The sequence below is a fragment of the Drosophila mojavensis genome, unplaced genomic scaffold (assembly GCF_018153725.1).
Source record: "Drosophila mojavensis isolate 15081-1352.22 unplaced genomic scaffold, ASM1815372v1 contig_136, whole genome shotgun sequence".
Taxonomy (NCBI): Eukaryota; Metazoa; Arthropoda; class Insecta; order Diptera; family Drosophilidae; genus Drosophila; species Drosophila mojavensis.
The window spans coordinates 5,182,952-5,319,702 of record NW_025318667.1 but is presented as its reverse complement, the minus strand read 5'-3'; the positions used below and the strand labels follow the sequence as shown (position 1 = coordinate 5,319,702).

The 136,751-nt window shown below is 39.7% G+C and overlaps 24 protein-coding genes across 32 annotated transcripts; 13 read left to right on the top strand and 11 right to left on the bottom strand.

Annotated features, from left to right (window-relative positions):
- Nucleotides 1-2,329: 2,329 nt before the first annotated feature.
- Nucleotides 2,330-10,809, bottom strand: LOC6585987 (exportin-6-A). The gene is made up of 11 exons (XM_002011575.4): nt 10,598-10,809; nt 9,841-10,364; nt 9,568-9,723; nt 8,414-8,796; nt 8,136-8,335; nt 7,050-7,480; nt 6,429-6,978; nt 4,732-4,901; nt 4,448-4,657; nt 3,921-4,371; nt 2,330-3,128 (listed from the first exon to the last, which is right to left on the bottom strand). The coding sequence occupies exons 1-11, from the start codon at nt 10,598-10,600 to the stop codon at nt 3,051-3,053; spliced, it is 3,156 nt and encodes a 1,051-aa protein (XP_002011611.1). The 5' UTR covers nt 10,601-10,809; the 3' UTR covers nt 2,330-3,050.
- Nucleotides 10,810-11,119: 310 nt separating this feature from the next.
- Nucleotides 11,120-19,117, top strand: LOC26528315 (ubiquitin-conjugating enzyme E2 H). Of its 2 annotated transcripts, none has more exons than XM_002011574.4 (2): nt 11,120-11,406; nt 16,617-19,117. In XM_002011574.4, the coding sequence occupies exon 2, from the start codon at nt 16,910-16,912 to the stop codon at nt 17,459-17,461; it is 552 nt and encodes a 183-aa protein (XP_002011610.1). In that variant the 5' UTR covers nt 11,120-11,406; nt 16,617-16,909; the 3' UTR covers nt 17,462-19,117. The 2 variants fall into 2 exon arrangements, with proteins under 2 accessions (XP_002011610.1, XP_032588996.1); XM_032733105.2 differs by lacking the exon at nt 11,120-11,406 and adding an exon at nt 13,952-14,059.
- Nucleotides 19,118-21,428: 2,311 nt separating this feature from the next.
- Nucleotides 21,429-24,937, top strand: LOC6585985 (protein yellow). Its single transcript, XM_002011573.4, has 3 exons — nt 21,429-21,852; nt 23,657-24,329; nt 24,388-24,937. The coding sequence occupies exons 1-3, from the start codon at nt 21,608-21,610 to the stop codon at nt 24,880-24,882; spliced, it is 1,413 nt and encodes a 470-aa protein (XP_002011609.1). The 5' UTR covers nt 21,429-21,607; the 3' UTR covers nt 24,883-24,937.
- Nucleotides 24,938-26,226: 1,289 nt separating this feature from the next.
- On the top strand, nt 26,227-32,158 carry LOC26527791 (EF-hand calcium-binding domain-containing protein 1). Its single transcript, XM_044011215.1, has 5 exons — nt 26,227-26,285; nt 29,646-30,081; nt 31,366-31,489; nt 31,553-31,912; nt 31,978-32,158. The coding sequence occupies exons 1-5, from the start codon at nt 26,282-26,284 to the stop codon at nt 32,095-32,097; spliced, it is 1,044 nt and encodes a 347-aa protein (XP_043867150.1). The 5' UTR covers nt 26,227-26,281; the 3' UTR covers nt 32,098-32,158.
- Nucleotides 32,159-37,377: 5,219 nt separating this feature from the next.
- On the top strand, nt 37,378-42,214 carry LOC6585984 (epidermal retinol dehydrogenase 2). Of its 2 annotated transcripts, none has more exons than XM_002011572.4 (4): nt 37,378-37,486; nt 40,828-41,338; nt 41,413-41,595; nt 41,681-42,214. In XM_002011572.4, exons 1-4 carry the CDS (start codon nt 37,473-37,475, stop codon nt 41,942-41,944), a joined length of 972 nt encoding a protein of 323 aa, XP_002011608.2. In that variant the 5' UTR covers nt 37,378-37,472; the 3' UTR covers nt 41,945-42,214. The 2 variants fall into 2 exon arrangements, with proteins under 2 accessions (XP_002011608.2, XP_043867147.1); XM_044011212.1 differs by lacking the exon at nt 37,378-37,486 and adding an exon at nt 40,419-40,459.
- A 1,180-nt stretch (nt 42,215-43,394) lies between these two features.
- LOC6585983 (dynein intermediate chain 3, ciliary) lies at nt 43,395-45,781 on the bottom strand. Its single transcript, XM_002011571.4, has 2 exons — nt 44,064-45,781; nt 43,395-43,943 (listed from the first exon to the last, which is right to left on the bottom strand). The coding sequence occupies exons 1-2, from the start codon at nt 45,594-45,596 to the stop codon at nt 43,476-43,478; spliced, it is 2,001 nt and encodes a 666-aa protein (XP_002011607.1). The 5' UTR covers nt 45,597-45,781; the 3' UTR covers nt 43,395-43,475.
- A 313-nt stretch (nt 45,782-46,094) lies between these two features.
- On the top strand, nt 46,095-48,086 carry LOC6585982 (N(G),N(G)-dimethylarginine dimethylaminohydrolase 1). Its single transcript, XM_002011570.4, has 5 exons — nt 46,095-46,268; nt 46,536-46,858; nt 46,932-47,029; nt 47,103-47,327; nt 47,391-48,086. Exons 1-5 carry the CDS (start codon nt 46,234-46,236, stop codon nt 47,514-47,516), a joined length of 807 nt encoding a protein of 268 aa, XP_002011606.1. The 5' UTR covers nt 46,095-46,233; the 3' UTR covers nt 47,517-48,086.
- A 582-nt stretch (nt 48,087-48,668) lies between these two features.
- LOC6585981 (adhesion G protein-coupled receptor A3) lies at nt 48,669-54,906 on the bottom strand. Its single transcript, XM_002011569.4, has 4 exons — nt 54,555-54,906; nt 54,278-54,496; nt 53,997-54,210; nt 48,669-53,931 (listed from the first exon to the last, which is right to left on the bottom strand). The coding sequence occupies exons 1-4, from the start codon at nt 54,758-54,760 to the stop codon at nt 49,198-49,200; spliced, it is 5,373 nt and encodes a 1,790-aa protein (XP_002011605.3). The 5' UTR covers nt 54,761-54,906; the 3' UTR covers nt 48,669-49,197.
- A 335-nt stretch (nt 54,907-55,241) lies between these two features.
- On the top strand, nt 55,242-58,361 carry LOC6585980 (general vesicular transport factor p115). Its single transcript, XM_002011568.4, has one exon. It carries the CDS (start codon nt 55,479-55,481, stop codon nt 57,981-57,983), a length of 2,505 nt encoding a protein of 834 aa, XP_002011604.1. The 5' UTR covers nt 55,242-55,478; the 3' UTR covers nt 57,984-58,361.
- Nucleotides 58,362-59,146: 785 nt separating this feature from the next.
- On the bottom strand, nt 59,147-60,408 carry LOC6585979 (40S ribosomal protein S6). Its single transcript, XM_002011567.4, has 3 exons — nt 60,301-60,408; nt 59,878-60,082; nt 59,147-59,804 (listed from the first exon to the last, which is right to left on the bottom strand). The coding sequence occupies exons 1-3, from the start codon at nt 60,304-60,306 to the stop codon at nt 59,269-59,271; spliced, it is 747 nt and encodes a 248-aa protein (XP_002011603.1). The 5' UTR covers nt 60,307-60,408; the 3' UTR covers nt 59,147-59,268.
- Nucleotides 60,409-60,677: 269 nt separating this feature from the next.
- Nucleotides 60,678-62,453, top strand: LOC6585978 (bystin). The gene is made up of 5 exons (XM_002011566.4): nt 60,678-60,904; nt 60,966-61,083; nt 61,141-61,939; nt 62,002-62,121; nt 62,191-62,453. Exons 1-5 carry the CDS (start codon nt 60,776-60,778, stop codon nt 62,339-62,341), a joined length of 1,317 nt encoding a protein of 438 aa, XP_002011602.1. The 5' UTR covers nt 60,678-60,775; the 3' UTR covers nt 62,342-62,453.
- A 242-nt stretch (nt 62,454-62,695) lies between these two features.
- Nucleotides 62,696-63,339, top strand: LOC6585977 (mitochondrial import inner membrane translocase subunit Tim10B). Its single transcript, XM_002011565.4, has 3 exons — nt 62,696-62,878; nt 62,944-63,039; nt 63,100-63,339. The coding sequence occupies exons 1-3, from the start codon at nt 62,858-62,860 to the stop codon at nt 63,337-63,339; spliced, it is 357 nt and encodes a 118-aa protein (XP_002011601.1). The 5' UTR covers nt 62,696-62,857.
- Nucleotides 63,340-63,455: 116 nt separating this feature from the next.
- LOC6585976 (L-seryl-tRNA(Sec) kinase) lies at nt 63,456-64,436 on the top strand. The gene has a single exon (XM_002011564.4). The coding sequence runs from the start codon at nt 63,473-63,475 to the stop codon at nt 64,346-64,348; it is 876 nt and encodes a 291-aa protein (XP_002011600.1). The 5' UTR covers nt 63,456-63,472; the 3' UTR covers nt 64,349-64,436.
- Nucleotides 64,437-64,772: 336 nt separating this feature from the next.
- On the bottom strand, nt 64,773-65,599 carry LOC6585975 (coiled-coil domain-containing protein 86). The gene is made up of 2 exons (XM_002011563.4): nt 65,204-65,599; nt 64,773-65,143 (listed from the first exon to the last, which is right to left on the bottom strand). Exons 1-2 carry the CDS (start codon nt 65,509-65,511, stop codon nt 64,852-64,854), a joined length of 600 nt encoding a protein of 199 aa, XP_002011599.1. The 5' UTR covers nt 65,512-65,599; the 3' UTR covers nt 64,773-64,851.
- Nucleotides 65,600-65,864: 265 nt separating this feature from the next.
- On the bottom strand, nt 65,865-67,806 carry LOC122757771 (solute carrier family 25 member 40). Of its 2 annotated transcripts, none has more exons than XM_044011209.1 (5): nt 67,477-67,806; nt 67,167-67,369; nt 66,603-67,106; nt 66,474-66,534; nt 65,865-66,330 (listed from the first exon to the last, which is right to left on the bottom strand). In XM_044011209.1, the coding sequence occupies exons 1-5, from the start codon at nt 67,601-67,603 to the stop codon at nt 66,029-66,031; spliced, it is 1,197 nt and encodes a 398-aa protein (XP_043867144.1). In that variant the 5' UTR covers nt 67,604-67,806; the 3' UTR covers nt 65,865-66,028. The 2 variants fall into 2 exon arrangements, with proteins under 2 accessions (XP_043867144.1, XP_043867142.1); XM_044011207.1 differs by having other exon boundaries at nt 66,453-66,534; nt 67,477-67,805.
- On the bottom strand, nt 67,567-70,163 carry LOC6585974 (solute carrier family 25 member 40). The gene is made up of 6 exons (XM_044011196.1): nt 69,758-70,163; nt 69,442-69,692; nt 69,184-69,383; nt 68,486-69,031; nt 68,106-68,427; nt 67,567-67,654 (listed from the first exon to the last, which is right to left on the bottom strand). The coding sequence occupies exons 2-6, from the start codon at nt 69,602-69,604 to the stop codon at nt 67,635-67,637; spliced, it is 1,251 nt and encodes a 416-aa protein (XP_043867131.1). The 5' UTR covers nt 69,605-69,692; nt 69,758-70,163; the 3' UTR covers nt 67,567-67,634.
- Nucleotides 70,164-70,688: 525 nt separating this feature from the next.
- Nucleotides 70,689-77,812, bottom strand: LOC6585972 (heat shock protein beta-1). 2 transcript variants are annotated; one of them, XM_002011560.4, is made up of 5 exons: nt 77,294-77,812; nt 73,498-73,527; nt 71,932-72,013; nt 71,762-71,857; nt 70,689-71,151 (listed from the first exon to the last, which is right to left on the bottom strand). In XM_002011560.4, exons 1-5 carry the CDS (start codon nt 77,470-77,472, stop codon nt 70,957-70,959), a joined length of 582 nt encoding a protein of 193 aa, XP_002011596.1. In that variant the 5' UTR covers nt 77,473-77,812; the 3' UTR covers nt 70,689-70,956. The 2 variants fall into 2 exon arrangements, with proteins under 2 accessions (XP_002011596.1, XP_015016073.1); XM_015160587.3 differs by lacking the exon at nt 73,498-73,527 and having other exon boundaries at nt 77,294-77,811.
- Nucleotides 77,813-80,467: 2,655 nt separating this feature from the next.
- LOC6585971 (sin3 histone deacetylase corepressor complex component SDS3) lies at nt 80,468-82,364 on the top strand. The gene is made up of 4 exons (XM_032733121.2): nt 80,468-80,675; nt 80,777-80,975; nt 81,161-81,890; nt 82,143-82,364. Exons 1-4 carry the CDS (start codon nt 80,600-80,602, stop codon nt 82,227-82,229), a joined length of 1,092 nt encoding a protein of 363 aa, XP_032589012.1. The 5' UTR covers nt 80,468-80,599; the 3' UTR covers nt 82,230-82,364.
- Nucleotides 82,365-83,856: 1,492 nt separating this feature from the next.
- On the bottom strand, nt 83,857-84,861 carry LOC6585970 (40S ribosomal protein S10b). The gene is made up of 2 exons (XM_002011558.4): nt 84,753-84,861; nt 83,857-84,512 (listed from the first exon to the last, which is right to left on the bottom strand). Exon 2 carries the CDS (start codon nt 84,509-84,511, stop codon nt 84,029-84,031), a length of 483 nt encoding a protein of 160 aa, XP_002011594.1. The 5' UTR covers nt 84,512; nt 84,753-84,861; the 3' UTR covers nt 83,857-84,028.
- A 2,041-nt stretch (nt 84,862-86,902) lies between these two features.
- Nucleotides 86,903-91,278, top strand: LOC6585969 (nose resistant to fluoxetine protein 6). The gene is made up of 9 exons (XM_002011557.4): nt 86,903-87,208; nt 87,276-87,633; nt 87,701-87,774; nt 87,836-88,038; nt 88,910-89,022; nt 89,374-89,584; nt 89,647-89,819; nt 90,421-90,883; nt 90,947-91,278. Exons 1-9 carry the CDS (start codon nt 86,935-86,937, stop codon nt 91,175-91,177), a joined length of 2,100 nt encoding a protein of 699 aa, XP_002011593.1. The 5' UTR covers nt 86,903-86,934; the 3' UTR covers nt 91,178-91,278.
- Nucleotides 91,279-92,343: 1,065 nt separating this feature from the next.
- LOC6585968 (nose resistant to fluoxetine protein 6) lies at nt 92,344-99,626 on the bottom strand. Of its 3 annotated transcripts, none has more exons than XM_032733158.2 (9): nt 94,743-95,058; nt 94,328-94,682; nt 94,192-94,265; nt 93,937-94,139; nt 93,727-93,839; nt 93,455-93,668; nt 93,213-93,394; nt 92,682-93,144; nt 92,344-92,612 (listed from the first exon to the last, which is right to left on the bottom strand). In XM_032733158.2, the coding sequence occupies exons 1-9, from the start codon at nt 95,038-95,040 to the stop codon at nt 92,424-92,426; spliced, it is 2,091 nt and encodes a 696-aa protein (XP_032589049.2). In that variant the 5' UTR covers nt 95,041-95,058; the 3' UTR covers nt 92,344-92,423. The 3 variants fall into 3 exon arrangements, with proteins under 3 accessions (XP_032589049.2, XP_043867396.1, XP_043867395.1); XM_044011461.1 differs by lacking the exons at nt 92,682-93,144; nt 93,213-93,394; nt 93,455-93,668; ... (3 more) ...; nt 94,328-94,682; nt 94,743-95,058 and adding exons at nt 97,175-97,637; nt 97,802-97,983; nt 98,044-98,257; ... (3 more) ...; nt 98,887-99,241; nt 99,306-99,626 and having other exon boundaries at nt 92,357-92,612; XM_044011460.1 differs by lacking the exons at nt 92,344-92,612; nt 92,682-93,144; nt 93,213-93,394; ... (4 more) ...; nt 94,328-94,682; nt 94,743-95,058 and adding exons at nt 96,752-97,111; nt 97,175-97,637; nt 97,802-97,983; ... (4 more) ...; nt 98,887-99,241; nt 99,306-99,624.
- A 3,187-nt stretch (nt 99,627-102,813) lies between these two features.
- LOC6585967 (nose resistant to fluoxetine protein 6) lies at nt 102,814-107,805 on the top strand. The gene is made up of 8 exons (XM_002011555.4): nt 102,814-103,113; nt 103,189-103,552; nt 103,617-103,678; nt 104,983-105,289; nt 105,372-105,588; nt 106,594-106,781; nt 106,850-107,321; nt 107,404-107,805. The coding sequence occupies exons 1-8, from the start codon at nt 102,843-102,845 to the stop codon at nt 107,626-107,628; spliced, it is 2,106 nt and encodes a 701-aa protein (XP_002011591.1). The 5' UTR covers nt 102,814-102,842; the 3' UTR covers nt 107,629-107,805.
- Nucleotides 107,806-110,794: 2,989 nt separating this feature from the next.
- On the top strand, nt 110,795-112,700 carry LOC6585966 (predicted GPI-anchored protein 58). Of its 2 annotated transcripts, none has more exons than XM_032733128.2 (2): nt 110,795-111,891; nt 111,953-112,700. In XM_032733128.2, exons 1-2 carry the CDS (start codon nt 111,198-111,200, stop codon nt 112,408-112,410), a joined length of 1,152 nt encoding a protein of 383 aa, XP_032589019.1. In that variant the 5' UTR covers nt 110,795-111,197; the 3' UTR covers nt 112,411-112,700. The 2 variants fall into 2 exon arrangements, with proteins under 2 accessions (XP_032589019.1, XP_032589020.1); XM_032733129.2 differs by having other exon boundaries at nt 110,798-111,874; nt 111,953-112,065.
- A 4,655-nt stretch (nt 112,701-117,355) lies between these two features.
- Nucleotides 117,356-131,105, bottom strand: LOC6585965 (probable cationic amino acid transporter). Of its 2 annotated transcripts, none has more exons than XM_015160584.3 (14): nt 130,823-131,105; nt 129,768-130,282; nt 124,728-124,853; nt 123,101-123,254; nt 122,901-123,032; nt 122,738-122,836; nt 122,336-122,544; nt 122,064-122,235; nt 121,305-121,488; nt 120,664-121,247; nt 120,138-120,303; nt 119,491-119,707; nt 119,321-119,417; nt 117,356-118,607 (listed from the first exon to the last, which is right to left on the bottom strand). In XM_015160584.3, exons 2-14 carry the CDS (start codon nt 129,801-129,803, stop codon nt 118,360-118,362), a joined length of 2,424 nt encoding a protein of 807 aa, XP_015016070.1. In that variant the 5' UTR covers nt 129,804-130,282; nt 130,823-131,105; the 3' UTR covers nt 117,356-118,359. The 2 variants fall into 2 exon arrangements, with proteins under 2 accessions (XP_015016070.1, XP_032589028.1); XM_032733137.2 differs by lacking the exon at nt 130,823-131,105 and adding an exon at nt 130,737-130,751.
- Between the last annotated feature and the right edge of the window lie 5,646 nt (nt 131,106-136,751).

Genomic DNA, 136,751 nt, shown 5'->3' with positions numbered 1-136,751 from the left:
TTCAGCTTTTTGTCGAGCCTACGTGATCGCAGACATCGCGTGTCGCTGTGAACGATGTTTTGCTCACAACTAGAGATGAGCGCAAAATGTGCAATTTAGCTGCAGCTCTATCAGTTCTATCGATCAACTCATCGATCAATCTATCGATCTTCAAATATGTGCTATCAATATGGTTCATGCTGTTGGCTTAGTATTTTCGGATTAAAGTGAATCTACTGCAATTTAAAGCAAATTCAATGAGTACATCAAATCGATAATATTATCGATTTTCATGGACAATGTGAATTTAATAGTCAACTGCCTTTCAGTACTTAAAAACTCTCAGAGAGAAGTGAACCCGCCTCAAAAATATGTAAAGGCAATATACAGTAAATCGATAAGTTATCGATAGTTCAAAGGATAATAAAATTATTTGTTTCAATTGGTTAAATACCTCAAACTTTTCAGTAAAACACAGGCTGATCGGACTTTACTATGTATATAAGAAAATACAACAAATCGATAAATATATCGATTGTATTTGTTAATAAATTATTTGCAGGTGAAACACCTGTTATGATACAGGCCGAAGAGGATATCCATTAGCAGTAAGAGCAAAACATAGATAATTAAATTGAGTATATCGATAATATATCGATCACATTGCTGGTAGATCTACTTGGTTTGCTGAACTTAACTGTAATGGTGACCTTTTCAGAGCTATATAACAATGACAAATGGAATTTGGTTGGATAAATCTTGCTTACAGGGTATCTCTGTCTCTAGTCCTCAATTCATGCCGCATTCAATTGTCACGTGTCCTGAAGGACTCGCACACGTTCCATCTCTAGTTTCATACATTTCCGCAGGATGCGCTCGAGATGCTACCTCTGCCTCTCTCTCTCTCTCTCACACTCCCTCTCTCTGCCGGTTTCATATGCAAAGCGGCGATTACCTGTGCAAAAATCTACCTGCAACGGAAGTGGGTGATATATATATATATAATTTTTTTTTTCGTTCGTCTAAATTTCCTTGTTTATTATGATTTGTTCCTTCTATTGTTCACGAATTTTTGCTTTCGCTTTTCAGACAAATTCAATTTCAGCTTATTTTTCAGATATTTACTTATATATATGTACATATGCATATATATGCATGTGTATGTATGTGTGTGTGTGTTTTTGTATTTATTTTATTCGCTTTTGTTTTCAATGTAAACGGAACAATGCAGAGGAAGCTGTCGCTTTTAAAGGACTTGCTCCCTTGTTTACCTTTTGAGTCCCCCTCCCTCTGCCCTCGTCCTCTCTCTCCCTCACTCCCTCTCTATCTCGGTGTCTGTCTTAAGTGCTCTTCAGTTCTATTTATAGAAATTTTCGCTTATTTACATTTCCAGCTCATCTCCAGCCCAGCCTCAGCTATTCCATATCTCTAGAGATCTTGAGCCTAGAAATATGCTTTGATTTGCCGTTGTTGTTGTTGTACAGCTGAAAGCTAATTGGATTCTTATTTGATTTCTTTCATTCCAATTGGACTCTCATTAGATTAGATTAGATATATTCTATCTGCAGTGCCTATTAATAGGCTCCATTCAAGTAAAACAAACAAAAACATTTCAAAGTTCAAAAAACTTCAGAGTGTATATAAGTATATAATTGTATTACTTTCTAGCTTGACTTGTGAAATACTTGGAATTTATACATACATATATACATATATATTCGGAATATACGATCTTACCGAAATTTTCGGATCAACAAATTGTCTTTCTCTCATGGAGTATTACAGGAGTCAACCCAAAACTCAGCCGATTAAAAATTTTTACAAAAGCTCTATAAGCTATATAAGCTCTATATAAGCCTCTCACTAATACTAATGCAACAGCAGTAAGAGCAATTAGGACAGAATTAGGAGGCTTTTTCATATCATATCATATCATATAACCGAGATACGATATACATACATATACACTCTTTGAACTCTTACATATATATATATGTATATACCCTTCCTGTTCCTTAGCTAAAAATCTACTTCTATATAAATATCTAAATAAATTAAACACTTAATTATTTTATTTGATAGTTTTTATTTCACACAAAAAAATGCATTTGAGAAAATATTAAAAAAAAAAAAAGGCGAACAGAAAATAAAATGATATTGCGTCAGTTTTCCGTAGTTTCCACGGCTAAATTGAATGCGATGCAAAAGGTCGAGGTCTTAAAGTTAAATCGTGTTCTTTGTGTTTGTGTTTCATTTTGTTGTTGTTGTTTTCTTTTGATTTTGTTTTGATTCATTTCATGGACTTCACATACATAGAAAATAATAAATTAGGTAAATGAATGCATTTAAATATTGTGAACGCGATTTGGATTTGTATTTGGATTAATGCTAATTTCATGTACTCCCTATAAACACACATACATATATGTAGATGGGTATTATATATAGTCTAGAGTATACATATATGACTTTTTCTTTTCTTTCTTGTTTAAAAATGTTGGACACAGAAGCATGTGATTATGTCGTTATCATAATAATAATTATCATAGATTTAAAATATATATGTATACATACATATATATATAGATATACACATACATCTACTAGACTATTATTATGTATGGTTAATCTTCATCCTGATCTTCTATATCTGTTTGTTTTTAAACGGAATCTCATTACAAGCTAAAATTGTCTTTTATGAATTGTGTTGTGAATTTCACTCGAGGACGTAAAACCACAGAAGTTGCAGAATATATCGATAGTTATCGATATACACACGTATATATAGGTATCTTATGCATATACTTAATGGAACACACAGCATGGGGCAACGTTTTCGTACGTACAGTTATCGCGTATATATATATATATATATATATATATATATATATATATATATACAGTTCGAGTACATATTATATACAAAACAACATAAAATTAAAATAGGCACAAAAGATACTGAAAGGGACAGACTGCGTATAAGTGTGTGTGTGTGTGTGTGTGTGTATTCGTGTGCTTGTGTGTGTGAATGTGTATTTGCTCCGTGTTGTGTCTCCATTCGGCGCAGTCGTCTACGTTGTCTCATTTAGATGCGCACAATGTGCATCCTGCGTGAGCTGCGTCAGTTTCTGTGTAAACGTTGGAATGTCCTGAAAAGAAAAGAAAATTGCATATTATTAGGAGAAGAGGGAGTCCCTATCTAACATATGCAACATCTACCCAACTTCTATATATTCATAAATAATAATAAATACTTATTGTTAAAGCTAATATATATATAACCAAGCTCTTCTAGTTTTCGTCTCTTCTCATATATTGATATATATGGTAATTATATAAGAGATATTTTCTAGGAACTATCTACTTCTAATGATCTTTGGGTATAGCCTTAAAAGCGAGCTGCTCAAATTGATATTCAAAGAGCTAGTATAGATTATATACGAGTACTACATGATATCTAAAGATAGATATTATATGTAGTACCAGTATATTAACTATATTTATATCTTATAGATTATCTAATGATACTACATATATAGAATTAGAATTCCGATTATAGATCATCTAATAATAATATATATATATACAGTAGAATCTGGATAATTCGTATTGGCAAGGGGTTCAGTTTTTTTTTTCGATTTACACAGAAATTCATATTATCGAGAATTATCGATAGTGAATTCCGTTTAAAGGGTTAGAATTTTTTCTCGATTTATCGCGATTTTCGATTTAGCGGGGTACAAATTATCGGGACTCGACTATACATCTCTTTAACAATCAATTTGAAGCACTCGCAACAGTTATATCTATGATAAATATCAGCTAGATAACAACAGAATATCTATAGCAGTTCACAAACTATTCTGAAGCATATACAAAATATATACATATTGCTCAATCTAAATCGAATCTTAACACAAGATCTATAAAGCTAAACGTACAGTTGTCTGGCATATATCCTCGAGCGTTGATTGCGCCACGGGCAGCGTCGCATTGACAAAACTCTCGAGCAGCTGGCGACGATCCACCTGGCCCATGGCGAACAGTGCCTGGGCAATCAGATCAAAGTGTAGTGCACCCTCGCCGCTCAACAGCAGATTGAGCAGCGCACGCTGGAACGAGGCCAAGAGCTGCTCCTTGAACAGGGCACGCTGATACAGGCGACTACGCTCGTTCACATTCTGCATGGAGACGAGCACGCTGCGCACATTGCTGGGATCTGTGCCGCTGACCAGCATCTGGCCGTACGCATTCATGATGGCCATAAAGTGTTCCGGTTGCAGGTTGTCACTGCAGTTGAAATTGTTGGGCTGCTGACCATTCGCATGGCCGTTGCCATGGCCATTGCTCAGCTGATTCTTATAGAAGAATTGCCATTTACAGGTGAGCACGCTAAGGTGAGGATGAGACGGAAATCATAGATGATGAACATTATAGAGAGAGAGCAGCTAATTCTCACAAAGCTCACCTGTCGAAGAGCGCAAAGAGCAGGCTGGTTATTTCGCTACTATCGGTGGCTGCGTTCTGCTGCTGCAGCAGCGGAAGTATTTGCTGTGTGCTGAAGCCCAAAATGCTGGGCATCAGCGATAAGGAAGCATTGCCCGGCTGTTCGACGACCAATTGAAACATCTGCAACACCTTCTCCATGACGGCCAAGCGGCTGAGCGTTAACTGCTCCCTGAAACAGACAGAGAACATCATTTAGACAGAGATGGCTATAGTTGGTGTATATCTATATAGATGTATATGCACCTGCTGCTGACATCGATAAACAGCGTGATCATCTCCTTGATGAACTGTGCTCCCAAATGCATGGGCAGAGTGCGCAGCATACTCAGGCTGAACTCGGCCACGGTGATGGCCATGGCAATGCTGCTCAGGCCGTAGCTATTGAAGATCACCAGCGCTTTGTTTAATATGGGCTGCAGACAGAGAGTGAGAGAGATAGATATATTATTTAAATAAAGAGAAGATTAATAGTATGATTGAGGTTTGTATTTTGGAAGATTAAGGAAACTTATGGCAGTTTATATTAAGGCTATGAAGTTCATACAGAAAGAAGGAGGGATATGGAGCGAAAGAGATAGATAGAGAGAGGGAGAGTGAAAGAGATAGAGAGAGAGAGCTATTCTGGGCAAAAGTAGGCGCTTTCTATTACTATTTTCTAGGCTAATCAAAGTTTACTCAGCTCACAAAACCCAAATGAAAACCTTGTGGATTCAAGCTCTACTATTTGAGACAAAATAACCCTACTAAATAATACAGATCTAGATAACAATCAATTGAATTCATGTTCGATACAGCTCACATTAATATCTAGATGCAATTGTAAGTAGTTGAAAATATATAAAGTAGAAGAGGAAAGCGGGAAGTGGGAATACAAATGTAAAAATATAAAAGTAGATTGATTATTTATAGACCTACAGATAATAGAACATGGCTTTAGAGATGTATAGCTAAGAGATGTATAACTAATGCATAAATAAACCTTCTATTAAAAATCCTCTTGTAAAAGTGGAAACTTTCAGCTAAGTAAAAACTTTACAGCAAAACAAGAATAAATATAAAATGGAAGAGGAATAGAGGAGTGGGAATATAAATATAAGAATATACAAAATGCTATATGGTTTCAGAGACGTATATCTAATACATAAATAAGCCCTGTAGAACCTGAAGCTAAGACAAAACTTCGCAACAAAACAACAAATTAGCCAAGGAACTAAACTTTTTCCTACACACTTATCAGGAATATATGCATACAAAATTGTCTTTATCTATATAAAAAATCTATGTATATCTATCTTTATCTATATGTGGAACAAATTTATAAAGGAACTAAACTTGTTTCCACACACTTATCAGGAATATATGCATACAGAATTTTCTTTATCTATATACAAAAATCTATATCTATCTTTATCTATATATAAAATCGAAAACTTTGCAGAAAATCAACAAAAAAATGATAGAGGAACTATACTTGCTTCTACACACTCTTAAAGAATATATGCATACAAAATTGTCTATCTATATATAAAAACAATATCTATCTTTATCTATATATAAAACAAATTGATTAAGGAACTAAACTTGTTTCCCTATAGTTTTCAGCAATATATGCATACAAAATGATCTTATCTATATATAAAATCTGTCTAACTTTATCTATAAAACTTTGCAGCAAAACAACAACAAATTGATAAAGGAACTAGATCTGTTTCTATACACTCTTCAAGAATATATGTATATAAAATTGTCTTTATCTATATATAAGAACTATATCTATCTTTATCTATATATAAAACATTGCAGCAAAACAACAAATTAGTCAAGGAACTAGCCTTGTTTCTACACACTCTTCAGGAATATATGCATACTGCATATCTTTATATCCATATATATATATATCTATATTCTAGCTGTTTTGCTGCACCCCTTCGTGTGCTCACCTTGAAGGTGCTCGCAAGTAGGTCCTTGGCCGTTGCACCCGTCGCCTTGAAGTAGTCGATGAGCGCCGTAAACGTGCCCAACAGGCTGAGCGTGGTGGCCGCCACTTTGCTCTCGCCGGCTGCCGGTAGATCCAGTTCCTGGAAATTCCTGGATAATGCACCAATATACTCGCGCAGCATCCATTGGCGACGCGGATAGTCCTGCTGCTGTTCGGGCACGTTCTTCCACGGCATCACCATGTAGCTGACCAGGCTGATGTGGACATTGATGCACACTTGGCGTGGCAGCTGGCCGCCGAGTCGCGGCCCCGCCTGCATTAGGCTCTGGATCTCGGGTATATCCAATAGACATTTGGGTCGTATCACAGTCGCTATGAAGAGCAGCACCTCGCTCGCCGCCTGCTGCACTATGGGCGAGGCAGCCGACGGCGAGGCATTGCCCGCAAATATGCTGCCCAATATGGCAAACAAGCGATGCAGCAGCTGCTCGCTGTTCAGGGACTTGGACATCGGAAAGATGCTGCGTATGGCCAGTAGAACTTGTGCATAGCTATCGGGATATCAATGGTATGGGTATATATTAGATTTGCTATTCGATTGGACCGGCTCTGGCTAACCTACAGATTATCCAAGTCCATTTGAAAGCTCGCCTTCTCCGAGTCGCTGCCGCCGACTCGATTGCTCGCCAACAGCTGCAGCGTCTGCAGCAAACGATCGGAGAGCACATGCAACTGCCGCTCCATCTCATCGACGACATCCGCGGGCGCCTGTGCCGTGTCCATTAATGGAGCTAATCGTACCACCGCCTGGCAAACGGTGGCAAAGTCTCTCAATATCTCACCCACATTGGCGAGCTTCAGTTTGCGTGCTGCCTCATAGCACCGACCGCTGCCATGATCCAGCGCCAGCTCCAGCGACAGCAGATACGTCTGTGGGCGTGACCAGTGGGCGAAGACCTGAGCGAAGACGATGTGGGCGCCGCGTGTTGTCGCCAGCAGGGCCAGGCACTCGAAGCACTGGTCCAGAAACTGTTGCCATTCCGTTGTGGGCGTCTGCGAATGCAAAATAAATCAATTAATCGATAAACGTATATCGATTGATATACGATTGAATTTCAACTTATTTACAAGTGTGTAACATCCGTGAAATTTTGAATCTAAATCTTCTTCAGCTAACAAACTTAATATTACGAAGTTTCGATAACTTGATATCGAAATGTATTGCTTAAGACAAATAATCGATAAAAGCGCTTTAAAGCTAATTCGAGTCAGAAGCTCAAGAACCAGATTTGAGCAGATTTGATTATGTTGGCTAACTAATGGGGGAATAAGCTATCGATTAATATTGATATGATACGATTCTATACCCATTTAAAACAAGATTCTAAATCTATTCATCTAACCTCAACCGTGAACCACATAGTAAAAAGTATAAATCTTTACTCACTATTCCGAACTACATGACTAAATTTTGAGTAAGCTATGAGTAAATATATAGAACTATACATATATGTAGTATATACTCCACTCTACTATATAGACAGTTCAATTAACAGTTCACAATTGTGGTTTATAGACAATGCACATTTGCTGCCTGACCTCCCATACTATTGCTTATAGTAAGCTAATAACTCTCAACTAAATCTCTTCTAGCTGCATCTCTCTTGTATATATATATATATTATGTATAGTTGATTTAGTTACGCACATCATCCTCCATTAGCTCATTGTCGAGTAGCTCCAGTTCGGGCTTATTGATTTCGAACTGTGTACGCCGCATTATCTCATCGACTAGCTTCGTCATAATCTCGCCATGATGAGCACTCAATTGCGTTGGCTGCTCGGCAATGCCCTTGATGATGGGTGTCCAGATGTCCAGTTTTTCGGTAAAGTCCAGAGCGCCATGCACTATCAAAGCAGACAAAAAGAAAGTACAAATAAGAAATCAATCAAGAGAGAGAGTGGGCGTGTCCGATATTCACTCACATTTGGTGGTGCACCGATAGAGCTGATCGAGAAATGAGTCAAGCATTTCCGGTTCCTGCATCATTTTGCCCGCATATTTGGTGCTATACAGGCGCAACAGTTCGCGGAACTTATCGCTATACATTTCGCTCTGGTGCTTGACGCTGTTGTGCTGTTCCAGCAGTCCGCTGACTCCGTTCATTAGGGTGAACGCGAAGGGCAGCGGCTTCTGCAGATAGAGCAGCTCATTCAGCACTGAGAGTGCGCCCAGCGAGATGTTCTCGTTCGCCTGGCGCCACTGCGATAAATCGAGTATGCTCATTAGGAAGTATTCAGAGATCAGATCGGTGCGTATCCAGGAGACCAAATGCTGCACACAGCTCAGCAGCTCCAGCACTGAGGAACTGCAAGAATCAAAGAAAAAAGATAACACCGAGTATTAATGATGGTGTTTCAATTGGGGGTATTCCTTGAGCTGGTTGTGCTTCAAGTGTTGTGATTATCTGAGGGGTATTCCTTAAGCTTATTGTCTTCCGATTGTTGGCCTGCCTAACACATTTTAATTTGATCAAAAATCTTAGCTTTTGATATCTATTATCACAGAATGCGGCTTTCGAAATATTTTTGTGGAAAATCATATATTTTCTATTATCTATATTATTACTATCTATATTAATATATTATTATCATGTATTATTTTCTATTCATAGTCACTTCTTTATCAAAGGATTTAGGGTGTGCTTTGAGTGGGTAATCGGGGGTTATCTATAGCTTTTACTAACTCCCTTGAATTTGTTTACTAAATGAGGAGCAAGAGATTCATTAATTATTAATTAATTATCATTATTTTAGTAAAATTTTAACCGAATGTATAAAATATGGCTTAAAATATTAACCGATAACTTTAGACAAGCTAGACACCTGTTGCTTATCGATAACTTTCGAAGAGGAACACACAATGGAGTTCCATATAAATCTAAGCTTATCCGAGAATATTTCTTAGCTCAAATCTATTACAAATCGGTTAAAAACCTGCAAAGCTATGATGCCTTAGTTATCGATAACGTAAACTAACATTCATTGCTTCAGAAAAGACTTCTCTAACTTAGGGATAACAGACCGAATTGGGATCGAGGCAGGACCCTTAATTAGTTGTTAATCACGTTTTCGCATACCTTAGTTGGTTATCATTTGGCAGCGCTGCAGTCAGACTGTAGTCCATGAATGTGCTTGGTATGGTCGTATGAATGTCTTTGCCATTGATGTAACAAACGGCGATCAACAGATATTTGGTGAGCAGGTCCAAAACATCGGGTATACACATGGAAATGCTGCACAGAGCAAACATGGGGTAGACCACCACACAAAGAGAGAGGGGGAAATGTTTAACAGTAGTTATTGAATCACATGCAAGAATTGACACATTATTTATAGAGCAGCGGGCTTACCACGAGTGAAAATATTGCTTCCATTCGCTGGTGAGGTCGCCGCGATTGCTGACCACCTCCTCGGAGGTGACGCGCAACAGATTGATGCCAAGACTAAATCGTGTCTTGGTTAGCTCCATGCAGTGTTGCATATAATTCGGATCCTGTTCCGGGAATTCCCTTTTGCCAAGCAGCGCAATCAGTTGGGCGAGCGTATCGCGATGCCGGCGTGCGCCGGTGAGCACCATAAGCTGGGCATAGTGCTGCCACAGGGTCTCCCTCAATAGTGTGCGATCTGCCGCCGTTAGTTGTGTCCAGCGGCGCGTTATCGTGTGCTCCAGCGTCGAGGTGCTGAAGAACCAAAGGAATTGATTCTCTGTGAAACTATTGGTGGCGGTCGCAACACGCAGGCACAGCTGCCAGGCCTCCGGCTGTGACTTGAATGCCAGCAAATTGGTCTCAATTTCGCGTTTGCGGGCATTGCTCGTCGTCGGCTGGTAGAACTCATTCAGCAGCACCTCCACCGACGTCATCGATGCGGCATGCTGCACGGATGACGCATTGCATTAGTATCGCGCCTATTATGTATTGCACATTGAGGACAGCCAATCCGTTGACTTTTCCCCGTTGTACTCATTTTTCGCTCTAATTTTTTACATTTTTTTTCTTGCATATTTTTTTCAACATTTTTTTTTTACTACTTTTTTCGCAAATACTTTTTTCTTTTTTGCTGGGGTACTTTCATCGGAGTGGTTGGCCTTAGCGGACGGAGACTTACCATTTTGCAGGCGATTGCTGAGTGTGCGTGCAATGTGTGAATTTCGATTTTGTGCTTGGTGCTAGCGTTGATATGTGCTTGGTGTGCATTAGCAATTGTTTGACGTAAAGTTCATGATTTTTAATTCAAATTTATTTTTGAGTTTTTTATCAATTTTCTTTGTGTATATACGACTTGCACATATCGGCAGCGTTGCCAGTGCAATGAGAGCGTTGCCACATAGCCAATATGTCATGCACTTAACAGAGCTGCTCCCAGTTCAAATAACGTATGTTAGTATGTTGCCTAACGGTGCGGTGATCAGAATTTAAGTTAATTAAAACATCAATAAATATGTTCTGGCGAAAATGCATATACCATTTAATTCATATCAAGAAACCGCTGCGATTATTCATCTTTTGATTTCAAACATATGTTGTGAGCTGCATACCAGTTTTACCAGCAGGGACGATTTTTAGTTTGGCTAATTTGAAATTTAACAGTTATCGAATATCAGTTTCGTATCGATTAATATTTACAACATAACAGCTGGAAAGCCGAAGACGACAGCCAGCTAGCCAGAAACGGGAGAAATTGAAAGAAAACGGATGGAGCGATAGCAAACGCAGTGAATTTCATAGATAATTAGATAATAATTAAACAGTTGTCGCTGTCGAATAAGTAAGCGAAAAAACCAACAACAGCAACCGTAAAAAAATGCACAGGCGTTTGGTGCATACAACAATGTGTAGACGTATCGAAGCGTAAAAATCAAAGGCGGCGCCAGCCACACGAACAACACAATAAAAACGGAGAAACCATAATAAAAGGTATCCCCTCATGGCCAAATGAAATGCATACATTTTTGTTAGCGAAATACTACAAATTGCACTGTAACTATTTATTAGCAAAAGGTCGTGCAATTAAATATAATTGTGTCTGTGTGCGTGAGTATGTGCTGTTTAGGGTGCCACACACAGACTGTAACAATAATAACAACATACAATAATTGGGAAACAGCCGTTAAAGGTTAAGAAGATCGCTGCGCTCCTTTGTATGAAATTCTAACTGTAGTTAGTATTGGTGCGTTGCCTACTGTCTTCAAAAGTTTGGTCATCCTACGCCCAATATTGCTCTTACGTATGCACATTGTACATATGTATGTATATGTGCATATAAATACATACATATATAGATGTGTGTGTGTGTAGGCAGCCCTTGCAGTTTTGTTGTGCCTTCTGACTGTGTTGCTCTCCACTCGCGCTCTTTAACTATATATTTCATTCTCTCTCTCCCTTTCTCTCTCGCTCGCTTGCTCCAAGTGTGTTTCGCACAACGCCAAAATAGCCGTTTCAGTTTAGTTTAGCATTTGTTATATTTGCTTTTTCCATTATTTTGTTGTTTTTGGCGTTTGACGTTTGGTTTCTATACTCAATAATTGCAGGCCCATCCGTCGACATGTTGGGTGTACAGTTCAAAGGGTGTGTATGTATGCGTGTATGTGTATCCTTGCTATTATCTTTCTATATTGTGCCTACTCTGATTCCGATAATAAATAATTAATTAAAGATAATATAAAATTAAAACTGACTTATAGAGCTACAGAGTCCTTCGGCTTCACGGTTCCGATATGCTGATGCGAGTTCTTTGCGAACAGTTTGATTACGGCCATAATTGATATTAAAAGCTGTTATACAGAATGTGTCATTTCTTCGGTTGCTTATGTATTTACATACATATGTGTGTTTGTATGCGTTTGTGTGTCTATGTTTTCTTGTTTTTGTCTGCTCTCCTTCTACTACGCACTTTGCTTTTCGCATGCTTATTGCGTTGTGTTTATGATTTCTTTTCTTTTGCCTTTGCTTTTGCGTTTTAAATCTTATCAGCAGCAACGGAAATGTTACACACACTAATACATGCGCAAAAACAACCACACACACGGGTGTATGTATGTGTGCAGGCTTTGGCGTCTGAAAGCTTTTACAAACATTTTGTTTATTTACATATTTTAATTTTATTTTTCTTCACCATTTTTAATTGTTGTTGGCCTTAGCCCATATTGGCCAACCCACCGCTAGCCCATATTATGCCTCCACACCCTTTCCCCTCCCTGCCCTTTACTTTATTTTCGCTTGCCTCATTATGCACTTGGGTAGACTTTAATGCGCAGTCAATGACCGTGTGGCTCGAGGGCTGCTTTGTGTGTGGAGTGGGGGAGTGAGAGAGAAAGATAGAGTAAGCGTGTGAGGGGAACCGGGGATTTCTAAAGAGAGTGGTTAGTGTATAGGAGCAAACACCTTCTTGAAAATTCACAAATTGCTGTGTGCTTAGAAGAACTTTGTTGTGCATACAGTTTTATACCACTGTGTGCACAGGCACACACGCAACACAACACAGGTGTGCATGTATGTATGTACATATATGCATGCGTTTGACCCCGTTAGTTTCACACTTAAATCAATTTCCCTTTGCAGTTGGGTTGCCTAGCTTCAAATGTGAAGTCCATACTTGAGCTGGACTGGAACTGAGCTTTGGAAGGGCTTTTTTTTTTTTTTTGTATATGTGGGTGTCGGCGTCGGTGTGTTTGTGTTGAGGGAGAGGATTAGTGGAAAGCCAGGGCACACACTGACTTGTGCGTCATAGCGAATAAGCACGAAATGCTTGTTGGCAAATGAAGGGCATTGAAAGCTTCGGCGTTGCCCGACTGTCTCATGCGCTTCACAACTCTGAGAGTGTGTGTGAGATTGTGAGTGTGTCTGTGTTGCATTTAGCGTCGTGTGTGCTTTACAGCTGCTGTCCTTGATTATAGCTTTTCTTTGCTTGGCAGAATTGTGGGGACTGGTTGCTGTTGTTGTTATTGTTGCTTCCTCTGCTTCGGCTGACTCTTTCGCCTAATATTGTTTGCACAGTTTTGTTATTGCTGTCGTTGTTGTTGCTGCTGGTTGGCTTTGGCTCTCGCTTTGTTAGTATGATTTTCTTTGTACATGTGCTTTGTGGGAGCCTCTCTCGTACGCGCTCTCCCTCTCTTGTCCGCTCGGTCTGCTCGCTAGCAGGTTAGCGCGTTACGTTCGCTCTCGCTCTGACGTTCGCATTAGCCTCGGCTGCTCTGTTTTATCTGCACTCTTTTTTTATACTCTCTCTCCCTGTCTGTCTGTTGCTGTGGCTCTGTTGTGCGCGAGTTCTCTCCCTTGTAGTCGCTGCCTCTGCCGCTGCCGCTGCCGCTGCCTCTGCTTTTGCTGCTGCTTCTTATGCTGCTTTCAGATGTTCGTGCGCTGCTCGCTGGGGGCTTCCAAACTCTGTTGTCAGTTAATTTTCAGTAACTAGTTGAAGTAGACAACACAAAAAAAAAAAAAAAAAAAAACATCTATCTAAATACAAAACAAGAGCAATATCAAATTAACGGCCAAAGGTGCACAAAGAGAAGGAACGCAGCCAATAACAAATACGACCACAAAACAACAACAAAACGGCAGCAAAAAAAAAGTAAAGCAATACCACAAAATATAAATAAATAAAACAAAAGACAAAGCAAAGCAAATGAAAAAATAAAATAACAACACGAGTCTGTTATCTATTACATGTGTGCGTGTGCGTGTTTTTTGTTGAAATTGTTTTCAAAAAGTTTCGTAATTATCTGAAAATGCAATACAACAAGAAAAAAGCAGTCAGCTGCGTGTGTTTATGAGTGTGCGTGCGCATTTGTGTGTGTGTGTGTGTCTGTGTTTGTCAGTTGTTGGTGTGTTGTTCACAGAATATTGAGAGAAAGCATGCACACAACAATTTAATTTTCATTTCATTTTCCCATTTGCTGTCTTTGCTATTCTTCTTTGCTTTCAATTTTGCGTGATTTTAAATGTATTAATGTATATAATCAAAAATATGTACATACATATATCCCCATATACAAAGGTATTTGTGTGCGTATACACATACACATGTGCCAACATTATTAGACAGTGAACAATAAGCAAAGCAAAAGAAGAAAGAGAAATAAAAACAACAATAACGTGCACATATGTATGGCTGCTGTTGTTGTTGTTGTCTTGAACGAAAATTGCAGCTGAGTGTCATTTGGTTGTCAACATTGCGTTGTTGTTATTGCTGTTGATCTTCCAGAGAGAGAGAGAGAGAGAGAGAGAGAGAGAGCGTGGGCTTTACACTCACAGGCTCAAACGCGCTCTCGTGCGCACTCACACACTTATACAGAAACACATGCATGCTCAGCTCTCAGCTGAGACGCAGCAACAACAAACAAAACGCTGAAATCTAACGCAAATAACAACAGTGAACTCCTCTCCCCGCTCCGTGTGCATGTATGTATGCGTGTGTGTGTGTGTGTGGCTGTGTACAATAGTATTTATGCATAGGTGTGTATATATCAACAAAAACCCGTACAGTGAAACTTGGCAAAACTCAATAGCAAAGCAAAAAGTGACCAAAAACCATTTCCAATTGATGAGCTTCACTGTAGCCAGTGTGTACACAAACATCACATCAGCACAAGGGAGACGGAAATAACGACACAGGGCCAGCTGGCGAGACAGAGTAGGCGAGCACGAATTGAATTAGCTCATCCAAAAGAGAACAGCTTGTTGACCAGTGAACAGTGTGTGTTGACAGTTAATCGTCCGTTTGACACATTTGTTTTTCGAGCAGTTCAGGAAAATTGAGAAATAATTTGATAAATTTCTAACCAGATACAGTGAATTCGCCTGCAGTGAAACGTGAAACGTACACAAAAAGCAATTAATTGCAATTGCAAGTATTTGGTAAACGACGTATTAATTTCATTCAAAATAATATGCATATTCAAATTACATCTTAAAACATTGGAATTGGTGAAACCTTTTGTGCATCTGTTTGTGGATGTGGAATATATAGCTAATGGCATCGTCATGCCCAAAGCTATTCTATAAATATTACTCATACGCAGTTGGTTGACTCAACACGCTTAAGAAAAGAAAAAAACAAATTAGAAATATGAAATGGATACATATGTATTTATATATACATATATAAACATATACGCCATACTAAGCAAAAATGTTGCGTTTTACAATGGCTGTGCGCACTGTATGCTCTTTACTAAGGGGGTTGCTGCTAACACTTCACTCTCTTTTTTTTATGTTGTCTGTTCTTTTTTTTTTTTTTTTTTTTTTTTTTTTGTTATATTCTCATTCGCTCGCTCTCGTTTGTCAGCCAGCCAATAACATTAAACAGCTGAGCTTGTTTGGAAACAACAGCCGCCCGCCCATCCAAGTGAGGCGCGTCATCAACAAAATAGCCTGGAAGAAGGAGAAGGATTGAGGGGGATGATAGAGACAGATGACAAAACAATCAAAGCAAAACAGTTTCAATTGTTGCAAAGAGCTCTGGGTGCGGAAATTACTTTAGCATTGGAAGGGCAAACAGTAAGCGAGCACGCAATTACAGTTGAAGAATTGAAGCGCTTCCCATTTCATTCCACATTCGCTCAGACTCTGGAAAGTATGCAAAAAAAAAAGAAGGAAAAAAAATAGTACCGTTAATGCATGCTTGTCCTTGATGGCATACTCGTTTTTACTGGTGTTGCTTATGGCAACTGCAGTGCTCTCACCAACCGCAGCCCCTTTCACACAGAAGTGATGATGTGTAAATAGAGTGTAGATGTGTGTGTGTGTGTGAGTGCGCGAGTGTGAGTGTGCGTGTTTAAGAAAGCAAGAAGGCAGGCAGGCAGACAGGAGAGCCCGATGGCGCGACGTCACAGTTTACTGTTGCTGTTGTTGTTGCTGTTGCTGTTGCTTCTAGTGCTGCAACTGCGCTGCTAACTGCGCCGTTGACATAGTTTCATTTGAATTTAGGCTGTGCGAGCGAGATGGCCAACAAGTTTGTCATACTGGGCTCAGTTGACCTACATTTGGGCAAAGATGTGGCTGCAGCAGCAACAGGGGCAGCAGCAGCATCATCTCTCATGGTCAACCCCATGTTGATAGCATTGATAAGGATAACTGAGACATGCACATAAATAACGCTGATAATTGATATTTGATTTCATTTGCAGAGAGACAGCAGACAGCAGCAGCTGGAGCTACTGGTGGATCGCCGCAACTCCGGATTATTGTTTTTGATGTGTGCCTTGGCCAGGGGAGCAGCAATACAGTCAAATAGCAATAGTTATAATAACAACATTAGCAATAATATCAACGGCAACCACTGCAACCACAAATAGCAACAACAATCACCGCTTCAGCCTTAGCGTATACAACGAGCGCACCGTGTCCTCAGTGTCATAGAGCCCCACATCCAAAACAAAAACAAACAACCACAGACAACAGCAATAACAACAAAAGCAAAATGTCATCACCCAGCGCTGGTAAACGCCGCATGGACAATGACGTCATCAAACTAATCGAATCAAAACACGAGGTCACGATCCTTGGTGGCCTTAACGAATTCCATGTGAAGTTCTTTGGGCCAACTGGCACACCCTACGAGGGCGGCGTTTGGAAGGTGCGCGTCTATCTGCCCGACAACTATCCATTCAAATCACCAAGTATTGGATTTGTCAATAAGATCTATCATCCCAATATTGACGAATCATCGGGCACCGTTTGCCTGGATGTGATCAATCAAGCCTGGACGGCATTGTACGATCTATCGAATATATTTGAATCGTTCTTGCCACAACTGCTCACATATCCAAATCCAGTCGATCCATTGAATCGAGATGCGGCCGCCCTCTATCTGCACGAGCCGGAGGAATATCATCGCAAGGTCGCCGACTATGTGCAGCGGTATGCGACCGAGGATGCGCTGCGAGCAGCGCAACAGGAGCGCGAGAGCAGCGACAGCGAGTCCAGCATGTCCGACTACAGTGAGGACGAGGCCCGTGATATGGAATTATAATATCGGTTTAAATATATTATCGAAACAACTAAAACAATAGTAGCAGCAGCCCTACTAGCTGCTGTCTAAAAAATGCCTCGATTTGAACTAGATCAGATCGCCACGATATACAAAAAAAAAAAAACAACAAAATACAATTGAACAACACAAACAGACACATATACACAAACACACACCCATACACAAACACACACACATACATATATATGTATCTATCTATATATATATATGTATGTATACACATAACAAATGAACGTGATTCGATGGACATACTTATAAATATAATATATATATGATCTAAAACCTTATATATGTATATTAATGTGTAAGCAACAAAAAGTTTGAAACAATTCTTAGTAATATAGCAATTATATAGTAGCTGACAAATCGAGTATAATACAAAGGAGAAAAACAAGAGAAGGGCAGACCGAAAGCAAGAAACGATAATAATTTTGGATGGACAAGAGTTACCGATTGCATTGCAAATCCAATAAACGTACATAACTTAGAGAAATAACAGAAAATCACATACACGATATATATATATTTATATATGTGTGCCGTCATGACTATATAGTTAGCTGTATATACCCCATATAAATATATATATCCACAAGCATATATATATATATATATATTTACATAAACATGGACAACTGTTTTACTTGTCAGCTGCTTAGGCTACTGACACATTTAAGCAGAATTAACACAGCACATCCAACTTCCGCCCACCTGTCACACGCCCCCACGCCCCTCGCCCACGCCCTCGCACACTCTTGGACTATGTTGAGCCGCAGACCGCCCGCCAATGCATTCAATCAAACTTTACTTGAATTTTCTTGTTTTTCATTTTATTTTATTTTTTTGTTTTTAGTTCTAATTTTAATTTCGTAATTATGACGCAGCTCTTATTTGTTAAATGCTTAAATATAAACAAACAAACCGAAACTAAGCTTAGGTTACAAAGTTGTTAATGTAAAACTTTTATATATATATAAAGCCCCCCACACCTACACACACACACATGTGCATACAGCTGCGGTCACTAGATTAGTACCACTAAATGTTTGACTAAGAAACTTAGTGATAAAAATAATATCAAACATCTAAATGAATAACGGTATATGTTCAACTTAATATTCGTTTCAAATTGCTTGAAAAGTAGTACTATTCGAATGACCGCGGCTGTATACCTTTATATATTTCTATATATAAATATACATAAAACTAGGTTGCCAATTAATCGTGTGTTTCAACAAGAGCAAAATTTATTATATATTTATTAAAGAAAGGAAAACAAAAGCAAAGCGAAGATTACAGATTTTTAAATTCATTGTTTAAGCTAGTTAAACATTTCGTTTCGAAAACTCGTGCGTCTTGTCCTGTTTTTCTTTTTTTTTTTTTTTTTTTTGTTTAAGTTTTAAAGTTGGAACAGTACAGAAATAAAGCTAAATTAAGTCTTAAAGAGATAATACAGAAATGAAAATAAAAAGAAATAAATATATATATATATATACAACAACAAAAATGAAGGAAAAACTAAAACCAATTAATTAATGTTTAATGAAAAGCGTAGAGTTGTGTATTCTAGTTAACTTAGAGAGTTCAATAATATAAAATAATAATAATAAAAACAACAAACTAAACAAAACTAAATACAGCAATTGACGATTTTGCAGATATGTATGATATATCAGGTTAGCAGCCTCCCTTTAAGCATTTCTTATACTCATTCATGAAGTCAAAAGGGTATACTGGTTCAACTGGATGTACGCCCTAGCGTCCGCTCGGTCATCTGAATTTAAAGCTAGATACTATTGAGAAATTGAGGAATTTTGGCATACGCTCGACTTATAAAGAGTTATATTGCCATTATTACTTAAGGTGTTAAAGACTTGATATGTGGAATACAATATAATCGAGATCAACAAAAGCAATATACCCATTTTCAATGTGCTCAGGGTAGAAACATATCGTGCATAGGTCTATGCCCATTGGGGGCATATCAAATCAATAAAAGATATATCCTCCAATGTTTTGGAGCTAGAGTTCCAAAATGGGACAATTAAGTGAAGTGTCCTATCTGAAGATTTCTATCTGACTCGACAACCAAAACGGTGTCAATTGCTTTTGAATCGTGAATGAGTATCATGCGGTCGGTAGCGCCTGACTTGAACAGTTTTACTTGCTCTCTCTTTTTCTCATTTTTTTTCGGATTTTCTATACTCATCTCTCTTACTAAAACTCCATAGAAGAACAGTTCGTTTATGATTTTATCTGTTGTGTTCTGTTCTCGCCAAGATAGCGCCCCAAAATGTCATTGCAAACAGAGTTACCAGAGCCTAAAAAGTCATCTTCTATAGGAAAAAGGTTTTATGGGAGATGCACTTCTATCTTTGGAAGACAATCAAAGATCGAGATTTACCTTAATTCTATACTACAATATTTGTAAGAAAAATGTTGCGGAATTTGCTGACAGACATTGAGCAACAATGATTTACTTTCTGTTGACAAAACTTCATTGGCAATAACAGGTACGACAGATAATCGATCCATGTTGAAAAAAAGCATTCAATGCGCACTAATTGTGTTTAGGAATCAAAGAAGAAACTGGTTTTATTCCTAGTTTTTTTATTACGATTTAAAAGTTTATTTGAAAGCTAAGACAGAATGAAAGACACTCAAGTCATTCAATGCATGCCTAAATTCCTTATGACTTGGTCTTCCCAGCCCTTATGACTTGAAAATCCATTGGTATTCCCACTCTTATTTTCACTGACTCCATAGTAGGGAACATTATTTGGCGGTGTGATGGTGGCTTTCCGCACTCTGAATATGAGCTGGCATTTCCAGCTCCAGCTCCAGCTACAGACTCGGACCTGAAATGTAGAGTTCATTGAATGGCCGCCATTTCGCCCTGACCTTAATATCATAGAGAATGTCTGGGTATAGTTGGTGTACGAATGCAAAACAGGTAAAAAAAAACTTTAGTCGGGTCTGTCCGACTAGGCGATACCCTGCACCTCAACCGATCTGCACACGCAGTTAAAGTTGTCGTACTCGCAAACCGATCTGTATGTATTTAGTTAAGCAGTGTAAACATATCAAAATATTCGACTAATAAAAACACGTTGCTCGCAACGTAAATGTTTGTCGAAATGAAATGGATAGAAAAAATAGCCGGCATCGTCAGGAAGTTGGCACCGCTTCGACTTCACGCTTGTAAAAAATAAAAATAACAGCGACAGGAAGTGAGCCCACACCGACTCGACGACGCTCATCGCCTCTACCAGCGCCGCCACTTTGCAACACGAATTCGGAAAATTGCAGACTCTAGCTGATATATGTAGCTGCTGAGATGAATGCATTTTTACATACGGACGGAGGGACTGATGGACGTATGAATGAACGAACGGATGGACGGGCGGATGGATGAACGGATAGGCAGACAGGCGGAGGAATGGATGAACGTACGAATGGACACACGGACGGAAGGAAAGGCGGACAAACAGACGGACATATAAGCTAACGGACAGGCGGCCGAACGACAGATGGAATGATTGACGGACGTACGGGCGTACAACCAGATAGAGTGATAGACGGACAGACGGACGTATGAAACAGATATACGCGCGATCGAGTGAGGGGACATCGACTGATCAACAGGCAGACGGACTGAAGGACAAACAGATAAACCGACAAACAGATAGACAGTGCTAGATCGACTCAGCACATCATCCTGATCAAGAATATATATATGCATTATGTAGGGCTGGCCACGCCTTCTTCTGTCCGTTACAAACATTTCGACACAATTATAATACCCCGATTTTCCATTTTCAATAGGTTCAGGGTATAAAAAGCGGGCGCTAATCTAATGACGTAGTGTACATATACATATATCTATATATCTAAATATATGTATGAACATTTATAAGCTGTAAGCTGTAAACTTGGCTTACAGTACTTAATGGCCACAAGACATTCACTTCGTTTCAGTTGTTTTTCGTGCGTGAGCGAGATTGGTTGTTGCTGTTGGAGGCATTGTAGCAGAAAGCGAAAACCGATTCGTACATCTAACTCAACACAAGTACATGCTTATTATGTGCATATAACCAGGCAGCCAACCAGTTTCGCATATAAGCTATGAAATCGAGTTATTTACCAATTATTACTTTGCTTTCGATCGTTGGCCTTCGATACAATTCGATTTGTGTCAATGCTGCAAACGCGGATCAAGCTCGCCCAAGCACACGTTTCAAGCTCCAAAGCCCGCCAGGGGAGCCAGATGCTAAACGAAATAGTAATCTATTTCGAGTAGTCAACGAGTGGAAATATATTGATTTCGAATATCCGACATTTGTCGAAAGACAATTGGCGATCAAAAATGGGTAATAAGCCAGTGGAAAACTGTTATGAAACTTTTGCAATTTGGCCGAGTTCCTCAATAATACATATATGTATTGCTGTGATTGATTGATCAAATTGCTCTTGCGTACACTCCAAAAACAAGTGAACACATTGGATTGCGATCATGGAGCTGTGAAGTCAGTGTATGGGAGATTTGTTGTATTGTGAGATCAGTTTGCGGAAAAACTCCGACTTTGATTATAGATGAGGTAGCTTTAAGTGCAAGTGATCATCATGGACGTAACTAATGCTATTGAATGATGAGAGTGGGGGCCTTGATTGATCTTAGTATAAGGGATTCAGGCAATTATGTCTTGCAGAGGAACGAATTTGATATTCGTTCTTGTTCCAGAGGATTATTCTCAAATGTGGTTGAGTAGGAATAAGCATACGTAGGTGAGATAAACATGAACAAAGAACCCGGCTGACTTCTGTGGGTCTAACCAGTGAGGTTCATTCACGATGGCAAGGATATTAAGAGTTATTGAAGGACATAGTCGAAGATCCTAAGCCACAGATGAAGACGAAATGCTATATCTAAGCAATTGACTACTTCATGATTTTTACGTAGGGCACATACAGAAGGCCGATGAGGAAATAGGAAGGAAAGAGCCAAGACCTCTACTTAGCACATAATGGAAGCTCTACAGGTTGGAGCAAAGTATTTGTTAGCGAGCATTTGGATATATTTTGTAATCACGTAAGCAGACTTCGATCCTTTGTAAGTGGAGAAAAGTAGAGTAGTAGAGTTAGTAAGGTTACTTTAGACCACCCATAGCTCTTTCTACTATACTCTAATCTACTGGGAGAGAGAACTCTGGGTTGTCTGTTTATGCAGTTACCTGACTTACAAAAGGCAGCTACGCAATTACGCAACTTCTAAATTTCTAAGTAGTATGATTCTGTTGTTACTTCAAAGTTCTGAGAGTCAAAGAGAGAGAGAGAAAGTGAGAAAGGGAGAGAGAGAGTGAGATGAAGCGGCAGAGTTACTTAACCTTTGTATTATAAAGTAATAAGTGTTATGTCCATATAACTTTTTGTGTTACGAAATTGTGCGTTATGTTTAACATTAAGTCACTTTATAGCTTCATCTCAGTCTTACGACTAACAAAAATATAATATATGTATTTGAGTATTCATTCTCTAGAATACTATGCTCTTCTATTCTATTGGATTAGTGTGACTGTAACTCCATGCAACTCTTACTTTCTACTTCGATCGATCGATCAGAAGGCTCACAGCTTCCGACTCTAGATGGCTCTTCTTGTCAAATACACTTCGTGAATAGTATACAGTGGTCTATTCTGGAATCAGACGCTTATGCTATATGGGGAATCGATTGTCACTCCAGGGAACAATGCTTTTTATGTGAAACTTTTAAATAATATGAATATTCTTCTTCCTCATATGACCCTAACAGCGATCATATAAAGTTGATGCTCGAACATTTTCTCGAAGATCAAAGATCGCTTCAAAATCTGCTTTCGTTGGATCACTAACCATATACGGTTATTCCTTTCCCTCGTGATGTACAACCATCTATATAATCATGCTTGATACAAATGAAGTCGATAGAATATACATATAGTTAAGAAGATCCATAATTTGGGAGCTATACAAGGTCCTTTAGGAAAGAGGAAGGCTCTCAAATCTACACTAAAAGCTTCAAGTGATATTCTCAGAGTTCAAATTCGCAGTACCTCGTGTTTACAAATCAACGGAATAGAGATACATATATGTATATCTGATATATAAATTTATATTTTTATTTGTTTTCAACTCTAGCGACTTTGTGATAAAAAATAATTTGCCCTTGGGCATTGATGTGTTTAATAATCGGCTGTTTATAACAACGCCGCGCTGGAAGGACGGTGTTCCGGCGAGCTTGGTCACCGTGACCTACCCGACCAAGGAGATAAGTCCGCCGGTCAGGCCCTATCCGTCGTGGCAGGCACACAGCAGCCCCTACAATCCGGACTGCTCCAAGCTGATATCCGTCTATCGCACCGCTGTCGATGTCCAATGCAATCGACTGTGGGCCATCGATTCGGGCATCGTGAATGCAACGGTCAAGCTGAATCAGATCTGTCCACCGAAAATTGTGGCCTTCGATTTGAGCAGCGATGAGATGATTGTGCGCTATCCACTGCCCGAGTCCCAGGTCAAACAGGACTCGCTGCACTCGAATATTGCGGTGGATATACGGAATGGCGATTGCCTGGATGCGCACGTCTTTGTCACGGATGTCTGGAGATTCGGCATCGTTGTCTATAGCTTGGCAAAGAACCGAAGCTGGCGCGTGACCAACTACAATTTCTCGCCCAATCCTGTGGCATCCGATTTCAATGTCTACGGCTTGAACTTTCAGTGGCTGGACGGCGTGTTCGGCATGAGTCTATCGAATGGACCCAGGAGCTCAGATCGAGTGCTCTACTTCCATCCGATGGCCAGCTATAAGGTGCGTAGTTGATATTTCATAGTAGTTGATATTTAATTGATCTGCTTTTCCTTGCCAGGAATTCATGGTGTCGACAGACTTATTGCTGGACGAATCCCTTTGGACTGACGGCACTCTGGACACATCAAAGTTGTTTGTTCCGATCGGCGATCGGGGCTTTAATGGCCAATCCTCCACTTCTGGCATCGCTCGCAACGGAGTTATGTTCTTCACTCAAGTCCATCGCGATAATGTTGGCTGTTGGGACACTAGCAAACCATATACCAGATCCAATCTGGGCATGCTTCTGGACCCTGCAGAAAACTCCACATTGATTCAGTTCCCCAATGATCTAAAGGTTGATCATGAGCCGCGACAAGGCGTTTGGGTTATGAGCAATCGATTGCCCATTTACCTGTACAGTCAGCTCGACTACAGTGATATCAATTTTCGTATCCTAAGAGCCGATGTCGATGGCATCATTGCGTCGACCATATGTAATCCGATGCTCGAATCAGTCACAAAGTCGGAAAAACTAGCCATTGTCTCCATTGAAGAGGGTCAATGCTATTAGCAGATAATAAGTGAAATGAATGGATATCAAAATAAATAACAAACATAACAAACAAAGAAATACAAATGACAAATAATAGGGACCCCCCCCCTAGGGGACCACCCCCTATTCTAGATATAGATCCTATTCTAGATATAAATATTCTAGAATATTTAGAATATATTTAGATAAGTGTGGTTAATAGCCTGTATATCCTCCTTTATTCGCAATGACTTTACTGATTCTTTGAGGCATAAAGGATATTAACTTTCTACACCTTTCCACAGGAATGGTGCTCCATTCCTCCTGAGCATTTTTCAATAATTGGGTGTAATTGAAGCAGGTAGTCTTGGAAATTCGACTTTTCAGGTGTCCCCAAAGGTTCTCAATTGGATTGAGATCTGGAGACTGACTTGGCCACTCATAAGCTTCAATTATATTGTCATGAAACCAATTCTTAACTGGGATCCCAAAAAAAAATACTAAAAAGTAGTAGTAGGGAAAAAAGTAAAAGAAGAAGTTGCGCATAAACACGCATTGGCTAATATATTGACTTCAATCGGATTAGAGTTGTGAGAGACGTCGCAAGCTCCAAACCCCCTGGCGATGTTTTGTCAATAAAAAACAAGTTAACGCTTTGCAGACGAAAGCCACTGACTGCGTAATGCTCGTTCGTGAGCCAAGTGCAAAAATGGGTAATACATAGCTCCAATATGATGTATACCGCAGTGAGGTGCGTGGCTAGAGCTGTGCACACAAAAATAGTAGAACAATTGAGCAAGAGATTGGGACTTTCAAATTTAGTCAAAATGTCAATGGACTTGTTTCGAAAACAATTTGAACTGATTTAGATTGGAATATAAGCACTTTTTTGAACAATCTATAGAGGAGCTTTACGCTGATATCTAGATGTCAACGTCAAGCTACAGAACGTTGGATGAATTAAGGAAGGAAAATACCAAATTAGAATTCTAAAGCTGTTGCAAAGATTGTTTGATACCAATGTTATGATAAAAATCGGAAAAGTCCTTCAAACGAAAATCCTGCTTATACTTAACTTATCTTAACTACTGTCTATCTATCTGCAAACAGAGAGAAGAACGGCAATTGCACCTAATATGCCCATCTTCATGCTGCTGGAGGAGCATGAGAGCCCGAGTGAAAGGCGGCCTACCTTATGGCTAACTGACAATGTGGTTTTGTCAACACATTTCAGCGTTTCGCCTTGGAAACTTGAGTTTGTTGATTGCCTCAAGAAGTTTTTTCCTTCTCCCAAGGCTTTTGTTCTTGCTGCTGTTGTTGTTGTTGTTGTTGTTGTATTCTGAGTATTTTGACTATAGGTTCGCGTCTCAAGGAACTCGAGGAATTCGCAAGTTTTTTAACAAGCAGCAGCAGCAACAGCAGCAGGACACCAACTGCGATGGGTAACGTAAACTTTAGAGTTCTATTTAAAACAAAAAATAAATAAATCAAAATAAAAGCGAAGGAAACTCTAATTAAGTGTGACAGTGCAAAAAAGTTTTGAAAATAAACAGAAACTTTGCCCAAAGTGCATTTTGTGAGGTTATGTATAGATGTATATACACATATATATCAGGGCTTTATCATATAGACGCAACGCACTTTGGATTCAGCTTATTGTGCTCCCATGCAAGGACACGATGTGGCAAGTGCGGGCAATGAAGTTCCCGTAATCGCAGGACCATTACGAAAGGGTTGCCCCCAACTCGCAAGTTGATAGATAATAAAGTGCTTACACATATATGCTTCTGTGTGCGTGGCTCTCTCTATGTGTGTGTGTGTGTGTGTGTTAGAGATGAGCGCGTGTCGAACCGTAAGTAGGTCCCACACACGATTACTATGCAAATCTCATGCGTTTCGATTTGAATTCGATTTGTTATTTACATATTAGTTCGACTAACTTTTGGTTTGATTCCAGTTGGCGTTACATTGGGGTTCCATTGGGGTTCAATTGGGATTCAATTAGGGTTCAATTCGGGCTCACATTCACGTCTCGGGTCGAGCCTTATAAAGCTCTTAGTTTGTGTATCGTCAGCAATAAATAGAATCAGATTTCGAGTTTATTTCGATTTTCACTTGTTTCTCAATTTAGGAATAGCTTCCGTTCGACTCTGCATTAACTTTTGAATCGTAAATGGGTTCGGCTGAGGTATTGGACTGAGTTCAGTCTTTCATGTACTAATTAGGTTCAATAATGCTCTTATTCCATTTTTGTTTCGGGCTTTATTTGATGTTCATTAGATTTTGAATTTGTGCTTGGTTTCAATTCGGTTCGATTCATGCGGTTAGGATTGATTTTTTCCTGTTGATCTAAGGCTAAGTTTTCGATTCACGTTTCGTTTTTAAGCTGTATCTAAACAAATCCGAATCTATGTATATCTCAGTAGGGCTTCAAATAGTCAAAATCATGCCTTTATGATCTCAGGTTCTAATCTATTCAAGCATCGTTTTGGTTCAGGCTCACTTTATAATTAAGATCTTTAAACGATATGATGGAAGACATTTTAAAATTTGGATACGAAGTTCTATGACTTAGCTCTAGTAATATTCGTTTCAAGCTTTGTTTCGGTTTATGATTCGTGTAAAGGCTTCAATATTCGACTCTAGTTTTACATTGGATTTACGTTTTGAAATTTAATTCGTTTTCATTCAAGTAAAAGTTCAGTTTTATCTTGGAGCTTAGACTTGGTTTTAGGGAATCTATTTTTTCAAGTTTGATATATGGCAAGAACTGGTTCTCATTGTTCGTGTCACGCGCCAAAAACACGACACTTCACCAGCTCTAGAGCTCTAGAGTAGTTGCAGTACATAGAAGTATATATGTATATACACATATATATGTATATGCGCCTTTGGGTCTATGTACATTCAGTTGGCTTTCGGCTTGCCCCATTTTGTTTGATTGTTGTTTGGGGCAACGGCGAAATGCAGAAATTACGTGGGAATTACGTGCTAGGCTGACGGCATGTCAACTGCCCCATGCTACACTGCGACTCGCCCCGCCCCGCCCACTTGGCCCATTTCGTTGCATACTTTTATGGGCCTTCGAAGATATGCACATTCATTGATATATAAGTATGTACAGCTTGATAGATATATATCTCTCTGCATATATATGTATATGTATATGTATATGTATTTGTATTTGTATGTCTCTCTATAGACTTGTTTTCGCAATTGTACGTAGCACTAATAAAATTAATGTACCCAACAAAGCGACATGAAAAACAAACACCAAACGAAAAGAAGTTAATAGCAATTGGGCACTGAGTAAGGGGTCGAGCCAGGGGTCGACTGAGGCAGCACGTTACGCTTCAAATAGACATCTACTTTATAAACACTAAGCTGTGTGTGTGTGTATGTGTCTTTAATAGACAACTAGCTATCTGGGCCGTGCATTTGCCGTCTTCCATGTGCAAACAAACTGCATTCGCAATGGGTTAAGTTAGTTGGGGCAAAAAGGCTGTATCGACTACACTGAGAGAAGTATTTGTCAGCTAGATAATAAAAGTAAATCATTGGCATCTATAATATTTGTTCGCAAACTGCTTATTTATTCCACTGAACTCTTCATCTTCAAGCCTAGTTTCCTCTAGATATACTCAAGTAAATGTTCGCCTAATATATTATTGGGGTTTTTTCATTCATTCATTCTATAGAATTCAAGAGTTTTACATATATATATCAATAAAAAGTCGTTTAGTTCCTTTGGAGGTTTCGGAAAATCGGGTGTTATTATTTCACATACATATATTGATCAAGTGTATGGATAAATATATATATAAAAGCAGAAACACCCGATACACTTTTTAGAAGCTTGACAAATTGGTTACAAAACAATATTTCTAATATTGACCAAAGAAAATGCATTTATCTACGCCTACTCAAGGCATAGCAAGTCACAATATATTCTACGATGCTTAGAAATGAGATTCAATTGGCGTTACAATTATACATTGTACAGCCGTTAAACTAGCATGACAAACTTGAATACTAGACTCCCTTTTGACCTGTATAACAGATAGATTCATATAGATGTGATAATTATCGAAAGATATGATAGATAGATAGATGTCCAGATACAGATAAGAGATAGATCCATATCAATAGCCAGACATATATCAATGTATCCATATCATCATCATATGATATATAATAAATCGTATAAAATATTTTAAAGGAGCAATTTTTCTTAATTTTGTTAGATCTTTCATCTAATTTGAGACAATATTAAAATAAATATATATATATATATATATATATATATGTATATTAATTAGAATTTATAGATATATCCGCATTTTGGAGATTACAAATCACTTTATCTCATTTAGGAAGTTCTTCAATCATTTATATTTCTCTGATTTTCATCCATATACTAGGCATTTTGTCGCAGTGTATATTGTATTGTAGTGGATTTATGAGCGATATGCGAACATCAAATATTTTTATACAGTTTTGGTGGCAATTTGTATGCATATTGGCATTTTCTTAGGCGCTGCCCAACTCCAATCGAATAATTGAAAGGGAGCAAGCAGGAGGATTGCATTTAGGGCTTAGGGTGTTTCTATCTCTGCGTGTCGATGGCGTCGACTGTCAAGAATTGATTTGACTTTGACACATGAAACACAAACAGCAACAAAAGAAAACACTCCCACACACAAGCAGAGAGAGAGAGCGAGAGTGTGTGTGTGTGAGAGAGAGAGAGAATGAGTTCGGTGTGCGCCCTAATGACATGTGCTAGCAAATATGTTGTTTGGCAGGTAAGGCGGGTGCCGCGAAGGGTCGCTCCCCAACACCGACACCCAAGAATGGAACCGGAGCTGGGGTAACAAATGGCACGCAGCCAACAAATGCAGCGGCGCCAGCAGCAGCAACAGCAGGAGCTGGAGCAGGAGCAGGAGCAGGAGCTGGAGCAGCAACAACAACAGCGACGGCAGCAGCAGCAGCAGCAACTGGAGCAGGAGGTGGGTCAGGTGGTGGGGCCTGCAGATCCACGCTACATGCGAACAAAACGATTCTGAAAACAGTTTCGGTATTCCTCGCCAGCGGCAAACGAAACTCGAACAACCAGTCGAAGGCCGCAGCGGCTGCCCTGCAGAACAAACGGCTACAGCGACAGCGTAAAATGGACGAGCTGAGCGGCAAAATCAATCCCAAGCTTTTGGACAGTCTGCGCAAGAAGACACGATTTACCAAGTGAGTAGTCGCGCCTGGGCAGCTACAGCTGGGATGCTGCTAGGCAAAGAGAGAACCGAATATTGATGGAAGCATCCAGGAAGTAGCTAGAGAGGGAGATATACTGCTGAGAAGAGGGTTAGTAAGTGAGACCTACAGCTCTTGTAGTTCAAGATCTCGATCTGAATAGCATTGGCTGTGCTTATAGTGAGGCCAACAGGTAAAGTAGTTCGAGGTTTAGTGGACACATCCTATGCGGAACGTCCGAGATCTAGGGAGTGTTTCCAGAACTTTCTGAGACAGAAATACGTGAGAGAAGAATAAGACCTGAGATCTTGAGTGGGCTTACAAAACTATCTTAAGCAGGGATCTGAGTATTGTTTCCAAAACTATCTCAAGCAGGGATTTGTGGGAGAAGAACAATAAGATCTCAGATCTAGAAAAAAATGTCTCTAGAACTATCTCAAGTAGGGATATGTAAAGGAAGAGTCCGCCTAAGTCCCTAGATCTAGGGAGTGTTTACAGAACTATCAGCTGGGATATGAGGGGGAAGAATAATAAGACCTTAGATCTACAGTGTGTTTACAGAACTATCTCAAGCAGAAATATGTGAAGTACTAAGTCCCGAAATCTAGGAAGTGTTTCTAGAATGATCTCATGCAGGGATATTTAAGAAAGAGTACTAAGATCCTGATTTGATAGAAGTAAAATTTAAAGAAATTTAAGTAAAATCTAGTGTCTACAGTAGCTTACAGCTCATAGGACCCATCGGACTTCCATCAATCATCTTACTAAAGAGAGTTGCTTCAGCATCTTGTATGAAAAGCGTAAAGAAAATGCAGATATGGCACTTTGCAACAGACTTTGTTGATCCGTTGAGAGAATTTTTACTAAATTTTAACAAAGTTATCCAAGTCCAGAGAGAAAGAGACCTAAGAACTTGAAGCCCCTTGATCTAGCTGGCACCAGATAGAGAATGCAATCTAATCAAGAATCGCTCACCTCCAAGGTAAACGAAATTGTTTGAAACTGTTCAAGTAAATAGATTAGAATGTTAAATATAGCTGCAGCACAGGCGGAGACTTTATAAGCTAACAGTCATAAAACGGAGAGGGTTTGCTTCGAAAGTGCGTAACGGACCTTAGACCCTGAGACCCTGCAGAATGACTGGAAATAGAATAGGTACAAGTTGGACATCTAAGGACTAGCACCTGCTTAGACTTCTCAACAAATATAGATCAATCCATAATAGACGCGAAATTATGTTCCCATCAAATCATAAATATTTCTTCACATTCTCCACAGGGACGAGTTGGATGCGCTGTGTCGGATCTATCGCAAGTTGGTATCGAACTGTCAATATGCGGCCAAGACCCTCGCCTCGAGCTCCTCTAGCGCAGCCATAGCCAAGCCGCACGCAGCTGTCGAGGTGGGCTAGCCATTCATAGAGCTACTGGCCTTGGCAATCCTAATTTGAACTCTTTGACCACAGGGCATTGATCGCATCGTATTCCGTGAGCTGTTGCACAGCACCTTCGACATAGTCACCGAGGAGATACTGATGGAGCGCATCTTCTGTAGCTGGGACAAGGCCCATGAGGGTTTGCCGCTGCGACTCGAAGGCTGGCTCATTGGACTTTCGACCTTTCTGCGCGGCACTCCGGCGGAACGGGCGGCCTTTTGCTTTCGAGTTTACGACTTGAATACGGATGGCTTTATAACCAAGGATGAAATGTTTACGCTGCTGCGCAACTGTTTGATCAAACAGCCGCAAGACGAGGATCCCGACGAGGGTGTCAAAGATCTAGTGGAAATTGTGCTTAAGAAGTTTGATGTGGATAAGGATGGCAAGGTAAGTAAAGGATCTTAATCAAGGTTCATGATGTTATTGCTTAGCTAATTCTTCTCTTTCAACAGGTCTCTCTAGATGACTTCATGGCCACAGTTACGGCTGAGCCGTTGCTCATCGAGGCCTTCGGACAGTGTCTGCCCACCGACAGCGCCGTCGTCTCTTTCTTTTCCACACTTCAGGTCTAGACACCATACATACATATATATACCTATCTTGTTTGAAAAAATAAAATCGTTGAGACATTTATTTTTGTGTATATGTATTTGTAATTGAAAGTGAATCGAACTAATTTTCGACAAAGCGAATGGTAGATTAACTTCTAAACTTGATCTTGAGCTCGAAAACGATCAGTCATGCTGAATATGAAATAATTGGCGAAGTCTAAATCGATATCTACCGCACAAATGGCGATTAAAATAGAGTCCGGTAGTTAATCTATAACCAATTGAACAGTGCCCGTCATAAGATTAGATACGGCGATAAAAAGGTAAGTCTATGACGCTTAATGCTTGGTATAAGTATTAATTAGTCAAACAAGCTATAATCAATCATTCAGTCAATCTATCAATTGGTCAGTCTGTCACTAATCAATCAAGCAATAAATCAGTCTGGTCTGTCAGTTAATCAATCAATCAGTAATTTACTTATCAATCAAGCATTCTCTTAGCTAATCAATTTACCAGTCCATTAGTCAATCAATCAAGCATTTTAGCAGTCGACTGACATTCAGTCAATCTGTCAATGTAAGTCATCTAGTCATTGAATTGTTTAGCTAGATATCAAAAACATAAAATTTAGCAATCACTCCCATAATTTGTTATTTACATATTTTATCAGTCAATCAATCAGTTTCATGCATTCAATCAATTAACCGCTCAGTAAAAGATCCATTCAACTCGTTAATTAATCATTGAGTCTGTGGGTCAATCACTTAATAAGATCGATCATTCAGTTCAGAATACAGATAATCAGTCATTCAGTCGTTAAATCAATCAGTCATTCAATAAGCGCAGCCCCCCATATATATTTTTATATCCGCTTCTAATCGAGTGACTCGCACTGTCCGCAAGCAAAAATACGGACACAAGTGACACGGCTTTGCCTTGACAGTCACGTCGATAATGCGCGGTCATAGCGAATCTAATTCGAACTGACCGTTACAACTAGTCAATCAAGCATTGCGATTAGCAAAGGTCGTCAACATTGTCTGTGCTCCTGACCCAAAAAACCAGATGGAAGCCCGCATCGAGTTGCAACGACCCGCCCACTACCTATAGAGCGAGTTGATATAATCGAGATACGCGGAAATGTTGTATCTATGTATCTATGTATCTATGTATCTATGTATCTATGTATCTATGTATCTATGTATCTATGTATCTATGTATCTATGTATCTATGTATCTATGTATCTATGTATCTATGTATCTATGTATCTATGTATCTATGTATCTATGTATCTATGTATCTATGTATCTATGTATCTAGGTATCTATGTATCTATGTATCTATGTATCTATGTATCTATGTATCTATGTATCTATGTATCTACGTATCTATGTATCTATGTATCTATGTATCTATGTATCTATGTATCTATGTATCTATGTATCTATGTATCTATGTATCTATGTATCTATGTATCTATGTATCTATGTATCTATGTATCTATGTATCTATGTATCTATGTATCTATGTATCTATGTATCTATGTATCTATGTATCTATGTTTCTATGTATCTGTGTATGTTTGTATCTATGTATCTATGTATCTATGTATCTATGTATCTATGTATCTATGTATCTATGTATCTATGTATCTATGTATCTATGTATCTATGTATCTATGTATCTATGTATCTATGTATCTATGTATCTATGTATCTATGTATCTATGTATCTATGTATCTATGTATCTATGTATCTATGTATCTATGTATCTATGTATCTATGTATCTATGTATCTATGTATCTATGTATCTATGTATCTATATATCTATGTATCTATGTATCTATGTATCTATGTATCTATGTATCTATGTATCTATGTATCTATGTATCTATGTATCTATGTATCTATGTATCTATGTATCTATGTATCTATGTATCTATGTATCTATGTATCTATGTATCTATGTATCCATGTATCTATGTATCTATGTATCTATGTATCTATGTATCTATGTATCTATGTATCTATGTATCTATGTATCTATGTATCTATGTATCTATGTATCTATGTATCTATGTATCTATGTATCTATGTATCTATGTGTCTATGTATCTATGTATCTATGTATCTATGTATCTATATATCTATATATCTATGTATCTATGTATCTATGTATCTATGTATCTATGTATCTATGTATCTATGTATCTATGTATCTATGTATCTATGTATCTATGTATCTATGCATCTATGTCTCTATGTATCTACATGTATTTGTTTTTCTACGCACGTATCTACGTTTCTATGTACTGTTATTGATATATGTGGGTGTTAAATGACAAGTCAAAACAATATAAGACTGTCAACATATTAAGTGTTCAATTGATCAATTGTGCTGACAAAGGCGACGCTTTTACAGTTTAAGTTAAATTATTCGATTAGCTGTACTCATAAACAGACGGACTGTCAGACAGAGAAGCATACGGACACCCCCCTGTAGATAGGCAGATGTAGCTGACACCCAGTATAAACACAACCGGTTGCCAACTGCTAACAGTTGACCGTTTCGGCTGCACTTGGATTGAGATCGAGATTACGATTGCAAATTGCAAATTGCACTAACGAATTCAGCAACAACAAAAACAACGGCAAGAAAATAAAAACAAAAGATCTGAAGCTTTGGCGAACCGGAATGGGAATTAGACTGAGCGCAATATATATGTACAATAATACCTAATCATACTCATATGCTCATTCACTGGCGTATACGTAACTTGACACACATTGAATCTCTCGTGCAAGGCCGTCAAACATCCAGTTTTTTTTTTTCAGTATTCAATTTGAAAATCTCGTTTTCACTATTCCAAGCATAAAATACTATCCGAGCAGCTATTGTATAGCATCTATATGCGCGCTTGATCGATTAGCTTGCGCATAAGCTCATTGCTAGCTAGATATTATATCATGCTAGATTACATTCCAGATATATATATATAGCTGGAAAATTGCCAAGTACGATACATATTCTACACAATTTGGAGCTTGGTCGTTCTACACATTCCTCAGTCACGTACTCCTCTCTAGGCGATAGTTCTATAATTGTCAGCCAAGCGTAACTGAAAAGCCAACTCTTATCACACTTTATGCATCATATCAGTTGACTCAAAGTTGGTTTCCCATATTGATTTACCGTGACGACTACGTAATGCCCCAATGCATATCGTGTTCAATTGATGGACGCACTCAGCTCCACACGCCCCCATGGGGGATGTTTATGAGGGGTTATGGCTATACAGCATATTCTCAAAGCGGTGACATCTTAGTAATCTAAGTACGATAAATTAAGTGAGGAACAACTGGGAAATACCCTGTAATGTGGAACACTGAAGAGAAACAATTATGAAAGAATATATATAGTGTCACTACTAAACACCCCTAACCCCATGAAATCGGCTTGGATATAGTTCTTAGTAGAAATACTCTATAGTATAGAATACTCCCCGTACTGGGGTAACAGCCTATAGTACATATTCTTCTGTAATGGAAGTACAGTATATAGAGTACAGGTGATACCACATATCGCATTCAAATAAGTAGAAGATTTCACTGTAGAATACCATGTAACTCAAAACTAAAATAGTCAATGCTACACGGCATACCACGTAAGATTTAAAATTAACTAAAAGGTATTTTTTTCCAGATGAAAATAAATAGAAAATGTGCGAGATAATATACCCTTTAATAAAATGTAGAAAAAATTGTTTTTAAATAGCTTTGGTTAGGGTGAAAGATGAAAATAAATAGAAAATGTGCGAGATAATATACCCTTTAATAAAATGTAGAAAAAATTGTTTTCAAATAGCTTTGGTTAGGGTGAAATACCGTGTGGGAAACAAATTAACAATTGACTCTCCAATAAACAGAAAATATTATATATATAAGATAACTGAAAAATACCTTACACTTCAGTTCAAATATTCCTAAACATATTTAAGCCTAGGAGGTAATCATATATGAATGAAATCGATTGAGTGAAGAAGAAAACCAAAGTAATGTTTATACCAAATGCATTCGCTGTAATTCTCGCTTATCGAAGGCCAATAGGTTGTATATTTCTAACTCAATTGAAGCTAAAGAAAATAATAGCTAAATATATCAGTTTGTGTAGGTATATCTTTATCTCTAATTGCACATGGCACATGTCGCTAAACATCTATATTGCTATATGTAATTCTACATTTATGTGGAATTAACTTTTGTCATGTTGATCTTAGATATCTATGTGTATAGCTGTCGCTATCTTTGTTTATATCAAAGTAGTATTTGTAGCTGTAAAAGTCATTCAATATTTTCTACTCATGCACGAAGGGAAATGAGTATATTGGCTTTGTGCAATGTCCGTATTGCTATTCATTCGTCTGTCTGTCCGTCCGTCCGTTTCTCTATCGGTATGCACGCACATCATTTCACCGCTATTGTTAGCTAGAGACTAGAAATATGGAATAGATACTTGTTGCTAGCCTCGTGCTCTGAAATGCTAAGATTTGTTTGAAACGCCCACTAGGGGCGTGGCAAATCGATGAATGCTATTTCCGGCATCTCAGAAACGCTATCATAATGAATGGGTATGGTGCAGTCGATAACGCTCGATTGCACTATTATTTATTTGTATATTGAAATTCGTATCTGGAATTCTGTTTGTATTTTTAGCGATAAAAATGCACAATAATCTAGATAAAGGGCCCAGAAACATTTGTGACTTCAACCAAAACCAAACAGTGTGTGTGTGTGTGTGTGTGTCTGCGTGTGTCTCTATCATATAGACATGCATATATCTGCAGCTAATAATACGAGTCAAATCCAAAATATAGACCCTCATTGTTTATAAATATTACTGCATGCATGTAATCATCGGACGCTGATTAACACACACACAAACACACATGAACACACACACACTCACATTACACTCTCTACACTCACTGGGGGCACTCATATTCACACTCAAGTGTCTTGCTCTCGCTCTCTCACAGTGCAGCTCTCTTTTCCTCTCACTCTCGCACACCAGTTCTATATAGATCAAAACTATGTAGGGGTAGGGGCACGAGGGCGGCGTGTAAACATGCATAGTAAAATGTTTATAGCACAAGCTCTCCATGCTGGCCGCGTATGTGTGAGTGTGTGTGTGAGTACGAGTGTGTGTGTGTGTGTGTATGTGAGTGAGTGTTTTTTCTTTTTTGAAAATAAATAATCACTCATACGACCTGCCGGCATGTCGCATTGCGTACTGTTTACTTCTGTGGGAATTCAGTTTGAATTCGTTAACAGGCGCTAACGGTTTGGGTGTCCGAAAAGAAATATAACTAAACACCCAAGAGATCCTTAAAAATGTCCATTCAGAGGTTAGTAAGAAAAAAAAAAAAAAACAAACAAAACAAATCAAGATGCTCAGCTATACGAAGTGTGAGTGAAAATAAAATCGCGATCAAAAAAAAAAAAAAAAATAATAATAAGGTACAAACAAAAATAATGAGAAATTACATGAATAATAGATTTCTGAATTGTGGAATTCGACGTTCGCTAGCAACAACTGATGCAGCTTGACAAAATCAAGAAGTCGTAATCTTATCGACATGCGCCACATTCATCTATATATAAAACATACAAATAATAAAAATACAACTTTTTTATACTCATTCACGAAACTGAATGGAGTATATTGGTGCAAAGATCGAATTGACTTGGAATTTTGACCATATACTCGACTAGTAAAGATTCAAGATTTAGAAGATTTTTCCCATTCGCCTTCTTTGGGCGTGAAGAATGACATTTTCGGTATCTCAGAAAATGGCGTGGTAAATCGGCAACTAGAAATGGATCTGGCAAAGTTCCGGCCGCGAATAAGTGATTTGTGAATAAGTAATTCGCAGTCAGTAGCGCCCGATTATTTCTATTTTTTTGTAAATTATTTTCTTTTTCTTAATACTGCTCGTATGACACGTACTGCATGTGTGGTCTATTAGTTTTTTCTTTCCTTTCTTTTTTTCACTGTATGTGTGTGTGCTCCATAGATAAGGTCCATTTGGTACTCTGACCCCAGCAATCGAACTTTAGTTTTTTTTTTTTTTTTTTTTGTGTTTTTTGTTTTTGTTATCTTTGAAGTGTAGCAGTTGCTAGAGATTATTATTGTAACAAAATAGTCGAGCAATTAGCCGACTCTTAAGTAGAACCTAAAAAACTATGCACTTTGTACATAGAAAACGAAAATCTTATCGAACCGACTTTCGTCCCAATTGGCACGGAAACTATTTTATAACATTCTTACAATGTTGCAGCTGTCAAGTAATTGTGTTGTAATTATTGAGCTCGTTCAGAAGGGTATGTAAATGATTAATTGATCTAATGAATGATTTTATGATTCTATCAACATAAATTAAGGCAGAAGGAAAACTGCATTCAGCATTCATATATAATTTCCCTTCTATCTATATGCTGTATATGTAGATTATAATGTTTGTCATAGACAAAGTTCGAAAGAAACTGTATATTAAATTATTCTACTAAATTTAGAGTGTTAAACAGTACTAGGTATATACATATATGTAAGATATCTTTCTTTTTCTTTTAGTCCAATAAAATCCTTATATTTCAATAAAATTACGATGGTGTATAGTTTGTATATATTTTTCTAATATAAAACGACTAATTCAAACTAGTTGATTTTTTAAATGAAAAATTTCATCTATCTTAACCATCAACTATGTAATATAATATAATAAAAACAAATTAATTTTGATATACTGCTATTTATTTTTGTATGTCTAACATATACGTATTCCCGAGATTCTAAGATGCACATATTGAAATAATTATATATTAAATTATTATATTAGAGTTTTGAAGAATAACCAGAGTACTAGCATCTCAAAATTTCAACAATAATATATATAATATAATTTATGCTCCAAGTCGAAAGTTCTCTTGCTGCTCCAAGTCAAAGTTCTCTTGCTGCTTCTAAGAAGTTTCATGTGGAAAACTTGAGCAACCGCTCAGTTCGCATAGAACATGAAACTAAGGATAAATACCGTGACATTGAATGTATAACTGAATATCATTAGACTTAACGTGATTATATGTATTATAATACCCTACGAAAAATTGAAAATTCTACAGAAGAGCTAGATATAGTGGGATTCGGGTGTGACAATGTTGTGGGTGTTGTTTGATGCTCCGAACGAGTTAAAGTCAAAGTCAAAGTTAAAAAGCCAGGGTCAGACTGAGAGTTTCGTTATGAACTGTATGCCAAGGTTTGGCTTGAGGTCAGGGTTCATGGCAGCTGACCAACTCATATTATACAATGGCTGAATTCAATGCGCTTTTGTTGCTGTTCTGCTTTCGTAATTAGCTGTTTGGCCACTTATATATTTGTACTATTTATACAAGCTATATGGGCTAGCGACAGCCAGAAAAACAATAAATTTGCTGACAGTGGCTGCAACAGCCCCAACTCTCTGGCCCCTCCGCTCTGCCTCTCGGCTCATTGAATATGAAGCTGAGCTGAAAATAATACAAACAAAACAAAATGAACAGAATTACAAACGTTCTGTCAGAGGTCGCTTGGTCAGCAGCTGGTCACAGATAAAGATAAAAGTGAATGTGAATACGAATGAGTATTTGGTGCTGCAGATGCTCAGAAGTGTAAATCGTCCGTTGGAGCTCGACCTAAAGACCTATGGATACGTTAACGTACAGATCTACATACACATATACGCGCGCGTGTACACGCACACACAATTAGCCTATTCGAGGGCTGCCTCCAAAATAACAATGTTGTGCGTCTAGTGAAAAATTATGGAATAAATATATTACATAGTGTTTTTTTTTTTTTTTTGTATTTGTGTGACAAGGACAACCTAAGTGTGACCAGCTGGAATTCGCATTTTAAAAGTTTGGCATTATTTGCATATTCGTATGTTATCAAGGCTCGTGTTGCTCTCTGTTGCGGGCAGGACCATTCAATGTGACCAGCTTCTATTTCAATTTGAAAAGCTGGCGTTTTTTATCGCTGTCCACAGATCACGCAACTGCATGTAAAATTTAAAACTAGGATGAATAGCTTTGCATTATGATGTACATATTTATTAATTGCCTGAACTTTTCATGTTCCAAAGCAGAATAAAGATAGCCAAGTAAATGATAAAAATGAAAAATACAAAAATAATAGGAATGGTCAATTTATTATCCAATTCTAACAAAAAAAAAAAAAAAAATACTTTGATAAATACTCAAAAACTGCTAAATGCTTTTAGTTAATTTGCCAAGTCTGGCAGCGCCTCCATACAATTAGCGATGAAATTAAGCGCAATAAAATATAAGTAAGTTTAAACGGTAAACTCAAAACTTTACAATAAAACGTATTACTTTATTATATACTAAATGAATTGCAAATAATTTGCCATAATATTTATGTATACTTTAACAGTAAACTCGAAAACATTGACAGCCGAAAATGTATTACTTTTGATTTTTTTTTACAATTTAAGAGTAAACAAAGTGATGGGCATTTGCTAGTTGAACTGACGCACATTATTAAGGGCAGACCTCGCAGCAGCCACACATGCTTAATATTGGCTTAGATCTCACTATAATTAACCGTTGTCACGCACTTTCCCAATTATGATATCCCCCTTTCCCCCTTCTCCCGACCATTAAGCTCACAACTGATTAATTTACTATTTTACAGCAACAACAACAAGCCCAATGGTGGCGGAATTGAGATTGGCCAGAACACCATATATAATATTGTGCTGCTGATCGTGGACATTGTGCTGTTGGTGTTCAAATTCTGGCTGACGATTATACAGGAGATCATCCAGATGTTCAGTACCCGGCCATTGGAGCATGTCAATGGCAAGTTGGTATTGATCACTGGCGCCGGCCATGGCATGGGCAAGGAGATGGCATTGCAATATGCTAGCCTTGGCGCCAAGGTCCTCTGCTGGGACGTCAATGAGCAGACCAACACACAGACGGTCAAAGAGATTAAGCAGGCGGGCGGCACAGCCCACGGCTATATCTGCAATGTGGCCCGCCGCGAAGAGGTTTTGGAGTTGGCTACCAAAATACAAAAGGAACATGGCTTCGTTAGCATTGTGATCAACAACGCTGGCATTATGCCATGCCATCCGCTGCTCGAGCATACGGAACAGGAGATACGTCTCATGTACGATGTCAATGTGGTTGCTCACTTTTGGGTATGTCTCTTCTCTCGCTCACACACAGTCTCCTGTCTTCTCTAACTCTCTATCTCTCTCTCTCTGTCTTGCAGATCATCCAGGCCTTCCTGCCCGCCATGATTGAGCGCAACGAGGGCAACATTGTGGCTCTATCCTCCTGCGCCGGTCTCTTTGGCCTGGCCAATTTGGTGCCCTATTGCGGCACAAAGTTCGCCGTACGTGGCTACATGGCAGCCCTGGCTGAGGAGCTGCGAAAGCAGAATCCGCTGTCCAAAGTAAGTCATAGATATAGATATATATATGTAGAGTCCTTGTTGTCCACTAACCTATGGATCGTATTTATTTCCTGTCTCCTTTCAGATCAAATTTACCACCATCTATCCGTATATGATCGATACGGGTCTGTGCAAGAATCCGCACTATCGTTTCCCCAGTCTGATGAAACTTATTTCGCCCAAGGATGCGGCCGCCTCGATCATCGAGGCCCAGCGTCAGGGTCTGGAGGAGGCGGCTGTACCTCGCCATTTTGTGGGTGTTGAGAAGGTGAGCCGCATAATACCCAGAAAAGCGATGCGATTGGTCAACGATTTCCTCGATACGGGCGTTGATACCGACAAGATTTAAGCCAAAACTAAAAATTAAAACAAATGAAACCAAAAAGAAAAACTAAAGGTAGAACGCGGAACTTCCAATGATAATTTTAAGTCTCAACAGCTTTATCGATATTTTCTTCCTTCTTCATATTTTTTTTTTTTTTTACTATTTTTTTTTTTTTAATTTTTTCTGTGGATTTTATACATACTTTTATATTTATCTACTTATACAAGATGTGAATTTAGCGAGCTTAAAGGTTGTTACTTAATAAACAGATAATTATAAAGATTATGAATTTAATTGGAGTTTGTTTTATAATTATGTAAATATAATGATAAAAGTCGTAACGATATGGATGATATCTATAAATATAATAATAATAACATACCATCTTTTATGATGGTATGATAATTATGATGGTGAAGGAGATAATGATGATGATGATATTGTAGAAGCTGAAGTGGATGATAAAAAGGATGATTGATTTTTGGTCAAAATGTCGAGTATGATGATTGATGATAGCGGAAACATTGCTGATCATCAAATTCGTATTAAGTAATACCATTATCATGACCATAATGGTCATGGTTGGAATATCAAAAATGATATTCATAGTCATATAGATATTGATAATGAAAATAGTCATACGAAAAATTCGCATGATCCTAATCCTAACCCTCTGCATAATAATAATATCGATTATGATATTGTTGATAAATATTGATATCATTTAAATCAAAATGGATCAATAATTCAGTTTTTTTTTCGAATCAATAAAAAAATTAGATTTCAAAAGTGCTTTAAGCCTAGCCATAACTTCGCATACCAAGGGAAATCATTTTTGACTTGATTGCGACCCAAAGCTATTATCAATTCTAGATTGTGCCATTAAGCTGAGTCAGACTGAAAATATTTTGAAAACACTTAGGTTTATAGAACATTAAACGAAAGATTGCTAATTGCAGTCTCAATTAAGATCAGACTTATTTGAAAGGGGATTTCATGGGAAACACGTGCAGGTTAATTGGAGCATATTTCAAACACAATGGCTAATGTCTAATGATACTTTATGTGCATAAGTATATGCTGATATAGAGCTTATTTTCTTGAGTGCTTGACTGACTGTTCGATTCATTGAGTAAAGGTTCTTAAGCTTGGGAAAACTATAAATTCTCTAAGCAGTTGGAAAATATGGATGTAATACGAGACCTTATAAAAAATTCAGAGGTAATTACTGAACCAACTATTAGATAGGCTATTAGACATTAATCTTTACTTAAAGCAAAGCGTAAGTATATATTGTAAATATATTATATAGAGACTATATTATAGATACATATATATTTATTTTGAGGATCAATATATACTACTACATATACTACCCTCGCATATGGCTTTTGACTAAGAAGTTTTGCCTAAGGAAAAACTGCCTATATACCTTCAAGCTCCCTAAATCAATATATGCAAATCAGTCAAACAGTTCTATATAGATACTATATATATTTGATATCGTTTGTCTTTCAACTTGAACAGCGAACGGAGAGAACAGAGATTTCGTGGATTATTTCTTGCCTTTGGCTGCTGCTGCTTTGGCCGCTGCTGCCTTGGCCTTGGCCTTGGCCGCGCGCATTTCTCTGGCCTCCTTGGAGGTTATGGAGCCGGGACGTTTCTTGCGTGCCTCCTCGATCTTGGCCTGCTCGGCCAGATTGTCCAAGTAGAGCTGCTCGAAGTCGGTACGCTCCATGACTTTCTTTTCGGCGGCCCGCTTGCGATCGACAGCCTCGAGGGTCTCGTGGAACGTGGCCAGAGCCACACGAAACTGTTCGTCGGACTCGATCATCTTGATGAACTGATCGGGATTGTCGGGATCCAGCTCTAGGTCGGGCACCACTGGCGGTGCTTCCTCAACGATGGCGGCGGCCTTCGACTGGCGTTCCTCCTCCTCCATAATGAGTGTGCGACGACGCAGCTTGATCTCATCAACGCGCGCCTCCAGCAGCTTGCTGCGTGTAATCTCCCGCTCGAACATCTGAATGGGTTGGCCGAAGCATGACGAAGGCGGGAGGAAGGGGAGAGGAAAATAGGTAGGAACAAAGAGGTGAGATTAGAAGAGATTAGGATTAGCGTAAACTGAAGTTCGTTAGCTTACTGCCGCCATGAGTGCCTTCTCCTTGCTGGTGGTCTTCTTCATGGCCTCGTCCAGATTCATGATATGCGTATCGCCGTTCGCTAGCGAAATGGCCAAATGCTGCCCGCCCGGCTGAAAGACAACGGCCGTGATGGTTGAACGGAAATTGATGCTATAAATGGGCTTGCGTTGGCTCAATAGGAAGTCCCAAAAGTCAACAACGCCATCAATGTCCCCAGTGACAAACAACGAGGCGCGTCCACTGCTCCAGGCGCCGCACATTAGCTGCGAGCGCTTCTTCACGTACATGGTACTCGGACGATTCTTGACCTCCTCGCACCAGATGCGCGCACGCCAGTCCCCGACAATGACGAAATTCTTCACGAAGAACGGATTGCGATGGATCGTGCGAATCGGCCCGGCACAGATCATGAAACTACCGACGAGCATCTCGACGGGATTCAGACCCTTGCGATTGCCCACGAAAACGCTGCCCATGTCGGTGCCAGCTATAAAACGAACCGGAATGGTATATTCAAACTCCAGAACGGTGCAGCCGTGAGCATTCTGACGGTTTTGACGATTGCGCGTATACGGCTCGAGAACGATCTCATTGGCTGGCATCTTGAGATCTCGAATGTCCCAGAACTTCACCGAGCCATCCAACGAGGCCGAGTAGAATTCTGTATTCGATTTCGAATACACCCAAGTCAGGGAAGAAGTTTGTTCACGATGTGCCGCCTCCATGGGGCACGTGCTGATGCACATGCCACTCTCGAAGGTCTCCCAAATGCAGACCTTGCCCGTATATGTGCCAGCTGCCATATTGTTCTCCTCCTTAGGACAGATCTTGGCGCACGATATAACCTCCGGGCTGTCATAGTAATACAAGGGCTTAATGGGGTTCTTAACATCCCAGACGTAGAAGGCATTGGTGCTGCCATTGCTATCATCATTGGTGACCATGCGACGGTTCTCGCCTCTCAATGTATACAGATTGCTATACTGGGTCATGATCTGTCTGTTTTCATTCGGCATCCAATTGATCACGGCCATGTGACGCTGTGGCTGCCACATGTCGTGAATGATGTTGATGGTGCGTGACTTGAACGGCATGCAAATGGTGCGACCCATATCGTGTGGCAGATCATCAAAGAAATGATCATATATGTTAATGGCATTGTTTTGGCGAGCTGTATTCATTGTGGTCCTAATGAGCTCCTTGACCTCATCACCCCAAGCATCATCACGTTCGACCTTCTTGCGATGACGCAGCGTTTGCTCCTCGTCGTTCATGTTCACCTCCTTGGGCCAGCCGCCCTCATAATGAAACATACCATGCTCATCGTAGGTTGCATTCTCTGTTTCCACCTCACTCAATGCCATCACGGAGCTTAGCTGCATGCCACGTGTCTGCGGATTACCCATGATATATTTGAGGCGCAGACGACTGCTCGGATGTACGCTGACCATTAGCTCGTTGCGATCCTCGAAGACGCATTGGCGGCCAAAGCGACGACGCTCGCGCGTCAATACCACCTGATTCTGAAACATGACTATAAATATATGATAACGAATTAACTGTTAAGTTCTTGTTTATTTGTATCTGCACTTCATAAATATCTGTTTACGATTGTATGTTACTAATATTATATAGAAATTCTACAAATTTCTCGCACAAATATGAACATGAATTTTGTTGAGCTGTAACTGCCATAGAGTGAAATCTTTTTCAAACTTCAACTGAGCTTTTTAAAATAACTGTCAGTGTGAATGGCTTGGAATTCTAGTAACATGATTGTCAAGTGCTGAGCTGTTATGTTCGCTGTGGAGCAAGACTGTTAAATGTGCTGCATGTAAACGCTATCGAAGCCTTTATTTATGAATGAATGAACATAATTATTTTTGATCAATATAGTGTATATAATGTCATTTAACTGGTCAACTATTTTGAACGAAGTGCACCCTCAATGTGTACCATCATCTTCACTTAACATTAACAGATCAATTGGGCGGCAATGTTAAGTGTACAGAGTGATTTCGGCAGTGTGAATGTCAGCGTGGTTGCGGTCATACGTGAATGGCGCTCTATGGCGAGTACACAAATTCAACATCTGAAATTCGGTTTAGTGTCTCCTCCTGGTGTCGTCCAGATATAAACCGTATACCGCTGGATTAACCAGTGTGCAAGATGTCACCCAAATATACACACGCAATCGTTGCCAGGTGAGTGACAGGAAGTTGCCTGGCTAAGCTGCGCAGTGCAGCGCACACCTGGACGGGGAAATTAGGTCATGTTGCCTAGGCAATGGCTCAGTGGTTGGCTTTGGGTGGGGCCAGGTTTAAGGGTTGGGGCAAACCAGCAAACATTGTCACCCACGCATTGACCCCGTGCTAAGGCGTAAATTACTTCATTCATTCCCCCATTCATTCGCTTGTTCACACTTGATTGTTGTTAATTCGTTTAATTCATAATTTGCGTGTGATCTTCAGAATCTCCAATGCCTTGCTCGAAACGGGCGACTTTGATGTACAATTGGCGAAGCAACAACACGAACAATATTGCACTCTATTGCGTGAAATTGGCTTGGATGTGATCGAGCTGCCGCCGGATGATGCACTGCCCGAAGGCGTTTTCGTTGAGAGCAGCGCCGTGGTCTGCAATGGAGTTGCGCTTATTGGCAGATCGGAAAATCCGAAACGCCGCCGCGAAGCGGAGAGCATGGCCATCATTTTGAAGAAGGAGCTGGATATACCGGTTATCGAGATCGATGATCCTCATGCCCAATTGGATGGCGGCGATGTGCTCTTTACGGGTAACTAAATAAATTCAAGCAAATTAATCAATATATTCGCAATAACTGTAAATATCACGGTCATCGCTTACAGGGCGAGAGTTTTTCATTGGCATTTCTAGTTTCACAAACGAGGAGGGCGCCCGCGCAGTTGCCATGGCATATCCCGAATATCCAGTGACTCCTATAAGAGTGAGTTACGGCTAGACTTGATTTTAAATTCCGTTCTAATCGAAAGTAATTTGATTTTTATTTTTCTCAATAGGTGAATGGTTGCAAGCGCTTAAAGTACTATGTCACCATGGCTGGGCCGGATGTGCTGTGTGTGAGCACAAGTGCCACCTGCCAGGAGATTGTGAAGCGCATGGAGCGAGAGGCGAGCTTCACCTATCAGAAGCTCACGTTGCCCGAGGAGAGTGCGGCAAATATGTTGTATATCAATGGCACAATTGTGCACAGATCACCCGCTGAGATTCCAGAAGCCTACAAGGTATTTCCCTCACTGTTATACGGCTGTTATACACGCACTACATTCTTTCGATTTTATTTGCAGACTTTAAAAGAGAAAATCGACATTCCAACACGTAACATAAACATTAGCGAATTTAGCCAATTTTCCAGTGGATTGACCTCAGCGTGTCTTTTGCTGCGACGCTGGAAGTCCATACGCAGCATTTGAATATGCGAATCGTCGCACCGATCCCACATCCAACTATCTATCTATATAAATCGAATAATGTTATTTTGTATCTAGAGCGAACAAAACACGCACAAGCGCTAGTTTTCATTGTTAATGGCGCAGCAATATCAATATGTCAACTAATTAGTAATATATCATAAATATTTGTATTTAGCTTGCATCTATTGCAACATTTTTTAAACCGTTATTTGTTAAACTTTAAGTAATATAATGTTAAAGTATTTATACATACACACAAACCTAACACAAACACACACACACACACACACTGACACAGCCTTCGCACACATTCGTCTAAACCTTGTTTTACATTTAAATAGTTATTTAATTTATGACAATATACAAAAAAAAAAAAAAAAAAAAAACAAAATATCATATAAATTACATATTTTATCATTGGACTCTCAGTTGTGCGACTCCGTTGTCTAGCTAACGAATTACCTACGAATTGTATCTACTTTACAAGTAGCTGTTAAATGTGTTCACTGTACCGTAAAATATAAATAAACGCTAAACATTTGTAATTTCTTTACAAAACAATTTGTATAAGTATTTCGTGTTATTTATTGTATATTGATGCAGTGTAGACCTATAGATACATATACAAATTCACACTGATAATATCGTGTCTACGACATTAAAGATATGACGTTCTTTCAGAATTATAGCTATTTCCCTATTTATTTCGCAAACTTCCCACATACACACCCAAATACCTTTCCCTATATGCTTCCACTTTCCCTATTGCAGCAGAATACATGATTTTAGTTGACTCTAGCTTTGTCAATATCTTCTAAGTAAATAATAATAAGTAACAATAAATTAGTTAACTAAATATCTGTTCTGTATTATTTATTTAAATTTTCTATTAGCTTCAGGACAGTAAATTACCCAAAATATTTCACTCTCATAGTACTTATCCGCATATATCCCCAGAAGCCTTTTCTGGATATGCCCCAAATATCCATTTTCCCATGTAAAACTTATCTTACCCGAGTACGCAAATATCTCTATTTGGATATGTTTATGTAAATTTCCATATTTGCCCTCAATTTTGTTTAAATGAAATAAAAAAACAAATTGTTTTTAAAATTGCATTATTCGCACTTGATTTTTGTTAAATATACAAAATACATAATACACAAAAGTTTAGTTACTAAAATTTAACATTTTAAAAACTGGTTTAATCTTTAGATGAGTTCAGCTTACAGTTGACTTATTTGCTCGATGTTTCATGAAGTTATATATATGTATATACTATATAAATTTGTTGTTTTGTTTTTCATAATCTCTTCTTTTTTTTGTTGTTGTATGCGATTTCTTAGGGACTATATATAGACATAATAAATAGATGTTATAGGAGTCAAGTGAGTTGTGTGAAGTATGTAATGCCAAATGAGTTACGCTAGACAAATATATATGCATATATATGTCTACTTATATAGTATATATGAAGCATATAAAAGTACAAATGCAATATACAGTAAATATATATAGTTAAAAAAAAGCTTAGGCTCTATTGAGGAGAGGAATACTTTGGCATTGGCCTAGCAGCCAAGCACGGAGGGTGTGTCGTATCGTCTCTATAACTATGCCTACATCTAGTTATAGATGTATAAATATCTGTATAGTCTATATGGTCTATAGGCTAGTGTATAAGCTAACTAGGATTGTTTGCTCTAGGATCGATATAGGAAATGACGCTGCTTTGGCTGCTATCATCTTCCACAGTTTCATTGAGATGATCTTGATTGCTGCTCGAGTTGGGATTGGGATTGGAATTGGAATTGGGAGTGCTGGAGGACGGATGCTGCAGCTGGGTCTCAGTCTTTCGCAATCTCTCGGCCGCTGTTGGTGAGCTGTGCGCTTCCTGCAGCAGCTGCTTGCAGCCCCTGAGCGGACTGCGGCACTTGATGGCCTCGTATAGTTCGTCGATGGAGTTATTCATGGCCTCCTCGTCATCCTCATCCTCGTCCACGCCACCACGACTACCACCACCACCAACAACCTCATCCTCCTCGGTGGTTTCCGCTGTGGCCTCGCCGCCACCAGCTCCTCCATTGCCCACGTGCAGCTGGTTCTGATGCAGCGCATAGACGGCATCACCATTCGCCACAAATTCATCGTCGAACTCATTGAGCACATCCACATCCGCGTCGCTGGCATTCGAGGACTGATAGCAACGGAAATCGTCCGTTAGTGTCAAATTCAAATCGTTGTCCGTCTGCGGCGCATACAGTCCGTGGCTGCGTATGCTGATCTCAGAGTTCTGGTAGTTCAGATCGCTCTCATTGGTCGGGCTGGCGGAGAGCAGGCGCGTGCTGCTCGGAAGATTGAAGTGATCCACTCCGCCGACGCCAGCGGGCCGGCTGCGTGCATTGTGCGTGGCTTGCAGCTGGGGCAGATTGCTGCTGGAGCAGGAGTACATCATCTGGGTGACCAGCGAATTGCCACTGCTGCCAGCCAGGGAGCCCAGAGTGTTGCCCTCCAATGCAGCTGTTGCCGCGCTGCCATTGGCCTCCTTTGTGGCAGTGCCCGCGACGAGCATGTCGTGTATATTGTTCAAGGACTTGGACTGCTGCTGCTGGCTGTAGCGGATGAGCACGCTGGGAAAGTCATCCTCCAGGCGTATGCTATTGGTCACCTGCAACGAGTTGGAGACATAGATCTCGTGCTTCTGCAGCAGCGGCTCCTCGGCAGCAGCCGCCTCGCTGCTGGCGGCCTCCGGCAGACCCAAGCTATTCATGGCCTCCAAGCTGGGTCGCTTCACGGGCGTGGAGCTCAACGGCGCTGCTCGCTCTCGGAACACCTGCGCGTTGAGCTCGCTCTGCGGTGTGCCGGGCATTGTGTTGGCATACAGCGGCGCATGCTCATCCATGGAGCTGCCGTCGTCATCTTCGTGCGTGGTCAACAGCTCGTCGTCGTGCTCGTGCAGCGTCTCGTCCAGCAAGGATGGAGTGCGCAGCTTGATCACCTCATGCTGCGGCGTCAGCGTCTCGGGTATATTCGTGTAGATGTTCGCTTGCAATATCTTGGAGGCGGGCACAAATCGCTTGTGCTGCTGCTGCTCCACCTGCGACTTGTAGTGCAGATTCGTGTTGTTCACCTTGCTGCCACCAGCGAGCAGGGTCATCGCATTGTGATGCCGGGCGTAGAGCTGCTCGGAGCTGGCGTCGCTCAAGCTGTGCTGGCTGTGCATCTGCTGGGGCAGCGCCTGGCGCTGCAGCTCGAAGTTGTTGCGCTTGGCCAGACGCTTCTGTTTCTTGAAGAACTTGCGCGCCACATTGATCTGATTGGGATTGTAGAAGATTTCGGCGCTGGGTATGCACTCCTGCCCGTTGCCCACATGGAGGAGATGATGTTGTCCCGTCTGCTGAGAGACAGCGGAGGCTCCACTCAGCGTCTGCTGGCCATGATTATTGTTGATGATGGTTATAGACGTTGCCGAGTTGCCTCCCATTCCGCCTCCCCCTCCACCGCCGCCGCTGCCAACTCCTCCAGCCAACAGCTGCTGTGTGGTGCAGTCCAATTGGCCATTGCTGCGATTCTGGCTGCGCATGCTCCGGGCACTGCTGCTGCGCTGCTTATTGGAGCACTGGCTATTCGAGCGCGAGCCGGCCGAGTTGTTCGGCTCGTAGAGGCTGCCCGGCCCCGCTTTGTAGGCGACAATTGAGTTGCTTATCATGGCAGCGCCTTGGCCAGCCTTGGCATTCGATGTGCCAGCGGCAGCTGCAGCTCGGGCTTGACTGCTTCCACTCCTTGCATTATTGTAGGCCACCAGCCGACTGGATCTGGCCAAGCGATGCTGGGCCCAGGCCTGGCGTGCATCGTTCCGGGTCAGATTGTAGAAGAGCAGCACAAACAGAGCCAAGGCCACACAGCTGACGACAAAGCTCAGCACGTAGAGCTCCTCCTCGCTGTGCACATAGAAGGCGGCCGATAGCCAGGCGCAAACATACAGCACCAAGAAGATCAGATGTCCACGCAGATGTGACATATTGGACCGCTCATAGTCATCCACAATGCTGCTCAACGGATTGCTCAGTGTGCTATACTGCTCCTGCAGCTGCAAGGCCGAGCTGCTCGCCTCCTGCTTGACGGTCGCACAGCCATTGGCGTCCAACCAATCCAGATCAATGTGCTCCGTCGCCTGGGTATTGTTGTCCGAGTATTGACGCTGGCCGAGATGCTGCTGCTGCTGCAGCACATTCACCGCCTGCTGACTCAGCTGATAGTAAATGCAGAGCGCCAGGAAGCCACTGAAGATGAGCAGAATGCCGGCTGGCACCACCAACGCATTCAGCGTCGTCGAGTTGTGCAGAAAGCAGAAGCTGTAGGCGGCATACTCCGACATGTTGACGGCACTGCTGATGCCACAGATGAGCAGCGCAATGCCCCAGCCAACCAGATAGATGCCCAGTATGGGCTTGCGCTGGTGCGGCTCCTGTGGCAGCTGCATGGGCAGCGACTGCTGTCCGTTCAGTGGCAGCGACGTGGCGGTCGTTGATTTGCTCAGCCGCTTGTACATGCTGCTCAGGCTGACGCACAGCCAGAGCAGCACACAGAGGCTGAGGTAGTGCAGCAGCAGACCAAACAGGCGGCAGTGCAGCAAATTCGTTGTCTGATAGATGCCCAGCATGAAGGTCAGGCAGAGTGTGGACAAGGCCAGCCAGGTGTTGACCAGGGCGTGGCGCTGCACCCGATTGATGCGTATCGCACAGCCGAAGACCACAAAGGTGACGATGTTGAACCAGGCGCAGCCGAACAACAGACCGCAGCCCACATAAATGGGCAGGGGGGCGTGCCGGAAGCGTGCGCCCGCCTGCTCGCTGCGATAGTCGTTCAAATAGGCGGCCCGCTGCAGCAATCCAAAGTAGCCGCTGCGACTGCTGCAGCTGAACATGAGCAGGGTGCGATGCTGATAGTGCTGCTGGCAGACGCGGGTATTCCATTCCTGTTGCTGCTCATCCCACCAGGCAGGCAGCGGGGCACTGCGCTCGTCATGATACGGATGGGCGCGCAGCATTATGGTTATGCGCTGCTGATAGACGTCGTCCTGCTCCAGATTCAGCTCCTCCTCGACTGCTGGCAGTGGATTATCGATGGGCTCGCCCTCGCTGTAGAGACGCGCTCCGACCACCACGGAAGACAACGTTTCATTCTGCTTGCTCTTCAGGTTGGGCAGCAGCTTGGCGTTGCGATGCAGCGTAATCATTAGCCGCAAATTCCGCTGCTGACTGCTTGAGCTATTGGCCGATGTGAGCTGCTCGCTGAGCACCTGGTAGGGCACCTGTATGGCTGCGTCGATGTCGCCATGCTCGTACATGGGTATCGTATCGTTGGCGCTGTTGCACTGCAGGCCACGCTGGCTGCCCTCGAGCCACACGCAGGACATGCTCAGAAATTGCTCCAGGCTGATATTGAAGAACTCCACGAAGATGTTGCGCTGCAGCATCTGGCGCCGCCAATCGCTTGCCTCGCCATCGCCGGCGGCCATGGTGCTGCTGGTGGCCAGTCGCAGCGCGGCGGCTTCGACAATGTGGAGCAGCTTATGGCTTGTGCCCTGCTCCAGTTGGGCGGCCTCAAAGATCTTGACCGGCAGCGTGAGGAGCTGGGAGACAATGTCCATCAGCAAGTAGCTTATCTCCTGCTGATGTGCGTCCAGCTGCTCGAGATATTTAAGCAATGTTCGTGCTATATACTCCAGGTCCATGGGATCCCTAATCTTGTGCAGCTGCGTCTGTATGTGTGTAAAGTTGTGCAAGCGCCTCGCAATTTCCAGCGCATTTTTACCCTTCGTCAGCGTTAGATTCACCTTCGCGAACTGCTCGAAGATGCGCGTCGTCTCGCTGACATAGACACAGCTCTCGACATTCAGGCGATGCCATTGACCGTCGTTGCCGCACTCATGCGAAGCCCTGCGCTGCAAGCTCATGTCGCTGGGCTCCTCGACGCAGGCCTGCAGCACCGTCTCACCTCGCATGGTGCGCGGCCAGTGGTAGCTGCCCTTGTTCGTATGCGTAACCATGGCATCGCAGTAGAGCGTGCCCTTGGCCACCACATGCAGGACAATGGATTGCGACAGATTCGCTTGCTGGCTACGCAGCGTGCAGTCCCACATGCCCGTATGATTCTGTGTTAGGCTGCTAATGCGCAGGATCGAATTCAATATGCCCGAATCGTTAGAATGACGCGTTTCCAAGTGCACATCATTGAACACCTTTGTGGGATCCCGATAGATGATGTCATCTGTGGAGTTTTGGTGTCTGATCTTATCCGACCAGCCCCAGAAGACGTACGCACGCGTGGGCAAATCCTCAGACTCTCGCGGAGCGCCAATGGCCACGCGGGGAGCAAAGCACTTCAGCTGCAGCTCATCGCCCTCAAAGGCAATCTGAGGAAAAGTATAAAGAAATTAAGATATATAAATTTAGTTGGACTTTGCTGCGCTTGATTTACCTGATTCTGTTTGGGCACAAGCTCCAGAAGCGGCTGCAGCAGCGATTCGCAACGAAAGTCAATGCCCACTTTTAGCTTCTTCAGTGGCATGCCACGAAAATTGACGGGTGAATCACATTTGGGCGCCGGCAGTAGGCGTATGTCGCGTGCATTGGACCAGGCGATCAACCAAATCAAACCGCAATCACAGGCCAACGGATTGTTCGATAAGTCCCTAAGCAATGCATACGTCAGATATTTCAGTTTCATATAGAAAAGCGAAAATAATGAAGAGAACTTACAGCTGCTTTAGTTTCGGCATCTGATCGAATGTTCCTTCATATATATGACTTATAGAATTGTTACCCAGACGCAAGCGCTCCACATTGGGCAGACTATTGCCAAAGCTGCGCTTGTCCAGTTCGGTGAGTAAATTTGATGATAGATCCAATCGTTTAAGTTCCGTAAAACTTTTGAAATCGTCTTCGCTTATGTGTGCAATTGCATTTTTACTGGCATTGCTGCAAGGTAAACCATAAATAACAATTGATTTATGGCCAAATGTATAAATATGCTTACATGCTGATTATGTTGTGGACATCGTCGCCAAAGTTTAACTCCCTCCAATTAACAATATGCAGTTCGTCGCAGCGAACGCGCAACGATTGAATATTCTCTGAAATATTCTTGCAGCTGCATTTACTGGGGCACATTGCCTGCACAACAAAGGTCGTTTGCGTGCAGAGCGCGACCAGGGCGCATAGCCACATTTGTGCAACGTTCATATTGTTGCTTATTTATGTAGTTGCATTTGTGGCGTCCATTTAATTAACAACACATTTACAAACAAATGCATAATAAACAAAAACAGCAAAAGTTACAACAAAAAAATTCAACCAGTATTGCTCTATGCACAGAATTTTCTATAATGCGGCGGTCTAATACTAAAAAATACCAAGGAATACTAACATATGTTATCGATAGTCGCATGTAAAATATTAAGTACTTTAACTGATTTTTATGCGACAAACTATATCTAACGACTTTCAAACGACAGTTGGAAGAAATCACTTAAATAATCATGTTTTATCATCAGTTTAATTGATTTTCGAGTGATGGTTACTTCATATATTTTTGTTAAGCCGGAGTGTATTCACTGGCTTTATGCTTCAAACAATGATGTATTATCAAAAAAAACAAAAAAACATCAAATCCTATTTGAATTATTTATGTTGTAGCTATTTTATTATATATTCATATCTATAAAAAACAACAAAATTTAAAGTGTGCAACGCACAAAAGGAAATTTAAATAAATAACTATACAAACATATTCAATTGATGGCACCAAATATTGCCAACATATACTATTATCTCTGTCTTGGGTGTGCACACACTTGTCTCGCGTATTGTTTTTATAAGAATTGACGTGTCAGATATATGAGTGTTAGCTTTATATAGACCATACCATATTGAACACGTCGTTTAGTTAAGCAGAAAGTGGATGGAGTTCTTGAAGAGTGGTATCAAGACCGTGCTGGGCGGCACTGAGCCGGGCCAGCAGCCCAGTGCAGCCGAAACAGTTGAAAAGCTCGTCGATCGAGTTTATTCGTCGACCCTACTCGAGGATCGCCGGGATGCATGCCGGGCCTTGAAAGCGCTCTCGCGGAAATATCGTATAGAGGTGGGTGCCCAGGGCATGCCACCTCTAGTCCAGGTACTGCAAAATGATGGCCAGGACGCTGAAATCATAAGCTATGCCCTGGACACGCTGTGCAACATTGTCACCAGCGAGGAGTTCGACGAGGAGGCTGACAATCCAGCTGTATCCGTGAATGTGGGCGAACAGTTCACCGAAATGTTCATCAAGAATCCCGATCATGTCACCCTCGTCATGGGCTATCTTGATGAATACGATTTTCGTGTTCGCCGAGGCGCCATCCAGTTGATCACGTCTCTGATTGCTAATAAGACACGCGAACTGCAGGAACTGGTGCTGGTCAGTCCCATGGGCGTGTCCAAGCTAATGGATCTGCTCACCGACAGTCGTGAAGTAATCAGGAACGATGTTCTCCTGCTCCTCATCGAGCTGACCAAAGGCAATTCCAACATACAGAAGATTGTGGCATTCGAGAATGCGTTCGATCGTCTGTTCGATATTGTGCGCGAGGAGGGCTGCTCGGACGGCGGCATTGTGGTCGAGGATTGTCTTATATTGCTGCTGAATCTACTCAAAAACAATTCCAGCAATCAGCAGTTCTTCAAGGAGGGCTCCTACATACAGCGACTGGCCCCAATGTTCTTGCTGAACAGCTCCAACGGCAGCTCGGATGCGGACGAGAGCGCCTGGACACCGCAAAAGGTCTCCAATTTCCACTGCATGCTGCAGGTAGTGCGGGCCCTGGTGACGCCCAGCAACCAGCAGCAGGTGGTCAGCGCGTGCCAGCGTGTAATGCAAAAATCACAATTGCTGCAGGCGCTCTGCGACATCCTCATGAGCAGCGGAGTGCCAGCGGACATACTGACGGAGACTATCAATACTGTGGCGGAGGTGGTGCGCGGAGATCGCGATAACCAGGACGAGCTGAGCCGCGTTCAGGCGCCCAGTCAGCCACCAAGGCCGGCCATTGTAGTCCTACTCATGTCCATGATCAATGAGAAGCAGCTGCTGGCGCTGCGCTGTGCGGTGCTCTATTGCTTCGAGTGTTATCTCTATCGCAACTCGGACGGTCAGCGTGCAGTGGTGCAGACGCTGCTGCCATCCAGTGCCACCGACGTGAGCTCGCTCTCCACCGGACAGCTGCTGTGCACAGGTCTCTTCTCGACAGACACGCTGGCCAATTGGTTCGCTGCCGTGGCCCTGATGCATACGCTCGTCGAGAACGTTGCCCAGAAGGAGGAGCTGCTGCGAGTGCTCCTGGCCACGCCTGGCGGACAGCGACCCATCACACTTCTGGAGCAGTGCACAAGTCTGATGCAGCAGGAGCGCTTCCGCTTGCAGAGCAAGGTGGGTCTGCTCATGCTGCTCAGCGTTTGGCTGGCCCACTGTCCGGGTGCGGTCAAGGCCTTGCTGGAGACCCAAGGCACCATGGCCTATCTGACTGCCCAGCTGTGCGCCAATGAGCACGATGAACGTGAGTATCTGGTGCAGGGCATGTGCGCCTTTCTTATGGGCCTCTGCATACAATTCAACGACAATTCGCTGGCCAACCAGCGCCGGGAGGACATCAGCCAGCTGATCATCAAGCGCATCGGCCAGGAGACCTTCTGCAACAAGCTGAGCGAAGTGTCGCGCCACGAGGCCTACAGTCGGGCGTGCAAACAGGCACAGATACGAGCCAAGGGCGCCAGCGAGCTGCTGCTCGATTACGAGTACTGCAAGCTGTACAAGGGTCTGGAGGCGTTGATAGCCAAGCTGGTCAGCGGCTTCGATGTGGATGGCATTGATCTAACCGAGCTCACTCTCAGCTCAGAGGCCTCCGCTCTGGTGGCCCAATATAAGGGCATCATACGCGGCATGGACGCGCAAATACAGACTCTGGAGCAGTCCACCAAGCAGCTGGAGCAAGAGAACGTTGAGCTAAAGGATCAGCTGAGCCACGAGCAATCACTCAGGGCCCAGCTGGCCGATCAGAATACGCTGCTCAAAGCACAGCTGGCGGCGCAACCAACAGCAGCTGCAGCTACAGCTTCAACTCCAACAACAACTCCAATTGCCACGGCAACCGCGGAGCAGCAGACCACAGAAACTGTCAACGATGAGCAGCTGAATGCAGCTCGGTATCAAGCGAACATGTATTTTGCGGAGAACATACGATTGACCAAGGAGCTGGAGACACTGCGTCAGCAATTGACAGCGGAGAAACAGCGAGCGGATGCTGCGCAGGAATCTTTGCTAGCTACACAAAAGGATCAGGAAGATTTGCTCGAGCTCCTCGCCGATCAGGAGGCCAAACTGGCGCGCTACGAGTCGCCGACGAATGCAGTCAACGACACAAACGGCAGATAACTTGTAGCAAGTGGATCTTTCGATGCGAATGTGGATCGTATTAGCCCAGCATTGTATGTGTTCTACAAGGATGTGGACTGTATTAACATGCACACACACACACACGCACTCGCAGACGCTGCTGTGTGTGTGTGTGTGGATAGCTCGACTCAATGCCAACTGCCCCTCCCCTTATGCATTCTTATTGTTTTTACATATATACATACCATATATACATAGATAAACTCACACACACATACATATATGATTAAACACATAAATATATAACTATAACTAATGTATTTGATTTGTTTCACAAATTAGACGAGTCCTCTATGTGTATGCTCCCATCAAATGTGAAATAAATAGTGAATACATTATTATACAAGTATACATAAACAATTCTAGTTTTACTTTCAACTCATTATAGATGATCTAAGGTAAAAGGATTTTAAGATCCAGCCATATAGTCACGTTAATCATGGACCCATTTCATGATCAATGCCAGGTTTCTAATCAATTGTCCTCAAGTATTCCTTCAGTTTTATACAAATTATTAAACAATGTTTCTTCTCCCTTACTCCTGCTCTCTCTCTCCCCCTCTAAGTCATTTTCGATTCAAAAATTTGACTAAGGTCAATCTCAGAACAATCTTAAAATGTGGCTTATAAAACTTTAGCCTCATGACAAGCAATTCACAAAAGGTTGGAATTTAAATACAGTTCTATTATGATTCACTAAGCCAGTTTATCTCCAATTAACTTGGGATACTTATATTATAATTCAGTCATGATTTGGGTTTTGGGAATCCTTTAACTAGGTCTTGGAATACTATAGGGTAGTTAGCTCATACATATATAAAAAAAAAAAGTTGTTTAGCTATATCCTCACATTGCCAAATCAAAATATAGATAGATATGGATATACTTGGGATAGACCCTGAAACACCATTAGCATTATGACACTATGCCACATAAAATTACTATAGAGCTCCCATATTTCTTAAGCGGCACTTTAGTAACTCGATATTTAGATCTATCCATACAACTACACTTTGAGAATTTCTGGAAACGATCTCCTCACAATCCATAGAAGAGTAACCAACATTCACTTGAGCACATTTTTGATGGGTTTTGTCTTTTAGGTTAGCGCACAGGTATAGTTCACAAGAAAAAAAAGGTGTGTTAACTTAGGTATATCTTTTGACCATTCACATTTATTAACGAGATGGCTACAAAATTTGTTTCTTATTTTCGTGGATAGATGTATGTAGATGGTTGGTTAGCAATTGTTGGCCACTTCACATTTACTTCTTGTCACTTGAAACAGAGCTCTTGGATTCACGGATCGAGGCGGAACGGCGACGCTTGGCCTCCTCACGCTTGGCCTTCGACTCCTTCTTGCGCTGCACCAGGAGCTTGGCATAATCAGCGGCAGCTTCCTTGGAAGCTTGCTGGCGCTTCTTCTTCAATGCAATGCGTCTGTGTTTGCGCTGCAGGACCACTGGGGTGATCAGACGCTGAATTTTAGGTGCCTTGGAGGTGGCCTTCTTGCCCTCCTTGGCGGGCAATGGGCGACGCACAACGTAGGGACGAACATCATCCTCCTTGGACAAGTTGTACAGCTTGCGGATCTTGCTGGCACGCTTGGGTCCCAGACGACGTGGAATCGTGGTGTCTGTAAGACCGGCAATATCTTGCTCGCCCTTCTTGATGACAACGAGCGCCAACACGGACATGTTGGAGTCTACAATGCAGCCGCGCACAGACTTACGCTTGCGCTCGCCAGTGCGGCGTGGGCGGTAGCAGGAGTGTCCCTTCTTCAACAGAAGACGCACACGACCTATAAAGTGGCAAGTAATTCAGTTGTAATTAACTATTTCTTATTCATATACCGATTCGATTGATTTACTCACCGTGCGAGAGAACACCTTGCTTCATGGGGAAGCCCTGCTTGTCGTTGCCGCCAGAGATACGCAGCTGATAGCCCTTCCATTCATCACCCAGAATATCGGCCTCCACAACTTGGCCCATACGCTTCTCGTAGAACACACGTAGTTTGTGCTCATCGACAACCTCGAACAGCTTTTGGCATCCCGTTGCGGGATAAGAAACGTTGAGCTGCAAGTAAACACATACATTTGTTGTTTAGTTCACGTACACATCTATATACACAAATTTGCCGCAATCGTTATCTTCCATTTTAAGGGCAATCACTTTAGTTTTTCAAGTTACACTTAATTTTTGCACAAGTTGAATATTAATGCTAGCTGTTTTTAGCAATATTTCTTTATGTTTACAGCGTTTCTTATATTATTTTTCACAAAATTGTTGCACACCTTCATTATGTTGGTCTTGCTGCAATCAACACAGAAAAAAAAAGAAACGCTCTTGTCAAATCCCAACTAGGTAAGGGAAAGGAAATAGGGATGCAGCAACCAAACTTATATCGAAATAATCGATATGATGAAAACAAGCTATCGATGATTTAAATACGTTTTAAAGGCCGAATGCTGAATCGAAATTATGCACACAAAATTAAATTATAGACTGGTCAAATGAACTTCAATTCTTAATGGAAAAAGTTCTAAATACAGAGTATTTTTAAAAATTTAGCCAATTCAATCGCTCATCCCTAATAATCTACGTTCATCGATATTTCCCAATGCAAACATACCCATAACAGCTGTCAAAGAATGGAGTGACCATGATGCTAAATTGGAAAACAGGGTGCCTCCAGACGATAAACAACGATTACAACACGTGTTGTGCTTGAGTTTGTTATTAAAAAGTTGATTTTAAGAGTGCACCAAGATGGGTAAACCAAAGAAGGCTAATGTGGCCACAATAAAAAATGTGAGCCTGGAAAAGCAAATCACAGATGGCAAAGTATTGAAAGCTAAATCCAAGGAAAAAGTTAAGCTACGTGCAGAAGAGTCACCGGTAGGTACATCCTTGATTGATATTATTCCATATTTAATACAGGTGCTTTATTGATTGACAGAATATTGATGCGAAAAGCAGTCAAAAAATATTAGCAGCAGCTAGACAACAGCAACTGGAGCTCGACGAGGAGAACTTTCCAAGCTTAACAGCACCAAGGACTGTGAAACTTAACTTGAGTATGTAAACTAATATACAATAAATCAATTTATTTTTAACACCATAAAAACCTTTAGACGATGGCATGGACCAGGACGAACAGGAAGATGTTAACGAAAACGATTTCATGGCTGACTTGGGTATGGACGAAGACGATGTTGCTGCTTTTGAACGCTTCCAACAGCCACCCGCAAAGGAAGGTAAACGAACTTTGCATCTGTCCGAGATTATAATGCAAAAGATTCAGGAGAAGGGTGCCGATATACACACCAAAATCTCGGATGAGGGTTCACTGAGAATTGAAGAAATCGATCCGAAGGTAAAGGAAATGTATGAAGGAGTCCGAGAGGTGCTCAAACGCTATCGCAGTGGCAAAATACCGAAGGCCTTTAAAATTATACCCAAACTAAGGAACTGGGAACAAATATTGTTCATAACGGAGCCACACAATTGGAGTGCTGCTGCCATGTTCCAAGGTACTCGCATCTTCTGTTCGGTGCTCTCCCAGGCGATGGCTCAGCGTTTCTATAATTTGGTTTTATTGCCACGCATTCGTGACGATCTTTGCGAATACAAGAAGCTCAATATGCATTTGTACAATGCCCTTAAGCGTGCACTCTTTAAGCCGGCTGCCTTCATGAAGGGTATCATATTGCCATTGCTGGAGTCGGGCGACTGCACCTTGAGGGAGGCAATTATATTTGGCAGCGTCGTGGCTCGAAGCTCCATACCTGTGCTGCACTCGTCTGCATGTCTGCTGAAGATCTGTGAGATGAACTATTCAGGTGCCAATTCGATATTTATTCGTTATTTCTTGGACAAACGTTATGCACTGCCATATCGTGTTATAGATGCGGCTGTCTTTCATTTTCTGAGGTAAGCAGTAAGCGAATGGTCTCAGAAATATCCATTTTCAATAACTTTTTCTACCTCTACAGATTTGAACAAGATAAACGCGAATTGCCTGTACTATGGCATCAAAGCCTGCTGACTTTTGCGCAACGTTATAAGAATGATATTTCATCCGAGCAAAAGGAGGCGCTGCTGCAGCTTTTAAAGTAAATATTGTCAATTTTAAAGGTTATCGAATCTAGTATCCAAATGTATCTAACGCTTTTTAATTGCAGAAAGAAATCTCATCCGAAGATCACACCGGATATTCGACGCGAATTGCAAGCGGCACAATGCCGTGATGTTGAAATGATGGAGACAATGAACGAAACAGCTGGTCAGCCCATTAAGATGTACACAGATGAAGATGTTGGCTATACGGGCTAAGAAAGCATACTATATAGGCATTATTTTTAGTTCATAGTTTTTGAATTATTTTATATTTTGAAAAGAATCAAAAGCATTGATTATGTTTATGTAAATATATGGTATATACATACACACGCGTGACTGAAATTTACAATTCATGAATTCTTTAAAAAGACCATTTGAATTTTGATAGATTTAATATGCGGCGCATTTTAATACACTTATCGACTAGTCGCTACGGTTATCGATTCATACGCAACATAGCACATGGAGCTTTCGATTGTCAACCATCTTATCGATACATCTTGAAGCTAGTTTTCGAAAAGAAATTAAATATTGACAGCACATGAGGTACCACCGATTGCTTATTTTCTAATTGAATTTCATATCGATAGTTAGAGCGTTAAGGAGCACTTGTCAGATACAATAAGTAAATCAGCTGTTGGCTTTTGTCGGTTATCACAAAAGAAGAAATAACATTAAAAATTAATTTAAGTTAACATTTTGAGAGTAACTACAAATTTCATTCAACAAATGGATTCGAACTTGCGTAACGTATGCTTGACCTACCTAACTGCAACATGTTTAATTCATAAATGTTTATATGCACTCAATTGCAGCTGAAAGATTTTCTTACATTATACAACAAAGTCACTGAATTGTGCTTCAATCGCTGCGTCGATAATCTCAGCCAACGTGAACTGTTCGATCAGGAGGTAAACAAGCATAATTAACTATTTCTCCAATATTGATAAAATATTACTTCGTATAAACAGAGCACCTGCGTGGATCGATGTGTAACAAAGTTTGCACGCTTTAATCAAAATATGATGAAATCCTATGTGGATGTGCAAACGAAAATCAATGCCAAGCGGATGGAAGAAATGGAGCAACAGAACGCCAAACAATTGGAGCAACAGCAACAGGAGGAACGCATCAAAGCGCAGCTTAAGGAAAAAGAAGCCTCTGTCGCTGTACTAACGCCAGCTGCATCGACGGCTAAATTGGCCATGTAGCAGCAGCAGCACCATGTGGATTGGAATGCCATGCCCCAGCTTTTATTTACAATACTAGACAGTTAAGCAGCAACAACAACAATCACACATTCATACAAACACACACATATATATATAGTTGTACACTATAGAAATGCCGCGTATTTGTCTGCTTGCTTTGATCGGCCTGCCGGGTGCTGGCAAAACTACTCTTAGCAAGTGGCTAATGCAGCAGCAGCCAGACTTACTGACTGGCTGGCATGTGTTGCATTTGTGCTACGATGATTACTTCGATATACAACCTACAAACAAGATAGAATACAAAGAGCAACGACAATTTATATACAATTTGCTGGAGCAACTCATTGTGGCTCTACAAGCAGGCAAGGCCGAGCTGCCAGGACGGGTACAAGGATCAGCGGCAACAACTAACAGCTGCAATCATCTAATAATATGCGATGATAATCACTATTATCGCAGTATGCGCTATAAACTGTATCAACTAAGTCGCAATCGGAATTGCCTATATGCCCAACTTCATCTGGCTAGCAGCTTGGATGACTCTCTGCTTGCAAACGCGAAGCGTGGAGCCAATGGAGCATTGCCACCAGCGGTAGTACAACAAATGGGAATGAGGCTCGAGCCACCAAGTGAAACTTTGGCTTGGGAGCAACTTACATTAACACTTAATAGCACAATAGATTTTAATGCAGTAGCGGAAATAATTCACAACTTTTTACAAACTTTACTCAATAGCCCATTAATTGTTACGCCTGCTCAGCAGGAAAAGCAACCGCAATTGCAATCGCTGACCCATCAATTGGATTTAAAGTTGCGTGCGCGCATTCAGAATCAAATGAAGTTCAACAAAGTCGAAGAAACGCAACAGCAGCCAGAGCTACGTCTACGAAGTCGTGCCCTAAACGAACAACGCAAACAGATTTTAACACAATTTCGTTTTGATATGCGCAACGGGCTGATGGAATTTTCTAATGATAAATTGGAATACTATGTTAATATGTTAAAGTAATCTAATGAAATAAGCGTTAACTGTTTAAACATTGTACATATAAACATAATTGCTATAGTCTAGTACATTAAACAACAAACAAACCAAATGATCAGAAATTTACTTTAAACTTTAACATACCTATCTCTTTCTATATCATTTTGTTGCTCCTTCCTTCTTATATTTACCTTATATACATCTCTCTCTCTCTCTCTCTCTCTCTCTTTCCAACATACATACATTTGTATGCACTTAGCCATTCTCTATATATCCCTATATAGAACGATACCTATATTCCTGCACAAAGCATTTTCCAATAATAATCTTGTTTCCTTCTATCTCCAGTATTACTTAAAGTGCTTATTCTGATGCCATTATGATCCTTACAAAGGCAAGAATATACTTATGTACACATCCCTATTGTATATACTGTACACAAGAACTCGCATATAAAACTAGATTTATTTATGAAAAGTAAATTTTAACCTATGATCTATACATATATATATTCATATATTTGACGTTTAAACCACCTTCACTTGACTAAGATCGCGCTTTTCGATCATGCGCATCTGCTTCTTCTTCATGCGCTTCAGCTTAGCAGGATTCTTGATCACTTGCACGACCTCTGATCGTCGCTCGTTGGCCAAACGTCGCTCGGCATTCTCGACGCGTCGCTGATGACGTTGCACGGCGGCTTCCTTGCGCTGATCCTTGATCTCCTTGGACTTCTCTTTGATGTAACGCATCTCATTGCGTAGGGCGACTTTCTTCTCAAATGATAAACGATTCACCGTTTTCTTAATGCTGCTGAATCTGTGAATAAAGATTAGTCTGTGAGTATGTGATGCATTTGTGTTGTTTGAATTCTTCTACTTTTGCTTGGGTGTCTTCCAGGGCCGATTAGATTTTGGCTGTCCGCGGGGTATTTTGGATTCGGGTTTGACCACCTTTTTGGGTTTTGTTTTGGGTTTGGGTTCGGCTTTGGCTATAGGCTCAGCATTTGGTTGTATTTTGGGACTTGAAGTATTACTGTCCGGAGAGTCAGGCCCATCGACCACAATTGGCTTGGGCTTAGGTTCGGCTCTCGCTTTAGGTTCAGCCTTTGTTTGTATTTTGGGACTTGAAGTATTACTGCCCGGAGAGTCAGAATCATCGACCGCTGTTGTATATACTCTAACCATGTTTTTGTCGCTATTAAGAACACACAAACTAAAACAAAACACGGCAGACTGTGCACGTGTTTACGGTGTTATCGATACTAACACTTGGTCAATTATCGATGTTGCAACTAGCAGCACGACAGTGCTGTGAAACATTAGTATTCTTATAAATAAACCTTTTGACACTAACCATATGATTTTCGTTTAATAATTGATTTATTATTTTAAACGCAATTGCAGCATTTAAAAAAATGCGTTTTATATAAACGCATATTCAGCCTTTTTACGGTCATTCTGAAGACAGGTTTGACTAACAACATTGATATGTTATCGACTTGGCGCCGAACATTGCAAATTTGAATAAAACGAAATTATTAAAAAAAAAAATTTATTTCACTCAGCAATTTTACAAAGTCATACAAAACCGCAAGTTGTGCAATTTGTTGTTTCCCAGCGTTTTGTTTCTTTTTTTTTTCAACTTTGGTATTAATTTACATATTCACAGACACATGGGAGAGCAACTTGAATAGCTCCAAATTCAATTCTTCCTACTCGAATCGTAAGTTGGGGCCGTATTCTCCTCTGATAAATCTGTATTGTTGTCACGAGTTGTCACCGGCAGACTCATAGACTGATTGTGTTGATTCACATTATAATGATAGAAGAACGCCTTGCTATATTCGAATGTCGATATCATGATCGCACAGGCTGGAGCCACTTTGAATAGACGTGGACCAAGTCCCGCAAAGACCCCACGCAATCCATTTAAACGATAAATGCTCGCCAAACGGTCCATCACTGATTTGTTGCTCGTTATTGGCACATTCTTGGGTGGATTATCTATCAGAAGACAAAGATTAAAGACAGAACTGTAAAACAAGATACAACACGTGTTGTTGGGGCTATCGCTGACTGATTTCGATGCAGTCAGTGCTGTTTAGCACAGCAAGTGACAGGCCTACCTGTAAATATGAATTTCTCACCAAATTCGATTTGTTCGTGCGTCTTTATGACATCAAAAGGTGTTGTGACCGTTGCAGCTACCTACAGGTGCAAGGCGGGGCAAAGGTTCTTTAGTTGTTTGGATTATGTCAGCAATTAGTGCTACTTACCGATCCCGAAATAGCACCCGCTAAAAAACTAAAGCCAAACGTTGGTTCGACGACATTAAAACTACTCTTAAGATACTCGTAACATGTCCAATAGATGCCAGAGAAAGGAACATCCCTCAAGATAGTGGGCGGCAGTCCTCGCCACAGCCCGAGCACACCTTGCGACTGCAGGACCTGCCGTATGGAGCCCAACATCTCAGCATTTGTCATTTTCTGGGACTGCATCTTAGTGCGTATCATCTCGATGGGGCTGACAACGGTCACCGCCAATATGCGAGCCGTAACGCCCGCCATCATTGGAACCAGCATTGGAATGTTCCGGGTATAGGTTGTTGTTTGTACAGGGGACAGGTACTTGTAGTGCATATCGATAAAGCGTGCTTTAAGTTGTTCATATGCAACAAAATAGATAATGGTCGAAGGTAGCGCAGAGATAAGAGTTGGACTAAGGCCTGACCAGAGCGAGCCAATGCCTTCGGCACGACTGATTTTGATGAATGCATCCTGCGGAGGGAAGAATAGCTAGTAATTAGGCAAACGGAAATATATGATCTTTCGACTTACTATGGTGCCTGTAAAGTGGGAGGATGAGGAGGCGGAGGCAGGTGATACTTTATTAAATGCAGTCGCTGCAGTCGGCGTAGGCGTATTGGGGCCACAAGGACATATGTGATCCATGAGGCCATTGCAATAGAGAAAGCACTTATTGGATAGCAGCGCCGACTGCTGGGCCTGCAAGCGGGTCTTGATGACGTCCAAAGGTGTCACTGCAATTAGCAACAATTATGATGAAATTATCATGCAAACAATACATTCACATGTACATATATATGCATGCATTTATAGTACATATGTTTGTATATTAATAACTTACTGAAGCAGGCGGTAATCATGGCACCCGTGCATGCGGATACAACCTGCTGCATTGGACGTATACGAAATCTGGGATCTGTCATCTTAAATTGCGACGGATTTGCCGGTGTTCCACTTTTAGCCTCCATCGAAACTTTTTGAAACTTTTGCTTCACCGCTCTAATTAGTACGTCGATAATCTAGGTTTTTAAATTATATATGTTACAGTGTGCGTACTTGTTTTCGCGTTATTTTTGTCATTCAAAAGCCCTCGATAAACGTAACAACCAAACAAACACAAAAATGTAAGCACACAGATCCCCACGTTTGAGTATGGTTTCAAAACTATCGATAATTAAACAGCTGTGATGTTATGTGCACCATCAACGCAACAGCTGTAGCTGTCAGTGTTGTCAATTTAGTTTTAAATGTCTTAACATGTTATTGCATGATGGCATACGTTACAAATGGAAATTACTTAATCATGTTATATTGAATTAGTTTCGAATGCAATACTATTTAATACATAATTATGCAATTCTGTCATTTTTGATTACTTAGTGCTGGAAATTGGCCAGCAAATAAGCTATCGATGTTATGTCGATAGTCGGCATGATTGTGTTTTGAACATAATACAGTTATGCTACTTACCGGTGTGCTTCAGGTCGAGATTGTACCGAAAGAAGAATGATTTACTATATTCGAATGCTGATATCATGATAGCACAGGCTGGTACCACGCGTAGCATACGTGGCAGAACTCCTACATAGAGGCCTCGTACACCCTGCTTCTGATATATAGCCTTAATACGTGCAAATACTGATGTCTTTGCCATGGATGGTGAAGCATTTGGCTTTGTGCCTGTATTGCCCTTATCCGCACTCTTTGAGTCTGGGAACAGTACATCCTGTCCCAGCTCAATTTGCGTATGGGTGGTAATTAGATCAAAAGGCATTGTAACGAACGTGGCCAACTAAAAGGAAAGAATAGTTAATCAATTGCAAATTTTGTAGATGGTGGCAGACACAGACCGCTCCAGATGATGCGCCCGCCATAAAGCTAAACCAAAACGTTGGCTCAGTCACATTGCACGCCCGCTTTATTGACTCGTAGGCAGCCCAATAAGTGCCCGAGAAGGGGGCATCCCGCATCACGGTCGGCGGCCACCCACGCCACAATACAAGCATGCCGTGCGTTTTGATCAGTGAACGGAGCACCACCCATAGCTCCTTATACGTCACATAACCAGATTGCATTTTAATGCGAATCATCTCCAACGGCGTTATGGCCGTCACGACAACCGTGCGAGCGCATATACCCGATGCCATTGGTACCACCGAGGGTAGATTAACACTTAAGTCCGTCGATGTCTTTACAATCTTCCCTTTGCCGCTATCGTTGCTGGTGAAGCGGTCGACAGGATACCAAAAATAATAGAAGCTCGAAAAATTATGTTTCAAGTACTCGTAGGTAAGAAAGTAGATAATGGTGGACGGCAGTGCTGAGATCAGCGTGGGACTCAATCCCGACCACAAGCCGAGGACACCGTTACCGCAAATGATCTTGACAAAGGCATCCTAAAAGGCAGAGAGAACGAGCAAAAGAAAGAAATACAGAAAGAGAGCGAGAGAGAGAGAGAGGCTAGATGCTGGCTCTGATATTGATGATTATGAAAAAGAGACAGATAGAGGAAAGTCCATATAAAGGGAATCGTATATGGACTACCTACCATTGCTCCGCGCAGAGGACGCATGCTGGTCGCATCGGCCGCTGCGCTCTTGGTTAGGCAATCGGTACTGTTTGGTTTGCAGACGTGCGTCATTAGGCCATTGTGAAAGACATAGCAGAGCTTGGAGACAACTGGACGATAGCGTGCTTTGGTCTGCGCTTGAGTTTGTACGCGCGTCTTGACTACTTCCATGGGAGTCACTGGAGACGGCACTCTCTTTAATCCGTATCGTACGAGGATTTCCGCATCTCTACTTACCCACAAATGTTGTGATCAATCCACCAACGAGAGCCGAAATCACCTGCTGCATGGGTCGAATACGGTAGCGCGGATCATCGGCCAGTAGTGCTGCTGGCAAACGCAATGGATCCCCATCAATCTCCTGTGAATCAGGCGGCGTCAGGTCTCGTTCTGGATGCATATTACTTTAATTCAGTACTTCCTGTTTATCAATTTTTTTGATATCCCTAGCTGTCATGCAATGCAATAACAGAAGAGCCTAATCATAACTATTGTTTGGTAACCAAAATATTATTAAGATAAACTAAGGGACAAAATTTCATGACATACATACCCAGGCGTACGTATCGGAATTGATAACTATCTATCTATATATGTATATCTATAAATATATATGTATACTATTTTATATGCATATGCATATGCATGCAATATTTATTTCGATATCTATATATATACATATATGTGTATATATTACTGTAATTTATTGAATGCGGCCCCAAGCTTTGATTTAGAGCAGCTTCAATTGGCTTATCAACATGCTCTACCACGCCCAACGTCGCTCTGAATTATCATATGTACATAACAAAATTTATATCTGAATCTTGCCTGTCTAACATTACGATCTACTGAAATTACCTAAAAAAATTAAATATGCATATATTATACTTATATACATATTGAATTTGTACTTGGCAGTGTACTATGAATTATATTTCCAGATCCTACGATTACGAATATTTTCTAGTGGCCAATAGAACCACTTGACAGTAAAAGCAAGGAGAACTGAATTTTATAATACAGAAATTATGTTCTTTATCTTAATTATTGATATTTAGATCAACTACCAAAAGCATAGAGATCGGAATTATCTATGTATTTTTGTATAAACTTTTATGCAATCCAAAAATTGAAATTCAGATCGTGTAGTGGAAGCAGTGGAAACGAGAGCATATATTTGATTTATCCAGTCAGAGCTTCCTGCTTATAGTATAATATATATATCCAAGATATAGTTCATTTATATATAGCCCTGATATAGCATGGCTTACCACTGACCGAACATCCAAACTTAGAGAAGCAATATGCTATCAGCTTATTGATTATTGAAGACAGTTTGCAAACAGTTTGATCGACAATTCAATACCCATTAATGAATACATGTATGCAGACCTATTATTTATATTAAGCTAAAACCCTCCAATCAAACATTGATAAAAACAACAAACTTTGCTACGACAAGAAAATAATAACATTTAATTGCGTGAATTATAAATATGAATTAAATTAATCAAATTTAATAATAATTTGCATTACACTTAAGTTATTACAGTTAAGTATGAGTAGTAAGTCAGTTATTTCTTTTATATTTTAGCAAAACGAAAAAAAAAAAAAAAACAAATTTTGATGTAATTTAGGCCAATTGTGAATTCTATTTTCGATTTCATCTTTTTAGTAGGGATTTGTTGTTGTTGTTGTGGTGAATAGCTGGCCTGTGGATAGGTAGGATTACGAATTACTGGTGCCTCCATCTCACTTGTGCGCAATGGGTATTAAAGTTTCACCGGCAGTGAGCGCTGGCAGTGGCGCGTCCACAGTCAGGACACCATCCTTGCTCAGGGACGAGCGAATCGATTCGGGATTCACGCCCTTCGGCAACAGAAACTCGCGATTGTATTCCCTGTAAACGCTCTTTGTATCTGATTTCTCTTCGTGCTTGGCATGCACCTGAAATGGAAATAAAACGAACATTTTAATAGACTGAAGTGTATAAATGGAAACAACTTTAGATCTTAAGCTTATGCGGATTACAACAATATTCCTAAGTAAGTTCTTCTTCTGCCTCTATTTACGTTTTATACTCTTCTATCATATAGTACACTACTGTCTAGTTCTACATCCTATTCGATCTTCTTCCTTCATACCATATCATATTTCCTTTGCTTTTTTTTAATTTTTAATACATTTCCTGGTAGTATATGATCGAATGCTATGTATGTATCACATACCGTATATCAAACGCCATATATCATATATCTATATATCATCGACTCTAGCATATATAAATAAAACTTACTATCATTTACTTTAAGTCCCATCATATACTAACTTTTCTAATATCAACCTTTTATAAGTCATATATTATATATAGCCTTTCATATCTTATAAATTATAAACCGTCAACTTTCTATTCTGCAATAGCATATTCTTAATTCTTGCATATGTCATCTTATCACATTATATGACTACTACTCCTTATTTAAATCGAACTGATTTGTACTCATAGATATTTAGATACTTTATAATGCAAGTATATACAGATATTCATAAATCTTACCAGCAACTTCTGATCGACAGTTTTCACAACAATCTCTTCGGGTGCGTATTGGCTGACATCGAAGCGCAGCTTTAGCACTTTGTTATCGCCCTCGTCCTGCAAATGACAAGGAATACATAATATAGAATGACAGACGATCTATATATAATAAGAGCTCTGCTTTAACATACCTGTATCAATGGCGAGCTGATATCGGACACATAGTTCTGTGGCTTGGGCACTCGGGAAGGCAGCGCCGAGTTTGTTGTTGAGCTGCAAGAAAATGTTTCAAATTCAGTATAAAAATTTAGTTAAAATTTGTGTGCAATGAGAAAATAATAAATGAATGAGTTATACACAATTGTTAGAAACACCTTGAGCTAGTTTTTGTGGTTTTCGTTGTTGTGGAAGTTGTGCGAAAAGTTTTGTGAAAAGTGCGTGTAAAGGCTTCCATTTCGATGGAGTGTTTTTTGTCTTTGGGAAATGGGTTTTTGGAAACCGCTGGCAAACTCGCTTCAAATGCAACTGAATTCGAACTGAGCCTTGTATTCCTTCTCAGCTTCAGCTTCTTCTCCTCCTTCACTTTCCTAACTTAACATATTTTATAAATAGCTCGGATTTCCGCTCTAGAGAGGAGTTTTATTTTAAGAATATGTTAGAGCAGCTGTCGAGCTGAATAAGGGGAGCTGGGCTCATGGGACGAGTTTATGTCAACAGGGATGGGTATGTGTATATACATATGTCTATATGGATGTATATAGATAGATACATATGTTAAATTTATAAAGATATATATATATATATATATATATATATATATGTAATTAAAGAAGAAATTCTTCTCTGTCTAGCTTAGTTTATGATCTTTAATGTGTCTCCGTAGATGGAGAGACTATTCTTATACATGAGCATAAACCTGATCTGTAACATAATAGGAATATAGGTTTGTCCTCAACTCTGCCCTTATAGCAGACATCTCATATACTTAGTCTTACTAATCAACTACCAAATCCGGGTTTATAACTTATTGCCCGTTCTTAGAAATCAGTTTCGAAATTTGACTTTACCCTACATGTGTATTAACGTTTTTGGGAATATTCTAGTAGCTGAGCATATTTCTTTCTAGAACTCAAGTGTTTTCCGTTGTTATTTCTATGCCGAAACAATGGATGCAAAATGTTGGCAAAGCTGCCAAAATTTTTAATTTTATGGCACAGAAAAAAATTAAAGAGAGAGAGAGAGAAAAAAAGAGTGAGATAGAGGGAGATATATAGTCAAAGCACGGGGCAGGTGTGAGGGATTGTATAAACACTTTTTAATCGTGCTGGAAATGTTACGCAATACAAAAACCTAGCAAAGTTGATTGAACTTTCTGCATATGGCATGAGCTATACAAACCACAAATAAATATAAAATTTCAAACATCTGTCAAATCTTCTATATATACATGTATGCACACACATAAGTACATATATACATACATACTGTATTTATATATGCATTTAGTTTATTTGTGTGAAATTTTTGAAAAAGGAAAGAATTTCGAAGACTTTTTAAAGTGACAAGATACGAAACTGTCTGTCAACAGTGTGCTAAAGTACATACTGAAAATAGTACAGAAATAAGTGTTTACCAACACAGCTGTATGTGTAAGTGAGTGTGTGTTATTTACAATTTGAGAGTAAACAAAAATTCAACACAAAATAATTGTAAACGAAAAGTTTGTAGTCCAATTTTTTGTAGAGAGCATTGAATACCTGGTTGTAGTTGTTGTTTTTTTAGTAGAGCTTTTTTTCGTGAGGAAAGTTATTATAGTATAGATAATAATTATAGATATATATGTATTTTAATAGCAGTTTTTTTTATTTCCCAAGCAGCATGTATAGGTAATAGGAAGAAAGAAATAGAGAAAAGATTTAAATATGTTTTAATATATATTCATAATTTTGATTATATATATTAATATAAGTTAGAGCTTTTATTTTCTTAATTATTACACTGTACATTTATTTTCTGAGGTGCAAAAAGGTATCAGACACACACACACAAACGAATGCAAATAAAACTTGAGTAAGGCAGACCAATGAACCGTAATTACTAGCAAAAATAAGACAGAGTAAAATAGAAAGAGAGAGAGAGAGAGAGAGGGAGAGAGAGAGAAAAAAAGAGAGTTTGAGGAAAGACGAGCGCTGACCACGCAGGCTACACTATACAACACTAACACAAACATACACACACGTACATATTTGTATAGACACTCACGCATACACGCATGCGAAGCGCTGCTGATAAGCGTGCCACTAGCTGCCAACGGTAAGCGTGCCCGCAGTCGACCTTGCTACCAACGTGCAACGGTTAAATGCAACCAAATGTAACAAATACACACACATACATATATGACAGCGGCAACTTTTTCCCTACCTACCTAATGTTGTGTGACTAATCGTAGAAACCGTTAATTCTAACATTCGGCTTTTGGGGTTACAAGTCGCTGTACATATGGAGGAAGTCCCAGCACCTGCCGGAACAGCAGTTGGCGCTTACTTGCCAAAGTCTACACACACGCAGGCACACATACACACAGCGATGTATTGGCGCTCTCTTCACATATACACACACACACAGGCAGAGACTTGACGACGAAACATACTTAATTTCTCTCTCTCCCCAGCGCTGATGATGTCATGCATATTTTTCGTTATTCGTTATTGTTATTGAATAAAAAGAAGCTCTGCGTGTAGAAATTGAATAAAAAGAGAAAGAGCAGCAGCAGCAGCAGCAACAACAACAATGTATGTATATCAAATGTCAGACGAGGCGACGCTGTCGTTAAGTCGGCTGCAGACTGCAGTTGACAAAGGAAAGCAACTTAACGAATGCTAATCGATAGCCAATTGCTGCTGATCAGCAACGATTACAAGTGGCATCGAGTCTTTGCTTACGAAACATTTTCGTGCTAAAAATTTGCATGATATCATCTTTTAGCCATTTACTTATTATCGCCAGCATCATCACAGTTGCATCACACGGCTAAATAAATTGGCAGCAAACATACAAATTAACAGACAAATACATACATGTGCACACATATCTCGTATAGAGATACGTGTACTGTACAGTGGTACATAATTATTTACACCCACGCAAATGTGAGAGATCGAAAAATATTAAATTCAATTTAATTTTTGTTTTTTTTTGTTTTTTTTTTGTTTACAGTAGCTGTTCGTATATGATATAATAAATTGAAATAGATTATATGTACATATGTGTACATATATGCACATCTAGTATTATGATTAACCACAAATCGATTGAAAAGCAAAATCGTACTTTTAATAGCAAGTAAATAGACTTATTTGCCATGTATACTATAAAGAATCTCTATTTGCATAAACAAATGTGCCAATTCGTAACCCAAGCTCAGCGCACACTATTTACTATATACAATAGGCTAAACAAATTGAACGATAAATCAACCTGGAGTAGTTGAATCTACATAGATAGTTAAGCACTTGAGCAACGACAATTGCAATCTATTTTACTTTATTTGTGATTCTATATGTGCGGCAATAAAATAGCAAAATAAACAAAATCAATTTGTTGTCTATTGTATAGGCTCGTTGAAGCCAGATGACGATGACGTGATCAGTTATTTTTAAACAATAATATTTCATTTAATTTAGCAAACAGCAGCTGTGGATTAGCCACAGCCCTACAAGAGGGTCAATATTCGATAGCAAATGGAACAATTGAGTCATCGCTGGCCTGAATTGACCGACCGCCCACCCATCCGCCCAGCCGACCATCTCTAGCACACTTAACGAACCTTCTGCGCGCTGTCAGTCAAATTCGGTTGCATTAACAGTGGGTTGGGTGCTAAAAACAAAAACCCAGTCTCATTTCTTTCGTTAATTGCAGTTTGAGCTAAAACTTTAGTTTTGCACGCAATCTAACGGTTAATGTTAAAGTTAAGTCCACAAAGTTTGCCTCGAAAGTTGTTTTGTTGGTGTTGCTCATGCAAATGCATTGATGGAAGACAACAAAGCAGCTACAACAATAACAGCAACCAACAAAAACAATAACAAATCGCTTCGATTATGTCATTGCCCATGGCCGAAGCTCTGAAAACCACTCGCCGCGAATGATTTTCGAATTCGCCCTCAAGTGGCGCCCACGCGACGCGAACATCGTGTTGTCGCCGCAAGCAGATTGGAAAGGCCAGCGAGGCGCAACCGCGACGGCGACGTCGATGTCTGCGTCGACAGCGACGTTGGCGACGTCATTTTGCTCTTCTCAGGGATATGCATGTATGCACGATATGTACATGCATGTATACAGACATAGGTGCATGTGTGCGTGCGCACTTCTGTATTGTATTTAGTACATATTCTTGTTTTGTTTCAATCTTTAATGGCCGCCTTCACATTGTCTGTTTATTTAGTAAATATTTGACTTATATATTCACGTCGACATGTGCGTGCGTATGTGTGTGTATCTGGCAACTATGCCAGAAAAAAATTCCGTTACGCCACATCTCATAAAGTGTGCTAAAATATGCTTATTTTTTTCTAGCTCAAAATGCAACCATGGGTTACCGTTACAAAGCAGGGCTGCATTCGAAGACAACAACAAATGGGAGAAAGGTGTAAATATTTCTTAATATACATACATGCATATGTATACATTTTTGTAAGACAGAAGCAAAATTAATTATGTAGAAAATCAACTCAAAACTATTTTTTGGTCGATTTTCAAATATTTCAAAAAAGAAAGAAATGATTTGTGCTGAGGACCAGACAAATGGAAAATGTTTGTATGTACATATATTTAAATGGGGGGCGAGGCCGGGGTGAAGCGGGCTGTGTGAATAGCGAATGTGACTCATTCCCCCATCCACAAAAAAGCGCTGAAGATGAAGAAGAAAAGAAAATGTGTGCTCGAGTATCTGGGGCATTCAGCGCCAAGTTTTCGGTACGTAATCCAGCTGATGATGATGGTGATGGTCAGCTCGGGCTATTTTTAAGTTGAGTGTGTTCGGGAGATCCTAAACAAAAACGTAACATTCTGATAGAATTCTATTGTGGAGTATCATTTTCATTATATGGCATATTTCATTATTTTCTGTCTAAACATTTCGCTAACTTTGAAAACGAATATATTTTTGATAGTATGTTTTTCATTGTTCCATTTGCTTAAGACTTTTCTTTGGATTTCTTAAAATATATAGATAATTCCCTTAAGATTTGCTTCGCATTTTCCGCAGACTTTGAATGCAAAACGTTACAAACGAACACTACAGTTATTTTCAGTTATGGCCAGCTGGTCGTTAAATTCTTTATTCCGATAAGAAACTATCAGCAATAACTTGACCCTTATCTGGATAAACATTTCTAGTAAGCCTGATCGCAAGTAATGTTAACAAGATACAAACATACATACATATGTACATACATGCAGACCCATGCACACACAGTATACAGTGTACAGTGTACTTAATAGCTACATTAGCACATCTCAGTTGGATATTAATATAAGATGTAGTGGGACGCTTACCTGGTTGATTCGAAGAAATTCGCCTCGCGGTTCATCAGCTCGTGACGGAACTTGGCCATCTCCTCCTCCATTTTGCGCATCTCGGAATCGAAACGTTCGCGTATGCTGCTGAATTCCGTATCGATAACGCTGAAGTCGCCCAATTTGATAGGAATATTTCTCTTATTAGCCTCGGCCATTTTTGTTTTTCTGTTTGTTTGTTTGCCTGTGTGTATGTGTTAGATACAACTAAAAAACTTCTTGCGTGAGCTGCTTTATCTGCTTCTTCTCGTTTGCTTCGGTTTGTTTTTACGCGCACCGCTCTTTACTTATTGGACTTGGTCAGCTTGTGTTTAAGTGTGCGTATTTATATATGTATGTATGTATATTCACTTTCTAATCAGAACCAAAAAAAATCACAATATATGTATTCTTTTAATGTGTGTTTGTATATATGTATATGTATATGTTTGCTGATTGACTCGTATCGCACAATTCAACGCGTTTCAAAGTTTTCTGTTTGACTGTTTTGCATTTTCGGTGTGTTGACGCTTTTATAGCGCGGCGTCACATAGCGGCCGCAACTACACAAAGAACGCAACGCAAAAGAGAGAGCGACAGCGAGAGAGACAGAGAGTGCTGCTTACCACAAAATTAAGCCAACATGGCAGCGAGTTCACCCACACACTGAAACGACCCGCTCTCTCCGTTTTCGTGCTCGCTCTCTCACACGCCGGCAAGAAACAAGTGAATGGACTATACGTGCGAGCGTGAATGGGCTTACACATGTGAGTGCGAGTGTGAGTGCTAGTGCGATACAAACCATTTTGAAGTTGAACTCTCTCGAGTGCTCTACCCTATGGTCCCTTGCTATTTAGTAATGCACTTTGACATGCATTGCAATATATTGTAATATATTGAAAAAGAACCTAACATGAATATTAAATGTTCATTTGTATACATCATTTATTATTTATATTTCAGCGTACATATGAAAACCGATTGTTTATCAAAGTACCATTGACAAGGGTATGCAACAGTCGTATAGCGCAACTCAAAATCTTATTAGAAAAAGTGCTGGAGCAGACAGGACTTTTTATGTTCTGTTCAATCTTGAAATGCATTTACGACTATGCATATGTACACATACATACATATGTATGTATGCATGTACGTACATTTGTATATACTTGTGTCTATTTATAAATAAATATTTATTTGGTATAAAATAAGTATTAAAGTTAATTAAAAATTGTTTATTTTATAATTTTTGCTTATGTTAAATATTTAATATTTATCGTAATTATCTATTTGAATGTAAATATGCATTCCAAAATAAATATACTATAAAGAACAGCACATCAAATTACTGCACGGCGCTAAAAATAGACAATAACACAGTTATGAGGCTGCAGTCGCTGATTGGTTAGTTTGTTTTCCCATTTTGCACATTGATCACAAGTATATTGTGGGGGTGGTGGAAGTGTAACCGGTAACGGCAATGCTAACTGGTTTAAAGCTTAATGGACGCTTTGTCCGTTTTAGGGCAGAGAACGGCACATTTTCAAGCCACTTTGTAACTATAGCAAAGTGTTCTAGAACCATTTGAGTGTGTGCGTGCGAATTTATGTGAGCACGTGGGCGGCAACGTTGGCGACATTAATTTCGATTTGTTTGTAAACAAATGGGAAGCGCGATGAGTAATCGATGTTATTGAAGCGGCGGCTGCATCAGCAGCAGCAGCAGCATTACGACCGATATCCTTTTACGGTCTGGCAACGCTATACAGCAGTCATCGGCCCTAGCAATTTAAATGTGAATATTAATTAAAAAACGTATTTCAGCAGTTGTCACGACATAAAAATACGCAAAATATATATACGTAGATAATAAAATAAATTAAATCATGAATTACAAAAATAAAATAACAATCATCTTGGTAGCGCCCACATGGACGTTAATACCTCTGTCCAAACAATAAACTCATATTCATCGAAATTTTCGACCTTGAAGTCGACAAAGATCTCGATCCCAAAATCAGCTAAGATTATATATACATATATGTATGTATATATACGCATATATTGTCTGTGCATTTGCAATATGCGACTAAACGTTGAAATTAAGAAAAACACAAAAAATTTTCCCATTCGCATACGTCGAGAATGTTCATCATTGGCCTTAGCTATATGTACATTTTTGCTTCTATAGATCTATGAAGATGCTTATGTACGGTGACTACTCTCTTAGACGAACATTCATGAAAGAAAATACCACTAATTTTTGTATTGCTGCATGAATTCCTAATAATTGTGTGATAAAATATTTTTAAATTTTTGTGATGAATTTAATATTCGAATTTTTACTGTAGCTGCCATATTTTGTATATGTATATAAACATACATATATACACATTTGTGTATATAAGTGTTGCATATATCATGGAAATCAATCAAAATTCGCCAGCGATGATTTAGCATGGAATATTTAGCTGATGTATAATACGCCAATTACTCAACTCAGGCAAATATGTAGATCGCTGTGCGTGGGCGTGAACGCTTGACGACAGCGCTCGAAATGCCGAAACTAAAAGTGTCTCGAGACTAATAATATATATGTATTTTTAAGTATATATATATATATATATATATATATGCTTGCATATATATATGTTGGTTGTTGTTGTTGGCATATTTGTGCGTTGTCATAAACTTCGAAACATTCTTTGAAAACTTTTTTGATATAGTAGAAACATAAAACTATATATGCATAAAATTGTGGGCGCTTTATAAAACGTGGGTAGTATAGCCTACATCAAACCACTATGATAATACATAGTATATCCATTCATAATAATATAGATACAACTATGAATCATACAATTTAATATATTAGGCAGAATGTTCTTGAAAATACATTTTTGTTTACATTTTTATGAGCGAACGTATCTCAATTGGCTTGAAATTCTTCATTTTTATTTAATTTCATTCCTTTTTTTTTCTATTTTTGTATATTTTATTCAATTTATTTTTTAGGTTATCGTAAGCAAATTTCAAATTTACCCGCCAAGGCTTAGAAGCACACGGCATCACGAGAGTCAAAGTATTAGTGCTGCAAAGCATGCAAGTATCGATTAAGGCATAATAGAGTTGCCAATGCAGCAAAACTCGTGAATTATACAGCACTCGTAGTTTGCCAACGTCCGTGTGTGTATGTGTCTGCAAGTTAAAAGCGAGACGAAATATAAACAATTGTAGTAAATTGAATAAAACTATTAAGCAAATAAAAGCATCTAATTAGCTATTGGCTAAGGTAACGTTTTTCACAATGAATGCCTACTATACGCTATACTCGGGCGACAATTACGACGACGAGTCGATAGGCGATGAACGCAGCGAAGAAGGTAAGCAAAACTAATAGTGGCGACAAAATGCATAAAAAACGTAAAGCAAATGCAAAACGAACGCAGTTGACAGTTAATCATGAAACGCTTCACAATTCCAGATACGGACGATGCAAGCGAAACAGAATTTCGCAGTCCTCATCGCTATGGCGGGACCAATGGCAATTCGTCCTCCAACAACAACAACAACAGTAACAATGGCAGCAGCAGCAACAACAACAACAGCAGCAACAACAACAACAATAACTTCATGAACAGCAACAACAACAGCATTGGCAGCAATAGCGAGCTAAAGGAACAGTACGTGAATTATACTTATATATAAATCAGATGATTTTTAGTAGATGAAGATTTTAATTATATGTCATTTAATTGCATATATAGTTTATTTGTGTATGCAGCAGTCAGTGATGTTTGCAAGATTCTAGATTGTACTGTCTAAGCTTGCGCCTTGAAATCCTGATTAACGTCTCCTTCTTTTACAGGATGTATCAACATAAGCTGATCAATCTGCACAAGCAACTGGACGACCTAAATCAACATATACATCCCGAGTATTTAAAGCGTTTGCGTAAGCTGGATAATCAGTTAAAGGAACGCCGACGTCTCAATGAGATCTACAAGGAGTACATGCGTGAGTGCGTTGATAATGACTATATAAGAGAAAAGAATGCAGCGCTGAAGGAATACAATGATAAAATGACGGATCTCAAGGATAATCTAATAGCTGACTTTGAGGATCGCAAGCGCCAGATTGAGAATGAGAGATATAGCTTGGAGCTAACCAATGATTCGATGGAAATTAAGACAACAGTCACACGCAAGCTGCGACGGCGGCCCAATGAACCGCTGCCGGTGATTGAGAAGCGTCGTAAACCGGCGACGGGTCAACTGTTGGTCTATCAACTGGACGATAAGGAAATTGAGTCTGATTTGAAGATGATACAGCGTGGCAAACCGATGCCGCTGCAGCAGAACGGCACCCAGCAGCAGCAGCAACAACAGCAACAACATCAACAGCAGCAGCAGCACCAACAGCAGCAGCAATCGTCGCACGGCCTGCTTTCGGATGCGAACAGCTATGTGGAGACGCGCATCGAGGACAACAAGTTGCTCTACGAACGTCGCTGGTTCTGTCGCGGCCAACAGATCTATGTAGAGGGCAAGGATACGAACAAGTTTGCAGCCACCATCACGGCCATTAGCAATGAAGTGGTGCGTACAACAAAATTGATGATCTGCTATCATATAGACTCTATGAATCTATGAATACCTATTAACCAAAGCTAATTCTAATCCCTTGGCACATATGCTGTATACATTTGTATATAAAGCTTCTATGTTTTTATATATAAGTTCATATATATAGTCAAAGCCCAGCTTCGTATAGAACATCTTATAGCTCAAATTCGTACATCCTTCACATATCCATATGCTAATCTCTCCTTCTCTTTCTCTTCCTTTTAGATCTGGGTGAAGCGATCGAATGAGAGCAAATTCAAGATCAACATGTCGCATCTGGCCAAAGGGAAAATCGTCATAAAGCGTCGATAGCGCAAGAAGAGAAAACCCAATTAAATAATAATACAATTTTAAGTGTACATTTAACAACAAACATGAAAAAAACAAACGATTGAAAACATTTTGTATATAAATGAAATATATATAATTAGTTTTTATTGTAAATTACGAAATATGTTTGAATATGTATTTGGTTTTTGTGGCAAATGAAGTAGTCTTTGGATGAGTTGTCCAACGTTGTATTGCTCATAGTGAGAGGTCTTACATGCGTTGCCTCTATCAGCCATAATAATCTCTAATGCAAACTGTAAAATGCATTTAGATAATTCCTATAGCGAATTCCATTTTAAATTCTTATGTGGATGAACCAGCTCATCGGCTCATCCTACAAATATTCAGGTAGGTTTTCGAGCTCCGTTCCATTGACCATTGAGTAAGTGGCTGTCAGTAGGCATCAAGACGTTCCTCTTTTTCTCATTCAAAGCTGAAATGAAAGCTAAGGCATATAGAAAAGAAATGCAACTAAATCGGAGATGCGAAAATAAAGTGTAGATAGTCTTCCCTGTTATGGAATGCAGTTCAAAGAAAGCTTATTTTATAGATGAATTCAAAAATTCCAGCCAAATAAACCAAGAATTGTTATTCTTTTTCTCTATACCAAAGATAGTTTGATTGACTTTTGGCAAAGTTTACTTGTTCTTTAGATTTATAGTTACTATATAGTGAATTCATATGGGTATGTTTTAAAGGTTGTTAACATACGTATTTCCCGTAGCATAGATCTTTTTCTAATGGTATTAGAAATAAATAATGACTAATGAAAGGCTGATGACAAATGATAACTCCCACGATAACTGTATGGTTCCGGCATTCATTTAAGCATCTTTGATGTTATCATATTTGCTTTAAGCAACTAATACTAGGATTTTGTTACTCCTTCATATTTCTTACACTTGCTTGCTTTCAGATCTCTATCTTCTCGACTATGTCAGCTCAAGTTAGGCTTTACTGCATGCTTTAACCATTCATTTAAGTCATATTTGCTGTAAGCAACTAGTCCTAAGTACTCTTGCCTATTTCATATTTCTTTCGTAGTTGGTAAGCTGATACTTTAGTGAGCTCTAACTGTGCCTTCCATAAAGCCCCGATTTAGTAAACGCTGCTTCTACACGGACACATTTCCATTAACTGTAACTAACTATGTATTGGTGACTATTGCTTTCTCTGATGCTAGGCCCAGTAAAAAGTCATAGTCTCGGACTTGTGGACAATACCTCGAAAAGCTTGTCTTTTAATTTACATAACTATAGATTTCATATTATCTTCGAATATATCATCACAAATATATATTTCAAGGTATAGTCCATAATCTAGCTCTTTTCCATATATGGATATACATATACATATGTACGCATATATATTTTCCGCCAACTGGTCTTTGCTCTGCAAACGCACATGGATATAATGAATACAGCTGTATATGCACATATAGCATAATAGCTCTTGGTAACAGAATATATAGTAATGCGCTGTTCAAGCCAACAGTTCAACAGCCTGGGGCAACGCCTTTAGCGAGCGACCACTGTAGTAGGAACCGATTCGCAGCTCAAAAGCGCGCGTAAACGGCACAATAAAAAAAAAAAAAGACGAGGTAGACAGATTTCTAGTTTCACTTTGCGTTTGCTTTATAATTATTTATGTCATTCTGCATTGCTGCAATTTGTTTCTGCCTCATAATACAAAACATACACACAATATATATTGTTTTCCATTTCTTGATGTTATTGGAATTCACTTTAAACTTATTTCAATAGAAAAAAAAAGTGACCGTCTTAGTTGCGCGAGCCACGTCCGAAGCCGCCGCGGAACTCAACCTCACCGGCGCCGGGTCCGACGTCTCCCTTCTTGTCGACGCCGCTGCCACCAGGGGCGCGTCTGTAGGCGGAACGATCCTCGCCTGTTTTGGAGGCGTCGGCTGGGCCGCGTGGTCCGCCGGCAGCGGGACGAGGACGCAACGGCTCGGAGCGTGTAGGCCTCTTCAGTGTGGAGGGCACAATTTCGGGTGGCAAGTGCAGATAGGTGCGCAGCTCCTCAATGCCTTCATTGGTCAGATACCAATAGTAATGCCTCCAGGCGAACTGTTCCTTGACCAATCCACGAGAATGCAGTGATTGCAAAGCCTTAATCACATGCAAGTTGGGAATTGATTCGAGTTCAGGATGCTTCTGTGCATGGAAATCCTTTTTGGCCACAATGACGCCCTCCTTGAAGAGGTACTCATAAATGGCGACACGATGAGCCTTTGGCATGAACATGCTGAACACAACGAAAACAAAAAGATAAAAAAAATATAAACATATTAGAATTTCTGTTATTATTGTTGTTGTTTATGCTATTCTTGTTGTCAAATAATTGGCAATCTGCAATAGTTATGCACACAACACGTATATTGGCGGCCGTTGCGTTTAACATCGCTTTCAATTCATTTTCATTTAATTAAACACTTTTGCGGATTCGCAATTATTTGGCAGATTTCGTTTTATAAATTTCACGTACTTTGCGTCTTCTATGGAGCAGAGACCGGAAAGAAAGGAAAAGCGAGTTGACAGCTGTCAGCTCTCATATTCTTCTTCATAGTCGCATAAATACAGAGATGCATGGTGCTCGAACATGTGAATGGCAAACCAGTCAGGGCTGCATCGCAAGTAATTTGTGTAAATCTATTAAAATGTTCATCAAAGCAAGTAATTGAGGAGCAAACAATTTTTTTTATTAGCTTATTAAATATTAAGAAATGATCTTGTTGAACATTTTGCAGATTGTGGGCAAACAAAATTGCCTTTCTGCGATGACGTCACAAGTGACCAATATTATTATTGCACTTGTTGACTGTAAAAACAACCTAAAATGTTTTATTATACATTTTTCTGACATTTTAGTTTTTGCCTTTTGAATAACTTATTTTCTTTGTTAATCTACATTTTTAGCGTGTTCTACGAAATAACAAATATTAATAATAATTGGCGCGCATTGCAAATTGTTGAACTAGCACAGTTTTATTATAGTGCAGATTTATACATGTTATCGCTTTATCGATTATTCACATTAATCGCTATAAAATTTGGCGCCATAATTTAAGAAGCGTTTCTTTAAAATTTATACAAAACAAATGCCTTGCATCCAGGTAATAAAATAACATGACTATCGCTACGAAAAGTACACGATGGTGTACTTAAAAGTCTAAAGGTTATAGCCTCTGTTCAATAATTCATGTAATCTTATTAAAATTTTTTTTATTATGGCTATTTAATAATTTAGATATGTGCTTTATATTATTCTCAAAAACCAATCAGACGTTTACTTGTTGGCTTCGTTGAAACTGATATAAAGGAAAGAAAGAGAGAGAGAGAGAGAGAGAGAGAGAGAGAGAGAGAGAGAGAGAGAGAGAGAGAGAGAGAGAGAGAGAGAGAGAGAGAGAGAGAGAGAGAGAGAGAGAGATAGAGAGAGAGAGAGAGCGAGAGAGAGATAAAGAGAGAGATGTATATATATGATAAGATTGTATAACCACTGATCGGTAGATGTTATATTTTATGAATACATATGTATCTCAAAGACATACAACAACATGTGACTCACCATCCAATAGTAATATATTATTTACGGATTAGTTGGAAATACTGCTATTCTTTTACAGTTTCAGCTTTCATTGGAACTAATAAATTTGTTGTTCGATTTGATTAACTAATTTTGAACTAACTCATACTTAATTTGTTAATAAAAAGCAGACTCATTTTAGTTAGATTAGGTCATATTTTTATTGTTTTTATTTCACGAGACATGTTCTGATCAACAATTTATATACTTTTGTTCACATCCAGAACGTTTTTCGAGCATTGGATTAGATAAGAGCTAGACGTGACTTTATCATCAAGATCTTAATCGACCGAACGTGAACGAATGGACTTCAGCCCCAAAACTTATCCCATTTGAATGTAAATAGTCATGAACTCTGTAGTTTCGTTAACTTGGAATATAAATTGATCATCAATGAATCACCATTTTATTAATTTGATAATCAATCCGGCATTCTGTAAAATAGTCAATCATTTAGACGGCTAAATGGGCAATCAAACAGTTAATCCTTTGAGCAGTTAGTCAGTTGATTTGTCAATAGCGAAAATCAACTAATTGAAGCTGTTAAACTCCTTTAGATAAAAGCAAAGCTAATATACATGCATATAGAATTATCAGATCAGCTTGCCTACTGAATATATAGAGCTATATGGAGGTTTATTGCAGTATGAATGGCAATCCCCTTTCCAATTAGTAACTGAGTTTATATCATAAAGATATTGTTTTATCGGGCTTTTAAGAATTACTAGGACATACTTTATATCTGCAATATAATGAGTATTGCATGAAATATATGTATATAAAGTAGGGTAAGCCCATGGAAAACTTAACTGCCACTGTTCTGACTAAGACAGCACCTGTAACTCGGGCTGAACACACGCTCGTTATCAGAGTGAGTTGACGAAAAACTGGGTAGTCGGTCCGAAGGCGAGCAAACGATTCGTGATCCACCGCGGTGTCTGTCGCTGTGGTCTAATCAATGGCCAATTATTGATTAAGTTCAGACGAATAATTTAGAGCAGATCGCCAGTGGCTATCAGCTTGGTATAAAAGGGAGTCCAGCGGCTAGCCATGCGATTAAAGACGCCAGCCGTGGCCAACGAGAATGTTCCGTATTCAGTTTTATTTTCTTGTGCTGTGCGGCGCGGTCATTGCCTTGGGCCAGGCGAACGGCGAGTCGTTGGGTATTGTAGGCCATCAGCGATTGCGGCAGCTGCGCCACCTGGCGGTTGAGTTCATTGACTACTATGGCAACATAACGATCAGAGATGTGCAATCGCCAGCCGCAGAGTTGCCCAATCAGCAGGATTTGCAGTGCATGGCGGAAATCGCTATGCTCAGCCAGGGCTTAAAGGATGGCAGACTTTGGGCGCTGCAAAGTAAGTGAGGTTAAATTGAAGCAAAAGCAGCTCGAACTGTAACTCTCTCGTCTCGCTTGCTCTTCAGTGATTGACTCTTGGGGTCGTCTGCCAGCCGGCATACTTCATGGCAATTTGAAGGATCTGGGCAACTATGATGAGTGCCTTCGCGTGAACCAACCCATGGCAAATACGGGTCAAAGTGTGCGCGGCAAATACTGTTTGGCAAAGATAGCAGGGAGCGGTATGGACGGCATTATGGGCACGTTGGGCATTAAGACAGCTATTTGCTTGCCCGCCTCCTGCACGGTGGATCACATAGATCTGCTGCTGCGCCAGCTCCTCCAGCAGCTGCTCAATCAGAACATGGAACCGCAGTTGATCACGGCTGGCGAGTGCGATACTGCAGAGCAGGAGCCGCTCGATGGCCTGGCCATATTTACCATGTAAGTGCCGAAACTCTGCTGCAGTACGTTCGATTGTTGCTCATCCACAAGTGTCTTCGCTTTTCAGCGTGCTCTTTGGCGTCTTCGTAGTGGCCATGCTCTTGGCCACCTGCTGGGATTACTTTCTGTGCAAGGATCAGAGTAAGTAGCTGCAGTACAATTCCCATGGAAACTATTTCACGTCCCTCTTCCACTCCTCCAGAGCACTTACCCACCATGGTCAAGATATTTTCGGCACGAGCAAATTCACGTTCACTGTTCCGTACCGTGGATAGCAAATCAAATCCAAATGTCATCGATTGTCTGCATGGCATACGCTGCTTATCTCTCATTTGGGTTGTTTACGGCCATGATAATGTGATTCAGCTTTTGGCGCCCAATATCAATCTGGTCGATTTCATTCCGGTAGGTTGCACTGAAAATTATACATATACATATATATGTATATATGAATTTTTATACCCTGAACCCATTGAAAATGGGAAATCAGGGTATAATGGTTTTGTGAAAAGTATGTAACAGGCAGAAGGAATCATCGCAGACCCCATAAAGTATATATATTCTTGATCAGCACGACGAGCTGAGTCGATATAGCCCTGTCCGTCTGTCCGTCCGTCCGTCCGTCCGTATGAGCAAAAGAATCTCAGAAGATATAAGAGCTAGAGAGCTGAAATTTGGCATGCATACTCGTGTATACCATAGGCAGTACAAGTTTGCTTTATTTTTTCGATAGCTCGTCCGATAACTTTTTTATCGAGAATAATCGAAAAATCGACTTGGTTTTTTCAGCATAATTCTAACACTTTTAGACCTGGAGACTTCAAATTTGGGTTGTATATAAAGTTAATGGATACAAAGATTTTGTAATTTACAGATTTTGGATACCACGCCCCCTTCTCCCCCAATTTGTAAAAAACGCATTTTAAGTACTAGAGACTTGTGCTTTGGAATGTACACATATTTTAACCATATGATTACGCTCTAAAAGTTTCATTAAGATCGTATGTCTACAAAAGAAATTATTCAACAAATAAATTCTCATAATATTGCCCACATTGCAGCGCAGCCCAAACGCAGTCGCTGCTAACTGCGCAGTCAGCAGAGCACGTGCTTATAAGTGCATGTGTATGTATGTGTGCATAAAAGAAGTCCAGACTGATTAGAATATCAGCTTGGAGGGTTCAGGGTATCTCCTAGTCGAGCAGTCTCGACTGGAGCCTTCTTACTTGTTTAATCTATCTATACTACAATGCGCTTGCTTTATCAATTTCTGCAGTGGTATAAATCGGCATACAGCGTGTTCATCGTGCATGGCTTGTTCTCTGTGGATACCTTCTTCTTTCTGAGCGGGATGCTGGTGGTTATGGTTGCGTTGCGCGCCATGGAAAGGTAATTCACTTATGAGATGTCAATCTCACTTAATCTTAACATTCCGAAACTTAAGGCTACTCTAATTAGCTCTCCTAACCTGATTTTTTTTTTTTTTTTAATTATTCAACTAACTAACCAAATTCAACTATTTGATCAGAAACCTAACTTCAACCTCTATTAGGTTCAATTTATCTACATTGCACCTAACCTCAATTTACTTACGCTAATCTCATTAACGCTGGGCTAGATCTACTCTTAATACATTCTCAACTCATTTAATCTATTCCTATCTATTTCGCCTTATCTAAATTTAACTTTCCCTAACTCACTTGATAACTTTCAACCTAACCTCAACTTTCAATTTCACAGATCGAAGGGCAAGCTGAACGTCCCATTGATGTATCTGCATCGCTATCTACGTCTTACGCCCGTCTTAGCCGTGGCCATAATTTTCTATATGAAAATTCTACCCATCTTGGGCAATGGTCCAATCCACAAAAACTTCGTATCGTTCAAAAACTGCGAGGACAATTGGTTCCTGACTCTGCTCTACGTTCAAAACTATGCCACTGATAATATGGTAACTGATCAAGATTTCAATATTATCTATAGAAGACTAACATTCAGTTGTGCATTTCGCAGTGCTTGGTACACACCTGGTATCTGAGCGTTGACATGCAGCTGTACATCATTGCGCCAATCATGCTGTTTGGGCTCTACAAGTGGGGCAGGAAGGCGGTAGCTGCAATTGTTGTCTTCATGCTGCTGATGGTCGCTTGTCTCTTTAGCATGATGGTTATCAAAGAATATAGTATGTAAGTATCTCACTTAACAGACAGTTTAGCTCTTAGCTGCTTGACGCTCATGTCAAATATTTAACAGAATGTCAGATAGGGTATTGCCACCTGAACTTTCTGTCCTTCTGTGGTATAAATTCATGTTGTATATTGCTTATTTGAATGCTTCCATATTGAGCATGACTAGTGTAGCTACCTGGGCTTGCTAACTTTTTCTAGTGGTACTTGAGCAGGTCTAGGGGGTATATAAACATATACAGATATATACAGACAATATACAGATTGTGTTGATCCAGGAGCTTTATATATGTATATATCATATCTCGCATTAATATTTACCGCATAGTAAACAGGCAGAGTTGCCACCTAATCAAGTTTTTGCCCTCAGTACTGCGAGGTTATTGAACTGTACAGCCTTCAATTTTAGAGCTTTCATCTATAGAGCTTTCATCTGTAGTATTTTTACCTATCAATGTGTATGCTAAGCACTTGACTGGCTGTTAGCTGAAAAAGTTGCTCATCCAGGAGCTGTCAACAGATCATGCTGTCACTTTGCTAGGGCGTTGCCAGCTCTCCCAAATTTTGACTACATATGTGATATGATTTGCTATCTTTACAGATCTAGCATGAATGTTGGACTAAAAAAGATATATTTCACCACCCACACGCGCACCTCGCCCTGGCTAATTGGCCTGCTCTTCGGCTACTATCTGCATGTGAATCGCACCAAGACATTTAAGCTGAGTCGCCTAGCTGTTTGGCTGGGTTGGCTAATCTGCTTGGCGCTCATATTCACCTGCATGTTCGCCCTCTATCCCTACCAGGCGAATATCTCTCATGTGCCCATTGTGAGTGAAGCGTTCTATGTGACGCTGACGCGCGTCGCCTGGCCCCTGGCCCTGGTCTGGCTGGTATTTGCCTGCAAATATGGCTACGGCGGCTTGGCCAACAGTTTCCTCTCCTCCCCGCTGTGGCAGCCCCTGTCGAAGCTCTCCTACTCCGCCTACATCTGGCATATATTCATTGAGGTACACAATCTGGCCATCACACGTACCAGCAACTACTTCAGCAACTATCAAATGGTACGTATACATATATATTAGCCGATTATTACATTATATATTCATATCTCGATATCTACCTAGATGCTGCGCTTCTGGCATGACTTTGGCTTTACGATTCTGATGTCCTATTTTATGTACATTCTGTTCGAGGCGCCGTTTGCTGGCCTGGAGATGTTGCTGCTGCCCAATCGTCGTCCCAATCCGAAGCCAGCAGCCACTTCGGTGGATCCAAAGATTGCGAATATACAAGTGGAGCCTGCGATCATGGAGAGTGCTCCAGTAATCGAGCAGAAAACAGTTCCGATTAGTTAGACCTTTACTTCTTATATATAAAAGTAGTTAAGCTTGAATACTTGTATATTATTTATTTAAGATATTAATACATGTGATATTTAAGTATTTACAATTTTTTTTTTTTTTTTTTCCTAAATGTGTATTATATTTGAACTAGTTTGCTGTTCTGAAAAAATGAGAAAAATTAGGTATAAAATAACAATAAAATAACAAACAATAACGTATATGAACAAATCAAATAATAAAATAAATAATTTATATAAATAAATAAGTATCAGTAATCTTTTAAATCTTTCTAAATCTCTACTCTGCTGTCAGGAATAGGAATACCCCTGATCTACATATACTTCCGATAACGCTTAGTCAGTCGTTCGTTATCAAATCAATTTGTTTTTAAACCATATATAGAATTTATTTATATTCAATTAGAAAATCATTCTATATCAAAAGCGTGCGTGGTTTATTTTTGTCAACATGTTTCCGTACTTTAGGTTTAGGAGTGTTGATACGGTAAAACAGTCTTTTGTGTGTTTCATAGGTTGAATACTCTGAAAAATAGGTATTTGTGTAAAGTATAGGACATAGATGAGATATTTCTATTGAATTAAAAGAGGTATACTTTTAGAAATTACTCGTTTCTCTCGCGATCTGTGGAATCATGCTTGAGTACCCGGATTCAACTCATAGAAAAAGTAGTTCAAAAAACTCCAAGCTAGTTAGGACTTGATTTACACCATATACTAAATAACATTATAATCAAAAAGTCCTTAGTCCCTTGGATATAGAATAGATCAGCAAACAGTTTAGGATTTGCAAACCTATGCAGGATCAGGTTATTTAACTGATTATGTTATGTCTTTACAGAGTCGTCGTATACCCTAGGAGGAAGCTAAGGTCAGCTGTTACTTTTGGTGATAAGCATGACGGTTAGTTTTTGGTTCTGCGTAGATAACCCCATAAAAAAAATGGAATACTCAGACTTCGTGTGAAATCGACGCCTTATTGTAGTAGCCACGCGCCTTATCAAATGAGCCATTGAGTATCTAATAATCGATTAATAGCAACTGATTCATGGTTATTTGACATCGAGGGCCTTAGAAATGACTTTGAAGGCCTGCTACAAGGCCTTTGTAGATCCACTTCAGAGTGGGCTCTTCGATTAACAAGTTCATTGAAATTACCAAGAAGACATTCATTTATTTACGCCTATATAAGTAAAAAATAATAAATACAAAAAAAAAAAGATAATCTATATAACGAAGTGTTATGTTTTCGCAGCCGGAGCATTGGAGGGGGCATCTGGAGCTGATTCGACATCGTTGTGGGACTTGGGACTAGGTCTACGACTGGGTAGTAGCAGGCCCTCCAGGCCGCCCAGCGGTGCCTCGATGGTGATGTACGTCAGGTAGGATATGAGCATAGTAAAGCCAAAGTCCTCCCAGAATTTGAGCATCTACCAAGAGAAAAGAAGGGAAAGCTTTCTTAAATAGCTGAAATTTGAAGAGAAGCTGAAGTTAGCTACCATTTCGTAGTTGGAGAAATACGTATTTGACTGATATCGTCTGGCATTGAGCTCTTCGATGAACATGTGCCATACGTAGGCCGAGTAGGAGAGCTTCGACATAGGCTGCCAAAGCGGGGAGGAGAGGAAGCTGTTGGCCATTCCGCCGTAGCCCTGCATGCAGGCAAATATCACCCAGCAGAGAGCGATGGGCCAGCCAACGCGCGTCAGGGAGTAGTAGAGCGAATCGGATAATGTCGACAGATCTCGGCCGATCCACTTAACGTACGGCAACAGTGAAAATTCGCAGGCAAAGAAGATGGCCAGCGCTATCAGCCAGCAAGGCCAGACCTTTGATTGGTTCAACTTATAGACTTTGCCACGATTCGCATGCAGAAAATAGCCAAAGACGGCACCAATAAGCCAAGGAGCCGCATGCGTATGGGTATAAAAATATAGCAGACGATGCGAACCATCCTGATTTCTATAGAAAAAGTGAGGTTAGATGCAATTAAAGTGGGAAAGTGAGGTACATTTTCAAAGGACACGTACTTAAAGAACACGGAATGTTTGCTTATCATCATGATAGTAAAGAGATATACAGTTAACAGCACGGTAAGAATCACTGCGCCGATGGCTGCCTTCTTGCCCCACTTGTAGAGCGCAAAGAGCAATAGGGGCGAGAGTATGTACATCTGCATATCCACGCTCAGGTACCAGCTGTGAGCCAAGCACTAAGGAAGAAAGAAAAGAATGTGAATTTGACATGCATGTTAAGCCTAACAGGGACTTGCAATTTCCTCGGTGGCATAGTTTTGCACATAGAGCAGCGTCCAGAACCAAGTGCGCCTACATTTGACGGCGTCATCAAAGCCGTCATTGGCCAGAGGACCATCTACCATGAGAGGCAACAGTTTCATATAGACCAATATGGCCATAGCTAGCAGAGGAGTGAGACGCAGATAGCGATGCAGATACATCAGTGGGACATTTAGTTTGCCCTTCGATCTGAAATCAATCCCTTTTTGTAGAAAATAAGTGTGGGATTAAGTGAGAACGGACTCACCTCTCCATAGCACGCAGTGCAACCATAACCACGAGCATGCCACTCAAGAAGAAGAAAGAGTCCACTGCGAATTCGGCATGCACTATGATCTGAGAAAAGGGTCTTTGAGCCCACTAGAAAATCAGACAATATAAATTTAGTTAAGTTCCAGTGGAGAGCTGAAAGATGGAGATGATAGGTGGAAAGTGGAAGATCCCTGAGCTGACTTACATAGATAAATCCTAGTCCATTCACATTCGGACCCATCGCATTAAGCATATATTCATGTCCAAGGATCACCCAGATGAGGGACAAACAGCGCATGCCATGCAGACACTCGATTACATTCGGATTCGACTTCGGCGGGGTAATGCGGAAGAGTGAGCGGGATGTCGCACGTATAGAGAATATTTTGATCAAAGCGGGAAATTTCGCTGCAAGTGGAATTTGAAGAATCTGACTGGAAGATCTTAAAGAGCTACTCACCTTGATCCGACACTAGGAAATAATCATATAAGGTGGCCAGCAGAGCCAAGGCAGCAAATATGGATAGGAGAACACTGTGAAGTGCCAGGGAATTAGTGATGTGGGGGATTACTCAAGGCATAGTTCCTCCACTTACATAGTCAATATTGCAATGCCATCCAATGGTTCCCGTTCATTGATGCGACACTTTTGTTCCTTAACCAAGCTCGTTATACTAGTCGACCCAATCACTTGTTGAATGACCTTACTAAGAAATAAGTCCATGTGGGCCGCCGAACAGCTGGACGGAAAGCAAATGCCAATCTTTAGGTTCCTGTTGACAGGGACTCCAAGCATCTTTAGAATGGGTATCTCGGTAAGGCAATATTTGCCCTTGATCGAATGACCACTGCTCACTTGCTTGTTGATCTTGATGCATTCACCATAGTTGCCCATGTCCAGAAGATTCAAATAGAGTATGCCCGATGGTAAAGAGCCCCAGGAATCGATCACTATCGCATAAGAGGGAAAGATCATTTATTTTAAATTCAATGCAATAATTTGTTACATACTTTTCATGGACCAAAGGCGGCCCGACTTGAGGTCGTTCATCCATCGGCCCATGTCGGCAATGCACTGCAGATCGTCCCTGTTGGGCAGCCGTGTGCTGAAGATATCCAAGTCCTTCAGTGTTCTATTTTGGAAATATTCTGTGAACTTGAGGTTCAGCGATTGCAGCTTTCTAATCTGTGGATAGTCCATGGGCTCCATCTGAAAATGTTGTTGCTGTTCCACATTCATGCCCACGGCATTGATGGGGGGGATCAGTCCACAGAGGAGGCACAACAAGACTAAGCTGGCTTTGATCATGTTTGATTTGTGTCTAATTGTGTCTAATACTACCTAGTCTTTATATACGCAGTTTACTTGGTCGCTCCAAGTCTGGAGATAAAGCCTTTATCAGGAGCTCATTCTTCAGTGATTCCCGCTGTTAATCTATCTATTAGTGCTTAAGGGTTTTCGGGAATTGCAGTATTCTCTTTCTGTAAACCTATAAACAAAGGCTATAAATAACTCAAATTTCAACAGAAACCCTTTTTTATGCCACTTGTAATGCATATAGAATATAAATTCACGGAAGCGGAAAGTCATCGAATCATATTCGATTAGATATAGTGATTGATACTTAGGCAAAGCAGAACTCGCCATTTGGTAGCCACTAAAATCAACACTTGAGCTATCATCGAATTGGTTGCCATCCACTTGAAATAGGCATTTGCGTGCTATTCAGAAATAAATAGTTTTGCTCAGCCAATTATAGGCTCAATCTGACAGATTTTTTACAATTTTAAGTGAAAGATTAGCAAATCCTTTCTCTCTATTATGGCTTTCTTTTAGTGACCCCATTTAATTGAACTCAAATTTGATAAACAACGAACAATGTTTGAAATACTTGGGACTATCTGGAATTTATAGATCAATAAAAGTGTGACCTTAGCATAAAGCGCCCCAGCGACCGTGACTCTTTATCTATCTAATTAAATACTTGGCTAGCTTATTGCCAACCGGCAATATACTACGAGCTACTACAGCTGATAAGGCTAGCAGGCGAACCACTAGTGGGCCATGAACTGATTCATGGTAAGATTGTATATCGGTAGATAAGTATATAGAATGCATATATGAATTATGTGCGGGCTACCGTTTTATCTGTGCGTATACGTTATATATGCCATATACCGAAATATCGAATCATTCGTATACCCAATATGATGTTTAAGTAAAATATATGTAATGCGAGGGCTGTTCAATAAGTCGATTTGATTTTATTTCCGATGGCTTGGAATATTTTTATACCCTGAACCCATTTTCAATGGGAAATCAGGGTATAATGGTTTTGTTAAATGTATGTAACAGGCAGAAGGGGGCGTGGCAGACTCCACAAAGTATATATATTCTTGATCAGGGCGACGAGCTGAGTCGATTTGGCCCTGTCCATCTGTCTGTCTGTCCGTATATTTGAACGCGTCGATTTCAGAAGATATAAGTGCTAGAGACTTGATTTTTTTTTTTCAAATGTCCGTATATATAGCGCGGATATAGAATTTTTCTCCAAAAATCGATATCTGTTCCCGTTATTTTCTTATCGATTAAAAACATGATCGAAAATAAGCTATTTAATTATATCGCCAATATCTGTAAAGCTATAGTTGCCAAATTTTATGTTTAAATTCAAATGTATTTTATAGAATTTCGATTTTTATTATAATTTACCCCCCACCCCGATATCCTTCCTCTCACCCACAGCTTTGTAAAAGGCGCATTTCAAATAATAGAGACTTGCGCTTTGGCATATACACGAACTTTATTGTTATAATCACGATCTGAAAGTTTCATGGAGAAAGTACATACACAAGAAATGTTATCAAACAATTAAGTTCCCATTGTAAGCCGAAACTCTATCTATCTACATTTATACTCGTATATGCAAGACGAGCTGTTCGTTGTTTTCCGATAGCTCATCCTTATTATAGAATTTGTTAGAATCGACAATAAGAAATTTCTCTCTTTCGTTTCACATACAAATACATTTATTTACTACATAAAAAAAATCACTTAACATAGTTAATAAATAATAAAAAAAAATTAATTTTATAGAGAAAAATCATGTGTTCACAGCTGGAGCACTAGAGGGTACAGCCTGAGCTGCTTCCACATCATTCGCCAGTTGCGGCAGATTCGCTTTATCGCTGAACTGATTGTTCCTAACTAGTTCAGGGTCCTTCTTTAGCTGGGACTGTGTTTCGTTCGCTGGCTTGGGACTGGGTCTACGGTTGGGTAGTAGCAGGCCCTCCAAGCCGCCCAGCGGTGCCTCAATGATGATGTACATCAGGTAGGCAGTAAGTAGAGTAAAGCCAAAGTCCGCCCAGAATTTGAGCATCTATCAAAATAAGAAGAAGAAGAAAGTTTAGCTAAGGTCTCACATTAAGCAGATGTTAAATACCATTTCGTAATTGGAGAAGAAGGTGTTGGTCTGATAGCGTCTGCTATTGATTTCCTGGATGAATATGTGCCACACGTAGGCGGAATAGGAGAGCCTCGACAGCGGCTGCCACAGCGGGGAGGAGAGGAAACTGTTAGCCATTCCGCCATAGCCCTGCATGCAGGCAAACGTCACCCAGCAGAGAGCGATGGGCCAGCCAACGCGCGTCAGGGAGTAGTAGAGCGAATCGGATAGTGTCGACAGATCCGGGCCGGTCCACTTAATGTACGGCAACAGTGAAAATTCACAGGTACAGATTATGGCTAGCGCTATCAGCCAGCCGGACCAGACTGCTAAGCGATTCAGCTTGAAGCACTTGCCACGATTCGCATGCAGGAAGTAGCCAAAGACGGCGCCAACAAGCCAAGGAGTGGCGTGCGTATGGGTGTAGAAATAAAGCAAACGCTGCGATCCATCATTGTTCCTATGCAAGAGGAGAAATTAGTTGGGGCTGGGTTAGCGTTCTAGAGAGATGCGGTAGAGTCAATTCGAAATCAAGTAAAGCTAATGTGAAATGATTCGTTTCATTTCAGTGAACATTTGGTAGGACCAATTGAAATTGCTAAAACTCTCTCATTGAACACTTACTTTATAAATACGGAATGCTTGTTGACCATCATGGTAGTAAAGAGATATACAGTTAACAGCACGATGACAACAACTGCGCCGATGGCTGCCTTCTTGCCCCACTTGTAGAGCGCAAAGAGCAATAGGGGCGAGAGTATGTACATCTGCATATCCACGCTCAGATACCAGCTGTGAGGCAAGCACTAGAGATTGAAGAAAAGAAAGTGAATTTGACATGCATGTTAAGCCTAACAGCCACTTACAATTTCGTCAGTGGCATAGTTTTGCACGTAGAGCAGCGTCCAGAACCAGGTTCTTTCACATCGCTTATAGTCATCGAAGCCTGCAGTGGCCACGGGCCCATCCACTAAGAGAGGGATCAATTTCATGTAGGCTAATATGGCAATAGCTAGCACTGGAGTGAGACGCAGATAGCGATGCAGATACATCAGGGGGACATTCAGCTTGCCCTTGGATCTGAAGTTAATCCGATTGTTTAGAAGATGAGTGGGTGAGTAGCTGAGAAGGGACTCACCTCTCCATAGCACGCAGTGCAACCATAACCACGAGCATGCCACTTAAGAAGAAGAAGGTGTCCACGGAGAAGACCGCATGAATTATGGTCTGAGCGAAGGGACTTTCAGACCACTAGAAGATACAGTATACATTTAGTCTAGCTCCAGTGGTATGTGTAAAGATCTTTTAAGTCGACTTACATGAAGGAAGCTAATCCTATTGATGTTCGGATTAGCCAGACCGAACATATACTCATGTCCAAAGACCACCCAGATGAGGGACAAACAGCGCATGCCATGCAGACACTCGATTACATTCGGATTCGACTTCGGCGGGGTAATGCGGAAGAGTGAGCGGGATGTCGCACGTATAGAGAATATTTTGATCAAAGCGGGAAATTTCGCTGCAAGTGGAATTTGAAGAATCTGACTGGAAGATCTTAAAGAGCTACTCACCTTGATCCGACACTAGGAAATAATCATATAAGGTGGCCAGCAGAGCCAAGGCAGCAAATATGGATAGGAGAACACTGTGAAGGCCAGGGAATTAGTGATGTGGGGGATTACTCAAGGCATAGTTCCTCCACTTACATAGTCAAGATAGCAATGCCATCCAATGGTTCCCGTTCATTGGTGCGACAACTTTTTTCGTTCACCAAGCTCATTGAGCTAGTCAATCCAATCACTTGCTGAATGACCTTACCGAGAAATACGCCCATCTGCGCCGCCGAACAGCTGGACGGAAAGCAAATGCCAATCTTTAGGTTCCTGTTGACAGGGATTCCAAGCATCTTTAGAATGGGTATCTCGGCAAAGCAATATTTGCCCTTGATCGAAGGACCACTGCTCACTTGCTTGTTGATCTTGATGCATTCACCATAGTTGCCCATGTCCAGAAAATTGAAATAGAGTATGCCCGAAGGTAAAGAGCCCCAGGAATCGATCACTATCGCATAAGAGGGAAATATAGTTATGTTCAATGTATTTCGATGTAATAATTTGTTACATACTTTTCATGGACCAAAGGCGGCCCGACTTGAGGTCGTTCATCCATTGGCCCATGTCGGCAATGCACTGCAGATCGTCCCTGTTGGGCAGCCGTGTGCTGAACATATCCAAGTCCTTCACTGTTATATTTTGGAAATATTCTGTGAACTTGAGGTTCAGCGATTGCAGCTTTCTGATCTGTTGATAGTCCATGGGCTCCATCTGAAAATGTTGTTGCTGTTCCACATTTATGCCCGAGGCATTGATCGTGGTGACCAGCCCACAGAGCAGGCATAATAAGGTTGCGACTGCTTTGACCATTTTGTTGATTTGTGTTTAATGGTGCTACCCATGGTCTTTATATACTCTGCCCACATCTAACCAATGTCTGAAGATAAGCGTTTCTTTTATCTGGTGCGTTCCGTTAAGTGGTTTCCGCCTGTAATCTGTGTATTAGTGCTCTAACGGTTTCTGGAATTACAGTAGTCTGCCAGAGATATCAAGATTTTTATTTAAAGTGGCTCGAAATATATAAACAAACTTATTGATTGCCAATTGGCCAATAATATAAGTGGCCAATAATATAATATTATAAATATAAGATAGGAAGATTTTTCGGTTAAATGCCAGCACTATCATAGACGGCTATGGTAATGTATTGAACAGACTTTATCAATATTTTGGTGAGGATGGTTTAAATTGAAATAGGTTTCAATTCCGTTTTCAACATCTCTATACTTATATTGTACTTATTGTTATATGTCTTAATATCTTCAGCTATTATCAAATATGTTAAGAGCCACTTGAAGTCGCTTTTCGCGAGTGATTCATAAATAAATATTTTCGTTCGGCCAATTATAGACTTAGTCACGATTTGGTATTGCCTATATTATTATTCTAAATAAACGATAAGACAATCCTCTTCTGGAATAAGGTGTCTATGAATTATGATTCATGCCTTAAAAAAGTAAAAAAATGCCTGAAAGTCTTCCTAACGTTTGTGAACCTACCTTAACATGTGGAATGAAAGTGTTTATCTAGAGCTTGTAGGTCTATAAAATCGTAGCCTTAGCCTAATGCACTGCAGCAGCCATGGCTTTTTATCGGTCCAATCAACTACTTGGGTAGCTAATTGCCTTACCACACGAACTACTACAGCCGATAAGGCTGGCAACCGATCCACTTGGGCCATAAACTGATCCATTCACTGATATTATTTGTGGCATAGTACTATGCATACATATATATTGAGAGCATGACTAAAAAAAAAAGTTATAAAAATCATATGTATATAATAGAATTCTTTATATGCATTCAAAATATGTGAGTAGATTGGAAGTTTTCATCAGTTGTGGAATTCAAGCTACCCGATAAAGATAAATTAAATTCAATTATAACAACAATATAATAATAAACACAAACAAGTAAGAACGTTGCAGTCGGGCGTTACCAACTGTAGAATACTCATTCATATCCCATCAGCTATTTAGTAGCTATGCATAACTATACCCTAAATTAACATTTGAACAACTTGTTCAGGGTATAAAAAACTAATGCAATATAAATAATTAATAAGTACGAATTTCCTGTACAATAAACTCAACTGAGTTTATAAGCCTAGGAATTATTTCAATGAGTATGCATTTCACCCTCACCATAAAAAAAATGTACAAAATTTTTATAATATATAAATTCTTTTTATAGTTTTTATAGTGTTTTGAAAAAGAGTTGTTAATGGAAATGTTGGTCGTATACATAGCTTTATAGCTTTTTGATATATTTTAAAAAAGTAGTTTAAGATCTGTTGAACAAATTTGCATTTATCATTTATCTCGGCATGGACGTAAACGTGCTTCATTCGTATGGAAAAGCGAAATTGAAATCACTTTCGCCTGCCTTACGCACTATAACTAAATCTCAATTATCAGCGTGACATAGGCTATGGCCACAAATAGTAATTAGCTCTGACGTAGCGCTACGTAATTATATAAACAACTCGTTCAATAAGTTGTTCAACCATTCAGTCAATTACGTAGCAGGGCTTGTTGGGCCGAGTTGAATGAACTTTGTTAACTAGTTTTCGCACGAGTCTCTGCGAATATATCACAAACATCATCATCATTATCATCGTCAACATCGTCATCATTATCACTATCATTACCGCCACCAACATCTATTGTCAACTGTTACGTAATTTCACGAGTGAAAAGCTTTCAAAGCTTTGTGCTTTTCTCTCTCGTAGCGCAGCTAAGCCATAAGCTCATTTTTGCAATACAATTTACAGTTATGAATGCCGTCAAGGTCGCTGCTGTCGAATGATCCATAGTACGAGCGCCGTACAACGCCATTCGCCAACCCGCGCCTTTCCTTGCCAACTTTGAACGTAGTTCCGTATTTCTTCGACGTACACTTTTGAGCTTTATTTTACTTTTACAATTGTTTACTTATCGGTTATTGCTCTTTTTTGTTTTCTGCATTTAATTTATGTGTTATGAGCCTGTATATCAAATTGGATATATGTATATGTTAGCTCAAAGATCGATTTTAATCGATATTATGTATTTTTGTGTATTGTCGATATTTATTGCATTGTCCTTTTTTCGGAGCTCTTTGGAAACACAATTGTGTACAAACTTCTAAGCAGTTGATCGATTAATGGATCAAAATATCGATAATCTTATATGTGCTTTGATTTTTTCGTTCAGCTTCATACAAATATTTATCGATTTGTATGCAATATTATATTATTATATGCTACCAGAAGTCCAGAGTTATAGTCTAGCTATAATTATGAGTAGCATATGTATATCGATTGTACGGAAATTAAACTAGATATTTTTATGAGGTAATATAACACGTAAGATGTATCGATATGTTATCGTTTTTGAAATAGCTACTACAATTTTAGTATATCAATTAGTTCAAAATCCTTGCCTTGTTTTATCTATTGTTACATAAGCTCTTCCAAAACCAATTCGATCTGAAATATCGAAAGAGTCTAGAGTCTTATAGGGCATCAAAGGGAAATTTTCATATAATCTGATGACGAAAGGGCTGGTTCAAGCAGATGTGGATAGCAATAGATGCTAAATTATGGGATATTCGATAATTGTCGTGTAGGAATTTGCTTAGAATTCATTAGAATGTGTGACACGGGCAAATTGCTTAGATAAATCTCATTATATTCTGTGCATATATAGTATATCTATGTATATGATAGTGTGTACACAAATAGCTGTGCGGCTGATCATGAGTGCAATACTTGTGCTTTGGCTGCGATTCTAACTATCGGTCAATGCACCTCGTTGGGGTAGGGGCGGCTGACGATGGGGAAAAAGCTCTTGGCTTTCAGCTTGTAGTGCCTGCAGTGCGAGTGTCTTAGATAAACAGGGTTACAGGGAGGCACAGGGGGGGGTGGCTATCAAGAGCGTGCGATTAGAAAACACAAAAATATCAGAGGTAGTTAAATAAAACAACAACAACATAAATACCGCAAATGCTGAACCGTGTTACGGCCGTATAAATATGAATCGCATCGCCGTCAACAATCACAATTGGCCATGGCATTAGAAAAAGTTCGGTTGATCGGTTCAGGGCTACGTCTAGGCGCCGTTCAAGGTTTGCTAATCGTCAGCCTGGCGCTGGCATTGGGCCCGCAGGAGGTGGCGGGCGCCTACAGTCAGCAGGAGCTGCTCACCTGGCTGCAGCAGAGCAACCTTGGCTACCAGGTGCTGCAGCAGGCGAACAGCTCCAGCGACGAGCTGCTCTGCGCCACAGAGGTGGGCCTCCTGCTGCAGGCGGCCGAGCGGCGCGCTCTGCCAGCGTTGCAAGGTAAGCGAGAGGAGGTGAATCGATGCTCAGCTGGAGTTCTGCTTAGCCCTTAGCCTTACCCCTTCTCCCTTACAGTGCTCGATGCCTGGGGCAAGTTTCCGCACGGCCTGCTCTACGGCCATTTCAGTGATCTCGGCAACTACGAGTCCTGCCTCAGCCAGAGCCTGAGCAACTCGGCTGCGGCCCTAGCTCCGAGCAAATACTGCTTGGCCCACATCGCATTCGAGTCGCTCTTAGCCATGGACGAGGACACGGTGAGCATTAGCATTGGCACCTGCATTCCGGCTGCCTGCAGCGCCAATCAGCTCAATCGCTGGCTGAACAACTATCTGCAGCGCATCTTCGAGGATGCAGTGGCTCCCCAGCTGCAGTTGGCGCAGGAGTCCAATTGTGCCCTGGCCGCCAGAGAGCCTATGGCGGCACTTGATTGGTTCGCTATGTAAGTGGATCGATAGATAGATATATAGAATATATAATCTACTCCTCACTTAAATACTCCCCAGTGTGTTGCTCATCACTTTGGCCCTGTTCGTCGTGCTGTGCACGTTGTTGGACTACTTCAAAGGTGAGTGCCAGACTTGCGTAACTTACATAACCTCAATACTGATAAGGTCGATCCAGGCAAGGAGCAAATTGATGTATGTATGTATACAGATGTGTGTATATATACATATGTAATAGCTGATGGAACTGCCCATATATTCGCATGCCTCTAGTACTCATTCAGATTCTCTTTCCACTACTTTGTTTCAAGTTTCATTATATCCATTGATATAATCTAAGGGTATATTGCTTATATGTAAGTGTATGTAACTGGTAGCGGCAGACATGGCAGATATCATTAGCTATATATATAGAACTTTCTCAGATCGACCACCTTCTTTCCCCGATGACAAGCTCCCAGAGATTTCTCTGTCTCTTGCTATACCGTGCTCTTTTCTGATTATGTATCTTCTCCCAGAGATTTCTCTGTCTCTTGTCCTACCGTCCTCCTTTCTGAATATCTTCTCCCAGAGATTTCTCTGTCTCTTGTCCTACTGTGCTCCTTTCTGAATGTCTTCTTGTCGCTTCTGTCAACAAGGCACCATAAGCCCTTAATGCCATCTCACTCTCACTCAGTAGCACGCGGGACCAGAGTAGGCGGCATCTATCCGTCTCTCTCTTACACGGAGTGAGCATTTGACAATAGAAATAGCCAGAAATGAGAAATGTACAGAGAAACGAGTCAGCCTTGGAGCAGAGCTAGCCACGTCTTATTGTCTACCATAAATATACTATCTCCTTCTCTGTCCCTCTTTACAGCAGTTTCTTTCGCTAGCACTTTTTATTTAACTCTTCTTCTTTCTCTGATTGATTGAGAATGATTATTTCTATACGTCGTCCGTCTCTCTCTCTCTCTCTCTGTCTCTCTTTCTTTATCTTTCTATCCTTCATATTACCTCTCTCTCTCTTTCTTTATCTCTTTATCCTTCATATTTTCCCATATCGGGCTCTCTCTCTCTTTCTCTTTCTCTTTTTCTCTCTGTTTATCTCTAAGCAACTAAGCAACTCTGGGAATGTATGTAACCTCCATATATAACCTTCCATCCATTCCATTTCAAATTTGGAATCCGCCTTGTTAATTATTATATTAAAGCATAATGAATGATTCATTCCAAACCTATTCAAATTTGATGGATATAAGTAGTGGAAGATATTTTTTCCCAACCTCAGAGAATATTTTCTAGAGAACTCTTGACAAGTAAAGCCCAACTTATAGATTGTATAGCAAATATATATACCTAAAGCTGGTAAAGCTCTACTGCCATCTAGGTACATCATACCATCAGTAATATATTCTCATAAGACCTATCTATCTCTATCCCTTAGGACCCCAAAAACTGTTGGCTGCTTTTTCGTTGCGCCAGAATCTGCGACAGCTGTTGAAGATATCGAGGCCAAGCATTCATCTGATACCCTGCCTGCATGGCATACGCTGTCTGACCATCATCTGTATGATCTGGGGGCACGACTATATGTTCCTGCTGCTGGCGCCCAATGTGAACAGCTACGAGGTTATAGCCTGGGCGCAAACGCCATTCTCGATGATATTGCAGAGCGGCGCCATAGCCGTGGACACGTTCTTCTTGCTCAGCGGAATGCTGCTCGTGATGTCGACGCTGCGCGAGCTGGAACGGTGAGTTAGGGACAGCATCGACTGATTGACTCATTTGCCTCGACTTTATGGCTATATTTGCCTTCCGCTCTCGTTCGAGCAGCCGTTCGGGTCGCCTCAATGTGCCGCTCATGTACCTGCATCGCATCGTGCGCCTCACACCTGTGCTGGCCATCGCTGTGCTCTTCCTGATGACGCTGTTCCCTCGCCTGGACAGCGGGCCGCTCTGGCAGCAGTTCACCAGCCCCTCGCAGCTGTGCTACGATACCTGGTGGGCGACGCTGCTCTACGTCCAGAATTATGCTGCAGCGGGTCGCATGGCAAGTAGACTCAAATTTTAATGGATTTTCGTCAATCCAAAGTTTTTCGGATTAATACCTAATATCTCCATCTCCATTAAAACATCTGATCCGAAGGAGTTTTCGACTCGCTTCTGAAATACATCTTTAACTATAGATCGACAACTAACACTCAATCTGCGTGTATAGCATTCAGTCAGTCAATCATTAGCTGTGCTCAATCAGGCTCAATCTTATAAATAACGTCCTTAATATTTATTAGTATTTTTGTTTGCCTAAACTATGCACCATCCGCAGCTCTATATATGTATTAGTCAGTGAGTCGATTGATTGACAGACATTAGACAATAAATCAAAATTATATATGTAGATAGTTAATCAAACAGTTGATTGATTTTATTTTGATCAGGTGATTGATCGATCAATCAATCAAAATGATGGCCATAGCCTTGCATAAATAGTTTTCGTCTTGCTTTCGTTCGCAGCCGAGTCAATCAATCAATCAGTCAATCAATCAAAATTATATATGTATATAGGTAGTTAAACATTTGATTGCTCTTCTTTTTTTCTATAAAACCTTTGTAGTCCTCTTTCTTGGTAGTAGATATTGATCAGGTGATTGATCGATCAGTCAATCAGTAAGTCTTTTAATCAATCAAAATGATGGCCATAGCTTTACATAAATAGTTTTCGTCTTACTTCCGTTCGCAACTGTAGATATTAGTCAATGAGTTACTCAATCAATCAGTCAATCAATCAAAATTATATATGTATATAGGTAGTTAAACAGTTGATTGGTTTTCTTTTCTATAATATATGTGATTTTCTGCCTTCTTGGTAGTAGATATTGATCAGATGATTGATCAATCAGTCAATCAACAAGTCACTTAATCAACAGAAATGATTGACATAGCCTTAATTACTTTTTCGCTTCACTGGAAAATCTTACATGTTATGCTTTCATCTATCCATATTAGTCAATCAATCAATCAATCAAGCTAACAGTTGCTTTGGCTGTCCCTGCAGTGTCTGGGTCACGCCTGGTATCTGGCCGTGGACATGCAGCTGTTCCTGCTCTCCCCCCTGCTCCTCTGGCCCCTCTATCGCTGGCGTCGTCGAGCTGTGGCTGGAATCGTCCTGCTGACTGCGCTGCTCTTCGGCTGCGTCTTCAGCATCATAATGCTGAACAAGCTGACCGTCTTCGATCGCAAGGGGTGAGTGAATCGCCTGGCCAAAGTCCAGAGCAGCAATGTCAATTGATCAAGCGCTTTTGCCTGGACAGCAATTTGGGCGCCGACAGCATGGAGATGCGCATGATCTACTATACGACCCATGCGCGTGCCATGCCCTGGCTGATCGGGCTGCTCTTTGGCTGCTTTCTGCACGGCGAGCAGGGCCGCCGGCGCCGCATCCCCGCGTGGCTGATGCTGTTGCTCTGGCTGCTGGCGCTGCTCTTCATTGCGACGTCGATCTGGAGCGTCTATCCCTACACTCGGCCAGGCGCCGCAGAGATCTCGCCCCTGGCTGGCGCATTCTATGTGTGCTGCAGTCGCATCGCTTGGCCCCTGGCCATTTGTTGGCTCATCTGGGCCTGCCAGAGCGGCCGTGGCGGCCTGGTCAACACCCTGCTCAGCTGGTCATTCTGGCAGCCGGTGTCGAAGCTCTCCTACTGCCTCTACATCTGGCATCTGCTGATCGAGATGGCCAACATGGGGCGCATCAAGAGCAGTCAACATTTCTCCAACTATGATGCAGTGAGTGTTTGCCTGGGACTAATCACATCACACTCACCCACACTCTCCCTCTCTCTCTCTCACTCTCCCTCTCTCTCGGTAGATTCTGCACTTTTGGTCAGACTTTGGCATTACGTTGCTCGTCTCTCTGCTCATGTATCTTTGCGTGGAGGCGCCGTTTGTTCAAGTGGAGCTGCACTTCATACGTACGCTACGTTCACGTACCACGCCCACAGCGCCAAAGCCCCATACGGTGACGCCCACCGTCTCACTGGCCGTCATCGCAGCGCCCACGAGCATCTCACAGCAAAATCTAGTCGAGGCTTAGGCCAAACGACGCTCAAATCGGAGCAAATCTTTATGATATTTTCATTGCTCTTGCATATGTCTATGTATATATATATATATATATGTATATATCTATACATATAGATATTCATAAGGTATGCGTGTATATAGAGTTTTATGTTTGGTAATAAACTGTTTTAATGTGTCTCATTTCAAATCTTTATCTGAGGCAACTGCCATAACTAGTTCCAATCTGCAATTGCAATGAGCTTTGTTTGCCTTGCCATATACCCTGTTTTCAATTGACGGCAGAGCATATTAGTTTGGTGGTTTGGTATGTTGGTTTTATATCTATGTATAATTTATCTTGATATATGAGCTTCGATAATCGACAATTAATACTATAAAGTGGATTTACGCCTACTAGAGGCGTGGCAAAATCTGTCAAGGTAGAACACAGTTTTATACTCATGTCTGCTTGGATAAGCTGCAAATCGATTTTAAATCGAAATTTATTGGCAGGTGATTTGTAGAATCTATATATGATCTAGCTAGAAATACAGATCTAGCTAGAAATTAATGAAGCTGTTCATTAGGGCTTGACAGGTATCAAACATTAACATTATTTTAATAGGCGCAGTTGTTTTTGGAGTATGGGCAACTATTACTCACTCTTACCCTGATAAGGTATTTCATAGGGTATTTCACAAGGCATTTCATAGCGTATTTCATAGGATATTTGAAATCATAGACTGTTTTAAATGGTACTTATTATAGTATTTTTTAGAGTATCTCATAGACTGTTTCATATGGTATTTCTATAGAATATTTCTTAGAGTATTTCTTAGGATATTTCATGGGGTATTTCATAGTCAAGTCAATTTTGCTTTGATTTTATCTCTTCTACGAATAGTATGCTTTGCTAAGGATACTTCACAATTGATTACAGCTTCTGGTTCTGTCAAAGCCTTTACAAAATTTGTTTACCACCTTTAGTTAGGGTATTTCAAAGCAAGCGTACATTACATTATTTTTTTTTTTTTTTTTTTTTTACGAGAGAATCCTTTGTTTTCTTTGTACATAGTTTTTTGTCTGACTTCTGCCTAGGCTAATTTAGGAATATCTATATCTATGATATTATATATATTCATAGTGAGGGTATTTCATAGCTTAGCGAACCTTTTGCTTTCGTTGGAATATCTCATAATGAATCAAATTTCGACTTCGGCCAAAGCATGGCTAAAAGTTATTACATATGTTTTAGCTTAGGGTATTTCATAGTCGAGCACATTTTCTGTCTGCCTGCCGGAGTCTCTTAGTCATTTGTCAAGCGTAAGCCTGTAGGTTGTTGAACGCATTGCGACGCTAAGCATCTTAAGCCTCAGGTCTGAGCTGAAATCTGGAGTCTGAAGTCTATTAGCGATTCGCACGCAACGCTTGACGAATTTTCAATTTCCACGAGGAAAATGGAAAATTAATGAATCGAAAAGAAAAGTAAAGCAGCGAACAAATATCTGTGGCAAACGGGCTGTACATATGGCTGACAGACCAGCTTAACTCTCCATTTCATTTCAGTTTTCCCCCATTTTTTCCCCATTTTTCCACCACTTCTGCTCGACTTTCGATGCAATTTTCAGCTTATGCAAGCATTTTGCCCCAAAAGTTGTTCCTCATGCACATTCAATTTAAATTGGATTTAGTTATATATCCATTATATATAACATATATCTCTATCTATATATATATCTATAGTATATATGTATAGCTCTTTGAATGTGTACAAATTATCACTGGTTGCCTTTCAATCAAATTAATTTCGACTTGGAAATCAAATTCGAATTCAGCTGTGAAAACAAACAAGATCTTTCTGACACTATTATCTGTATATATGTATGTATCTTATATGTAGAGGTATATATACACATATCTCGGTTCGATTCTAGTGCACCTAACTAAAAGTAAAGGCCTTTAATTGCTAAGCAAATGCATAAACATAACCTGTACGTATAAGCGTATGCGACTGCACGAATACCCTGGAAATACAAATTACTATCTATGATAATATGTATATAAAAAAGTGTACTTTGTATTTAGGTATAAGCGAATAACTCCGAGTCGATTTTGACATATTTTTTATATTACAAACATATATCAACATTCTATATATTATATATACCTCATCTATTTCACATTCACACTCTTTGGTCTGTCATGCCACTTGTCACACGCATTTCACAGGGTATCTAAATTATAACTAAGTGCAACAAGTTGGCTTTAAAAAAAGTCATAATAGCTTCAAGTAAATTTGATGCATATGTATCACTATAATCAGTGTGCGCACCGTGGTACCAAGTCCATTGAAATGGAATGGAAATAGATTTGGATAAGATTTAGATCAGACAGCATTGAGAGAGAAAGAGAGAGATGGAGAGCTTCAGAAATTACGATAGATAGAGTTAGATAGTCTGAGGAAGAAAGAGAGAGAACATACATAGAGAGTTGAGCGAGAGTGGAGGTTGAGTGAGAGAGAGTTAGCGGAAATGTTGGAGATGCGGAACAGAACAGGAAAGAGAGACTTTATTGAGGGAACACAGACTGAAAAGGAGATAAATAGAGAAGTATAAGGCAAGAGAGGCAGAGAGCCAGGATAGAGAAATTTGAGTAAAATAATAAAGAAAGATATAATCAGGGCGAGAATCAAATTGGGATATGGAGAGAGAAATAGATAGAGAGAGAGAGATGTAGTGAAAGATAGAGAGAGAGGGAGTGTATGAGAGAGAAACAGTAAGAGAGAGAGAAAAGGGGAATCTGTGAGAGAGAGACAGTGAGAGAGAGTTAGAAAGAGGGTGACTGAGAGAGAGCGATATAAAACCAGAACAGGACAGATGTAACATCCAGAGATTGATATAGTGAGAGAGAGAGTGGAAGTTAAAGTCAGAGAGAAAGAGAGAGAGAGAGATAGGCACATATGCACAGAGGCCCAGGTAACTACAATAAGGAGAGAGATAGAAATAGAGATATGGAGAAAGATCGAGAGATCGAGATAGAGAGAGAAACCCAGAAAAAGATAAATTTAACATCCAGAGATAAAAACAGAGGGAGAGAGCGTGCGAGAGAGAGAGAGAGATAGGCACATAGGCCCAGAGACCCAGGGTAACTTCCATTCGATCACTTCCTACAATTTATCTCTCCCCGATTACCGTTAGCAATGGGCACTGTGTGTCCCACTGTGCTGAGCTTTGGTGGGGTCGCAGCTAGAGGCTTGCGCACGAATTATTCGAGTGCCACAAAAAAGTAGTGCAAAAGTAATTGTAGCCACGCACAGAACCCGTTGACAGAGAGCTCGCTGGCCTGGCCTGGCCTGGCTGGCTGGCCTGGCTGACTGAGAGGCTGTCTGAGAGGCTGTCTGAGAGGCTGTCTGGCTGGCTGTTGAACCCGTCTAACTCGTTGGCTTTTTGGCCACTTAATCCGCAACGCCCAGGCGCGAGTCAAGACAGCCAGCGGGCAGCTCGCCAGTTCTGATTGGAACGCCACACAGCGCGGTTTAGCGAGCGCAGCCAGCGATAGACTCCATCGACTAGAGACTCCACGAACGCATTGTTGGCCAGGATGCAGTGCAGCTATTGTGTAATGCTGCTCGCCCTGCTGGCCGTCTGTCCGAGCAGCTGCCAAGAGGACGCCAGGACCAAGCGCGGCACCATCACCCTCGACTTTGGCCTCCTGCTGCGCAATCTGCTGCAGAAGAGCGCCGATCTGTCCAGCGTCAAGGCGAACATTACTCGCAATATAGTCAATGCCAAGACGACTCGACGACCCGCCATGATGCGAACCACAACGACGGCGGCGCCACCAGCTCCACCGACACCACCACCACCGCCGCCGCCGCCACCGCCGCCACCGCGACGCAGACCGCATCCTTTCTTCCCGGGGCCTGGCTGGTGGCCACGCCCCTATGACTACGATTACGACTATGGCGATGCACCCGCACCAGCCCCACCACCAGCACCCACCACAGCAGCGCCAGCACCAGCACCACCACCAACAACAGCAGCACCACCACCACCACCGCCGCCTCCGAGACGCGTGCGTCCTTCGCCGCGTCCTGTGGGCAACTTTTACTATGACTACGATTACGACTATGGAGCGCAGTTTCCACGTCTGGTTACACGCGCACGACCACGCCCACAGCCGCAGCCAGCACCAGCAGCACCAGCAGCACCAGCAGCACCGCCCGCACCAGCGGCGCGCCGTCCGCCCGCTCAGTTGGCGGATCAGTTGATCTATCAGTATGCACAACCCGCTGGTAAAATACGCAAACTTTTAACTAATTGCCGTACAATTGGATTCTCTCCAACACTTTGCAGATATCTACTCTAAGCCCAGTTTCATCGAGGGCAACGCTGCGGCTGCGGCAGAGGCAGAGGCAGAGGCAGAGGCAGAGGCAGAGGAGGGAGCAAAGCCAGAGACAGGCGCAGGAGCAGCGACTGATGATGGCGACGTGCGCAGCGATGGTGCCGCAGCGGCAGAGCAAGATATTGATGACACGGCGCAGCCTGGCAACTCCAATCCAGATCCGAATCCGAATCCCAATCCCAATCCGAGGCCCAATCCTTCCAATCCCTTTGCCTACCTGGAGCAGCCCAACAATTTCAAACCGAATCCCAACGCATTTCTGGTCAACTATCCAGACGATGATACACTGAGCCAGCGTCACAGCTTCAATCTGAAGCCATTCGGTTCGCTCAATCTGGATCTCAATCAGCAGTCAATCAACAGCTATACATCGCCAGGGTTGCCGCACTCCAGTTACTACTTAAAGTAAGAGCTCTGCGCGAGCTCTTACTATTTTTTTTTTGTTTTTGTTTTTTTTTCTCGATTTTCTACTCTTTTATCTCGGCTTTTGTAAATACAATTAGCATTAAAATATATGTGTCGTAGTTTCTAAATTATATCAATGTTTTCCTCTCGCTTTTGGGTCACGTGGTCGGCATTCGAATGAGCAAATTTGTAGCTTTTATTCAGGATATTGGAATGAAACGTTCTCCATGGTTAGATTTTCTTGATCTGATCCTACAAAAGATATGGTCACTCTATTTTATATATATTATTTTAAATTTTATTCAGGATCAGGGATCCGTTTTATTCGATTTGCACAGAAATTCAAGCTATCGAGAATTGAGAACGAATTTCTTACAAGGGGATAAAAATCTTTACAATTTAACGCGATTTTCGATTTAGCGAGGTACGAATTATAGAGACTCGACTGTATTTTTTTTCTCGTTACTTTCTCCTGCTCTGCTCCCTAAAGATTCCTATATGGAAGTTCGAATAATTTAACTCTCGACTCTTATTGAGTTCATTCGCATATTTGTTGTATGAAGTGCTCTCCACGGTCATATGAAGTACTCTCCATGGTCACCTTATTTTTAATCTGGTCCCCCAATATTACTTTTCTCACCAAGCTTGGGCTTTAATGGTCGCTTGATTGGCAAACGAATTACTAAACTCAAAAACTCACCTATGAAATAATTCATTCGCATCATGTCTAATTCTTATCGTAATGGGATTCACTACTTCTAAGCAGCTCTACAATGTTCTCCATGTTCTCTTGAACCACATACTACTGCAGTCCGGCTACCTGCCATTCAGACCATGGTCAAACTATGGATAACAGCTGAAGCTAACGCCTTAGCAAAGTCTGGTTCCGTTAACTTTGTTTAATCACATCCTCCATGGTCATTTTAATGATATAGTTTCGAAATTGAACTTTTGTTGGTTGTGAAACCGGTTCAAATAGAAGCGAGACCCCAAGCAGACACCAGACAATCTCTTTTCCATACATCCGTATGTCCTCCACGGTCACTTGTACATATATACATGCATATATAATAAAAGATAAGTTGATATTAGTGAAATGACCGAAATTAGTTCTTAAGCCAAACAGCATTTAGTAGGTGCTCCACGGTCACCTTAAGATAACTCCCATTCTAGATGATAAAAACTGAATGAAAATACAATTCAATCAATATTTTGAATATCCTAACAATTTTTATTTATTTTTTTTCCATTTTTTTATATAATATTTTCATGAAATATCATTTAATAAGATATTAACACATAAATCAAATTAAGAGTAGTATTTGAATAAAAAATTTATTTCATTATATTAATTTAACATCTTGTAGTTTTGTTTTTGTTTTTGTGGTTTATTCTGTTATCGATCCATTGAAATATATATAAATATACATATACATGCATATATATATTGTATATACATATACAATATATATATGTATATTATGTATAATAGCTTTTTCTGTAAATTCTCTTTTACTTTTACTGTTTCTTTCTTCTTTTTTTTTTTGGGTTTCTTTAGGTTTTTTTTTAAATGAGTTGAGAATATATTTCTTAAAATTTTGATGCTTTATTAGCTAAAGTTGTAAAGTTGCTAAGTATGTATATATACATAAAAATAATTCAAACTGTATGTATGTATGTATATATATACATATACATATATATATATATATATATATATATATATATATATATGTATATATTTTATATATATGCAAGTATAATGTATAATGTATGTATGTATATCGTTTTTAAATGCTATAAATATATTTACAATAATCATAATACATATTTATATGTATGCATATATGTATGTATGTATGTTTGTGTGTATGCATGTATGTATGTATGTTTATGTGTATGCATGTGTATGTATATAATATATTCAACTAAATCATATGCAGAAATTCAGTCTTATTAAATAAATAAAAACTTAGGTACATCATACTCGTTTTTAAGTGTATCTGTGTCCGTCTCTATGTGTGTATGTATGTGTGTGTGTGTGTTTGGAAATGGAAACAATCATTGAACCAATCAATCAAACTCATCAAATCAATATTTGTATTCTATTCTGTTGCATTTGTTACTTGGCTTCGTCTTGAGCTCTTTAGTTAACGTTCAATAAACAATCAATCATTAATTAGTCATTAATCAATCACCAATTAATCTACAATCAATAATCAATCAATCACTCAACCAATCATCAATCAATCAACAATTAATTATCATCAATCAGTCGTTAATTAATCTTCAATCAGTCATTAGTCAATCATCGATTGATCATCAATCAATTAATAAGTCGTCGTCAATCAATCAAAAACTAATCACCAATCAATCATTAATTAATCATCACTCAATCAACGATCAATCATGAATCAAACATAAATCAATCAGTCGTTAATCAATGATCAATCACTCAATCATGAATTGGCCTATGCCTCTTCATTGATTGCATCAATTAATCTATTGATCAACTATTCAACTATTTTCTCTATAATTCATGCAAATGTGACTCATTCTAGATTTAACTATCGCTTGTTCAGTAGCACCCAAATCAATCAATCAATCAATCAATCAATCGATCAATCAATCGCTCCCTTATATCTGTCATTTAGCTTAAAGTCTCTTGCTTGCTCAGTAGTAGTACCCAAATCAATCAATCAATCAGATGTGACCCAATCTATTTCATCTATTGCTTGCTATTTGGTGACTTCCTCTTTTCCCTTTTAAGTAGATTGAATTAAATGAACTAGTTCATGGAGTGATTGTAAAGTTTATTGAAGAAATGTTCCCGTTTTCATATTGTTCAATCAATATTTTTGACTGTTGTCAATCTATATATAGATATAGTTATATAAATATATTGTTTGTTTAAAAAAAATAGTAAATTAAAGTAATTTAAAAAAATGCATATGTTTATTAACGGAAGCAAGTTCTTGTATATATATATAATATATATATATACAAAAGAATGAATTGTAACTGTGGAAAATCGATGATAATCTCTATTAATATTCAATATTTCGTAATTGTTCAGTTGCATATGTATAATAACAGTTATAAACATTTTCTTTAGGTGGTATCAGAAGAACCAAATGGTGGAAGGAACAAACTTCTCGAAGAGCTCGTTTGTAGTTGGTATATTTTTTTGTCATATCATTTAGTTGTTAGTATTTTACAGTTAGTATTTATTATTTATTCAGTTGGGCTGTTTTGTTGTCTAGAGTTACTAGATACCTTGTACATGTGATCTGTCTGGCGGAAAAACTTCTTTTTTCAATTTCGTGTGTCTTAGGATATGTTATTTATTATTTTGGTAGTATTGTTTCATAAAAATATATATAGTATATATAAGTTGTTTGTTGTTGTGTATGTACAAGCAATTTATTAAAAAAAAAAAAATACAACAAAAATACTAAATAAATTATAAGCTAACAAAAATGACTATAAGACTCTCAACAGTTTGGTCCTAAAACCCACTCCAAATTTAAGGAATGTGCCAAATAGATTCAGAATATTATCTGAAATTTTAGGAATATATTTTAGTATTTTCGATTTAGTAGAATTAGTATTTGTTTTTTTCTTAGATGCGTGCATTTGGCACTTAAATTGAATTGAGTTGTACGCAATACAAAAAGGGGCAAGAAATCGAAATAATATTAGATTATATAATACTAGGATACAAATATATATATATATATTGGGTATTATCTATGTACATTTAGATCAATGAAGGATTTGTAAATTTTTTTTTTTTTAGTTTTTTGTTTGTTTTGGTTTTAAGTATGTTTTACTTAGCATTTGATTTAGCTTTATAAGAATACATAGGAATAATAATAATGATAATAATGGCATATATAATATAAGTCGAAATACAAGTGCTTTAGATGCTGGGTATTTTTTGGGGGCCAAACAACTTTTCCTCTTGGAATATACATATGTAATATACGTAACGCGTCTTAAACTTAAGCTTAAGTGTAATAGATTTTAATTATATATACGGGTATGTACATATATATATATATAATCTTGTAGTATTTGTTCGGTTCGATATCTTTGGTATTTGTTTAGTATTTGTTTATCGCTTGCTAGTATTTGGTTGGTTAGTTGTACCTTGCTTGGGGATAGTTCATATATACTTTTCATTTAGATCATGTTTACATTGTTAGTTTGGTTGTTTGTTACCGTTAGAGTCTCTTTGTATAACTGTGTGTGCCTCTGAATGTGTGTGTGTGTATGTACAGTATTTTTTTTTATTTTTTTATTTATTTATTTTTTTTTTGTTGTATAAAGATTTTTAAGTTTAAAAAATAAAAATATAAACGAATTAAATATTAAGTATTTTTATAAATCGTATATAGTTTAAAAAATCTTGTTTGCTTTCTTGCTTTTAGTATATAAAGTGGAAAAATGTATGCATTGTATATAAATGTTAGTAATATTTTTTTTTTTGGTTTTTTGTTATGCATAAAGTATTTGATTTTGTTGGTATTTTGTTTGCTTTGTTTTATTTTGTTACATAAATGTTTGAATTTGAATAGTTTTGCTTGCGATTAGTAAATATGATAAATTTTATGGCTTCCTTTCATTTCTCTCTCTTTTTTTTTTTGTATTTTATTTTTTATTTTCACTTTTTTTGTATTTGCATAGATTTAAATAACAAGAAATACCGAATCAAGTTCAACGCAAGCCTCTACAATAGCCGAGAAACAATAACATTTTGTGTGTATATATACTCGTATAATATGTATATAGAGGTATTCGTAATACATATAAACCGTATCGATATAATTCATATATATAGTAACAATAACTGTATAATGGCAATGTCAATAATCATAAATATAATATACATAGAATTGATAGTGTTAACATATGTATATATGCATATTTGTATACATATATATGTATGTATGTATATATGCATATATGTATATATGTACATCCATTATAACTTTAGTTGTCTTTTGTTTGGCTCCTGTCGGGGCTTCCCCTTACAATTACATTTACTATATGTATAGCCGTGCGTGTGTGTGTGCGTGCGTGTATGTATGTGTGTGTTTGTGCATACTGTACAGTGAACACACGCACGTACGCGCAAAACATTGAACTAGTTTGCTTTCAATAGCTCCGCCCCCCCACATAAATATATGGCCACCCTAATTATTTGTGCATAACAATCTCAAAAATATGCAGTTATTTTCTTGTCTTTCATTTTCTTTTTTTGCTTTCTCTTGTTTCTTTCACATTGGCAAATCGATTAATCGATCAATCGATGTTCGATAACGCAAATGAGAGAAATTGCGAGCTGCCAATCGAATACAGTATTAACACGCTAGCATGGCTCTACAACAGTATATATATGTATATATATATAAATATATATATATATATTTATATTTGTAGATTTATATATAGGTAGTTGATGTTGAGTTGGTTGCTTGATGTATATATATTCGATAGTGAAAGTGATAGATACAGTGGAGCCTCAATGGCACTAACAACAACCATTGAGGCTGCGCTGTATGTAACGCATTTATATACATATACATATATATATGTATATATATTAGTATATATTTGTATAGCTAAACATATTTACAGTTATCTTTGGGTTGCCAGCATTCTGCGCTTTAGTGTGGGTCGTCTACATTATTGGAATATATACATGCATATATATATATACATATATATGTATACATGTATATATAAATATATATATATATGTCTGTATCGCCCTTAGCTTGCGCCTCGAAGGTAGCTGCCTGGCTGTTACACGATCACAGCGAGGCGCAAACGCGAACGAAAACGGAAATGAACTTACGGAAGTTGAACTGTACGATTCTATAGCTGGAATATCGATAAATCGATATATATATATGTACATATATATATCGAAGCTGTACGGGCTGATTTAGTCATCCCACGTGGGAAACTGACCCTCGTCCACAAACATGCTAAACTGCCCGGTATACTGATGCTCCAATGGACGGCTTCGGCCCTCCGCGCTTCGTTCACTCGACGGCGGCGGCGCAGGCGCAGCTCTCGCATCTTTAGCTGAAGTCGCAGCTGAATCGCCGCCAGATTTGCTGGCACCGGACGTATTCCGACTGCCAGTCTGGCCGCCAGACGTGGCGTTCTTGCCATAGCTATAACGTTTATCTGCAAGCGAGTGAGAGTGTTTAAGACAACGGTTCATGAAACGAACCACAATGAACCGGTTCATAAATTACTTTTTAGTATAGTATAGTAGTATATTAACAGCAATCGATTCATATATTATTGCATATATTATAGAATGTTCTATTAACTGTATTACTATTATTATTACTATTACTATATAAGCTCAATATAATTTATAAACCTTTATAGATTAAGTTTGTATATTTGGTATACATATAATATTTTATATTCTATATATTCCATAAATTCGATATATGTATATAATAGAATATATCCCATTATTATTCATCAGTTTCATCAGTATCTGTTATAATTCTACAGATGCGAAATCTTCGTAGATCTATCTGATAATCTAAAACTCTATTTAACAATCAAGCTAAAAATTTATATGTTGTAAAAATTCTCTTCTGTATATAAACTAATTATCTCACTAGCTATATAAGGACCTCATATTATATCTAAAAATCGAGCTACAAGAATTGTTTTTTTTTTTTTTTTTTATATAAAGATAAACTGTCTGTAGGGACCTACAATATTATATTATCATATAAGAATTAAATAAAAAATTTTCAAACAGAATTTCCCTTTTTTTTTTATTTTTCTAGTAAAATATTTTGATACACAAACCCCAACACGAAATATACATCTTATTGTGAATAGTCATGAGTCTATGAATCTAGGACGTTACTTACTTGTGGACTGCTTCACTTCCTTGCTGGCCCAGACGGGTTCATGCGTCTGGTTGTAGGACTGCTGATCCCAAACGGCTTTGTCATCCACGTTTTTGCTCTGGAATTGAAATGGATCAATAGATCAATAGGGTTATTCATGTTGAAGGATTAGTACTTTCTGGCAGACTTACATAATCCTTGTCGACATGCAGCTCGAGCTCGTCGCTGGTCTGCTCCATGCTGCTGTGCGTGATGCCGTAATAGAAGTACATTATGAAGCCGAGAGTCATCCATACAGTGAACCTAATGAGGGTCAGTATGCTTAGCTTAAATATTAAATAAATGTTAACAGTTATTGCGATAGCCGGAATAAATGGAAGTCCAGGCGTTAAAAACGCAAGTGCATATCTGTGAAAGATCAAAGAGAACCGTTACAATTGAGCATTTCCAGAGAGATTATGTGAGAAGCATTCTGAAATTCGGCCGAAGCCGAAAATGCCAGATTATAGCTTTGCAGAAGATAAAATTTAGAACTTGTACAGCCCACTCTACAATGTTTACGTTTGTATATAGATCGATAATAACTAATCATCGATAGTTATCGGTTGTTTCTAACTAGCAAAAATTAATCGTTAGATAAAACTACATTTAAGTTTCTTGCAATCAATTTGAATCGATCATTATCGTATAAATCGATATTTATCGTTAAGTGCATTCGCAGAATTAGCAGACAAAAAGCTTAGCATTTGAGCTTCACTCGATTTCGTGGCCCAAAAATTATCTCTGCAAAGTTATCGATAGGATACACCATTTGGTTAGTTGTTATTATTGGCTTTACCTATTCTGTGGTTGTCTCGATATAATCAATAATATCACAAATATGCCGATAAATAAAATGATATAAATGAAGATGGCGAGGCCGCCGGACCAACCGATGGCCGCGAACAAATCCAAGAAGAATATGAGACCGAACATGATTCCAACTAGTTTCGTGACATACATGCCTATGTATGCGGTGTGTATTCGAAGACGGATATTTGCATATCGAATTTCGAATTACGGATTTCGAATTTCGAATTTCGGATGCGTAAGCAATTTCGAAGTCGCGATGTCATCGGGAGCAAAACACAAAATGGAATGAGAGAAAGCAAAAGAGCAACGAGAATATTGAATATTGAATTTCGATATCGAATACGAAAAAATAGCGGGAGACAGAGACAGAGCGGGAAAGACAGACAGAGATGGAGAGGGATAGAGAGAGAGAGTGAGAGAGAGTGAGAGAGAGAGAAAGAGAGAGTGTGTGTGTGGGAGAGAAAGGAAGAAAGGAAGATAGGGAAACAGAGGGAGTATACCCTGTAACATACCACTTTCGGAGGTCGCCTGACCAGGATTCACCCAGGGAAAGAAACCGGGGCACAGGTACGCATAGTCATGAATCTTGCGCGTTATAAAATTAAGGCCCATCGTATCAAAGGCGGTGGCCTGTCCAGTGGGTCCGGTGGGGGCACCATGGACGCTGCCATAGAACTTGTTCTCGGAGCGATCCGACACCAAAAACTGATCATCCCGCCCACCCAAATAGCCCTCCGGACTGTCATCGATGAACGAATCATCCGAGTCGGACATGCCGCGCGTCACACGCTTGATCGTTAGCTTAGTCGGCTCGAGGACCTCCGACGGACGAGCATGCGGATCCGTGGCGGTGCCCGGCGCCAGCGGCGTGCGCAACTGCGCCGGCAGCAGCTCCACCAGCGACGTGCTATGCGGCTGATAGCGCAGCACCAGCACACAGGTGGACACCAGGGTGTAGGCCAGCAGCGTGCCGATCGACATCATCTCCACGAGAATGTCCAGCCGCACGGTTAGGGCAACCAGCGCGGCGGCCAGTCCGCTGCCCACCGTCGCCAAGCCGGGCACGTTAGTGCGCTGCCACAGATGCGACAATTGCCTGAAATGATGAAACCAGTGAGGCGAGATTTCAAGCCTAAACTTGGCCACAACTCACCTGAATATCAAGCCATCCTGGGCCATGGCGTAGATGACGCGCGGCATCGGAAACATCGAACCAAACATGGCCACCGAGAGACCAGCTGTGGCACCAACCGCAACCACAGCACGGCACTTGGGCGCATTCACATACGACCACATCTGCACTAGAGCGGCGCCCACATTGATGTGATCATAGGGCACTAAGAGAGACGAGATAGACAGAGAGAGGGAGAGATAAAAATATATTGTCATTGGAAGTGCGAGGTAGAGAGAAGGAAAAATATATCTAATCTAAGGCTATATATAGGTTATAGGCACTGAACTAGGCCTTATAAACCGATTACGATAATCGATTTTTATCGAATTTGTTATGATCAAAGATATAAATAAGAATTAATGTTCTACGTATATAATGCTAATGTCGGCAGATCTTAAAGCTTTTGAGTTATCCCTAATGGATTTTTAACGAGCTTTAAGTCAAAATGTTCGGGTCTCACTATGCAAAAAGAGATATAATAATACTATATAATATATATGGTATCAAAAGGCTACCTAAAATGCGATGCTGATAAATAATAATGTAGGGAACTATGACATAGATAGATTAAAAGTCTCATAACTCTACCCAGTTTTAAGAGAACTTTAAAGTCAGGGACAGGTTGAGATCTTAATATTCATGTAATCCCAGAATGGTTCTAGAGCGCTAGGAGCTTTTGAAAAAGTCCCATTTAACCTAAAAATGAATTCCAATAGGTTACTCAGCCGTTTCACTCACCGACTAAAGTAAGGACTAGACTAACGCTGACATAGGCAATGAGGACAACGATGAGGGAGCCAACGATTGCCTTCGGTATGCTCTTTTGCGGATTGTGCGCCTCCTCGCCGGTGGTTGCGATGATATCGAAACCAATAAATGCATAGAAACAGGTGGCGGCACCCGAGAAAACCTGAAGAAAATTATAGAAAGTATATATGAATATACATATGTACATATATATATATATAGAGAGAGAGAGAGGAATGTCTATATGATTAGCTGCTACTTACGCCACTCCAGCCATAGGGCAGAAATCCCTGATGCTCCGACCACGTTTTCGTATCAACGTAAAAGAGCCCTGCGGCCATAACGAACACCCACGTGGCCAGATTGATGGCATTTAGGGTGTGATTGAAGATAACAGATTTACTGGCGCCCATCGCCAAAACGCTGGTCATGATGAGTGTTATGCCAAAGGCTATAAAGTCAGGTGGTTTGCCTAGAAGAAGAAATGTATCAATAATGTTAAAGCTACATATAGTTTATATTAAATCAATCAATCAATCAATCATTTGATTTTGTCTTTATATCAAACTATTTTTCAATACAAATAGTATAATAGCTCTGCATTAAAAGGCCATGATGTCAAGTTGAGCTGAGTTCGCTCATCGGAGTATTCACTGTGCACTTACCAAATATGGTGCCAATTGACTCACTCATCGCAGTCGCAATGGCATTGCCCGTCAATGAATCAAAACTTGAGCTTAATGCACATGCACAGGCACTTGTTCCTGCAAACGAATGGATAGAATGATATCGATATGACCTATTCCTGGTAGCGCTACTTTCACTTACCTATTAGATATTCCAATATCATGTTCCAACCAATTATAAAAGCTACAAATTCTCCAACTGCCACATATGAATACATATAGGCTGAGCCGGAAGTGTGTGGCACTCGAACGCCAAATTCCGCATAGCAAGCGCCTACAAGGATATACAGCACATAGGATATATAGTGGCATTATCTAGATGGTTATATATTTGATAGTTACCTGAGAATATGCTTGCTATGGCGGCTATAATAAAACTAATCACCACACCGGGTCCAGCCATCCTTTGGGCCACCAGGCCAGCAACCAGGTACATGCCGGTGCCGCAACATGACCCAATGCCCAAGGATGTCAGATCCAGGGTATTGAGACATTTCTAGTAAAGCAAAAATACAGTTACGAGAAAACGGGAAGGAGAAGAGGATTAGATGAAATCGAGTATCTGTTATTAATATTCATTGCATACTTTTCGGTGCTGACATTGGAGCTATCTATATCTATATCTATATCTATATCTATATCTATATCTATATCTATATCTATATCTATATCTATATCTATATCTATATCTATATCTATATCTATATCTATATCTATATCTATATCTATATCTATATCTATATCTATATCTATATCTATATCTATATCTATATCTATATCTATATCTATATCTATATCTATATCTATATCTATATCTATATCTATATCTATATCTATATCTCATATCTATATCTATATCTATATCTATATCTATATCTATATCTATATCTATATCTATATCTATATCTATATCTATATCTATATCTATATCTATATCTATATCTATATCTATATCTATATCTATATCTATATCTATATCTATATCTATATCTATATCTATATCTATATCTATATCTATCTATATCTATATCTATATCTATATCTATATCTATATCTATATCTATATCTATATCTATATCTATATCTATATCTATATCTATATCTATATCTATATCTATATCTATATCTATATCTATATCTATATCTATATCTATATCTATATCTATATCTATATCTATATCTATATCTATATCTATATCTATATCTATATCTATATCTATATCTATATCTATATCTATATCTATATCTATATCTATATCTATATCTATATCTATATCTATATCTATATCTATATCTATATCTATATCTATATCTATATCTATATCTATATCTATATCTATATCTATATCTATATCTATATCTATATCTATATCTATATCTATATCTATATCTATATCTATATCTATATCTATATCTATATCTATATCTATATCTATATCTATATCTATATCTATATCTATATCTATATCTATATCTATATCTATATCTATATCTATATCTATATCTATATCTATATCTATATCTATATCTATATCTATATCTATATCTATATCTATATCTATATCTATATCTATATCTATATCTATATCTATATCTATATCTATATCTATATCTATATCTATATCTATATCTATATCTATATCTATATCTATATCTATATCTATATCTATATCTATATCTATATCTATATCTATATCTATATCTATATCTATATCTATATCTATATCTATATCTATATCTATATCTATATCTATATCTATATCTATATCTATATCTATATCTATATCTATATCTATATCTATATCTATATCTATATCTATATCTATATCTATATCTATATCTATATATATATCTATATCTATATCTATATCTATATCTATATCTATATCTATATCTATATCTATATCTTCGTTTTAAGTACTTGTTAAGTGTACTGTTATTAATTGTACAAAATTTTCTTGACACTTACCGTTAGCTTGGGCTTTGTGGGCTGTGCATTGCCATCCTGCAGCTGCTTCACATCCTTCGTACGTATGAGCTTCGGCAGGAGCGTTGTGGAGCTAACGCCCGGCGGCAAGGGCAGCCTGAACTTGACCTGCCCGAAATCGATGGCGCAACGACAGGAGGCGGCGGAAGAGAGCGCGGCACAGATATAAGCGAAGGAGAGGAACAGGAAGTGGAAAGAGAAATTAGATGCTGTTGTAAAAATAGTAGCAGCAGCAGCATCATCAGCGGCAGCCGCAGTCGCTAACAATAATTCAATAAATTGACATCCTAGTCAAGTGGACGTCAGTCGCAATACATAAAAAGCAAATCAATATATACATATATATATATATATATATATACATATTTATATGATAAAAGATGAAAGTGGCATTCAAGTGATGCGAGCCAATCAAATATTAAACAACAACAACGACAACAAAAATATATTAAAACGAAAAAAATAGGAAAATGAAATGTGAAAGGCAAAAAGGAAGCTGTTAAAAGTCGAGTGCGCTCAATGCCAAAGCGCAAATTGAAAATGCCTGCAACAGGCCCGCAGTCACACGTAACTCCACCCCCACGACCTTTCCCCACTTGTCTGTGTGTGCAGGCTCTGCAAGGCTTTGAGCCACGGCGTGAATCGATATTTGCAACAAGTTTTCTGCGGCCTACGCAGCAGCAGGAGCAGCAGCAGCAGCAGCTCGGTAAAGGACATATCTATATATAGATACACTGGCAGAAAAAGCACAGATATTAATGTATCTTATATCTGTATCTATATGTAATACAGATACAAATGCATCCATAATAGCTTCGAGGCATAGAAATATCAACCTCAAGTCAGCAACTTTTTCTTTGAGTTGTTTTCGCTCAGTGCATCTACACATGCATGCATAGCTCTGTGCATATTTATAGACTGAGCTCAGTGTTTTGCAGCTGTGGGCGTGGCTGCTGGCGGTGCTGGTGCTGGTGCTGGTGCTGGGGCTGGTGCTCGGGGCTTGTTATATAACCGCTTCATTGGTATGCTAAACAGCAACTTGCCCTATTGCCGTTCGTACTCCGACTTCCACTTCCACTTTTACTCTCCATTCTCTCTCCCACTCCCACTCCCACTCCCGCCCCCACTCGATCTGCTCCAAATGCAACAAGCACTTGCTCTAAAGTCTCTCCTTTCAGCCCCTGGCCGTGTCGTCCTCGTGGCCCTTTGAAGTGGTTGTTATTAATGGTGCTGCAAAGCAAAAAGGTCACCAGAGCCGAGAGGTCCCATCGTTGAGGGGTGTCGGGGCAGGGCAGAGTGTATGGCAGCAGCGCTGTGACAACATCAACATCAACAGCAGCTACAGTCGTTGCCGTTGCCATTGCCATTGCCGTTGCCGTAGCCACAGCCGCAGCCGCAGCCCCAGAACCAGAACCAGAGCCAGATCTGAATGGCAAACAAGAGTCGAACAGGCGCTTTGTTTGTCATCATCTGCCGGCTGCTCTTGAAGGATGACACCCATTCTCTCAGCCCACTACCCTCTGCTGCTGCCCCTGTCCCTGTCTCTGTCCCTGATCCTGCCTCTGCTCCTGCTGCACTCGCCCCTTCGCCACCACGCTCGGCCACAAGCTGTACCCGCATTGCTGCTCATCAAATGCCATCAACTGGAAACTCAATTCAAGCCAAGCTGCCCGCCAACTGAGCTCAAGGCTAACGTAAAATGTGTTGCGAGCCCCATTCGATGACTCTGGAATACTCTATCAACAGCGGGAAAGGTCAGCTGATGAAAAAAGGCTAAAAAGTGCTCTTTGGCTAAAAGCAGAGCAGAATCCAAATATAACTAACTAATAAAAAAGGCTGAAGGATTTTTAAGGAAATATTTTAAAGGATTTTAGGAACGACTTCAACGATAACCCTTCAAGGATAAAGGAAAAAGCCAGATATAGAACCCTCAAATGAGGGTCAAATAATAAACAACTGCATAACCGATTAACGGAAGGTTCAAGGATGAAAGGAAAATTCATTTAAGTTGAGAAAATCCCTAAGAAAAATCCTAAAAATTTCAAGGGCCTTTAAGGAACAAGGAAAACTCTTAAGGAGCTCGACAGAAAAACTGAGCAAAGCTGCAAAAAAAAAAAAAAAAACTCACCAAAGAACTAAAAAATACCGAGAAAAGCAGCAAGGGAATACCTATCAATGAATTATCATGAAACTAGACAACAGAAATGTTGTCAAAGGCCTCAAAAAAAGCATCCTTAAAGCCGTAAAAAGAAAACCTAGAAGAAAAAAAAAAAAAAGAAAAGCTAAAGCAACTAAAAAGGAAAGGCCAGCCGTAAAACCCTAACGGACAGCCAAGGCTAAGAAACTAATATACCCAGATCCTGTGCTGTGCGGAGCGTGCATTAAATATACAAATTTATTTTCAATGGCCTGATTATTGTTGAGTACTTAAGTAGCTAACTATTTATTCTCCGCTAGATAAAACTTGTCGCTTTTTCTCTGTTCTTTGCTGTTGTTGTTGGAGATTAAGTTGTAAGCTAATTGCGGAACGAATGAGACGGATGGAGGGAGAGATGGAGGGCAAGAACGAATGGGTTGGCTGAGGCGCTCATTGGGACTCTTATGCATCGTCCTTGAGGAAGCTTAGTTCTACATAAGCTAGAATAATACTTGTTTAAATGATAAGCTCATTAGCGAAGCCGCGACACAAGTTGAACGAGCAATTAAAAGCGAGAAATTCCTTGTTGTTGATTTTTATTTTCTACATCAGAACTAGTGGAATTTCTCATTCCTTTAAATGTTCAAGTGCATAAGGTTCTTCTTAAAATTTTGATACTGCCCATTTCCTGTCCTATGCTGTCTTATATTGGAAAGTTTCGCAAAGTTCCTTTTTAGGTTTGATTCAAGTTCGTAGACCTCTTCTCATTCATGAGAATTTTCTTTCAATTTTGACCTAGACTCGAATAACTCTAAAGGAAATATACAAATACAACTAGAAATCTCTCTATCCAAATACATCAATCTCCAGTCCAAGCAAACCTGCCAAATCAAACTGATATAACCGGTAACGATATACCCAGCTTAAAAATATTTTCATTTAATTTTTTTTTTTTTTGCTTTTATTTCTGATTTGCTGTTCGAATATGCTATTCTATTTTCGATTTGTGACGGACCAGTGGGGCGTATGAGTAATGTGCGTATGAGTGATATTTAGAGAATAGCATCGAACACACAGATACATATATAGACACACACACACACAAGCATACAGAGACATTTTGAACTCTTTTGTTACTTGTTGAGCAACTGTTAACAGTTTGCCAGAGTTTCCCCTAGAGCTGTTTCCTACACTGATCAAAATCAGCTGTCACTTATTGTTCAACAAACAACAACAGAAAAAGTAAGTAAACCAAGAGTAGGTCATGGAATAATATAGAAGGTGTACACAAAAGCGCAGATATGTGGATATGAATCAATATGTGTGTATGGAACATACATATATACATATAAACATATATGAATGTATATATATAACGGATCTGATAGATTGCCTGGCATGCTATATTCTGCATTGCACATGCTTCATATGACCGCATCTATGAAAATCTTTCCCTTTGACTTCGTAAATGATTGACTGATTGAATGACTGGCTGACCAGTTGACGAAGTGTATGATTGAGTGACTGAATGTATGATTGATGACTGAATGATTGACGAGTCGTACATAAGAGAGAAGGCTAGCTGCAGTTTTAAATAATTGACTGACTGATTGAGCGATCCAGCTGACTGACTGCTGTTAGGACTAGTTGCATTTATCTTCATCTTAAATGCTTCACTGATTGAGTAACTGATCTAATTGAAGAGTGATGCACACAACAGTTATGCAGCCTAAATCCGAATTAGTAGCTTAAGCTTCAATTTCAAAGGAATTTAATTTTAGTTTGGCAAATGTTGCTGAAAACAATCTCATGGAAAACTTTATCTATAATTGTGGCAAATCGTTGTAAAACTTTCCATGCAAATTGTGCAAATTGTTGGCAATGACTTACATAGATATATGTATGTATATCTATATGTACATATACGTATATAATATTTCATTTAATTAATTTTGTAACTTGCTGAGCAACTATCCAAACTTTTCCGCTTTCCGCTCAGTAGTTTTTCACATATTCTGATACACTGCAGCAAATCGTTGGGCAGTTGGTCAGCTCTAACGCTGCTCCTGCTGCTCCTGCTGATTCTTCTACTTCATGTTGTTCTCTCTCATTGTTGTTGCTAGTAATAGCTTTCTAGAGTGGGCCATTAAAAAAGGGAAGTGTAAGAGCCAGCGACCTAGTGGCTGGCCAAAGTGGACATATGTACACGAGTATATAGTATACAATATATATATATATATATATACAGTATATATTGTATATGGTGTATACAACAGGGGCTATATAAATATATATACTCTGTGCGTTTGGGGGACTGTAAAAACTGGGTAACTGGGCAACTCGGTTGAGCGCAGCCATAAAGATAACACCCAGCGGAGCCAAAATGCTGAAACTCCCATACAAGCACTCAACCGAACCCCCCCACGTTAACCGCCCACTCGCTGTTGCTCCGCATACCCTAACCCCGAACCGCTTGCTCCCACAGGGTGTTTTTTTTTTTTTTTTTTTGTATGTTCCTTTCTTTTTTTTGTTTTTGCGCTTCGGCTTTAGCGCTCGTCGTCGACGTCGTACTTGCCACGTACTGGCTTTTGTGTATGTCTATGTGTGTGTGTGTGTGGGTGTTTGTGTGTGAGCAGCGAGACTTCGCAGTCAAAATGGATTTGCATAAGTCTACACACACACACATGCATACACATGTAAGCCCATGCCTGCGTGTGTGTGCGTGGGCGTTTATTATAATGCCCATTTAACAGCAAATTCGCCTAGGCAAATGCTTCATTTGTCTACGCCATTTTTCGCCGCGTGACAAGTGTCACTTGTCAGCGCAATTCGCTGTGCATTTCAATTTGCTGTTTTTTTTTTTTTCAAGTTTTTTCTTTGCTTACCTTTTGCAACACCAGCAGCAAGTCCGATGGCTTCATTGTGTGTGAATGGCACTTTTTTTGTGTGTTCGCGAATGTTTTTGTTTAACTGTTAGTCAACAGCTTTAATCAGCTCTGCTGCTGCGCTGCCTCTTCTACTACTTCTGCTCCTGCTCGCTGTTGCGCTATGCTGCTTGTTGTTTTTGTGCACAATTGGTATTTGCTGCTCCTTTTTGCGCCCACGCAGCGCTAGGCCTAACTGCCCTGAATGTATGTGTGTGTCTGTGTGTGTGCGTGCGTGTTTTTTATGCTTGTGTGTCTGACTGTCTGCTTTGTTTGTATTGGTGCGTGCGTGTCAACGGCGGCGCAGACGGGCGCTTATTGTTGTTTTTGTTGTTGCTGTTGCTGTTATTGTTGTTATTGTTGCTGCTGTTGCTTTTATCGCTTTATATTTTACATTGATTTTTGTCTGCAACGTCATTCTATATTCAACAGTTTTAAAGCTATTTGTTTCTGTTGCTGTTGGTTTCCATTCACATCTGCAAATTTTAATTTCAATTTCAATTTCCTGCACACACACAAGTTAGCGCACAAAATTCACTTTCACTTTCACACACGGCGAAAAAGGCAGCAACAGCGAAGCTAGCAACGACGCCGACGTCGACGTCGGCGCTGACGCTGACGCAGCTGCCCTACTGCCCAAATTCGGACTCCGCTTCACTTTTGTCACTTTCTCAACCTTTGCCGTTGTTGTATGTGCGTGCGGGCGCGTGTGTGTGTGTGTGCGTGTGTCGATATTTGTATATGTGTATTAGTGTTGTTGCGCGCATTTGATTCACGTGGCTCACACACACACAGACATGCACACACACATCCTCACTCAGCAGGAATGCAAATGCAGTAATTGCACACGCACACACATACACACATACATGAGCGCACTGTTGCGAATAATTGATAAATAGCATTTACGAAAAAATACCACACACTCACATATACACAATTACACAAAAAGGAAAAAAAAAACAAAACCAGTTACAGGTATAAAAAAAACCAAAAAAAATTCCACTTGCTCGTACAGCAAAGCGCAATTTGCTCCTAATTTGATTTGATTTCTATGCGAATTTCCTTTTCTCTTTTATTTTTTGTATTTTTGCAGCACGCGCGAATTTTTTAGCTACAGTTTGAGCAGGACTCCGGACTCGAACTGTGAATGAATGATTGCAATCTTTGCCTGTGTGTATAACTTTCTTTTTCCTTTTTTCTTCTTTTTCTACGTTTTTCGTTCGAGGAAAAAATGATACGCGTTTCAGTTCCGTTAGAGTCGTCGTTGGCTTCTGCTGCTGCGGCGAGTGCTGCTGCTGCTGGTAGTGCTGCTGCTGCTGCTTCTTCCTATACAGTTGCTTTTGGCGTTTCACACACACGCACATACACATACAAAAAACAGACAAAAAGGAAGAGCGAAAGAGCGAAAAAGCTTTCGCCGCTGCCCTTTACAGCTTCAGCTGTGCGTGTGCGAGTGAGAGCGCGAAGTTTGTTGCGCGCTGCTTAACAAGTTGTTGCCAGACCTGTCGCGATGACCACATACATGCTTTAGCGTTACCAAACTACATGATCTGGCAACTCCAGGATTGCAAAGCTTTTCGACTCCCATACACATACACACTCATATTCACGCTCACCCACACACAAACACACATATGCCTGTGTGTGTATCTATAACAGAGTTGCTCGTTGTTGTTGTTTTTGATGCGGTGTGCAAACTCTCCTTCTCGCTTGCTCTCGCACATCCTGCCGGGAAAGCAGACGCGACGCTTGAAAGTAGGCAACGGCAAATGCAGCGACCAATCGCGCAGACGCACAAGCGTCAAATTTGCGCCCTCGCTAACACAAACACACGCACACACTTTGTGTGTACTTTCACTTTCTTTATATCGGCTCACCCCTCAAGGCTATGCAAAATAATGGCGTGTGTGTCATAAGACAGCAAACACACCTGTTATCACGTTTGGGGGCTCACCTCACTATATTCAATTCGAATATGAATCAACACATCTCTCTGTGTGTGTAGGCGTGCATGTGTGTGCGTGTGTTGGTATATTTTTTACGTAGCCATTTTCAGGGTTAATCATGCGACACTTTTTGTGTCCTTGTGACCAATGCATGGGTATGCACTGTGTGTGTGTGTCTTTGTCCGGCTGCTGCACGATAGATGGCGCTTTGTGTTGACCCTTTCATTTATTTATATCTGCATTAGAAATGCTTTAATTCTAATGGCTCTCTCTCTCTCTCTCTCACCTCTATCTCTCTTTCTCTATCACACACACACGCACGCAGTCACTCTCACTCTCTTTTACTCTCCATTAAGCTCTCTCATTAACTGTTTTTAGCTTTTACACACATTTTTGTGCGCATTTTCCGGGTTCATTAAACCTAACAAATTTTACAACTCTAACAATTTTGTATATACTCTACTTGCCAAAGACAAGAGGAGTGTACAGGATTTCTCTGCTTATTTTTTTAGCAAGCAATTTTTTATAATCAAATTAAAAATTTGGTCCAGATAATGCTTATATTTTGTATATTTATATTTCTGTGAATATTTATAGCAAATATCACAAAAATGTAATAGATGTTAAGGCCAATGGGCATATAGGTGAGCTCAGAAGGAGTTCCTAACTTTAAAAATATGCATTAAATTAATATTTGAATATAGATCATCTTTGTAAAAGCAAACATATGACTATAATATAAATACAAAAAATGTTTCATAGAAACATGTATATAAATGTTTCATATACATAAATACTGATATAGTAAGTATATTAAAAAACAATTTTGGATACAATTTTTTTGAAAAATACAAATTTTGAATCGGTAAAAACAAGTGAAACACTAACATACTAATATTTAATAAATTAATAAATAATAATAATATAATATAAAAACAAATGAAAATGATGAAACTCTTTTATTATATTTTCTTTACACAGGAGCTTTCTTAACCGCTGCTATTATTATAGGTCAACTGAGAGTCTCGCATAGCCCATCTCTTTTACACTTACTTGCTTTTGAATGCATGTAGTACAAATGCAATGCGTTCAGCGCAAACCAAATGCCAGCCATCTGTATACATGCTTACACATATATGTATGTGCATGTATGCATGTGTATGCTACTTATATATCAAGTGTACTATTTTACATATGTGTGTGTGTGTGTGTGTGTGTACGCACGATCCCTACGGTTGTTAATATGCCAGTATTTAAAAATAGCAACTATAAATCTTATTGAGCGTCTCGTTTGCCCAGACCCAACGTTCGTTCACTCTCTCTCTCTCTCTCGCTCGCTCGCTCGCACGCTCACTCACTCTTTCTCTCTCTCTCTCTCTCTCTCTCTCTCTCTCTCTCTCTCTCTCTCTGAAGTCAACCCCTCTCTCATGCTGTAAATGGCTCCTCCAATTCGTCACGCACATATACTAATGTAAATATGTATATGCATGTATGTATGTATGCATATATAGAAAACTAATGTTACTTAAGCAAATCCTAAAAATCCAACTACGAGACAAACAAGCCAAAGCAGAGGCCCCCACAGATACAGTCACCAGCTACAGCAGCAACAACAACAACAACAACAACAATAATGATGATGATGACAACAACGACAACAACAACAAGAAGAAGAGCAACTACTACGAAATACGAAGCGTAAGGCAAATGTTACCGAGTAAAAATCTTAAAGAAAATATATTCTAAAAATAACTCTTGTACTCATTTTCTTTCAAAACAGCAAAAAAAAAAAAAAATGAAATAAAAGAAAAGCAACTGAAAATAAAAAGAAAAACAACTGGGGGAAAATATAAGAAAATACAGCGAAATATAAGAAGAAGAACAAGTAGATGATTATGATGATGGCGATGAAGAGTAGGAGAAAAAACAGAAGCAGATGCAAAGACAATAGCTATAAAAATGCAAAGATATCGATCATCAGAGCATACAGAGAGCTCTATACATCGTTACAAATGTCTGTATATATACAAACTATATATACATTTGCATGCATATATCTTTGATATATATATACTTACATACATATGTAAGTACAAACATTTACTTTTGGCTTTGTCTGCTTTTGGTTTTTAACTACGCAACAAAATTGCAAAATTTCTTCGCTTTGTGGGAATGGAATAATTATTTTGTACATAGTATATTACCTCGAGTAGATTTTCAATTGTCAGGTTATAGTTTGAGTTTTTAGTGGTATAAATATGTTTTGATTTCGCATCTTTTTATTTATGTCAACTTAGATGTCATATTCCCGTTCACTCTCTATAAGGCGAGCATATTGGTTCTCTGTAATATCCGTCTGTCCGCCGTCCGTCTCCTAGTCCTTTGCCCAGTCACTTATTCTACAGTCTACACGTCAGTCAGCCCTTCCATCTGTCAGTACTATGTCTATCTGTCCATGTAATATCTATTTGTCCGTCCGTTCGCCTTTCCGATCGTTCTTTCTTCCGTCCATTCGTCCTTCTTCGTACAAACGCAAAACGTTTCAGTTTTTATAGAAGATATCGTCTGGAGTTTGGTATATATCCAAAAGTAGACTCGTCTACTCAAAACTGAAAAGAAATCATTGACCTCACAGTTTTAGAGCTACGAACAAGCAGTTTAATCTTTAAAAGTGAATATAAAATATTTTCGATTACAAAAGAGGATGAAATGCTACATCATATATATTTGTCTACTCATATATTTGTGTACTTGTATATGCTAGTCGATGCATGAGGGCGTAGTTGGTTTTTAGTATTTTGTCTTCCGTTATTGAGTCAAAGATAACCCCGAACGCTGCTACCCAATCGTAACTAGACGAGAGACCATCCGAAGTACTCTTCACAACTCGCATTATTTTCGTCTGTCTGTATGTGCATGTGTGTGTGTGTAAGTGTGAGTGTGTATGAAGGGGCATTGAAAGCGATTTGGTTTATTTTTATACCCTGCACTCAGTGAAAATAGTTACGAGTTGGGTGTATACATACGTCCAGGTTTTTATGTAACCCCTTACAGATAAGAAAGTATTCCTAATAATAATATTAGGGTACTTCAAGATATTTTATTTTTGTATTTCTATATCTCTAAGCCTCATTCTCATTCCCATTCTCTCTCCTACTCCTTCTCTCTCTCTCTCCTCTATCTTTCTCTCCCCTCTCGTTCTCTCTCTTTCTCCCACTTACTCTTCACAGATGCCCACTTTCTTTTCTCATTCTCATTTGGTTTCTTTCTTTCTTCTCTTTATATAAGTTTTCCTAGAAGTACAAAGTATCCCATTAGCCAATCACTCCCCATCGATAGTTTCGTGTTACTTGTTTTCTTTCGTTCGCTTTGAGGCATCCGCCACGAATAAGAATAACGGCATGAAAAACATTTACAGCGCGGCTCCAGCAGCTGTACCAAAAATATCAAGAAAGAAATAAAGAGCGGGAGCAACAGCTCGTAAAGTGAATCACATTCGACTACAAATCCAGATACATTTACAGCTACAGATACATTTAAGGGTACTGTGAATGATACAGATGCAAAAACATCTGCAGTTACTGATACAAATTCACATAGAGATACAAATGCAAAGGCATACTGCATCTGCAAACAGATACAGATACAGATACAGATACAGATACAGATACAGATACAGATACAGATACAGATACAGATACAGATACAGATACAGATACAGATACAGATACAGATACAGATACAGATACAGATACAGATACAGATACAGATACAGATACAGATACAGATACAGATACAGATACAGATACAGATACAGATACAGATACAGATACAGATACAGATACAGATACAGATACAGATACAGATACAGATACAGATACAGATACAGATACAGATACAGATACAGATACAGATACAGATACAGATACAGATACAGATACAGATACAGATACAGATACAGATACAGATACAGATACAGATACAGATACAGATACAGATACAGATACAGATACAGATACAGATACAGATACAGATACAGATACAGATACAGATACAGATACAGATACAGATACAGATACAGATACAGATACAGATACAGATACAGATACAGATACAGATACAGATACAGATACAGATACAGATACAGATACAGATACAGATACAGATACAGATACAGATACAGATACAGATACAGATACAGATACAGATACAAATATACAGATATACTGGATAAGAAGTATCTAAATCTAATGAAAATCACGATTTTGATTCGGAATAAGCGCAAATCCAAAATTGAAATTGAATCGAAAAGCTTCAATTGGACATTGGGTCAGAGGTCAAGCGCTGTTTGACTTAGACTTGATCGAAAAAGTAGAAGAAAGAAAAACAAACAGAAAACAACTGTGCGCATATTTTTAGCATATTTTAAAGATGAACCTTTAAACAGCGGCTCAATTCACAGTTAGAAAAGAAATCCAAATCGAATGTACCTTAAATAATTCCAGAATTAACCAACTGGGGCTACGAATCGCAACCAAACCCCAGCAAAGCGAATCTAATAACAAATTGTAAAAGTCTTATTTTGCATTCTTCATTCATGCTTCGTGATTCTTCAATCGCGTTTGTTATTCTTCCTATATGATAGTTGATTCTTTATTCATTATTCAACATCAACTTGGCCTGCGTAATTCTTTAATCTACAATCACAATTCTTCGTTAGTGTCTTCCCTGCACTCATAATTCTTCATTCATAATTCATCAAACGTCTATTCTTCATTCCTTATTTATCATTCATCATCCACATTGCTTTATTCATGATTCTTCACTTACGATTCTTCAGTCATCCCCTATATATGTATATTAAATTCATATTCCATATTTTATCATTCAAAATTCTTTAATCAATCATTCTACTTCATTCCTTGTTCATCACTCGTGTATCAAAATTCTTCGTTTATTCTTTATACATTATTCAGATAGATGAGAGCTGACGAAT

Excerpts from the sequence above, each read along its gene's own strand:
- LOC6585974 (XM_044011196.1), bottom strand. The coding sequence starts at position 69,604 with ATGCATCCAGAACGAGACCTGACGCCGCCTGATTCACAGGAGATTGAT. Across the intron at positions 69,032-69,183 it reads GTCCTCTGCGCGGAGCAATG|GATGCCTTTGTCAAGATCAT; the intron begins GTAGGTAGTCCA and ends TCTGCCTTTTAG. Across the intron at positions 67,655-68,105 it reads TCTCGACCTGAAGCACACCG|ATTATCGACGTACTAATTAG; the intron begins GTAAGTAGCATA and ends TTAAAAACCTAG.
- LOC6585972 (XM_002011560.4), bottom strand. The coding sequence starts at position 77,472 with ATGGCCGAGGCTAATAAGAGAAATATTCCTATCAAATTGGGCGACTTC. Across the intron at positions 73,528-77,293 it reads AATTTCTTCGAATCAACCAG|CTCTACTAAAAAAACAACAA; the intron begins GTAAGCGTCCCA and ends CACGAAAAAAAG. Across the intron at positions 71,152-71,761 it reads CTGTCGATCAGAAGTTGCTG|GTGCATGCCAAGCACGAAGA; the intron begins GTAAGATTTATG and ends TTTCCATTTCAG.
- LOC6585983 (XM_002011571.4), bottom strand. The coding sequence starts at position 45,596 with ATGTTTCAGAATCAGGTGGTATTGACGCGCGAGCGTCGTCGCTTTGGC. Across the intron at positions 43,944-44,063 it reads AGAAGGCACTCATGGCGGCA|ATGTTCGAGCGGGAGATTAC; the intron begins GTAAGCTAACGA and ends CAACCCATTCAG.
- LOC6585967 (XM_002011555.4), top strand. The coding sequence starts at position 102,843 with ATGGCATTAGAAAAAGTTCGGTTGATCGGTTCAGGGCTACGTCTAGGC. Across the intron at positions 103,114-103,188 it reads CGCTCTGCCAGCGTTGCAAG|TGCTCGATGCCTGGGGCAAG; the intron begins GTAAGCGAGAGG and ends TCTCCCTTACAG. Across the intron at positions 105,589-106,593 it reads ATGCTGCAGCGGGTCGCATG|TGTCTGGGTCACGCCTGGTA; the intron begins GCAAGTAGACTC and ends CTGTCCCTGCAG.
- LOC6585969 (XM_002011557.4), top strand. The coding sequence starts at position 86,935 with ATGTTCCGTATTCAGTTTTATTTTCTTGTGCTGTGCGGCGCGGTCATT. Across the intron at positions 87,634-87,700 it reads GGCCTGGCCATATTTACCAT|CGTGCTCTTTGGCGTCTTCG; the intron begins GTAAGTGCCGAA and ends TTCGCTTTTCAG. Across the intron at positions 89,820-90,420 it reads GTTATCAAAGAATATAGTAT|ATCTAGCATGAATGTTGGAC; the intron begins GTAAGTATCTCA and ends CTATCTTTACAG.
- LOC6585976 (XM_002011564.4), top strand. The coding sequence starts at position 63,473 with ATGCCGCGTATTTGTCTGCTTGCTTTGATCGGCCTGCCGGGTGCTGGC.
- LOC6585987 (XM_002011575.4), bottom strand. Across the intron at positions 7,481-8,135 it reads ATGAGCTAATGGAGGATGAT|ACGCCCACAACGGAATGGCA; the intron begins GTGCGTAACTAA and ends TTGCATTCGCAG. Across the intron at positions 4,902-6,428 it reads TACTTGCGAGCACCTTCAAG|CCCATATTAAACAAAGCGCT; the intron begins GTGAGCACACGA and ends CTCTGTCTGCAG.
- LOC6585977 (XM_002011565.4), top strand. The coding sequence starts at position 62,858 with ATGGATTCGAACTTGCGTAAC. Across the intron at positions 62,879-62,943 it reads TGGATTCGAACTTGCGTAAC|CTGAAAGATTTTCTTACATT; the intron begins GTATGCTTGACC and ends ACTCAATTGCAG. Across the intron at positions 63,040-63,099 it reads GTGAACTGTTCGATCAGGAG|AGCACCTGCGTGGATCGATG; the intron begins GTAAACAAGCAT and ends TCGTATAAACAG.
- LOC6585975 (XM_002011563.4), bottom strand. The coding sequence starts at position 65,511 with ATGGTTAGAGTATATACAACAGCGGTCGATGATTCTGACTCTCCGGGC. Across the intron at positions 65,144-65,203 it reads TGGAAGACACCCAAGCAAAA|ATTCAGCAGCATTAAGAAAA; the intron begins GTAGAAGAATTC and ends CTTTATTCACAG.
- LOC6585968 (XM_044011460.1), bottom strand. The coding sequence starts at position 99,603 with ATGGTCAAAGCAGTCGCAACCTTATTATGCCTGCTCTGTGGGCTGGTC. Across the intron at positions 99,242-99,305 it reads CCGCCTTTGGTCCATGAAAA|TGATCGATTCCTGGGGCTCT; the intron begins GTATGTAACAAA and ends CTTATGCGATAG. Across the intron at positions 98,826-98,886 it reads GGCATTGCTATCTTGACTAT|TGTTCTCCTATCCATATTTG; the intron begins GTAAGTGGAGGA and ends TGGCCTTCACAG.
- LOC6585980 (XM_002011568.4), top strand. The coding sequence starts at position 55,479 with ATGGAGTTCTTGAAGAGTGGTATCAAGACCGTGCTGGGCGGCACTGAG.
- LOC6585979 (XM_002011567.4), bottom strand. Across the intron at positions 59,805-59,877 it reads GCAAGGTGTTCTCTCGCACG|GTCGTGTGCGTCTTCTGTTG; the intron begins GTGAGTAAATCA and ends GCCACTTTATAG.
- LOC26527791 (XM_044011215.1), top strand. Across the intron at positions 30,082-31,365 it reads AAGAAGACACGATTTACCAA|GGACGAGTTGGATGCGCTGT; the intron begins GTGAGTAGTCGC and ends CATTCTCCACAG. Across the intron at positions 31,490-31,552 it reads AGCCGCACGCAGCTGTCGAG|GGCATTGATCGCATCGTATT; the intron begins GTGGGCTAGCCA and ends CTTTGACCACAG.
- LOC6585978 (XM_002011566.4), top strand. The coding sequence starts at position 60,776 with ATGGGTAAACCAAAGAAGGCTAATGTGGCCACAATAAAAAATGTGAGC. Across the intron at positions 60,905-60,965 it reads TACGTGCAGAAGAGTCACCG|AATATTGATGCGAAAAGCAG; the intron begins GTAGGTACATCC and ends ATTGATTGACAG. Across the intron at positions 61,084-61,140 it reads GACTGTGAAACTTAACTTGA|ACGATGGCATGGACCAGGAC; the intron begins GTATGTAAACTA and ends AAAAACCTTTAG.
- LOC6585971 (XM_032733121.2), top strand. The coding sequence starts at position 80,600 with ATGAATGCCTACTATACGCTATACTCGGGCGACAATTACGACGACGAG. Across the intron at positions 80,676-80,776 it reads CGATGAACGCAGCGAAGAAG|ATACGGACGATGCAAGCGAA; the intron begins GTAAGCAAAACT and ends TCACAATTCCAG. Across the intron at positions 80,976-81,160 it reads AATAGCGAGCTAAAGGAACA|GATGTATCAACATAAGCTGA; the intron begins GTACGTGAATTA and ends CTTCTTTTACAG.
- LOC122757771 (XM_044011207.1), bottom strand. The coding sequence starts at position 67,603 with ATGGAGGCTAAAAGTGGAACACCGGCAAATCCGTCGCAATTTAAGATG. Across the intron at positions 67,370-67,476 it reads CATGATTACCGCCTGCTTCA|TGACACCTTTGGACGTCATC; the intron begins GTAAGTTATTAA and ends TGCTAATTGCAG. Across the intron at positions 67,107-67,166 it reads CCCACTTTACAGGCACCATA|GATGCATTCATCAAAATCAG; the intron begins GTAAGTCGAAAG and ends TTCCCTCCGCAG.
- LOC6585981 (XM_002011569.4), bottom strand. The coding sequence starts at position 54,760 with ATGAACGTTGCACAAATGTGGCTATGCGCCCTGGTCGCGCTCTGCACG. Across the intron at positions 54,497-54,554 it reads GTCCACAACATAATCAGCAT|CAATGCCAGTAAAAATGCAA; the intron begins GTAAGCATATTT and ends TTTACCTTGCAG. Across the intron at positions 54,211-54,277 it reads ATGCCGAAACTAAAGCAGCT|GGACTTATCGAACAATCCGT; the intron begins GTAAGTTCTCTT and ends TGCATTGCTTAG.
- LOC6585985 (XM_002011573.4), top strand. The coding sequence starts at position 21,608 with ATGAAATCGAGTTATTTACCAATTATTACTTTGCTTTCGATCGTTGGC. Across the intron at positions 21,853-23,656 it reads CAATTGGCGATCAAAAATGG|CGACTTTGTGATAAAAAATA; the intron begins GTAATAAGCCAG and ends TTTCAACTCTAG. Across the intron at positions 24,330-24,387 it reads ATCCGATGGCCAGCTATAAG|GAATTCATGGTGTCGACAGA; the intron begins GTGCGTAGTTGA and ends TTTCCTTGCCAG.
- LOC6585984 (XM_044011212.1), top strand. The coding sequence starts at position 40,434 with ATGAAATTAAGCGCAATAAAATATAA. Across the intron at positions 41,339-41,412 it reads ATGTGGTTGCTCACTTTTGG|ATCATCCAGGCCTTCCTGCC; the intron begins GTATGTCTCTTC and ends TCTGTCTTGCAG. Across the intron at positions 41,596-41,680 it reads AGCAGAATCCGCTGTCCAAA|ATCAAATTTACCACCATCTA; the intron begins GTAAGTCATAGA and ends GTCTCCTTTCAG.
- LOC6585965 (XM_015160584.3), bottom strand. The coding sequence starts at position 129,803 with ATGAAGCCATCGGACTTGCTGCTGGTGTTGCAAAAG. Across the intron at positions 123,033-123,100 it reads CATAGCAAGCATATTCTCAG|GCGCTTGCTATGCGGAATTT; the intron begins GTAACTATCAAA and ends ATATCCTTGTAG. Across the intron at positions 122,837-122,900 it reads GATATTGGAATATCTAATAG|GAACAAGTGCCTGTGCATGT; the intron begins GTAAGTGAAAGT and ends ATTCGTTTGCAG.
- LOC6585970 (XM_002011558.4), bottom strand. The coding sequence starts at position 84,511 with ATGTTCATGCCAAAGGCTCATCGTGTCGCCATTTATGAGTACCTCTTC.
- LOC6585966 (XM_032733128.2), top strand. The coding sequence starts at position 111,198 with ATGCAGTGCAGCTATTGTGTAATGCTGCTCGCCCTGCTGGCCGTCTGT. Across the intron at positions 111,892-111,952 it reads TCAGTATGCACAACCCGCTG|ATATCTACTCTAAGCCCAGT; the intron begins GTAAAATACGCA and ends AACACTTTGCAG.
- LOC26528315 (XM_002011574.4), top strand. The coding sequence starts at position 16,910 with ATGTCATCACCCAGCGCTGGTAAACGCCGCATGGACAATGACGTCATC.
- LOC6585982 (XM_002011570.4), top strand. The coding sequence starts at position 46,234 with ATGTCACCCAAATATACACACGCAATCGTTGCCAG. Across the intron at positions 46,859-46,931 it reads CGGCGATGTGCTCTTTACGG|GGCGAGAGTTTTTCATTGGC; the intron begins GTAACTAAATAA and ends CATCGCTTACAG. Across the intron at positions 47,328-47,390 it reads AGATTCCAGAAGCCTACAAG|ACTTTAAAAGAGAAAATCGA; the intron begins GTATTTCCCTCA and ends TTTTATTTGCAG.